Here is a 144,179-nt window from a genome sequence, read left to right on the forward strand (position 1 = left end):
CAAGTCTCTCCTTACTCTAGTCCAGTGGTTCTCAAAATCTGGTCCAGAGAATCCTCGGAATCTCTGAAATCCTTTCAGAGAGTCTACAAATTCATAATTAGTTTTTATTTTTAATGTGATCAATATCTATAACTATAAACCACATAAATAAAAACTCTTTGGACAAATCCTCAATCATTTTTAATAGGATAAAGATATTGAGAACAAAAGTTTGAGGACCACTGCTAGTCTATCCTCCACACAGCTATCAACATTCAATAAATTCCAGTGTTTCCTTAATACCTCAAGCATCAAATATTAGATTCTTCATCTGGTTTTTTTAAAAGCCCTTCATAATACAATCTCTTTTAAATTTTCCAATTTTCTCACATTTTACTTGACTCCACCTATTTTATTCTCGGCAAAGATACTGAATGATTTGCCATTTCCTTCCCCAGCTCATTTTACAGATGAGAAAATTGAGGCAACCAGAGTAAAATAACTTGTCCAGGGTCACAAAGTTAATAAGTGTCTGAGGCCAGATTTGAATTCAGGAAGATAAATATTCCTAACTCCAGGACCAGCATTCTATTTGTTGTACCACTTAGGTATCCCAAGTGTAGTGTAGAACACTGGATGAACTTGATGAATAAGGATGAACTTGAATAGATGTGTGTGTGTGTGTGTATGTGTGTGTATTCAAGTACTATATATATGTACATATATATACATTATATACATATATATGTATATCACACTTATATTCCCAAATTACCTTTATTAAAGACAAGCAAAAGATCTGAAAGTTTTGGTGTCCTATAAACTCAATCTATTAAACTCAAAAAAGCTAGCGAAATCTACAATTGCATTAAGAGAGGCATAGTGGTACTTTGTCTTGATTAGACCTTCTCTAGAGTACTGTGATCACTTCTAGGTGCCACATTTAAAGATGTATTGGTCAATGTTTTGATGCAAAGCATACAGAAGAAGATAACCAAGATTGGGAATAACTTCAAGATCATGGATATGAGAATTGATTGTAAGAAATGAGGCTATTGTCAGAGAAGTGTTGGTGCCTGCCTGTAAGCCCTGTTACTAGTAGAATCTGAGGCTAGTGGACTCCTTGAGTTCAGGACTTTTGAACCCTAGTATGGCCAAAGCTGATTATGGTGAGCCTCCAGGAGCAGAGTGCCATTAAGCTTTCTAAGAAATGGATTTTTCTAGGCTATAAACATAACTGGTCAAAGCTTGATCAATAATGGAACTGGGGCCTTGAATGGTTGCTGCCTTTCCAGTTTGAATGAAACAGAAAGACAGAGAGACAGACAGAAAGAAGTTGTTGATTATATGGAAGAAAAGTTGTTCTGTGCTTTAGTAGGTAGACAAGGAATTGTGGAGAGTCATTCTTGGGCTGGATGTAGGGAGAAAATTACTATTAGAATGCTCCAAAGAGAATCATCTGTGCACAGAGAAATTAGTTTTCCCTTCACTAGAAGTCTTTAAGTACATGCTGGATGACTACTTGTTGTCACTGAAAAAGAGATTCACGGTCTGAAATGGGTTGGACTAGTTGGCTTTTGGGATCTCTCCAAATTTTCCTTCCTTAAGCAACTGAGTGCTCCCCCACTCCTAGCAACTCTTTATGTTAATGCTGAAAACACCCAGTTAGCTTTAATTCTTCTCTATCTCAGAATATCTCAAATTCAAGTGATCCTCCACCCTTGCTTGGTCTTCCCAAGAGCAAAGATAACTGACATATACTCCTATTTTCAAAAATCTGGGGTGTGAAAAATCTAAGAAGTTGGGTTTTCCACAGATATTGTTAGAACAGATTGGGGTGGGGTGGGGATGTGAGTTAGGGAATTGGTTAGACAACTAAGTTCCTGACAAAGGGGGCTTAGAGGTAAACTGACCCAAACCAGCTATGGTCAGTGACAAGACATAAGATTTTTTGAGGGGAGTGTAATCCAAACTAATTGCTATTCGGATAGTAAATCCAACCAATGGTAACTTTGACTCTAATCCAGTTATAACCCTGACTATAAATCTGACCAATGTAAGCTTTGAATGGAGGGATAAAGAACTGAGCTACCAGTATAAAGTTTGTTCCCTCAAAGTACTCGGTGTATCTCATCCATGAGTACACCCATTTTCATGAGAATTGATGAATAAAGGATGCTTCTCTTACTCTAAAGAGCACTGGTTGTAACACTACTCTTGGACCAGCTTGCAACTGAAAAGCAGTGGGTAGTGGCAGCTCAGCCTGGATTTACTCCCCAATCCTGCTGAGTTCCACGAAGTCCTTTGATAACAGGAGGATGTGTTGTCTCAGGGAAACCTAAAAACCCAAAGAATTCTTGTGGTCGTTTTTTTTTTTTTTTCACAGATAAGAAAATACTTTTTCTCTCTATCTGATGGAAATATGTGCACCACTTATATTCAGAGAAACCCAGAGGCCTCCAAGAGATATAATCTAATTTAAGATCTGGTCAAGATGCAATGGAAAGAACAATGACTTGGAAATTAGCTGACCTGGGCTCAAGTCCCAGTTGCAACATTTACTAGTCATATGCCCTTAGTCACTTAACCTCCATGAGTTTTAGTTTTCTCATCTTTGAAATGAGGACAATAATCCTTGTACCTTTTAGATATTGTATTTTCCCCTTCCCCCTTGAGGTTTTTTAAAACTTCTTTTCCTTATACAGAGAAAGCAGTGGCAATAGAGAACAAGAGGTAGAATATAATATTTTCAATCTACCTTAAGCCCTCTATACAGATAAACATATAAGGAAGAGAATGGAATGAATGTTGATTCCTTAATGAGAAAGAAAAGATAGAACACAGCCAGCTATTGCACAGTTTCTTTGTCACATTGTCTGAATAAGTAGTTCCCATGACTCATGTTTCATTCTTTCTGGTCAGAAAAACCTGAGTTCAAATCTGGCCTTGATCACTTATTAGCTGTGTGATGCAGAACAAGTCATTTAACTTCTTTTTATCTTAGTATCGTCATCGGTCAGTTGGAGATAATAGCAATCAGAGTTGTTATAAGGATAAAATGAAATAATATTTGTAAAGCATTGTGCAAACCTTAAAGCACTGTATAAACAGTAGCTATTATAAGTGTTGTTTTGTTGTTGTTAATCATTCACTATAGAAAACTCCATTGAACGTAATGTGTATTCTTTGTATATACTCAGTGCTGTCAGAATCTGCTATGAAGTATCCATGAATCTGTGATTGGTGAGTTGGGTCAGAAATAAGATAGAGCAGAGACCCGAGTCCTTGCAACTAATGTTCTTGGGTACACCTATTATATGGTGGGAAATTAGGCAGTTAGGTGGTGCAGTAGAGAAATGCCAGGTCTGGATCAGGAAGACACTAGCTGTGTCACCCTAGGCAAGTCACTTAACATGTTAGCCTCAGTTTTCATGTTTATAAAATGAGCTGGAGAAAAAAAATGGTAAAATCCCTTCAGCATCTTTGCCAAGAAAACCTCAAATAGAATCACAAAGAATTGGACACGACTGAAACAACTCAATAACAGCCCCAGAATATAGTGGAAAATGGCAGAATATAGTGGAAAGATGTAAAAACCAGAAAGCTCAGAAAAATTGTTGGTAGTTAACAGATTACTCATCATGATAGAACGTGATAGCATATTTAACTATTGTTGAGGAACAGCTTAGACTCAAACTTCTTTTTGTGTGTGTATGTAATAAATTGGGTTTTAAAAAAATAATAATAGCTTTTTATTTTTCGAATTACATGTAAAGATAGTTTTCAGCATTCTTCCTTGCAAAACTTTGTGTTCCAAGTTTTTCTTCCTCTCGGCTCCCCCTCCCCCCAGACAGCAAGTAATTTAATATCGTTTAAACAAATGCAATTCTTTTAAACATATTTCCATGTTTATCAAGCTGCACAAGGAAAATCAGATAAAAGAGGGTAAATTGAGAATGAAAAAAATCAAGCAAGCAAAGAACAACAAAGGTGAAAATACTATGTTGTGATTCACATTCAGTCCCCACAGTCTTCTCTCTAGATGCAGATGTTGCATCATGAGTATGTTGGAATTTACCTGAATCACTTCATTTAGACTCAACTTTCTGAAGCTCAGAAATTATAGGATATAGTTGGGTTCCCTAGGAACCTTCCCTGATGTGGGTATTCCTCTGTGCCTCATTTTTAGTGTGCCAGCCCATGAAAAGACAATAGCCATCTGTGTCTGTGTTGTCCCTACCCATGGACATCTGGTATGCCATGACTATCTTTGGTACCTTCCCTTTGGCTGGAAGTAGATTTCACAATATAGATGAGCCAATATAGATGATAAAGTTTTTCTGAAAACAGATAGGCAGCATTTCTGATAGCTTGTTTGAGATTTTGCTCTATCACCCTCAGAATATGGATGAAAACTTCCAGAGGACTATATGTCTTTATTTGGGTTCGAATTTTGACATATTCTGGCCTATAAGAAGACCTCTCTCTTTGATGGCAATCTATTTGAATAAATTTGCAAAAAAAGGCTTCTTCTTTTTTTAAATTAAAAAAAGAAAGAAAAGTAGATGTTGTTTCAAGAGCTTTTCATTTTTAACAGGATCTGCCAAGCTGGGTTATTCCTTAGCACTATCCTTGGGGATCTAGATCTGCCACTCTATTGGCAGAAGTTTTGCAGAGCAAATTTTTCCCTAGCAGAATTTCAAGTGAGACTTAAAGGTAATGATTCAATTCCATACCAGGAATACACCAAGTTTGTATTGAACACACCACAGATAGTTGCTGATGGCACTTACTTACTGCTCCAGATCACTGATGGAAAATAATTCAGCTTTGTGTTTTTGTAGTCTTAAAAATGCTTTGAGTATATTCCATTTTAATCAATCTTCTACACATTAAGAGCTTCCAGGAATAAATAAAAAGCATCAAAGATCTTTTGATTCAGGTAAGGGGGATGAGCTATCAAGCAGTAAGGAGGTGAGATTGGTTTTAATTTGGTTAAACAGTTTTACCTGTGCATGAGAAACTGGAGAATACTGAAATAGTTTTCCTTTCACATATATTAATATTCCAGATGGAATATTATAGTATGACAATTTTCGATCATGTAAAATAAGTGTTGCTTGTTGCTGAGCTTGTATTAATTTGCACATTTCTTCTCCTTCCCCTCTCAAGAATTTGACTTTTTGCTAAATTTTAAACTCTTCTCTTTTTTCTGTTTCTAAATAGGGCACAGTTATTTATAGGATCATAGATCTGGCACTGGAGGGGATCTCAGGGGCCAACCAGTCCACCCCACTCATTATATAGATGAAGAAACAGGTTCATAGAGATTAAGTGATTTGCCAAAAATTACAAAGGTACTTGTACTATAAAACATCATTCTTAGGAATAATGTTATTGCTTGCATTGATTCAAGACAATTTCAATAGATTTGGGATGTCAAATGCCATTTGTGGCCAAAGAAAACTATAGAGACTGAATATAGATAGAAGCATAGTAATTTCATAGCTTTTTCTTTCTGGTGTTTCTTTTCTTTATTTGGTCTGATTTTTCTGGTACATGGCAAATATGGATTGTACATGTTTAACTTATATCAGATTGCTTGTGATTTTGGAGAGGAGAGAGGTAAGGAAGGGTGGGAGAAAAACTTGGAACACAAAATCATACAAAAATGAATGTTGAAAACTATCTGGAAAAAATTGAGGGGAAAAAGAATATTCACATTGTTATGACAAATAAGGTGGCACCAGTGAATAGAGCACAGATTGAGGCATGGAGTTGGGAAGACCTGAGTTCAACTTCAATCTCAGATACTTGCTACCTTTGTGACTCTAGACAAGTCACTTAACCTGTTTGCCTCAGTTTCCTTGACTGTAAGGTAAAATTAACAATAGCTCCCTAGGATTGTTGTGAGGATCAAATGAAATAATATTCACAAATTACTTAGCGAAGTGCCTAACACATAGCAAACACTTAATTATGCTTGTTTCATTCCTTCCTTATTGTTACTTTCCAAACCAATATTCTTTTTTATAATAGCATTAGCATTAATAGCAATTTAATAACAGCAATAGCAATAATAGCATTTAATAATTAAGATTATCATTTTAATAATAGCATCATTTTATCCAGAAATTAGGAAAAGTCAATATTTACTAATGTGAATGAGGTGATTTCACTTCCCTAAGGTGCTCTATAACCCACCTTGACAATATTGACAAAAACATAAGGACAGAGGCTGGCAACCATGGACTGCTTGACTAACTAGATCACAGAGAACAAGAATCTGTCAAAACAGCAAACTAGGATTTCATTACTTCATAGAGGAATTCAGTTATAAGGGGACATTTTAAGCTTCTGATATTTTTCCTTTAATCTGAGACCAGAGTTGTGCGCACTATGACAAAGAATTCCAGACACTCCTCCCCTACCATCAAGTTTGTTTTTTCTTTTTTCTTTTTCTTTTTTTAGTTTGGTTTGATTTTTAAAGATTGCTGGAATAAGAGTTGTGATTATTCCTAGGGTCCAAATAAAATCTACCATTATTTGGCTTAGTTATAAAGAACTCATGTGTTTGTGGGTTTTGGTTCTGCAAGATGTGCCCTCTGGCAAAGTGTATTGCATTTGATCAGTACCAAGAACCTGTTCACTGAGGGATTTATGGTTTTCATATTAATCAATAACTGCTTAGATATTTTGGTGCTCTCCCTATTTTCCTGGGATCTGAGATTAAGAAGCAACCAAAGTGATGCAACCTAAAACCATCTGTCACATGTCTGATGTGCTTCCAATATCTGGTTCTTATAACTGCCAAGTGAACTGAACCAGATGCTGTACTCCTTTCCTGCTATGCTAACTCTGGTTCTGTACCCTCCTGAACGATCACAAGGCTCAATAACTCATAAGACTTAGACAATGAATTTGGGGACTGTTCCTACAGGTCTGCTCTGTGAATTGGTGACTCTAGACCTAAGAATGATTGTATTGGGGTGCAACCCCTTTGTGGTTTTCATGCATATAAGCTCCACCTCTGTCCCAGCAAATTAAGCCCTCCTCCTCAGAAGTACTTCTACTTGAAAGTATTTTTCTCAACTTTGAAATCAAACCACTATTTGATTCTTGACTTTCTTTTCTCTGGCCTTGATTTCTATTTCCATGTTTCTAAGACATTAAAACTGGAAGGAATCTTAGAGAGCATTGAATCTAGACATATCATTTCACAGATAAGAAAACTTGATCATCAGATTTTAATCAATCAGTCAGTCAACAAGAATTGGTTAAATACTTGCTATGTATCAGCCCTGTGGCAAGTACTGGTGAGAGAATTGCAAAAATGAAACAATTTCTGCCTGTCCTCAAGAAACTTCTATCAGGGAAGAGATATCATGCTCATAAATAAATATATGCCTAATAAGTTTGGTCTCTCCTCTCCACCCCCACCCCCAGAAAGGGGAGGGTACAAGGAACCGATATCTTAGTATCATTAATGAGAAAGATCATGGATATCTTGTTGTTTTTTAGAATCAGAAAACAATTTTTCAGCTTTACCTGAGCTGTGATTTCCATGCTCATTTATTGCTCTGATTTCTTTTAAATACCATACCTGGCTTACCTATCATGTACATATTCTTTATAAATCCATATGTATTTAAAAATAACAGAATGAGAGAACTGGCAAACTAGAGGGTCAGTAAGTCTGCCCTTATGAGACCAATAGCTTATACTCAAGAATGTAGCTAGGTACGACAAACCATATCTTCACAGTAGAAATAACGGATCCACAATAGGGGGAATTTTGCCTTTCTGTAATCTAACGCTGGTTGTTTCACCAGCTGGGTGTGGGCTCCAGTTTGATCCGTGACTTCACAAACAGTTCTGCTCCAGTGTTGTATTACCAAATTAATGGAATCTTTGAGTGAAGTCTCTTGCACAATAAAGAAAAAAGACAAGTCAGTGGAAGAACACACAATTGATGTGTGATTAACCAAGATATGTGGCAATGGGGGCTGGAGGTGGGGAAAACATGAAGAAATGACCACAGTGTTGACAGTTCAGAGACAAAAGTGCCCTGAGTCAATAATCTGTTTTTCATTTCCTGAAGGTTTCATTGGTTCTGCATTTATTTAAAGGCCCATTCCTATTCCAGCAATGTCAGTATATGGTATAAGGCCATTTCTATAAATGTCTCAGGAAAAGGAGGGACCGTTTTGTTTTACAATGCTCGCTGTTGGCTTCCCCTTTCACCATGACTTAAGATGAATTGTCATTTCTCTGAATGTCATCTAAACTTCTCTGACTTAAAAATCTCTCTAAAGGGGAAATGGTGAATTTGAAGTTCCAGGAGGGATAAAGAAAATGAAATTTATCCCAGGCTTCAACTTTGCTTTTGTCCCTATTCTGGATCACACATTTTCTGTCAGTGAGTAGAAGCTGTGCTCTTTCTTTATATCCCTGTTTACTTTAGGTTCATTTAAAAACTACCTCCTGCCCATTGTTTCATAGCTGAAATTTCTGTAAAGGAGTTCAAGGAAGGTATTGGCACTCATTTTAGTGAATTTGCAGTGCCTGGGAGCATTCTCCCTTCTTCAAATTCCTCATCCCAACTTAGTCCTGGCTACTTACTTTTCTAGTTTACATGGGAGCAAGGATTGTTTTATTCTTTATCTGGGTATCATCCCTAGCACCCAGCATAGTGCCTAACACATAGTAGGTGCTTAAATGTTTTTTGATTGAGTGATTGGTTTTTCTCTTGTAGGATTGTAATGACTTTTGTTTTCTATCTCTAGGGCAGGAGTTCTTAATGTTTTGACAATCTGGTGAAGCATATGGATCTCTTCTCAGAAAATTAATAATAACAATGGTGATGATACACCATTTTACACCAGCTTACATTTATACAGTGCTTTAAGTTTTACAAAGCCCTTTATAAATATTATCTCATTTGATCCTCACAACAATTCTGGGAAGTAGGTGCTATTATTATCCCCATTTTACAGATGAGGAAATTGAGGCACACAGAAATTAAAAATGACTTGCTCAGCTAGTAAATGTCTGAGGTCACATTTGAACTCAAGTCCTCTTGATTTCAGGACCAGTCTTCTATCCACTGCTTCATCTAGCTGCCTCTAAGATGTTTTTAAATTAATAAAATACATAAGATTACAAAGAAAAGTAATTATAATGAAATACAGTTATCAAAACAGCAAGTTTACCAATTCTAGGAAAGAACTTTTTTTTTTTTTAACTTTAATAGCTTTTTATTTACAAGTTATATGCATGGGTAATTTTACAGCATTGACAATTGCCAACCTTTTGTTCCAATTTTTCCCCTCCTTCTCTCCACCCTTTCCCCTAGATGGCAGGATGACCAATACATGTTAAATATATAAGAGTATAAATTAAATACAAAATAAGTATGCATGTCCAAACCATTATTTTGCTGTAGAAAAAGAATCGGACTCTGAATTATTGTACAATTAGCCTGTGAAGGAAATGAAAAATGCAGGTGGGCAAAAATATAGGGATTGGGAATTCAATGTAATGGTTCTTAGTCATCTCCCAGAGTTCTTTCGCTGGGCGTAGCTGGTTCAGTTCATTACTGCTCCATTGGAACTGATTTGGTTCATCTCATTGCTGAGGATGGCCAGGTCCATCAGAATTAATTATCATATAGTATTGTTGTTGAAGTATATAATGATCATCTCCTGGCCCTGCTCGTTTCACTCAGCATCAGTTAGTGTAAGTCTCTCCAGGCCTTTCTGAAATCATCCTCCTGGTCATTTCTTACTGAACAATAATATTCCATATTATTCATATACCATAATTTATTCAGCCATTCTCCAATTGATGGGCATCCACTCAGTTTCCAGTTTCTGGCCACTACAAAGAGGGCTGCCACAAACATTTTTGCACATACAGGTCCCTTTCCTTCTTTAAGATCTTGGAAAGAACTTCTGTTCTAAACTTTAGGTACTTTCAGAACAGTCATTATTTACTAATTTTCTATGGGTGCCATTTCCTATAATCTTTCATCACATCTTCATCACCAAAGCTTAACCTCCCTTTGTAATAAAAGAAAACATTTAAGCAAAGTAAACCCATACTGGGTCAATATCTGATATGATATCATGTTTCACCTATATAGTCCCTACCACCTTACTAAGTTTAGGGAAAAAAGGTGTGTGTCCTTATCAAATCTCTTATTAAGATAGTTTACTATAGTTCATTAGTATTCAGTAGCTTTTTAGTGCAAATATTATTTACATTATTATAGTTATTGTAAATATTCTCTTGATTCTGTCTTCTTTAAAGTTTATCACTCCATACAAAACTTCTTTTTCTCTGAATTATTCACATTCATATTTTCTGTTAGCATAATTAATATTCCATTATATTTACATATTCCTCATCTCCTCAATCAATGGGAATCAATTTTGACTATTTTTGCTACAGGAAGGCTAGACTACCTTTTTTGCATTTTTTTCAATTCATCAAAATAAACTAAAACACAAGTGGATGCTGTTTCTTTCCCTATGCGTTTGATTAGTTTTAATTGAATGCAGGGTGACAAGGAGATTCATTATAAAGAAAAACAAACAAACAGTAGCTTGTTGAAGAACTTGATCAGTTACAAATATAGACTATTTTATATTGGAGCTGAGCATCTTTCCCTTCCTGAGACTTCCATGGGGAGAGGGAATACCAAGTCATTGCCCCTATGGAGGACTCTGCTAGGGATCTGTCTTTTTATTCTGTGGAGCCTGAGTATTTCTTTTATTGAATAAATTTAGAATTTCTTTGCTGTATCAAGTGTTATTAATGAAAAAATGCCAAGGAAGGTGGTCTAGTCATACCAGATGTAAAACTGTATTATAAAGTGGCAGTCATCAAAAACATTTGGTACTAAGAAACAGAGTGGTGAATCAGTGCAATAGGTTAGGTACACAAGACACAGTAATCAATGACTCTAAGTGATCTACTGTTTGATAAACCTAAAGGCTCCAGATTTTGGATAAGAACTCCCTGTTTGACAAAAACTGTTGGGAAAACTGGATAACGGTTTGTCAAAAACTAGGTATAGCCCAACACCTCATATTCCATACCAAGATAAGGTCAAAATAGGTTCGTAATTTAGACATAAAGAGTGATATTATAAGTAAATTAGGAGAGTGAGGGATAATTTGCCTGTCAGATCTTTAGAGAAGGGAGGAATTTATGACCAAACAACAAATGGAGAACATCATGCAATGCAAAATGGATAATTTTGATTACATTAAGTCTACACAAACAAAGCCAATGCAGGCAAGATTAGATGGGAATTAGAAAGCTGGGAAACAATTTTTACAGCCAATGTTTCTGATAAAGGCCTTATTTCTAAAATACATAGAGAACTGAGTCAAATTTATAAGAATATAAGTCATTCCCCAATTTACATAGTCAAAGGATATAAACAGGCAATTTTCAGATGAAGAAATTAAAGCCATTTCTAGTCATATGAAAAAAAAAAGCTCTAGATCACTATTGATTAGAGAAATGCAAATTAAAACAACTCTGAGGGACTACCTCATACCTATCAAATTGGCTAAGATAAAAGAAACATGAAATAATAGATATTGGAGGGAATGTGGGAAAACTGGGACACTAATGCACTTGTTGGTGGAGTTGTGAACTGATCCAGCCATTCTAGAGAGCAATTTGATCTAGCAGTATCACTACTGAGTGTATTCTAAAGAGATCATAAAAAAGTGAAATGAACCCACATGTGCAAAAATGTTTGTGGCAGCCCTTTTTATGGTGGCAAAGAACTGGAAATGAATGGGTGCCCATCAGAGGAATGGCTGAATAAGTTATGGTATATGAATGTGATGGAATGTATTGTTCTTTAAGAAATGATGAACAAGCTGATTATAGAAAGGTCTGGAAAGATTTACATATACTGATTCTGAGTGAAACAAGTAGAACCAGGAATACCTTGTACACAAGAACAGCAAGAATGTGCGATGATCAACTATGAAAGGCTTGATTCTTCTCAGCAATTCAGTGATCTGAAGCAATCTCAATAGATTTTGGACAGAAAATTCAATAGGCATCCAGAAAAAGATCTAAGGAAACTGAATGTAAATCGATCACTTTTTTTTTTTTCTGTTTTTTATCTCTCCCATGGCTTTTCCTTTTTGCTCTGATTTTTCTCTCCCATGATTCATAAAGCAATGTGCATTAAAAATGAATAAATTTGAGGCACCTAGGTGGTGCAGTGGAAAGAGCACCAGCCCTGAAGTCAGGAAGACCTGAGTTTCAATGTAATCTCAGACACTTAACACTTCCTAGTTGTGTAACCCTGGGCAAGTCACTTAACCCCAATTGTCTCAGCAAAAAGGAATAAATAAATAAATTTATTGCAATTAAAAAAAGAAAAGAAAAAGCAATGATAAATCAACAGGATTTCAGCAAAACCTGGAAAGACTCACATGAACTGATGCTGAGTAAAGTGAGCAGAATCAGAAAAATATTAATAGTAAATAATAGCAAGATTATGCGATGATCAACCATGACAAACTTAGCTATTCTCAGCCATGTGGTGATCCAAGACAATTCTAATACACTAGTGATGGAGAATGTTGTCTACATCCAGAGAGATATATGGAGACTGAATATGGATCGAAGCACAATATTGTCATTTTTGTTTTTTTTTTCTTTTTGTTCTGATTTTTCTTTTACAACATGACTAATATGGAAATATATTTAAAATGATTGTATATGTATAATCTGACAGACAGTTGTGAGATTCTGGGCAAGGTACTTCACTTCTTACCTCACTTTGCTCAACTGTAAATATGGGAATAAGAGTACCCAAATACCAGAGTTGTTGCAAGGATAAAATGAGACAATTATTCTTTTTTTCCTCTACAGATGTCCCTGAGGAAAGTGAGAATAATTACAGGGCAGGAAAAAATGAAGAGAATTTTCTTGACCCTGTATGGACTTGGGAGACAATAGTTTCTATTTGTGTGTAAATAAAACTTTTTCCATGTTTAAATGTATTTATTAGCTTGAATCATTGAGGGGTCTCTTTTCCTCCCATTCTATTTACCCATTTTATTTTCTATATTACCTCTTTTATTGGTACATTTTGTTTTGACACTCCATATTCAATTCTCAATGATCCGTTTTCTCAACCCACATCCAATATCTTTTTCCGTATTCCCTCTTCCCCTGAAAAAAAAAAACCTAGTCCATGTTCTATATCTTTCCTGACTCACTGCATGTCAAAATTAGTTATCCTATGTTCCAGTCTTCCCACTCTCTACCAGGTAAATATTAATCTGATTAATTCACAATACAGTTATCCTTTCTACACCATGGAAGTTAGAGGTGTGATGTGTCTTCCTTCTTCCCCCCATAATCTGAAAAATCTACATAAAAGTTTTTGGCCCTCTCTTCATATCAGAAGTATGACTTTTTATTTTTTCTTTTATGGGATGTTTACAGTATTTTATTGTAAAATTTAGTTTAACATTTGGTCATATTTTAACTTAAAAAAAAGAAATTATATTTGTGGTATTAAGAGATAAATGTCAATATTATATACTACTACACATTGATTTTATGCAATTTTGAATGACTAAGCAGTTTCTGTGTCATCTGCGGGCAAGAGTCAAATTTTTCCTTTAAATATTGATTAAATAACATCTACTCTTGGATTGTTGTAGTTCATAGTTAGAGAACCCATACAGAATTTATTTCAAAGTGAAGTCTAAAACTACACTTTAAACTTTGACCCTTAAACCACAGAGGCAAAGTACTGGATAGTCAAAGCATGGAAACTGGTTTGAGAAGAAATGTCCTAGAGAATAAACTTAAGAAATGTTATTGGTTCTATCCTTAAATATCTGTTGATGTTTAAACAAGCTTTCAGCTGTGACATAGATAAAGATGTTTGAAAATCTATGGCAGAAATTAGATCTTGCTATTAGGCTCATTTTTTATTCTGTTAAATAACTATTACTTACATTTATAATACTTTAGGGTTCCAAAATGACTTCATATCAGCAAGCTGATTTCAGAAAGGCCTGGAGAGATCCACATGAATTGATACTAAGTGAAGGGAGTAGAATCAAGAGAATATTGTATACAGCAACAGGATTATGTGATAATCAACTGTGATGGACTTGGCTCTTTCAACAATGAGGCGATTCAGGTTAATTCCAATAGATTTGTGATGGAAAGTGCCATCTGCATGCAGAAAAGACTATGGGGACTGAATGTGGAGCTTGCTTTCCCCCCCTCATTTTCCCCTTTTTGATCTGATTTTTCTCGTGCTGCGTAATTGTGGAAATACATACAGAAGAATTGCACGTTTAGCCTATATTGGATTGCTTGCTGTCCAGAGGGAGGGAGAAAAATTTGGAACACAAGATTTTGCAAAGGCGAATGTTGAAAATTATCTGTACATGTGTTATGAAAAATAAAAAGCTATTATTTTTTAAAATCAGTGATTTCATATGTATTCACATTTGATCCACATAACAATCATTTTTATCCTTATTTTGCAGATGAGGAGAGGTTAAACATTTGCCCAAGATCTTGTAGCTTCTAACAAGCAGATAATGCTCAAACTCAGACTTCCTGAGTTTAAGTTTATGGTTTGATCATTCCACTATGCTGTCTTTCAAGACTGATGATTTCCAAGACAATACAGTAATGGTCCCTGCCGTTTTCAAAACATAATTTTGAAAAGGCTTAACAATATATTTAAATAGTGATGTGATTGCAGAGATGTCAAACAAGAGACCAGGAGTTGCTGAGGGAAGCACAAAATAAACATACAACAGAACATCAATAAAATTGGTGTCATTTTGTTTCAATATAGGTCCTGCAGGAATCCTTATGTATGGGTTAACTTCCCTTTTATTTGAGTTGGACACCACTGATGTTATGAGGTAACCTCTTATCTTGGAAACAGCAGTCGATAAGTTTTGATGCAAATATGAATGAATGAGCCCTCAAAAATATAGGAGGATATAGTTAATTTTCTTAGGATCCAAGATGAAATAAGCAAAGGAATGGACATTGACTTCCAGCTACTCACTCTGAAAGGTTAGTCTCCTTTTAAGTGTTTGGATCTAGATTGGATTATGAAATTGAGATGCCTTACAAATTTTTAATAAAATTTTAGCTTCAACATAGAATCAAAGAATTGCAAATCTTAAGATATCATTAGTTCAAAGTAGCTAAGAAACCATTTAATCCAACCTGTAACTTGAACAAGAATCCTATTATAGCTGGCAAGTCCCAGAAATGACTAGACAAGAGAAGAGTACAGGAGGACCATTACTTTCCTAGAATTGAAAGGGACTCCACAGGTCATATAGTTCAACCCCTTGGATGAAGTATGAATCCCACATGCTACCTCCTTAATTGTTTATTCAGAATATTTTTTGCTTTCCTAAAGATAATCAAATTTGGGGCAAGACATTTAAAAATCTCTCTGAATCTCAGTTTTTTCATCTGTAAAATGAGGGGTTTATTAGATGGCTTCTAAGATCCAGTTCTACTCTCAATCTATGATCCTATAACCTTAGACCAGGAGTTCTTAACCTGGGGACCCATAACTTAAAAAAAAAAAAAAACAACTAAATAATTGTTTTCTCTTATAATCCTACCTATGTCTTTTGCTCTAAACATTTACAAGCATTATTTCGAGACAGGGTTCATAGACTTTACCAATATGTCAAAAGGCCATAAAAATGGCTAAGAACCCCTGCCTTAGGGAAACAAGTAGTCTCTGTCCATTAGCAATGTCTAATGAAGGAAAGTAAAGTATTTGAAAAGAAAAAAAGCCTTGGGAAGTCAATAGTTGATTAAGAAGATCATATCTAAGAATAGAAATTAGATTTCTGTAATATATAGGGAACAAGAAATCAGGAATAGAATGCAACTAACAAATGCTCGTAAGAGAAGATATCTGGATTCTTGCAAATCTAATCAAGGCAGAACGGAATGGGAAGGAGAAAGAAAACTGTTTCTGTATATCAATCAACCTGGCTGCCAAAGAGAAAGGCTATAATGGATAACAATACCCAGGAATTAACAATGGACAAAAGTCAAGGAATGAAGCTAGTAACAAAACTCAGTTTCAGATGTCTATACACAAATGCACAAGTATAACTTCCATCACTGAAGATCCTAATACAAGGATTCATATCTGATATTAAAGATAACACAGAGATTTGGTAGAATGAGACTTATGCCTGGAATGAATCTCTGGAAGGATATCTTATTAAAAAAAAAAAGATGAAAAGAATAGGGGTAGGATATCATTTTATATTAAATATAGCTACACATATACTTATGAGGAAATTCAGAAACCAGAGTGGTAAGTACAGAGAAGAACTTGGGTCAACTGGCTTTTTTGGAGGTAAGAATAGTGGGATATTTGGGTCAGAATTGATTTAGAAAGTAGAATATTGCCATGGAAGTATTACAGAAGAAAACATAAGAATTGGGGAAACATTAAAACTTGGATGGAAATATGTTATAATAGTGATGAAAGATAGCAATTATCTAGACATCATTGGAATTCTCCAAGTCTGAAGTAGAATGGCTAGTAATTTCTTGACTTAAATTAAACAAAAAAGATAGGTAAGATTCTATACATTAAAATTCTATAAGGGAAGTCAAAGAGGGATAGAAAGCTTTCACAAATGAAATTCTGAAGGCATAAGGAAAAATGATTCTAATGAGGCCAAAAGTGGTGTTGCATAAGTGATGCATGTTAATACATAAGGAACTTAACAATCAACTTGGATTTCTCAAAGACAATATTCATGGAAGCAAAGAAAGATAATAGGATAGATAACAAAAGTAAAGTGGCACAATTCTATAAGATCAATAATGCTAATGTGCAGAATAAACTGAGGCTTCTAAGGAAAGTTAAGGATAACAAAGTTCCCTTTCCTTTTTTTATCTTTCCTTCTTAAAGCTGATACATGGAGGAGGAAAATAGGATTAAAGAAAGAACAGAACCTATTATTTAGTCAAATGGAACAATGATAAGAAATGGAGAAAAGACAAAACTGTTCCATTTTTGCTTGTTTTTCTTTTCTTTTACTTCTACTAAAGAGAATGATCTTGGGACTAAAAAAGACAGAATAAAAATAAAGAGTTGATAGTATACTAATTAAGAAGATTCAAAAGTCCCTACTTTGAATGAGCTTGAGTCACAAAGTCCACCTGAACTACATTCTGAGAAAAATATTTTACATATTTGTTAATGGAACTACTCTGTGATCCTTGAGGTGAATGAAAGAGTTGCTGAAGGACTGGGGATAATCTAATGTCTTGATCTTTTTTAAAAAAGAAGAAAAAGGAATCTGCAAACTAGGGGTCAAATGATTTCAGTTTCTGAAAATATTACTAAGAGGGCAGCGAATAAAATACATAAACATTTTTTGTGAAAAATTTAAAAAGGAACTAATCATAAAAAGCAATCATGTGTGTCAGCAAGGTTATTATATTAGACTAACCTCATTTCTAGTAACTAGTAGACTGGGCAATGCTAGAACTTACTTGCTAAATTTTAGCAAAGAGTTTGATAAAGAATCTCTTGTTATTATTATGAAAAACTTGGAAAGACATAGACTAAAAAATATGCTGATTTGGATCTGGTCAGATGGCCAAACCCAAATATTACCATTCATTAATGGCCCTATATTATCTTGAAAGGTCTCTAGTGGAGTGCCCTAAGAATCTATACTTGCACTATTTAATATATTTTATCAGTAACTTAACAATAATACTAGCTGACATCTATATGGCACTTTGAATTTTAAAAGATGAACACTTTATAATTACATATAGCATATATGTAAAATGAAACACAATCCTATGAAGTATTACTATTACTCCCATTTTACAGATGAAACTCAGATTATTAAGTATTTAACCTCTTGCTGAGGGTCATATAACTAGTGTCTAGGATTTGAACTAAGGGTTTCTTACTCTAAATTTAGCACTCTATGCCCTGTCACCTACCTGTCTCTAAAATGCTGAGAGGGTTAGCTAATACACTACATGACAGAATCTAAAAAGATCTTGACTTGTTAGAACATTAAACTCAGTCTAATAAGAAACTAAGTAGGATTAAATGTAAAGTCTTTTACTTAGGTTGTAAAAATTACAAATTCACAAATCAAAAATACCTGGCATGGCAAGACTGCACAGTTCATCTGTAAAAAGACCTGCAGGTTTTAGTGCACTTTGCAATTCCAAGAAATCAATTGTACAATGTCAGTAAAGTAAATTAATGTAATCTTTGTATAGAGAATCATGATTCAAGACCAAGAAATTTAGTCCTTTGTCATTCCCTAATAACACTACATCTAGAATAGTATTTTCAGTTCTGTGCACATTTTAGGAAAGACATTGATAAAACTAGAGAGTACCCAAAGGGTAAGAAGTATGATTAGTCAATCATTGAGCATATATTAAGTGTTTTTAACAGATGAGGTACATGCTAAGTGTTGGGAATATAAGGAAATGTAAAATGTAAAAGACAGGTTATAGATCTCTCTTGATTTGGGGTCATACAAGAATCAGGTGAAATGTTTAGCAGGGAGATGTAAGGGAGCAGGTAGAAAACGATCTTCACATATATAAAGGGTTATTATTTAGAAGAGAATATTTATTAAGCTTTATCCTAAATGACTAAAGAACAAGGTATGAAGATGAATTTTTAAGCTTCATACAAAGAACAACCTTTATTTGGAACTATTTAAAAGTGATGGCCTTCTAGAGATGGATTCTTTCTTATTAGAGGTGTTCATGACTGGATATCTACTTGAGTTTATGATGTAGAGGTGATTTTTCCTTAGGAGAGCTGAGCCAGATGGCATCTGAGGTCTGAATTTTTGTGCAAATGTGAAATGATGAGGAACTCATTATTTCCTATCAATGAATACCATTTGTAGACATTTCTAAAGAAAAGTTTACTTTTAAATTAAGCCTAAATTTAGCTCAAAATTCTGCCATTGGGAGCCAAGAACAATTCTAATCCTTACTCTTTCACATCAAACTTGTAAGTACTTTTAAGATCTCAATTAAACAGTTTCTTGTGCATTCCTCAAGGTTAAAGATCCTTAAGTTTCTTCTCTCAGTTCCTGAATGCCAGTCTCCATACGATTCTGGTCAACCATTAGCTTCTCCACATCTCTTATAAAATGAGGTATGCAGAATTTTACACAATGCTTGAGATTTCTTCCAATCACTGTAAATATATAAAACTTTATGTATATATAAAACTTATAACCACAGGTTATAAATTATAACCACCTCTCTTAATGGACCTAAGATAAATTACTTCTTTTGGCTACATCACAATGACTGACTTCCATCGAGTGTATGATCCACTAAAACCTTAGTCTTTTTCACGTGAGCTCTTTTGTTAGCCATGCCATCCTCATCTTAGGCTTGTGTGGATGAGAATTGTAATCTAAGACATTGCATTCATCTTTACTTAGTCTACTTTATTAGCTTATTGTCCACATCTCTGTCTTGATGTTAATCTCTCCCAGGTTTGTGTCATCTGCTACATTTAGTATGTTTATGTAATATATAATAGTTTCTGTCCCACTGACTTCGCAAACAGTGTCAGCACCACTGCAATCTATATTGATTCATTTTTTCGCTTCACAAACATGATTAGAACTACTGGTCCCTGACAGGGTTTTCTGTTCATCAAGACACAAACACTACATTAAATAGCCATGCTCCCAGCAGCTACTAACAGAAGCTGTCGCCATCGTTTATATTAAAATGCCATTTTAATGCCAATCACTATTTGTAAAAGTTCAAAGGCAAAAATAAATTTTAAAAATTGAGGAACAATTTTTTTTTAACATAATGCACAAAGAGCAACACATCAGTTTAAAAAAAATATTTAATTGCTGCCCAAAACGTATAAAAATACAGTAAGAATGGCAGTACATTACAAAGTATTCTCTCCTATTTTGTTCCTTTTACATCTTTCTACAGTTCTTACAAGCATTTAAAAAACACTTAATACATCAAATTTATAAGTTTTGCAAAGTCTTCTTGCTGGTGGGTGCTCTTCGTCCCCTGGATGTATAGTTTACGTTGTAAACAGATAACTGTGAGGTACTCTATAGAGATTTATCAAACCTCACTTTGATTCCCGGAGAGGGCTTCAGGTCTTGCTTTGCATGTCAATGGTTCAAAATTTATAGCTTCAGAACATTCACAGATCATGAAGATTTAGGTGTCAGTCAATCTTGGCCTACAACATATAATATAAAACAAAATCACCAATTCGATACAAATTCAACTCCCTCCCCCCCACATGGACACACACAAGCACATGACTTACAAAAACTTAAAAAAAAAAAAAAAAAAAGCAACCAAAAAATGTTCCAACATTCTACATTCAATCATTAGACTAATTGTTCCAGTTGTCTACGGTAAAATTCCTCATCATCTAGCTTACATCAAAACACTATAATGTAAATTCCTCTTTGCAAATCACCAACAAAACAAAACAAAACAAAACAAACTTAGAGTAGCCCCCTTTTTCATTTCCTCTCAAATCCCATAATGATCCTGCTCACATGACATACTGCCAGGTAGGTTTTGTAGGTGCCTGGAGCAGTTTATCAATATTAGTGTTGGCCCAATTTTCTATTATTTTGGGATTTAATATATGTTAATCCAATAACAGTGTTGTCAATATGAGTTTAAGGTGCTTATATTTTAAAAAATGTGTACTTTTACTAGCTATCTTCCTTTTCTGTAGTAAATAATACTAATTTGACAACCACAGAATAGGGGTTTCTAATGTCACAGATGATTCTATTTATTTTATGAATTATTAGTGTAAAAATAGACATGGACAAGTCAAGATATTTATTGTTTAATATCAAATCTAAAATAAATAAGCATGAGTCCAAATTAGCATGTTATAGCACAAATAAGAGATGAAATGACTTTAAAACAGATATAAGGATTGAAGCTGTGATTTCAATGGCAAAGCAAAGTTAAGTCTCATGTGAGGAATTTTCCTCTGTCATGGAGGATGCCATTTTTCTGTGCAACTTATAGTTAGTCAATCAAAATTTATTAAGTGCCTAATATATGTAAGGTATTGTGCTGAGCCCTGAGGATAAAAAAAGCTGTCATGAGTATCCAATATGCTCATTTTAAGATAAATACTACAACTATGTTCTTGAAGATTTGTAATCACCTCACTTTTATTCAGGTTAATGCTTGTCTACCCCTGCAAAAATGCAAATATTCCATTACAGAATCTCTAAATACATGAAGCACACCACACTCACAATTGGACCAATCAAACCTCCTACATTTTAGATCTACTTCATTCTGCAAACGCCACCACCCTTTCTCTAAATTAGGCATCACAGCTTTGTGTCATGCTTAGAAAGCTTCTTTTGCTTTGCTGTTCAAACATGACCAGAGTCAAGTATTTAATGGAAATTCTCATCTTTAAATGGATGATTCTAAGTAATGCTTTGGAACATTAACAGATGTATCTCCTAAGAAATCTCAATATCTAAGGTGGCAGGTACAATAAGGATTAGTTGTAAAGAGTAATTTGTATTCATCTTCCATGTAGCCACTAAAAGCTCTGATAACTAAAAATAAATAAATGATTAAATAAATAGATAAATAAAGGAATAACATTTAAACAAACTCTTTTTGATTTAGAGACTATGGTAATGGTGGCAGAGTTTTATTCTGGTAAAAATTTTTCCCCCTTTGAGTGTGTAGAACTATGGTTCTTTATATATTTACTACATTAGCAGAGTCTGGCAGAAAAAGGTCATTAAAAAAATTTAGTTCCATTTTCTCTACTGATATATTGTATCAATAAAATATCTGTTGTCTGTAAGATTAAGTTAAAAGTTAGGTTTGTCAAGTAAAGCATATTACTAGTTAATTTAAGCTACTATTTTGATTATTTCTCCCAACAAGAGAAAATGAAATGGCTAGTTAAATTAAATCAAACTAAATTAAATGTGGTTAGTGATTCTTATATTTGGATAAAGCATTTATGCAAGATACTTATTTCATTAAGCCATCTATTTTCCTTACTCTGAATTCCATAGCAAATTAATATATTAATGGAAAAATCCTGCTTTTTGATTTAAATCTGAAATAAGAAAAAGTCAAACCTTACACAGATGCAATTTTTTGCCCGGGCATTTATACAAAGCTCATACCAGAGTGATGGCAAAGTGCAAAAGTCTCTAAAAAAAAAGCATTGTTTTTGTATAGGAAAAAATTACCTGACTCTCTTTCCCGAGTCAAAGACTAAGTGTCCTATTTTTTTTTTTTTAATGGTGGTGGCAAGAAATCAACAGAATTATGACTATATATTTTGTATAAATATTACAAGCTAGCCATTTGAGATGCAATGAGGAAAAAATATATTCACCATTTTCTTGAAACAGAACATGAAGTCAATGATGTCCTAAATTTTAAAACTTCAAATAATATACTTATTAAGTAACTAGAACCAATTAGAGGTGATTATGTAATGTAAGTAGCTTTAATTAAGTTCTTCAAATCTATTGTATATCAAATGTAAAACCAACTTTCTGATTAGGATAACTAAATTTTAAAAATAGCATTTTCCAATTATGTGTCCTTACTAGTTCTGTGTGTTTCAAGTTTGATGATGGGCAGGGACTTTCAGAGATTTTTTTTCCTATTTGAGTTTGAGTTGAGTGATAACATCAAAGCCCTTTGGACAAAGTTTATTATGTGAATCAGTGACTATATTGAAAAATGCCACTGATTAGGGGAAAACAAAATACACTAGAGGAAAAGGATCAGAAATGATTATAAAAAACAGAATGCTCCCCAAAGGAGAATAAAAATCTTAAGGACCCACGTTGCAAAGAGGACACTATTTATCTGGAAACTAGGGGAAGAAAAATGCTGTGAAGAATTACTCTGAGTTGTCCTTAGAATATCATATCTTACTACTGAGGAGGAAATATCAAGGGCTCAAAATACTTAACAATTTTCAAGAAAGTCATTTTAGGAAAGAACAATGAAAATAAAGGAACTCATATTCCCTAAATTATCCACTAATTTTCTATGCCAGTGCTAAACACATAGTAAGCATTCAATAAATAATTGATGAGTTATCTTATTAAACCAAAAGTTGATGAGAGAGTACACAAATTAAATTATTTCTTACATTTGAATGAGATGACCCTGCTGATTTTGTATCTTGTCCTTAGCAAGGGAAAAACTTTTGAAGTCATCCCTAAATATTATTTCCTAAGAAAAATACACATAACAAATAGCAAACTCAAACAACAAAACTATAGAAAAACACGAATGAAAGTTTTCTTTAGCCCCACAATAATAGATGATCCAATAGATAACCAGATATTTAATTTAAAGTCATAAAACTTGGTTTTCTATTGTCTAATTTGACAGGCTAGAAATAAAAAAAAAAAATATCCTGTTGCATGCATGTAATCTAAAATTTTGTCTAATGGCAAAATAGGTATTTTTATTTGGTTAAATAACAAAACAATCCAAAACAAAAAACAAATTCACCCTAAAATACAGGCTACCAAAAGCATGAAATTCTACTATGATTGATATGTTTAATAATATAGATCTGTTTTTTTGTGAATACACACCTCTGTTAAGTCCAAACTGGCAGTACTTGCAACACCTGAGGTCAGGAACAAAAAGCAGAATCCACCAACCAGTTAGATACAATCTATGAGATTATTTTGACTGCTCATTCTGCCTTAGATCGAAGGATGTGGCTAATTCTTTATGCCCCTGAACGGACAAACCAATAACTATTATTTTCCACTTAACTACTTCTATCTTATTCTTCTTTCAACTGTCTCTCTCTAGTCTTGGACTTGGCAGAAGGTAGAAGATGTGAACTTGAGTCTATAGAACTCCAGTTTCTGCTAGAGGTACATAATAGAAGATATTAGTCTTAAAATATGATGATACTTGGCTTATATTGCTGTATTTTTTTTAAAGTTGTTCATAGATCTCTCTGAAGGTCAAAAAGAAAGTTTAAGGGAAAATATCAATTTCTGCTGCTTAGTGTACAATAATATAACATAGTAGTTCATGTTTCCTTTATAGATGTCTATAAAGTGATGATTACATAGGAAATGCATTCACCAATGTGAATTTAATATGTATAATAGACAGTAAATAAGATAACTGAATCCCATCAAAACTTCAGGTTTGAATTTGATTATTATAAAGCTTACATTTAACAAAGATAAAAATGTTTCTTTCAGTTTTCTGAGAATAGTTTGACTCTAATCCTTGAATGTCATTTTAGGAATTAACAGCAGGAACATTTCTATCTGCAGAAGAATCAGGATATTTCTCTCTAAATGCTAGGCCTCACTCAAGCTGGTCGATTGATGCTGAAAGCAAACAAGAAATTATTGCAAAAAAAAAAAAAAAATGCAGTATCCTATTAATACAAACTAACTACTTTTATAACCTATTTTAAAAAAACCAGTACAGATTTATACAAATGTTATTTAGGACAACAGAGGATAAGAAGAACACAGATAAGTAAATGGATAAATAGATCCCAGATATGTAAAGCAAGTTATAACCTCTGTGTGACAGATCAAAGCTCTTATTAAATGGATAACTTGACTAGCATAGGACCTGGCATACGATAAGTAAGCACTTAATAAAAACTTGTTGACTGAATGTCACTAATATTGTCATTTCCCTCCCTTTCTCCTGGCCATCCTGTGATAAAAATGCTAAAAGACCAATGGGATGAACTAGGGCACATATAAAGAAAAGCAAGAGGCAAAACATTTGGACTATTCTCCAAACCTTCTGAACATGAAATGAACATAGCTGTAAACTGTGTTATTAGAATACTTGGACATATTTTCTTTACCCTCATAATAAATAAATCACCAGAATTGGAACAAGGCTTTTAACCCAAATAAATTGGGCAATCCAAAACAGAAAGGAGAACATTCTATATCAGTTGCAAACTCCACAAAAAAAAAATATAGAAAGAATTAATAGTCATTTGATATAAAGTGGCCTTTGATAAAAATTTATTATCACTTAATTTGTTTTCTTAGCCAAAAGAAATCAACATTGATTTGCATTAAAGATGTGATGGTGAAAGGACCAGAAAAGGAGGTGGAATGATTATATAGAAAGAACACAAGATAACATGCCTGAGCATGTAAACACATGGTCTGAGCTCTATACTGGGATTCATAAAACCATTAAAAGAGTAAGAGGAAAGGTTCCATTATACTGGATTGATCCCTTGTGGCACATTTGTGCTTTGATAATATACTGTCCATGAGAAGGTATGACTGGGGAGAAATCTACACCAAAGCAGGAAGTAGCCATACTGATGAGATCATGTATCCATTTGACCATTGTGCATTAGGCCAAACACTGAGCAAGGATTGATAGGAAAGCACCCAGATATTAACTGGAAAACAGAGTAAATAGCCATTCTAAAAAACAAACAGAATAAACTATTATTTATTCTCCTTATTTCTTCTTTAACGGAAGGAATCAATTCTAGTTAAACAAAATATAACCTATACAGTTAACTTCCATAGACCTCTGTGTAATGAATGTCTAATGAAATTAATAAATCTTAAGTATATTAATTTTTAAAAATGAAATGTCCATCTTAAATTGTAAACTCCTAACTTAAAATGTAAACTTGTAGATGATAATGGTTCATAGATTTAGAGCTATAAGGAATTTTGAATCTCAAGAAATCCAACATCCTCATTTTTCCAGTGAGGAAAACAAAGTCTTAAAAAGATATGAAGATTGCAGAGGTAGAGTATCTGAGTAGGATTCAAACCGAGGTTCTAAGTCTAATATTCTTTCTGCTATAATATACTGGTTGTATCTATGCATTTCTTAATTTAATAAATAATTCTGTATGATTGTGGCCAAATTTCCAAGGATATCAAAACATTACCACAAATTTTTATGAATTTGTATTTTGTTAAGTTGTTTTCAGTCATGTCTGACTCTTTGTTAGTCCATTTGGGATTTTCTTGGCAAAGATACTGGAGTGGTTTTCCACTTCCTTTTCCAGTTCATTTTAGAGAAGAGTAAGATAAGACAAACAGGGTTAAGTGACTTGTCCAGTGTCACAGAGCTAGTAAGTATCTGAATCCAGATTTGAACTCAATAGAGGAATCTTCCTGATTTCGGGCCCTGCACTCTTATTGCACCACCTAGCTGCCCTAGGACAAAATCGATAAATGTTGTCCATATAAAATTTTCCAGTAATTTTTCAAGTTTGGGGACATGACTAACTCAATAGATTTTCCAGCATTTCCACAAGAAAAATGTAAACTTCCTCCAGGAAGACTTCACTCTTTGTAAGGACCCACTGGTGGGCCCAGTGAGTTTTGACTACACTAGTTCTCACAAAAGACATGTTAAACAAATTAAGTACAAAGAATGATAAGGAAAGTTGAAACAAAAATATCTTAGAACTATGAATTACTCCAAACGGGGAGTAATGAATGGATTATGAACCACTCCAAATACATCAAAGGATACTGTCTTTTTAGCACTAACTACATATACGCAGGCTCATACAGGTTGAGAGTTGGAAGAGAGCTTTGAAACCATTTAATCTAAACCTTCCATTTTAGAGGAAAATGAGGAAATTGAGGGAGGGATTTGACTTGCCCAAGATCCAAGGTTTTGACTCTAAATGCAGTGCTTTTTCCACTACACCAATGTAAGCATCATAAAAAATTTTCATCAACAAATCCAATTTCAGCTGGTTAACTAAATCTAATGTAACATGTAACGTGAGATCCAAATATACTTTGCAAACATTGAATCAAAAGTAGAAAAAGAAACCAAGGTGGAAAGCAAGGATAATGCAGGGAATAAATTTAGGTCTGGATAATGCCCCAAATGTATGGTGTTGGCACCAGAACAGATGTAATGTAAAAATGCAAAAGAAATACCCCCTCTTAACTAAAAAATTTAAAGAAAACAATACTGAATTAGGACACAGGCACAAGTTAAAAAAAAAAAAAAAACTTATTTAATAAGTAGCTGTATCACCTACAATCTATATCAAGTACTTTAGATGTAATTGAACACTCAACAATTTCAACCAAAACATTTTAAGATGCTTATCTAGACTATCTATATTTCTCAGAAACTTCCAAATATTTGCGATGTAAATTGAAAGTCACAAAATACAGACAAGCTAAAAGTTGAATGGAATGTTGGAACTTTAATAAAGCTAGCACTCTGAAGAGCATTCTAAACTCTGAACATAGCTTCTATTAAAACAATATGTTTTTAAAAGCCAAAGTTTTCTTTTTTCTTTTTTTCCAACAATAGCATAAAGAATTTAAAGGGACACGGTCAGGCTGCAAAAATTAATCTTTTGTTCAAATCTTTCAGAAAATTTTAAAATTCCCCTTGAGAACATAAAAATTTCGGCCAAATGTTCATTATTTCATGCAGGTTCAGGAAAATGAAACTATGGACTGGAATTAAGCTTGTGTCTTATATTTTAGTTCTTCAATCGTATGCATTACCTTCAATTAGAGTTTTAATGTATTATCACTGAAACTCTTATGAAAATATTATTATAACGAAGTTTAGAAAAATAAATTTTTATAGATCCTTACAGTTTGGAATTAAGAGTTACCTGACAGTGTCCCTAATAAGCAGCATTTTTCTTTAAATGATTTTTGGGGGAATTGGTTTTGAGTTATTTTTCAGTTTGGGAAATAGCAAAACACAATAGAATGCAAAATATACAGTAAAAATTGCTTTGTCAGACTTTTAATCACTAATACCAAATCTCTAGTAATAATGAAAATCTATATAGTACATCTAATTTAATGCACAAATCAGAACACTCAGTTCTAAAATAATTTTTTTTTTTTCAGTAACAGATCTTTCAAACGGGGCTTTTTTCAAAAGTACAGTTAACTACAAAAGGACAGATTAAATAAGCAGTTATAAAATATATTTATCCTAAGAATATAAAATGTTGATGCCCATGTTGAGAATACATTACACATAATGTACATCTTTAAGGATCATTTGTTTTAATGTAGATAAAACCACAATGTTTATTGCTTGTATCAGGTGTATGAATTAAAACCTAGACAACCTATATAGATAGATCCCCCTGGCCAAGGGTTTTTCAGCTTAATTTGGAGAAATGTATCTTTTTAAGTGTATCAACACATTTGCAAAAAAATAAAAAAAAATTATAAACTCTTCTTGAAAACAAACATTAACATCTTTATTTTATATAGCAGTTTACAGTTTGGTTTTCAGAAGTACCTGCAGGTCAAAGTCCTGAGATGTTGATTTGTGACTGATTTCCATCACTTATCTGGTTGGTGTCTATTCTATTATGACATTTTCAGGTACGAGTAGGGGAACTTGCTGCTAAGAGACAAAGCCCTAGCAATTAACTGCAGCAGCAACTCAATCAACTACTAGTGCAGAAGCTTGCTGTGCAAATTAAGATTTTACTTGTAAGAATGCTGCTGAGAATACAATGTCCAGCAAGCAAAAGCGCCAACCAAAATGACTGCACCAAACCCCATCTTAGTGAGAATAGGTTTCCAATATAACCACCTTTTTCTTTTTCGTTCAGTCTCACTTAGCCTCTGTTTCATCTGTTGAACCTTTTGAGCGGTATTAGCTTTTCTGTCCTCTCGGTATCGTTTCCGAACAGCACTACAAACAAAAAATAAATACATAAGCAAACAGTCGAGTTGAATTTTACTGCTTACTCAAGATAAAAGAAAGAGATCAAAGGAAAAAAAAACATTCCCCATAACTAATTCCATAGAGAAAAGCATTTGAAGAAAACAAAACCCTTGAAATTCCAAATTACCTTTATACTTAATGTGAAAAATGCAATCAATTTCTAAAAGTTTTATCTCATTGTAAGTTAAGTCAAAGTTTTTCTTTGCTGAGACTTTTGTAAAGTGTGTATGGTTTTCTTGTTTTGCCAGAGGAACAGGAGTTTTAGTACAAGAAAAGAACTTAAAGTACTCTTTTATCATCAGGCTTATCTTTTTAGGATTTTCTTTCTGGCTTTATGTTCTGTTCTAACCTTGTTTTAAAGAAAGCCCCTCAATTCTGAGACATTTTATGAAAGGAGCTGGACATAATAAAAAACCATCTTTTCTTTCTTCAAAATCATTACACACCAGAGTAATATCGTTTAAGGATTCCAGTTAGATAAGGACTATTCCCAGTTTGAGATACAAATCATAGGTAAGTCTTGGCCTAATCAAACCATTTAATTTATACAGGAAGAAGGGTTAATGCCACCAAACTTGGCAGTTAAGAAAGCTTGGGTTAAAATACTGGTTCTAATGTATAACATATATACTGAAACATCTCAGCATAAAAATAATATGGTAGAATTATTCTAGACCATCCATAAAAGACATTATAAAGAAAGGGATATACAAATTTTAATTCATGTGACAAGACATTATATATAAACTTATGAAGATAAAATGTGACTCTTTGGTACACTGAAAAAAATGCTTTGAATCCTACATTTTATCCTTGCTTGCTATATGACCATGAAAAAGTCACTATCTTCTGAGATTATTTCCTCAACTGTAAGTTGGGAAAATACTGCCTTTGTCACAAAAGTGTTGTAATGCAAACGTTTTTTATAAACTCACCATTATAAACATATGAACAGTTCTTATTTTTATTATTATTAAATACACAGAGAAATTTCACTATATTATGTAGATTTTTGTATGTTAAAATTATGCTCAATTTTGAATGATAAAATCTATTTTCTTCCTGGTATTTAGGTATTTATTATCTTTCTTCTTAAATCCCCATCCATTTCTGTCTGTTTCTTATTAACACTGATATATTTCCACACTATGATGTGAGTGTCCAACTTTTCTTTTCTGTTTCAGATAAAAATGAAGTTCCTCTAATGTATACTTCCCATTCTTTCTTCCATGTTTGTATACTTTTCTTATAAAAACTCTCAAATTATAAGTAGCAAGTTTTATTCACCCCCTTTCCCCTTATTTCTAGTATATTTCTCCTTTTACTTTTCTTTCTCCTCTTAAATCCCTCAGAACACAACCAATCCACTTTCAAGATATGTTTTTTTTCTGATTTATCTCCCTCAATACTATTTGATTCAGAAGGAATGTTTCTTCTGCATTTGAATGTTTGTACTACACATCATGCTAGAGCTCCTTCAAATTATTCAAAGAACTTGAATGAAATCTTTTTGTATGCATTAAATACTTTTTTTTTGTCTCTAGGTCAACCATTTGTGATTAGATGTTTACATTAAAAAAATATTTCGTCAATCTTAATTTTTTCTAATATTTCTTGCTGACTCATAAAATCATTGATTTCTCTTGTTCCATTTTATATTACATATTATATTAACTATTTTATATGGCCAATCTATGTTTAATATAAACAAAAAGTTCCTAAAACAAATAGAGAGAGGAAAAAGTGAAATGGAATGCCTTAGGAAGAGGGAATTCTCTTTTAGATTCTTGTTTGGATTTAAGTCAGCTAAGATGGTGTCTGAATTCCCTTCCAACTTGGAGATGATAAGATTTTATGAAAACTACATGGTGAAGCTACGCCCAGAGAAAGAACTCTGGGAGATGAACTAAAAACCATTACATTGAATTTCCAATCCCTATATTTATGCCCACCTGCATTTTTGATTTCCTTCACAAGCTAATTGTACAATATTTCAGAGTCTGATTCTTTTTGTACAGCAAAATAACAGTTTGGTCATGTATACTTATTGTGTATCTAATTTATATTTTAATGTATTTAACATCTACTGGTCATCCTGCCGTCTGGGGGAGGGAGTTGGGGGTAAGAGGTGAAAAATTGGAACAAGAGGTTTGGCAATTGTTAATGCTGTAAAGTTACCCATACATATAACCTGTAAATAAAAGGCTATTAAAAAAAAAAAAAACACTACAATGTGAAAGGGTTTGGAAAAGTCTAAGAGGGAGAGATTGGAGAGAAATCCTGGATACTGAAAGACCAGTTAAAAACCATTCTAAAATCACCTATTATGTGACATGTCTGATTATGAATGTCTGAAGTTGAGTAGTTGCAAAAGATGTAGACAGATTTGCATATATGAGACAATATATAAGAATAAGCAATCTATTCTTATAATAAACTTGAGGGGTATCTATATCATATTGGGCTCATTAAGGCTGCATATTTTTAAAGTTAATAAACCCTTCAAATTAGACTCCAGGATTAATATACAAGATATGACAGTGATTTAATTCTCGGCCCATATGCAGAACCCATGATAAAATGTATTAAATTATTAGACATTTCTGTCAGTAAAATAAAAAGTACACAACTTCTAAATTCAGGTAAATGAAAATGAACTATTCACCTTAGTGAAGTAGTAAAGTCAATTTAGGGTTAGTAGTAAGTTATAATTACAGTTCAAACATACTAGGATATGTGATTCTGTTATCAGCCAAAAGTCAGCCCATGATACTACTTGTGTTTAATCTAGTATTCTAGACTATAAGCGTTATCTCCTAAATAAAATTTAAATTCCTTGAAAGTAGGGGCTGTACTTATACTTCTTTTACATCTTTGATAATAATAGACACGCGAAACTTACCTTTCAGTGCTTTCTTCCATAGTATCCTGCATCTTGGTGGAGAGTTCTGCGTTTATTTTGTCACTTTTTTCATCTTCTTCTAACCCCATTCTATTTCCATTGTACTTTCCAGTAATTATTGGATGAGGTGGTGAATGTTCATGGTTAGGTGCGTCATCTTCATTGGAAAGTTCTTTCCAACGCTTCTAAAGTGGGAGAAAAATGGTGGTTAATAAAATACCTCATCTTCTTTACAAGATATTTCTATTCTGCTATTTCTAAATGGAAAGAAAAGTAAAGTGCAACATGGAACCTAAAAAAAATCAATGTTTTAAAAAGTACAATATTAGCCACTTTATTAATTTAGAATACATCACCAATTATACTTAAGGGTAAGCAACACTTCCTTTTTTTTTTTATGAGTGATTTGTCTAAAAAAATTATACTGAATCTCACACTAGTACTTAGAAGTGTTTAGTCTAAGTATATATATCTAGTTCTTGTCCAAGAGAATTTTGTTATTGAAATAATAAAGAAATTTCCCACTTTCTAGTGATAATGAAAATGAAACATTTGGCATGATCAAATGGTGATAGGTCATCTGCCAGCTTCTTAATCTAGGTGTGCTGCCTAGTTTGTCTTACTGCAAACTCAAAGACCTGAGAACTAACCTATTGCTGGATTGGGAAAAACTTCCTTAAAATTCCCAGGCCCCAAGAGCTAACAACAGACAGCACCATCTGTTACTGCAATACTTCTATCACAATAATGGTTACTGCTATGGTGAAAACCAAAAAGAAAATAATATGTTAAGAACAGGTTTTTATTTTTTAGTTTTAAATTTTTCTTATGAAATTTCATTCCTTGTTTAACCACCCATTTTTTTCCTTAAAGGAATTTCAGCTCAGTGATTATCATAAATTATCACAAATTATTCATTAAAATGAAGGTTTCTTTTGTTACATATTATAGTGTGGAAATGGAGAATTCTTTTTTTTTTTTTGACTTGTCCAAAGTAGTTTATTAATAATTTATTAAATAAAATGACTTGCTCATGATTTTCTTTAGAAAATAAAACAATCTTTTACATGAAAAACCATGTAATATATCCTTTGTGATTGAAACATTTCTAAGCACTTTTTTAAAAATTAAAGCTTTTTATTTACAAACACATATGTTGGTAAGTTTTCAACATTGACCCTTGCAAAACCTTTTGTTCCAAATTTTCTCCTCCTTCTTTCCATCCCCTTCCCTAGCTAGCAGGTAATCCAATACATGTTAGACATGTTAAAATATATGTTAAATCCAATATGTGTATACATATTTATATAGTTACCTTGCTGCACAAGAAAAATCAGATCAAGAAGGAAGAAAAAAAATGAGAATGAAAACAAAATGCAAGCAAACAACAAGAGAGAGTAAAAATGCTATGTTGAAGTCAGAAGTGGAGAATTCTTGAAGGCCATGATATGAAAAATGAAAAGTTTTGACAAGCTGTATTATGTTAGAAAAACTTTGAATATATAGCTTTTCTTAACAGATTTTAGTTTGCTTTTCAAGGAGGCTAGCTACATATGGAAAGGGTCTTCATCAGCATGTTGCCTATGTGGTAATAAAATTGTTGGCAAAGAGCAAACATCAAAGAAAAATATAAAATACCCACTACCCTGTGTGATCTGCTTCTATAAATAGCTTCTACTAATCACACAGTTTTAGACTGCTTGAACATCAATTAATCAATTAGGCTGTTATGACAGATTTATTAAGTGACCAATAAATAGATATATTACTGGATGATCTGAAATGTAACAATCTTGACAATTTCTCTATACAGCTGTAGCTATCTGATAAAATGTATCACAGGTTCTCTTCAAAGAGAGGCAATTAAAGAAACTGGTAGAGTTGGTTTTGTGCAACGAAAGGCAAAAAGAAACATTTTATGGAATATTTGGTCATCTTGTTTTGCAAAAGTTAAATATCTACAGAGATATTACTGTGAAAATTATTTTAAAAATAAATTAACACCTACAGTACATAGTGAAAAGAAAAATAAATTTATATATAAAATCTGTTAAGACCTCGAAACTAAATGAACAAATATAAATACATCGACTTCAGTGAAAAAAGGTGGGACTATATAATGATGGTAAAGAATATGTTAGAAATAAGATTTTAGAATAAGACACGAGAAAGGTCAACAATCTGTAGGTTACACAGCTTTTGCTTATATATAGCAATGAATACCTTCTTTGGAAAAAACAAAGTCAGAAGGCACTGGGTATAATGCTATCTCCCAAAACAAAATATATATTTTAAGAGAGAAGAAATGACATATTATTGATATTGGACTCATTCCCAAATCAGCTGCCTGTATATAGTCAAGACTTACAATTGAGTTAAAGATTAAAAAAAAAAAGTTGGCATACAATGATAAAATCATATCTGACCTCCTTAAACAAGTGATTAATCCTGATCAATGGAAAAAGGATGGAGAAAAAGATGACATTAAATTATATAAAAATTTTTGTAATCAATGTAAATCAATAATAAGGAAGCTCAAGGAGCCATAAAATTGAGTAAGTCAAAGAGACTTATTTGCTAAGTGAGCCAATGGCAGTCAAAGATAACAATTCTCTTTAGATTTTAGACTCATTCATAAAATTTTTAAGAAAAATTATGAATTAAATGTGTGATTAGAAGTAGTTGTAAGAGTGAGCAATGATATATTGAAGGCTCAGGCCCAAGTGTTCCAGTGATAAATCACTGTAATTCACAAATTTGTTATCTGTCTCAAGTATCTCCCATCTCCAAGTGTTTTTCTTAAGGTATATACCTAATCATGTCAATCCCCAACTCCAGAAACTCTAAGGGCTCCTGTAAATAGTACCTCAAGATCAAATAAGCTCCTCTGTTAAAATTTCAGCTCTTCATAACCTAGTTCCAATCCCACTTGCTAACTTCAGTAAATATTACTTCTCTTTCTATATCCTACATCCCAGTCAATCTGGCATTCTTCTTGTTCCTTACAACATTCCAGTCTGTACCTTTGCAATGGGGATCCTTCTAGAATGCATTCTCACTTCACTCCCACATCTTAGAATTCTACTTCCTTCAAAATTCTCCTCAAGTAACCCTTTCCAAAGCCTGACATTTCTCTAGCTGCCAATCTCCCCCTCTTCCCCCATTTAACTTATATTTTTTGCAGCAGGTTTTTTATTACTATATAATGTAGGTTCCTGGAAGGAAGGGAATATTTCTTCTTTTTAATCTGTATCCTCAAAAGGTAAAATAATGCAGGTCATACAGTAGGTATTTTAATAAATGCTCATAGGATAATAAATTAAACAATATAATTAAGAGTTTGGTTTAGAATGATGAAGTTACTCTTACAACTTGGGATTTTTCAGGTTTGCTTAGAAAGGAAAATAATTCTTTATGTCAAAAGAGTTTATCTTTTTTGGCAGTAAGAAGATGAGCCATATTTTTAAAAATTTAACTGAATCACAGTCTGTTAACACAATTATAATGATGTCTTAAGTAACATAAGCAACAACAAAAATGATTTTTTTTCTCTTTTTTAAAAACAAGAATATTGTTTTCTCTGCATTATTTTTTACTAACAGAGAAAATACAGCACAACCAAGATTTATATCATTAGGTGAAAAGTGCTATGTATTTCCATGAGTACCATTTATGGGAAATTCTATCACCATAATATCTGCTGGGCATATCATTACACAATTAAACTATTCATAATCATACCTTAAATAACTGAAATTTATTATAAAACTGCTTTTTTCCTTTTTTGTCTGTATTTCTAATGCTTAGCAGTGTCTGGAATTTAGTAAGAGCTCAATAAATGCTCACTGACTCCTACAATTTTTTCTCCCTCATCACTCATCAGTGAGAAAGTAGTTAAAACACGGAGATAAGAGAACAAGAAAAGAAACAGCTATTAACATTTGGCTAAAGTAAGGTACCCAATAAGAATGCTAAATAGTTCCCAGAATATACATGGGTAAATCTAAGGTATTATTTTACCCTTCATTGAAGCCTGGCTTTCTACTTGGACAAATGTAAAAAATGCCAGTAAGAGGCATAAATTGCCAGAAATAAAACCTTACTGGACCAATTCCCAGAATACAGAACAAATTCTCAATCTGTCATCTGGGAGTATCAACTAAGAAAATGAAAAAATATTTAATGTTAGGAAAAAAATTGTAAAAATCTGGAGTTCAAGATCTGCTATTTATCTGAAGGAAAAGGAGCTATAAAATACAACTAAACCAAAAAGAAACTTGCTTGATTTTGATGCTGCTTGTCTATGAAGTTAAAATACTAAAGCTTTACAATGCAAAGAAAGTATTTGTAGGGGTACATTAAATTATATGATGGCAGAGGATAGACATCAGATAACTCCAACATCTTCCATTTAAGAGAGTGCCCAGGGTCTTCATTAGCTCCTACCCAGCTGTAAGACTTCATGAATTCTCATACCCTGTACTTTCCCTAGTAGACTCTGAATTCCTTGAGGGTAGAGTCTTTCTTTCTTTCTTTCTTTAATAGCTTTTTATTTACAAGTTATATGCATGGGTAATTTTACGGTATTGACAATTGCCAAACCTTTTGTTCCAATTTTTCCCCTCCTTCCCCCCACTCCCTCCCCTAGATGGCAGGATGACCAATACATGTTAAATTATATTAAAGTATAAATTAAATATAAAATAAGTATACATGACCAAACCGTTATTTTGTTGTACAAAAAGAATCGGACTCTGAAATATTGTACAATTAGCCTGTGAAGGAAATAAAAAATGCAGGCAGACAAAAATACAGGGATTGGGAATTCAATGTAATGGTTCTAAGTCATCTCCCAGAGTTCTTTTGCTGGCTATAGCTGGTTCAGTTCATTACTGCTCCATTGGAACTGATTTGGTTCATCTCATTGCTGAAGATGGCTAGGTCCAACAGAATTGATCATCATATAGTATTGTTGTTGAAGTATATAAGGATCTCCTGGCCCTGCTCACTTCATTCAGCATCAGTTGGTGTAAGTCTCTCCCGGCCTTTCTGAAATCATCCTGTGGGTCATTTCTTACAGAATAATAATATTCCATAATATTCATATACCACAATTTATTCAGCCATTCTCCAATTGATGGGCATCTACTCAGTTTCCAATTTCTGGCCACTACAAAGAGGGCTGGAGGGCAGAGTCTTTCAGTGTTATCTTTTACCTAAGTATTCCTTGTGCTCAAGCAAAGTATGTGGCACAAAATAGGGGTTTAGTAATTGTTTACTGACTGACTTGATTGACTGAAGGGGTCCCTGAGATTCTTTAAGGGAGTGAGTCCCATATAGTCAAAAGTACTTTCATAATACCAAATTGTTCTAATTTCTAATAAGATAATTATCAGTAGATAAAACCCATATAAACAAAAAAACTCAAGTCCTGAGATTGGAGATCTGCTGATCTAAATAATTTACATGAGTATAACTGAAAATCATGGACTACAATTAGTGATACTAATTACCAGTTCATGTCACAACTGAGAATTGCCCAGATTTCTCCAGGTAGGTCAAGGTCATCATCACAGTCCCTTTAAAACACAATTGAGAAATTAGACTACCAATTACTATGTGTGCAACAATAAAAAGGACACATTCTCTGAGATTAGTAAAATTCTTCAAACCCAACATTTATCTCAATTTCTTCCACAGAGATAACCAAATAAAACCACACATAATAATAGATACGTCCACTTTTCCAAGCTACCATTTGTGAGAAGAGGTAAAATAAGTATCTTAGAATGGGAATTACCAATGAAACTATTATTTCATGTAAAAATGTAAAAATAAGAAAAATTCAGATAGACTAAGGATGTTCTTGGTATCTCTATAACTGTGATTTTTAAAGGTGGAAAAAGAATGAGTTTCCAAGTAAGATAATTTTATGAGCAAACCAGTTATATAATCACATATATATATTTCTAAACTACAAACGGAAGGGAAGAAAATAAAGAAGAGAAAGATAGAGGGTAAGGAGGGAATCTGCCAGGATTGGATCTTGAGGTATACATCTCAATTAAGGATGATGAAAGTTAGTGTATTACAGGTGAGGGTTGCAGATGTATCACAAAGCAGAGAAAACTACACCTCTCCCCAAAGTTGCAGATGTCACTTTTCAGAAACTCATTAAACCAGCGTAAATTAAATCATAAGAAAATCAGTGATCTTCCTGCTCACTTTCTATACATCACAGCACATTTTCAAATGGATACTTTGTATAAAGTCATTAGCTAAGCTTTTTAAAGAAGTATGCTAATGAAGTCATGACAATGTCTGATCCCTGTATCAAACTGTGACTAGTTATATTAGAAAGGTTGAGTAAGAACGTGTGGACACATCAAAACCAGTCACCTTACTCTCAGTACATCTACTGGTACTGGTCATCACATATCTAAAGAAGAGAGCTTGTTTTTCTCCATATTTCCTCAACATGTTTACAGTATAGAAGAGAGGGAATGAAATACAATGAATGAAATATCAGGCCACTCTGGCTTTGTGGCAGAACCATTTTACTAACAGCCCCAATGAGAAAGAAATATCTGAAGTAAAGGAAAATAAAATGTTTATATTTAATTCCTTCAGACATAAGAAAAAATAATTTTCTCAAATATAGCCACTTCCACTTCCATTCTACTGTATATATAAGGAGGCATATACTATACATGCTTCCTTATATGAATCATTACTAGCTGTCAATCACTTTCAAACCTCTAATTCTAAGACAGCATTTAATTTTTGGAAAGTTTTTTTTTAGCTATCTGATCCCATGGAAAACATTTCCTTTTTGTGTGTTCAGATAAAAATGCCATGTTATACAAACATGGTCCTCTATTAATGATGAGTGAAACTGGTTAACCCAATGCTTCTCTTCAGACATCATTTCCCCTTAATACTATTTTAGAAGTTTTAAAATGCCTAATTGTTATGGGCCAGAACTCTGAACTTGAAACAAAGGATTCTTACAAGGTACTAAGTCAGTGGAATTGATAGAGACAATAGTTATCTAATTTAGCATGGTTCAATATGATTCATTTAATCCTACAAGGAAATGTTATGGGCCAGAACTTGAAACAAGGTGCTAAGTGGAATTGAGGAGACAATGGCTAAATCTAGTTTAGCACTGACTTAATCCTACAACAAATAATGTTTCCTGGTGATATAATGATTGGTGTATATTCAGTGTGGGGCATATAAGCAAGAAGTGCTCAGGGCCAGAAAGGACAAGCGCACTAGAAGCTCTTGGAGCCTCAGCCAGGAGTCAGTTGGGGAGATTCAGAAGCCAGAGAAGGCAGGCTGGAGCTCAAGCCCAAGGAACTAAGGAGAGAGAGACAGGCCTGCAGAAAAACTAGCTGAGCCCCAAGTGAAGGAGACAAGACCTTGAAGGAGGCAATAAAGGATTTGGACTTTAATCCCTGGCTGCACTTGTGATTACTGAGCTGAAAGGATGGCTGCTCCCAGAAGCCCCCCAAGAAACCTGCTCCCAGAGAACATTACATTTTAAAGAGAATATTACATTTTAGAGAAGAATATTACACCTAATATATAGCACATATTAATCAAGAATGAGAGTCTATCTTAATCAAAAAGCCAACATAAAAACAGAAACTTTAACATTTATAAATGAGAGTAGAGAGGGAGGAAATAAGTATTTATATAATAGCCCTTTATATATGCCAGGCACTATGCCAAGCACTTAAAAAATTTCATCTGATCCTCATAATAACTCTATGAAGAAGATATTATTAAATCCATTTTACAGTTAAAGAAACTGAGACAAAGGATAAACGATTTGCCTCACGTAGATACTGAATGTTCGACTTCAGGCCCAGCACTTTAGCCACTGTGTTAATGACTGTTTGAAAAATACCTTTCATTTCAATAAATGTCTTGACCCTAAAGTTACATGAAATACACTTTTGCTTAATTCAACTAATCCTAACTGAAAAGAAACATAGTGAAATATTACAGGCCCTGAGGACCTAGGTCCTAGCCCTAAATCTGTCATATAATAGTTGCATGACTTTAGGTAAATCAATTAACTTCTCAGCCTCATTTCTTCATTGTGCATAACAGAAAAAAGTTGCACTAGCTGATTTAGATCCCTTGCAGTTCTAACTTCTATGATTCCTATGATACATATAACCTGAGTTACTAGATACTATAACATTCACCATAATAGATAATGTGGTAGTAAAACTTTAAAGAGGGTTTACAATAAATATTCCATATATGGCTGGGAATCATGAAAAATATTAAGCCAGTTTATAGCTTCACAGTGTAGGAAATTTACTAGATTAGGGTCTGACTATGTTCAAAATTAGAATTCAAGGCAAGAAATGTAAGGATTTGTTGACTGATACTTGCTTAACAGTTTATATTAATATCATGTATCCTAATACATAGCACAAAACATCTTTTGACATTAAGTTATCTGGTTGAGTTGTGATAATGTTGTTCAGGTGAAAACACTATTATTTACCAATATAATTAATGATCAAATGAAGTACTGCCCTGCCTTCAAAGTCTGCTTATAAAGTTTACCTGTATATTTGAATCTCCCATTATAAATTTTGCTCCTTCTATTACAGCCATATATGAAAATCTTAGTTGATCTGGAGTCTGAATAAGTCCCATTCGATATTTTCTCATATTCAGTAATACTTGCTTAATGTCAACTGAAAAAGGATCATCTCTTTTTTCCATCTGCAAAGAAAGTTAAAATATTTTTGATTTTGTTACTATTGCTAGAGATCAGGAGCTTAGTAATATGAACAGGCACATCTTCAAATGGGTATGTGGTTATAAACCTTTTGTTGTAAATGGAATAATATGGGGAAAAAAAAAACTACCTATCAAATCTATGTTTATGAGAAAAGTTTGAGGCCAAACAAAGGAGAGCACTACAGAAGACAAAAAATAGATAATTTTGACTACAAAAAAAAAAAAAAAAAAAAAAAAAAAAAAAAAGTTTTAGGCAAAGGAATCTAATAAAGCTAAAATGGCATACAATTGACTGGGGAAAGTATTTTTAACAAATTTCTCTGGAAAAGCTCTAATTTCCAAGAGGAGTTATTCAAATGTATACAAATAACAGCCATTTATCAATTAATCTAAGATAGTAAACAGGTACTTCTCAAAGGGAAGAAACCTAGAATTATCTATAAAGACATGAACAATGCTAGAAGTCACTACTAGTGAAATGCAAATTAAAGCAATTGAGATACAACTCATCAGAGTGGTTGAGGATGATAAAAACGGAAAATGATAGATAATGGAGGAGCAAGTGAAAAGAGGTACAATGATGCACTGTTGGGCAGACCTGTGAATGAGTACAATCATGATCTGGAGAGCTTAAGTTACTAAACAGTATTTGCTCTTTGACCTAGTTAAAATTACTACTAGGAGTATATAAAAAATGAGATCAAATCAACTGTGATGGACTTGGCTCTTTTCAACACAATAAGGTGATTCAAGGCAATTCCAAAAGACTTGTGATGAAAAGTGCCATCTGAATCCAGAGAAAACTACAGACTGAATGTGAATCAAAGCACAGTATTTTCACTTTTTGTTGTTGTTGCTATTGTTCGCTTGTTTTTTTCCCCTTTTAATGTTTTTTTTTCCATTTTGATCTGATTTTTCTTGCACAGTATGACAAATATGTAAATATGTTTAGTAGAATTGTACATGTTTAATCACATTGTTTGCTATCTTGAAGAAGGGGTTAGGGGAAGAGAGGGAGAAAAATTTCAACCTCAAGGTTTTGCAAAGATGAATGTTGAAAACTATTTTTGTGTGCATTTGGAAAAATAAAATATTATTTAAAAAAAATGAAATCAAGGGGCAGCTAGGTGGCACAGTGGAATAGAACACCAGCCCTGAATTGAAATCTGGTCTCAGACACTTAACACTTCCTAGCTGTGTGACCCTAGGCAAGTCACTTAACCCTAATTGCCTCAGCAAAAAAAAAAAAAAAAAGAAAGAAATCAAGGCAGGAAAAAGTTCCATATGTATAAAATTTTTTATAACAGCTCCTTTTTTGTGATGGTAAAAAATTTCTTTTAAAAAATCCTGGAAATTAAAGGGATAACCTATTAATTGAGAAATGGCTGAATAAATCACAGTATATGAATAGCTAGCAATACTACTGTGATATGAGCAAACAGATGATTTCTTTTTTCAATTCTCTCCCCACACACTTAATTGTATTCAATTTTTACATGTAAAAGATATTTTTCAATATTTACTTTTACAGTTTTGATTTCCAAATCATTTTCTCCCTCCTTCCTGTCCACTCCAAGACAGCAAATAATCTGATATGTTATACATGTACAATCATATTAAACATTTCTACATTAGTCATATTGTGAAAGAAGAATCACAACAAAAGGGAAAAAACACAAGAAAAAAAGTGAAAATGGAATACTTCAATTTGCATTCAGACTTCATAGTTCTTTCTCTGGATCAAACAGATGATTTTTAAAGAGACATGGAAAGACTCATGAAGTAAGCAGAATATAAACAATAATTTATACTAAAAACATCAATATGATAAAAATATACAATTCTTTTAAAGTTTTTGACATTGTTTTAAAAAATTGTGAGTTCCAATATCTCTCCCTTCAACCCTTCTCTCATTCATTGAGAAGGCAAGCAGTATGATACCCATTATATATGTCATGAAAAACATAAAAACGAACAATTCTGAGGACTTTTATGATAACGAAGAGTGAATTGGGCAGAACCTGGAGAGCAATTTATAGACTAACAACATTGTAAAGACAAACAATTTTGAAAGTTGTAAGAATTATAATCATTATGAGAGAATCTTTCTTGCTTTTGACTATCCTTTTTTTTTTTTTTTAATTAAAAGGGACTAATTCTTTTCCCCCCCAATGAGTGAAGATGGTAGGGTAGGGGATGAAGGGGGAAAAGTCAATTAAAAAATTTTAAAATAAAAGTGGGAAGTGCTATAGATATAAGAGATTACATGCATTTTCTGAAGTTCTTGTAGTGTTCATTTTGCTTAACTATTTTACTTCTCTTACAAAGAGAGCTCTCAGGGAGCTCAGGAAATATGTAAATGTTTGTAATATAAAAACCAAAACACCTAAATAAAACTTATTTTTTAAAAAAAGGGAGAATTAAATCAGTACAGGCAGAATTTAAGAGAAAATGAATTGTGGGGACAGCTAGATGGTTCAATGGATAGAGCACCAGAAAAATCTGAGTTCAAAACTAGCCTCAGACACTTAACACATCCTAGTTGTGTGACCCTGGACAAGTCACTTAACTCCAACTGCCTTTAAAAAAAAAAAAAGAAAATGAATCACGTAGAAAAAATAGATCACCAATGTAAGATCAATAAAATTGATCAATTAATGTATGTTACCTAAGCTGGTAACATTATCCTATTAAAATAATTTCAGGAGTAAGTATTATGATGAAAAAAGGAAGAAATATTTTAGCAAATGGGATATGGTAAATTTTGACTGGTGGGAAGGTAAAGAAGTCATGGATACAGTAAAAGACTTTAATTAAGTAAGGCCAGGATGGAGAAAAGATCCTGGACCATTTAAGAAGGTCAACAAAAGAAAGAATGATATTTATCCAATTGATGTTTACTGGTAAACTTAAAACTATTTGTAAAAGACAGAAACCAAGTGTGGTAGTTAAGGAAGTGAGAAAATTAAGATATTGCTTAAAATATCTTTACATAAATGGTGAATTTACTGATGAAAGGAAGAAAAGAAATCAGAATATTATCTGAAAGAACATAAGGATCGAGACATTTTCCCCCCAAGGATAGAAGCCTAGTATGCATAAAAGAGAAGGAAAAATTAAGATAATGTAAACAGAATAATCAATAGAATTGTTCTTTAAAATAGAGAAGGGAAGAAATGAGTGGAGAGGGAGAGAGTGAAAAATTATTATAAAAGATCTTTTTCTCCCCTACATTCAACAGCTATGAACACTGTTGTTCAGAAATAAAATCTAAACTTAGACCTAAACATAGAGATAAAACCCAAATAAAATGAAACAAACAGTATATTTAAAAAGCACTTACCAGGACAAGACAGGTATCAACTAATGAAAATGTGCCAGACCGGCCAATGCCTGCACTACAGTGAATTACTGCAGGTCCATGTTCAGCATTCAGGGAACCAGATTCTCGAACTTTAAATAAGAAGTTGAGGAATGAAGCTGGTGATTCAGGGACTCCAAAATCTGGCCATGTAGTATAATGAAAGTGAGATATTATCCTGGTCTCACCAGTCTACAACATGAAAATTAAAGGGGGGAGAGGGGGAAGGAAGAAAAGTTAGTTTTGTCTGATTTGTCTATTTGTTATTTAACAAAGATCAACTATGTCATTGATGATTTGACCTAGTCAAATAATTAATCTCTCTGGGACTGAACTCCTCATATATAAAGTGAGGCTAATATAGATAACTCAAGGTCTCTACAACTTTAACATTCTGATTTCCATGCTCAATACCCCAGTTTTAATATTTATAACTAAATTCTTTGAACCCTAATTTTCCCATTCAGGATGTAATCTACTTATTGTTTTTTCTAAATGCAGGGGAAAAACTTTTGAGAAATATACTTGGAAATAGCTATCACTATTTCAAAAAACAATAATAACAAATATGATTCTCTTTAAGTGATAAGATAGTATCAGGATAACCAGTTTCCTTTCACAAACTAATTAAAAAAAAAAATTCCTTGAAACATTCAATCAGTTTCTCTGATCAGGGTTTATGCTTTTACCTTTCCCTTGCATACACACGCAAATTCTAAAAGAAAATCACTTTAAAGGTTTCAAATTTTTACAGTTTTTACTTGAATTTCAAATATATAGCAAAACTGACATATCTGAATTATCTTTCTGGTCAAATATCCACGAGCCTCAGAGTTATGTGACTTTTTGCTTTCCTTCAATACAACTTACCAAGCTAATCACCAGTTTTATAAACCTTGGAATTGGAAACAGTCCAAAACAAACATACTGATAGATAAGTAACTATAGATTTGGTTTTTAATGTGTAGATAGGTAAGTCTAAATTTTTGAGTTCTATGAATATCGTTTAGGAGACTCTGCAAAATCAACTTTAAATATATGGAAAATATATGAAGGACTTCATTATAGAGAATTCCTCTTTGAATTTTATGCCTGACTTCCAGCACAATAGCCAAACATTTCTAAAATCTCTTTCCCCCTATTTCAGTTCTAATGTGGTCAAAAAATTTCAATTTAGAAACATTTTTATTTAAGCACCTACTCTGTAGCAGCAGCACAGCTAAAAAGGACAAAAATAAAAGTTACCTTGCATTTTATCATAAGAGACAACATGTATTCTAAATAAGTTCATATACAAGCTAAATTTTTGGGGAAAAGAATGTCAACACAGCTGGAAGACAGAATGAATTTTTGTAGAAAGCATAGTTCAAACAGAATTTTGAAGATGACAAAGGATTCTAGCAGTTGGAGATGTGAAAGTGCATTCCAAATGCAAGACATTCAATGCAAAGGAATGAAAGCAGGAGATGGTATATCACATGTAAGGAACAGCAGGAAGAAAAATAATTTACTGGAAAGAGAGATGAGCCACTTTGTAAAAGACTTTAAATGTTAGGGGAGTTTTATTTGATTCTAAATGAATGCTGAGTCTCTAGAGTTTACTGGGACAATAAAATTATCCCTAGACCAGAAATTAATGAAAATTGTTTTGGATAATGTGTGCTTTAATATTTTTGATTCGGAAGAGACTTGATAGCAGAAAAACTAATTAGAAAACTATTATAATTACCTGGTATCCATTAGTAGAGAATGTGTGAAGCAGGAGGTATGAATGATAAGACTTAAAAAGTGGGGCAGGTAGTGTTAGGAGCCAAAGACAAGAGAATCTTAATATAAGAACATAGGTGATTGAAGGAGGATGCTACTCTTGATAAGATAATAGAGAAGTTAGCAAGAGAAGTGAATTTGGAGAGAGAACGAGTTATTTTAGACCTGTTAAGTTTGAAACGTTTATGGGATACACACACACACACACACACACACACACTATAAATATAGCTGAGGAGAAAGACAAAGGACAAATATATTTATCTGGAAGTCAAAACCCATTGGAGCTAATGAGATCACCAAGAGATAGCAAAAAGAGAAAAAAGGTGGCTTTCTAACAAAATGTTGGCGACATGGATGATGATCAAGCAAAGAGTGAAGCATGACCAAACAAATATGAAAATAAAGAGACGGTAGTGTCACCACCACCCAGAGAGGAACAAGGGAGAAGATAGTGATTAATAGTGTTAAATGTCATAGAGAAGTCAAGAATATAACTATTAAATACCAGTGAAAACTATTCTAATAATAATAATAATTATATATTTTTGGTGAGGCAATCAGGATTAAGTGACTTGCCCAAGGTCACACAGCTATTAAGTATCAAGTATCTGAGGCTGAATTTGAACTAAGGTGCTCCTCACTCCAGGGCCAGTACTCTATACACTGTGCTACCCAGCTGCCCATTATTCTAATAAAAACTAACTTTAGTCTGAAATTGACTTGTATAGAATATTCTTAGTGAGGAAATTTGCTTCTTCCTATGCAGCTGTTAGCTACCTCAGATACTGAGAAATTACATGGTCAAAACCACAATAAGCCTCCTTTTTATAAATGTGAAGTCAACTTTCAGTTCACTCATCACAATGTCTCTGAAATTTTAAAAAGCAAGAAAAGTGTATAAATGTATAAGTAGTTATTCATGTGCTTAGTTGCCTTTTTGAAGGATTTCCCCAAACTTCTAGTTATCTTTTCTTGACATGATTCAATGTATCTTAATACTATATTATTTGTTCATGTCAGCTGTTTTTCTAATTTTTAGTTGCTTTACTGCTATATCTCAGCTTCCTCTATTAGCATCTCCAGGACCATGATGTTATCATCCAAAAGTCACTCACTCTATTGCCCTCAATACAGATCTTGGCAGATCTTTGCCAATTTCCTTTATTTTGTTGACTCCCATCCAATTTTGTCATTAATTACCCTTAAGATGGTTTTGCTAGTTGGGCCTGTTAACTGAGGCGTTGGGGCAGTATTTCTCAAAACTTTTTACTATACTTTTGAAAGAAATTTTATGAAGAGTAGATGTTTCCAGTATCTGTTATCTTTTCCCTCCTTAGCAAATAAGGTGTTCAATTAATGTAGTTTTGGGGTCACTTTTCGTTTCCTTATTATGGCAACTGATTTATATCAGTTGATTTTTACCTGAAATTGCTATAATCAACACTGTTTTTCTTGCTTTATGTATTTCCCATTTTTCAGATCAATACTTTATTTAAATAGGTCAGGTTAGTTGTTTTAATAGCACAAAGAATTCTGTCCCATTTTTGTTCCTTCTACATTAGTAATCATTTTGATGTTGTTTTAATAAGTTGCTGACTGGAATATATATAGACAATTGATGCTGGAATGATGAATCAATAAAAACAATTTTCTGTCTGATAATCAATTCTGTATTTCTGATGTCATTTAATACTTCACATTCCAATTTTTTTCTAAAGTATTTAAAATGCTTTGGGGGGAACCTCTGAAGAATTTACAAATCATTGGCTTCTTTTGTTCTTTAATCCTGAACCATATTTTCTAGGAAATTTGTTGTCCTCACCTATTTCTACCTCTTGGTTGAAGTCACTGACAATTTTTTGTTGATTTAATATGGAGGATATTAAGTTCTTAAATTTTTTAAAAAATTGGTTATGAGTTAAGCATATTAAAAGCATTTCAATATACAAAGAATGAGATATAAAACTGAATAGAAAAAACCATAACTACTTGTTGCAGCTTAAAAATAGGCTACAATATAGTAACAAAATTGCATTGTCTTCTAAATTTTTTTCTATACTTTTAAAAATATTTTACTGATGCTCCATTCTTTTTTTCATTTCTCTTGGAGATTCTCAATTTCTCTTGTATCACTATCACTAGCTATTAACTCATCCTTCCCCAAAGGAAGCTCTTTTAATAATCAATAAGCACAGTCAAGTAAAACAAATGAAGGGATTGGCTGTATCTGAAAATGTGTCTAAATTTGTCCTTCTAGTCTGTCTCCTTTTTGTCAATAGACAGGCATACTTTATCAGTTTTTTGTAGTTATGATGAATTACTGAGCTGAAATCGTTCCTATTAGTTATTACTTCCAGCAAAATAATATGCAATTATATTTGCACATTAAAATTTGTTCAGACATTCTCCAAACAAATGGCATTTAATTTGTTCTTTGTAAGAAGAACAAAAAATAGTTATAATTTTTTTTTTCAGAGGGGAGGGGTGCTACATATGGGTTTTCTACCTCAGTTTTGGTTATCTTTGGGATATAGGACAAGTAATTCCATTAATGGGTCAAAGACTTTACATGATTTATTGATTTTTAGAGTATAGTTCCAAACTATGTTCCAGAAAGGCTGGAAAAGTTGGTAGCTCAGCTGATAGTACTTTCCTATCTTTCCTAAAAATTCTACAACTACCATTTTCTTTACTCAGCTTTGTCAGTCTCAATGGATTTGAGGTAAAATCTCATAGTTCTTTTTTCTTGGTCACCTGGAACATTCTTTCATATGGTTACTAATAGATTTGTAGTACTTTATTTGAAAACGGCAGGTTCGTGTCCTTTCCTTTTCTATTGTAGAATGGCTCGTTCTTATATATTTGCACCATTAGCCCTTTATAGAATGGTTAAAAACCTATATTTGGTGTAAATTAATTTCTCTTCTAATTCTTAAAAAAAATTTAATAGTATTTTATTTTCCCAAATACATGCAAAGATAGTTTTCAACAGTCACCTTTGCAAAAACTGTATTCCAAATTTTTCTTCCTCTCCCAAAAACAGTAAGTAATCCAAAATAGGTTAGACATATACAATTCTTTTAACATATTTCCATATCGTATCATGTGCAAAAAAAATCAATTAAAAAAAAAAACTACAAGCAAACAACAAGAAAATGGAAAATACTATTATGCTCTGACCCACATTCAATCTACATAGTAGTCTCTTTGGTTGGCACTCTCTATTACAAGCCTATGGGAATTACCTTGAATCACCTCATTGTTGAAAAGAGCCAAGTTCATCATAGTTGATTCAGCACATAATCTTGTTAGTGTGTACAATGTATCTTGGTTCTGTTCATTTCATTTAGCATTAGTTCATATAAGTCTTTCCAGGCTTTTTTGAAATCAACCTGCTCATCATTTCTTATGGAACAATGTTCTATTACCTTCATGTACCACAACTTATACAGATTACCCAACTGAAGTACATCCACTCAATTTCCAGTTCCTTGTCACTATAAAAAGAGGTGCTATAAACATTTTTGCATAATCTTTTATGATCTTTTTGGGATACAGACCCAATATTCTCTTCTAGTTTTTAATACACTGCTTTTACAAAAGCTTTTCTAACAGGTGCAACTGAAATGGCCCGTTAAAAAAAAAATCTTCTATAATCTGATAAAGAATTCTTCCCCCTCTTCTAAATTTTAATATGACCTAGACTAAATCTAATGTCTTCCAGATTGTTTTCCAATTTTCCTTAGCAGTTGGGTGGTATCCTTGAGTTAGCACATACTATGCTATTATGGGTTCTATGCTTTTGTACTGAGCGTCTCCTCTCCATAGAATGGAGTCCTTCCTCACCTCTGTCATGGAGACAGCTCTATCTTTCTTCCTTCAGGTTGCAGTTCAAATGCTACCCTCTACATGAAGCCTTTCCTGTTTCTCCTACCTCATGGAAGTGTCTTCCTTCCCTAGATTGTGTTTATGTATGTTCATGTTGTTTCCTTGCGACAAAAAAGAATGAATTATCTTTTTTTTCCTTTTGTATTTGTGGCTCTAGTCCCTAACAGAGTTATCACATAGTAGCTACTTAGTTATTGTCCTTCAATGTCACTGTTATAGAATGGAGTTAACAGTGTGTCCAACTGTAGCTAATCAGACCAACATGAGCTCAGAATGCTCTACCACAAATCAGGCACAAATAATCCCTATGAACATCTGGGGTGAACTCTTTTAATTTGGTTCATCTCACATTTCTTCTAAGTTAATTCAATTATGCTTTACTCATAACGCACAGTACCTTCTCTGATGAGGGCATGTATACAGTATATAGAATACCTTGGCTGGAGTCAGAAATACTCATCTTACTAAGTTCAAATCTGACCTCAGACACTTAATAGCTATGTAACCCTTAGCAAAAATCAGTAGGTATTTAATAAATGCTTGTTGATTGTCTTTAGTTGTTTCTGGGTCATATTTACTTAATCACTGATCAACTTTTCTACTTTTTAAATCAGTAGCAAACTATTAATTATTAACTTATTATATAGTTTAATATCTAAAAATTATAATGTATTCTTCACCCCTACTTTTTTTTCACTGAGAATCTTGACTTTTTATTCTTCTAGAAGAATTTTATTATTTTGTCTAGTTCTATAAAATAATCCTTTCATAATTTGGTTGTCATGACATTAAATCTATAAATTATCTTAGGTAACATTGTTATTTTTAGTATACAGGCACAGCCCAACTACTAACAATTATAACCTCTCCAATTAAGAGTTTGGGGTAGATGTATCTATCTACTTCTTGACAATAGTTTAGAACGTTAATATTTTATACATTTTGTAATTTATTATGATTGGAATTTTTTTCTTCCACTGTTTTGTTAGTAATACACAGAAAAGTTGATGGTTTCTGTGGGTTATTTCATTTTCTATGTCCTAGTTAATTTTTTCAGTTCATTGTTCCTCTAGATCAGTGGTTCTCAAAGTCTGGTCCAGAGCATCCTGGGAATCTCTGAAATCCTTTCAGAGTCTACAAATTCATAATTAGTTTTTTATGTTTAGGGTGATCAGTATCTATAACTATAAACCACATAAAAAAAACTCTTTGGACAGATCCTCAATCATTTTTAATAGGATAAAGATATTGAGAACAAAAGTTTGAGGACCACTGCTCTAGATAAATCTTCATATCTTCTGCAAAAAGCTGTTTTCTATTTGCCTATGCTTATTTCTTCAATTTCCTTCTTTGTCTTACTGTTTTAGCAAACATTTCTAGAATTATCTGATAGTAGTGACATCGGAAATCCTTACTTTGCCTCAGATTTTATCAGAAAGGATTGTAATTATCATCAAGCAGTCAATGATAAGCCTTTTCATGCTTAGCTAGGATGATTTGGGAAAAGCAGACTAAATAAAATTTTTAATATTAAAATAAACATAATATTAAAGATTAAAGATATTTTAATATTAAATATATATATTTAATTTAAGATATATTAATATTAAAGATAATTATTAAATATTAAAATTAAACTATTTAACAATATTCTTAAAAGCCTAATATTTAAAATTAAATTACCTATTTAAAATTGCTAAAAAACTTCTCATACAATAATGACAAAGTCAAGCCTGCCAGAACTTGTTTCTACTGAAACACTCTTCAAGTCTCCTGAGTTATCTACCTGACATTATATTACATAAATATTACAAACAAATATAAATGCATAAAAGATATGCAACACTTTTCGCCACTTAATAACTAAGTGGTTAGTCATGGAGAATATGTTACCTGAGCTAGGATTTAAAGGGTAGGTAGGAATACAAAAAAGCAAAGGAAGAAGGAATAAATTCCAACAATGATGAACAGACTGAGCAAAATCAGATTATTTGGGAGGGAGGAAATAGGGTATAGGAATAGTCCAATTAAGCTAAAATATAGCTTATGTGATAAGAAATAGGAGGCAACATGAGAATGGTATCAGAATATGGAGGAAAGGAAAGAAATCAGAACACATGTTAAATAATGGGCAGAATTAACAATTTCTTAGTAACTGAACATGTCATATTTGAGTTCTTCTAAATTTACATTTCTATTTGAGTGCAGTAAAGCTAGAAGGCAATTTCCTTGTAGAATTGTTGCTACCCTAAGAAATATTTTGCAGCCTATTACAGAAATGACCAAAACTTCTATTCCTGCATTAGAAGAAGTCTTTCATCATTGGAAAGTTCAGTTCTGGATGTATATTCCTAACTAATTTTTTTTGGTTTTGTTATTTAGTAAATCTTAAATGATAAAATTCTTATTTCAAGTCCAGAATTCTTCTCCTAGGAATCTCTTTTGAAAATAATATTATTATTAATTTGACTAATTCAGGTTAATACCTTTAGAGTGATGTGGAGTTAGACTCATTTTTTTTTACAAGTCTTCAAAGGTCACAGTGTCTTCTAGATTCAGCCTGAAATTTATTAGACTGCAGCATCTTCTCCTATGATCCAATATCCACGAATTTTTCATATGCTCTGCAATTGCATCACATCCTGGCTTGCAACCTTCTGTTCCTCTAGTCTTGGGTGGTTGTTTTATTTTCTGTCTGAATAATTTTGGCTCACAACCACTGTTCCTTTTTTCAAATTCAGGTCAGCTATCATGAATACTCAAAGACATTTCCCAGAAATTTTAATGTTTGTTTATTCACTCTGGTCCACCTCACCAATAGTTTTCACAAAAAATAAATAAATAAAAATAAAAAAATACCACACCAGTGTACTCCCCTCCCCACCCCCCCCCAGGGAGGAAAGATTTAAGTTTTGTCTCTATCCACCCCCACCAAAGAATTTAATTTTGATTGATTTATCTCTATCTTATTGAAATAAGATGCTGCTATTAAAAACAAACAAAAAACCTCACAGAATGAGATACCCTGGAACTAAAAGAGAGCTCACAAGGTAATAAAAGTCGTGTTTGTTCCCATAATTTAAAAGAAATATTTACTTGAATAAATTTCATTCTTTCTTTTCTAATATTTTCACTAATATTTGCAAGAAGTTATGGAAATACAATGCAAAGTTAAAATATAACTCACCACAGACTGTGAGCTATTTGAGAAAAAATACCTTTTTTTTTTTTCATAACTAGCACCTAGCACAATGCCTAACACAAAATAGGTGCTTTATAAATGCTGACTCATTAGCTCATCATTTCCCCTCAAAACAATATTAATTTCCAGACTTTATTATTTCTTTCAATGTCATTATTTTTTCTAAGACTTAAAATCATATTTAGAATGGAAAACTGTTGTTTATCCTTCATTTTCAAAGAACCAATAACATCATGAGATGATATCTTAATTTGTGAGTGAGCTGGATTTAAGTGAGGCAGAATTATACAAAGTCATCAGCTTCACTGTCTCTTCTGTCACTGGTAGTTAAGACAAAGTGAAGACAATGGTCTGGGCTGAAGTAGATAACCTTAGCATATACAAATGTGTAATCAAGCTTTAAGGGCTACTGGAACAAATTGTTCTCCTCTACTAATTTCACCAGAAGAAATCTTTACTGTTTAGAGTTGTCTATTTCCCTAATTTATCAACGTTTTTGGTTTGAGGTCTGTCAGTTACTTACCCTCAATCTGGTTTACTTAGTTTCCTGAAATGGCTTTTACCAGTCTGCTATTCATGACAGATTCTTGGAGCCACAGGTGACGATATAATACAAGGTTTCTCAGTAAATTCCCTCCGAATTCATTCTATATACTACTGCCTAAAAATATCATCTCTCTCCCTATCAAAAACAAATCAAAATAACTTTCAATATCTTTCCAATATTTATAGAATAAATTTCAAACTCTTTAGCATGGCATTCAAGGCATTATCTCTTTATCTCCCTTATAGGAACAATAATGTACAACTAAAAGCTATGTAGTGCTTTCTATATCATATCTCATTTAATATTGACAACTCTCTATTCCCATTTTAAGAATAAGACAAGTGAAAGATTTCCCCAGGGTTATTCAGCTAAGTGCCAAAGGCAGAATTCAAACCCAGGTCTTCCTGAGTCAGTCTAGTATTTAATCTATTACCATCATGCTACATCCCCAAAATCCATTTATTCCAGTCAAGTAATCTAGTCTGAACATTCCAGTTTCTGCCTTGCTCAAGCAAGTTTCTCTGCTTGCAATAAGCTCTTGTACTATTTAAATACTTGATGCCCAAGGATTAATCTGATTATGCTTGTTCTTAGTAACTACTTTTTTCTCTGAAATGCTATATGAAATGCTGTAACATTTGTATATTTTACTTGACAGTGTAATATTGTATTATCTTTTAAAATTTATTGCATCCATAAGATAATTCTCTTGAAGACAGAGATATTGTCTTGAATATATTTTAAATATGGCCTGAACACGGTAAGTATTCAGTAAATGATAGCTAGATAATGAGAAGGAATAAAGGAAATAATCATAATAGCTCACTCTTTTAGAGTCTTTTAAGATTAAAAATATGTTGTGTAAGACAGAGCCAAGATGGCAGGATATGGGCAACAACTCAGATGAATTCTCAATGTTATCCTCAAAATAACTTCAAATTTTGGAACAGCAACAAATTTTTCAGTCTAAAACATTTCTCTTATTTAAGACAATTTATATCTCAGATATTAGTGTGGGAGCACCAGTAGGGGAGCTTTGGAGGTGACTGAGACCACAGTGACAGCAGCAGCTTCAGGAGGAGCTCTCAACTCAGGACAGGATGGGGTCAAATAACTGGGATTGTTTGCTGGTCCTAAGTAAAAGTGGCTGCCAATAACTCTATTCCCATACCAGTCCTAGTTCAGTTTCGGAATAGAGAGGAATGTGATTTGTTGGTCACTCATGCAGAGGCGCTAGTCATGGTTCCAAGGCTAAGAAAAGAGCTAGAGCCTGCAGCTGCAGTGGAACAGAGACTTTTACTGGGTAAAAACCAGAGAGAATAGTAACCCATATCTCTCCTCCATGGATAAGACCACCTCAGAAGTACCCCAAACTTGCAGATTCCCACAACAAGCTCTGAAAATACAAAAAAGCCTAAAGCATGGCACAGTGCTTCCTATCCCCAGATGAAACAGAACTAAACTTTAACATGAATTTCAGTCAAGAAACAGGCTGGAAAAGATGAGAAAACAACAACAAAAAGGAATTAACAGTAAGAACTACTACGGTGTTAAGGAAGACTAAGGCATAAATTTAGACAATAACAATGTGAAAAACAGCCCCAAAGTCTCAAGGAAAAGTGCTAATTGGACCTAAGCCCAATAAGAATTCCTGAAATGGTCAGAGAGAGCAAGTATGCTCCACCAGCTGCCAAACAGCCCAGTGTTTTTGACCAGTGATTGGTCAAGACTGATAGTGCTGAAGCTTGGGGTTGCAGCCTTTGTGTTTGCAGGTTGCTATGCATTTCAAATCTGGAAACCTGTGAAACAAGTAATCACAGAAACTGCAAAGAAGATTCAGTCTTTCATAGTACAATAAAGGAGGATTGAGCCAAAAAAGAGTTAGGCGAAGCATAAACCCATCTGTTGGCAAGACCAAGTTTAAAACAGTTCACAGGAGAATCATAATTATGATTCTGAAGCATCTGGATTTATAAAGGTGGATCTCCTTATTTAGCAACCAAAATAAACAAAGTGAAAAACTTGCTAGAATCCAACACCAAACGGTGACACTAGGACTACTGTGATGGAAAGTGGAACTTTTAAGATTTAATAAAGTTCTGCAGAATTAAAAAAAAATACAAGAAAATTATGAAAAGGGTATTAACAGCTTGATAAAAGAGGCAAAAACAAATCTAAAGAAAATAACACTTTAAAAAATAAAATTGGCCTAATGATAAAAGGGGACAAAAATTCACTTAACTCTATCAAAAAACAAAACTGGCCAAGTGTAAAAAGAGGTATAAAAGATTGCTGAGAAATTCCTTAAAAATTAGAAATGAGCAATTAGAAGTTAAAAGCTACATGAAACATTAAGAAACAATTTAAAAAAGTAAAAAATATAAAATGTAAAATGTGAAATACCTCATCAGAAAAACAACTCATCTGGAAAACAAATCCAGGAGAGATTAGCTTAAGAATTATTATACTACCTAAAAGCTAAGATGAAAAAAAGAAAGGAAAAAAGGAGGAAAGGAGAGAGGGAAAGAGAAAATAAGGAAGGATGGACCCCGAACATCATATTTATTATAGAAAGAACTTACATAGAGAATATGGCTATGAGTCTGGCAAAAATTTTCTCACACAAAGGAAGTGTGCAAGGAATAACTTTTATAGTGAAGAGGAAAATGTATGTGTGTGTGTGTGTAGAAGCAATACACATACACACACAATTTCAATTAAGTATAGAAATTTACCTTATCCATAGGGAAATCAGAAGGGAAGCAGATAAGAGATATAGTAGGAAGAGATATAGGGGAAGAAAACAAAGAGGAGGATAGATTAAGGGAATCTATGGCCAGAAAACAAAACACACTTTTGAGAAGTGACAGAACAGAAAGAGAACAATAAATGGAAGGAAACAGAATGGAGTGAAATAATTAGTAATTATAATTAGTAATCATAATTGTGAATGAGAAGAGCTCACCTATGAAATCAAAGAAGGTAGAAAACAATATATGTTGTTTAAAGGAGATACACTTGAGAAACACACAAAGAATTAAGATAAAGATCTAGAGCAGAATCTATTATGATTCAGCTAAAGTTAAAAAACTCAGAAATACAAATTATGATCTCAGATAAAGCAAAAGGAAAAATAGACAATTAAAAAAACAGAACAGGAGATACATTTTGATAAAAGGTAATAATGAATGAATATTAAAAAATTTTACAGCACATTTCTGATAAAAATAGTTTAATTCTAAAATATATATATAGAAACAGAATTAAGTTTATAAAAATGAGTCATTCGTCAATTGATAATTGGTCAAAGAGTTCCATCTCCAGTTGTCCTGATCTTACTATTGGATTCAGATAGCTCCAGAGTAGAGTAAGGTTGGTGACTGCATCTACCTCACTTAAATCCACTTCATTTACAATTCATGACATCACTCTTATAAAAGTCTGGGTCCTCTTCAAGAAGGAAGGACAAACAAGAAGCAACAATCTTTGAGTATTAGCAGCTGCATTACTGGGGACCCAACTGGCCAGTTGCCACTGAACAACACAACTCTTTCTTCCCTTCTGTCTCCTCCCTTCCTATCCCCCTCGAGGGAATCATACTCTTACCTGCAGGTGTTCTGCCCCAAGGAATATAAACTTTGATCGCTGAAACCTCATAGGTTATCTTGGAGTTTATGGGCTAGATTTCCTTTTTAAGAAACATGCTTTAAACCCAAAGCAATTGGGCTCTCATTGGCCAAAAATAATTCTCAGTCCAAACCCTATATGGTCATTGTGCTCTGATGGTTCAGAGTGAGGGCAAATAGCAATTGTTTCTGTTTTGGCCAGAAACCCTGAGGGTCTTCCCCTCCTTTTTTTTTTTTCCCTTGAGGACTAGGTAAAAGAGACCATTTTTTGTCTCATTTCTTACTAAGCCTTAATCATTGAATGGATATTACCTCAGATAAACAGATCTGGGAAAGACTTAAGCTTAAAAAGGCCAAAGCCTCTCATGGCATCCAGGGTCATCACTAGTCATCCTCATCTATTATCTTACTACCGGACCCAAATTGCTCTAGAGGAGACAGTGACGATGGCGACTTTACAAAGCCCTGCTGCACATAAATCCAATTTACTTCTCTCAAAAGCAAAGGACAAATTTAACAAATGGTCAAAAAATATAAATTACTAGTTTTTAGAAGAAAAAACCAAAGCTATTTGGAGTCATGAAAAATGTTCTAAATCACAACTGATTAAAGAAATGCAAACTGAAACAATTCTGAAGTACCACTATTTATACTCATCATAATTACAAACTCTAGAGGAGATGAGGGAAACCAGGTACACCAACAAAATTTGCTTGTTGTAAATCAATCTAATAATTTTGGAGAAAATTTTGGAACAATCTGGAGTTCTGGAGAACCAAAGGGCTATAAAACTTCATACTCTTTGACCCAGCAATACTACTACTGGTTCTGTATCCCAAAGAGATCAAAGAAATAGGGAAAAGATCTGTATGTACAAAAATATTTGACTCTTTTTGTGGTGGCAAAGAATTGATAATTGAGGGTATGCCCATCAATTGGGGAGTGTTTGAACAAGCTGAAACATATGATTGTAATTGGGAGTACTATTGCAATATAAGAAATGATGAGGGGGTGGTTTCAGAAAAAAACTTGAGACCTATTTGAACTGATGCAAAGTTAAGTGAGAACTGGGAGATCATTGAACATAGAAAACAGCAAGGATATAATAATAATAACTCTGGATCAATGATCCAAGACAATTCCAAAGGATAAAAAAATACTAACTACTTCCAGAGAGAAAAATGATGAACTCACAGTACAAACTGAAGTATTATTTTCTCACTTTCTTTAACTAATACCATTTGGCTTGTCTTCTCAGTGGAAGAGCATTTGGAACTCAAAATTTAAAAAGAAAAGAATGTTAAATAAAATTTTTTTAAAAAAGATTTAAAATCTTTTTCTCTGAGAAACCTGAGAGAAGAATAATCCTTATTCTACAAAGGAGATTTAAGACCAGAAATTACACAACTGCCCAGGTCACAGCTAATAGTAAGGACAGAATCTGAACTAAAATCTTTTGACCCTTAAGTACATAACTCTTTTGATCTATGCTATATTGCCTCTAAGAAACACAAATGAATTTTGTTTTAACTAAAATTCTTATTCCTGAAATCTTCCCAGAAAACTATTTGTGTGTGTGTGTGTGTGTTTTTTTTTTTTTTTAAGAGAGCCCATACTTACATAAATTATCTGCAATAAAAGGGCAAGAAAAAGTATTTATAGTGGAGGGGAAGAAAAGGAGGGAAGTGAATGAACTTTACTCTCATTGGAATTGGCTCAAAAAGGAAATAACATACATCCTCAATATGGATACAGAAATCTGTCTTATCCTGCAAGAAAGTAGAAGAAGAAGGGAATGTGAGAAGTGGGGAGGGTGATAGAAGAGAGGGCATATAGGAAGTGGTCAAAAGCAAAACACTTTTGAGAAGGATCAGAGTAAAAGGAGAGAATAGAATAACTGGGAGAAATAACACTTTTAGCAATAGTAATTGTGGAAAAAAATTTGGAAGCACGTTTCTCTGATGAAGGTTTCATTTCTCAAATATATGGGGAACTGAGTGAAATTTATTAAAAAAAATTCATTAAGGCCTGGAGAGACTTACACGAACTGATGCTGAGTGAAATGAGCAGGACCAGGAGATCATTATATACTTCAACAATACTATATGATGACCAGTTCTGATGAACCAGGCCATCCTCAGCAACGAGATCAACCAAATCATTTCCAATGGAGCAGTAATGAACTGAACCAGCTATGCCCAGAAAAAGAACTCTGGGAGATGACTAAAAACCATTACATTGAATTCCCAATCCCTATATTTATGCACACCTGCATTTTTGATTTCCTTCACAAGCTAATTGTACAATATTTCAGAGTGATTCTTTTTGTACAGCAAAATAACGTTTTGGTCATGTATACTTATTGTGTATCTAATTTATATTTTAATATATTTAACATCTACTGGTCATCCTGCCATCTAGGGGAGGGGGTGGGGGGGTAAGAGGTGAAAAATTGGAACAAGAGGTTTGGCAATTGTTAATGCTGTAAAGTTACCCATGCATATATCCTGTAAATAAAAAGCTATTAAAAAAAAATTCATTCCTTAATTGACAAATGATCAAAAGATATGAACTATGCAAAGAGCTATAAGATGATGCATATTCTTTGACCTAACAATAACATTACTAGGTATCTTTCCCAAAAGAGGTTTTAAAAAGAGAAAAAGGACCTATATATACAAAAATATTGAGCTGTTATAAGGAGCTCAGGGCAAAGAATTGGGAATTGAGGGGATGCCTATCAACTGGGGAATGGCTGAATAACTTGTGATATATGAAGGTAATAGAATATTGTGGGATGATCAGCTTGTGACTGACTGCCACTCTCAGTAATATAATGATCCAAGACTACTCTGAAATGATGAAAAATGCTATCCAAACCCAGAGAAATAATTGATTGTGTCTGAATACAGGTTGAAGCATATTCTTTGTTTTAACTTTACTTTTCTTTCGCAACATGACTTTTATGGAAATGTGTTGGATAACTTAACATCTTTTTTTTTTTTCCTGTTTCTGGGAATCATTATTATTATTATTGGTTTTATAATTTTATTTTATTTTTTAAATTTTAAATTTTAAAATAAAATTTATTTTATTATTTAAAATATATTAAACATATTAAAAAAAAAACTTTTTTATTGACAGAACCCATGCCAGGGTAATTTTTTACAACATTATCCCTTGTACTCACTTTTGTTCCGATTTTTCCCCTCGCTCCCTCCACCCCTTCCCCCAAATGGCAAGCAGTCCTATACATGTTAAATATTCACATGTCTTCTTAATGGTGGGATGCAAGGGAAGGGAGAGAAAGTTTTAAAAAGAAATGTAAAAAATTGCTTTGCATCTAACTGGGGAAAATAAAAAAATAAAAAAAAACAGAAGGGAGTCAATAACTCTATGATTAGAACTGTGTATTCTTTGACTCAGTAATATCACTATTATGTTTGGTTTCTACTCCACAGAGAACAACAAATAGAGGAAAAGGATCCATTATATAACAAAAAGTTTATTGCAGCTATTTTCTTTTATGGTGGAAAGATTCAGAAATTTAGGGAATACTCATCAACAGGAAAATGGCCAAATAAATTATGGTCTATCTCTCCACTGGAATCTATCTGTTAGAATACTACTGTATTATAAAAAATAATGAAAAATATGTTTCAGAGAAACATTGGATAACTTGTAAGAATGGAAGGAGAGCAAAGTGAGAAACAGGAAAACAATTAGAGCAATATTGCAAAGACAAACAACTTTGTAAGTCTTAAGAATCACTATAATAAACCAACTAAAATTCCAGAAGATACAAATGAAATATGTTAATCACCTCTGGATAGAGAAGGGAGAGATTCAGAGTTTAGAATGAGATATTTTTTGGGGGACATGGCCAATAAGATAATTTATTTTCCTTGACTATAAATGTTTGTTAACAGGGGTTTTGTTTTTCTTGAATTTTTATTTGGACATTGGGGAAGGAAAAAATGCAAATCAGAAAATTAATAAAACTTAATTAAAAAAAGAAATAAAGGTTTTTAATATGAAAGCAACTCAGGAATTGAATTGGTTAATATGCATTTCTTAAAAGAAACTAATCTAGGCGTATTACATGTGACTCATTAGTAGATCTATATATGGTCATCATGGTTTATTATTTCAAATTGCTTAGGAAAAGTCAGGGGGTGGAGATGGGAAAGAATGATACCATTCATTACATATATATATATTTAAGGTTCAGGTCTTTAAAGGCTTAAAATAGAACTTGCAGCCCCTGCACAGACAAAATGAATTATTTCCAGATGATTTGCCTTCTTTCAATGTCAGATTTTAAAAGTTTAGGTATAAGATTTTCTGCTATTTTATTATTTTGGCCCACAAAATGCAGACTTCTCAGAATAACCACCCTCCAATAAAGGACTAATCTTTAAGTTGCTCCTATACTGGCACAGAAATGCACATTTCATATAACAAAGATAAAATATGTAAATCGTAGTTATGAAACAAATTAATTCACATGTAATCAGTAGGCAGAATTTCTGACTTGTTATTTCATGCCATAATTCAACACAAAAAAAAAGCAATATGATCTTGCTTCAGAGCTTTAAGAGTAGTTCTTTAATAATATTCAACAGCAACAAAGAAACCAGTTGAAACCACCTAAAATCTATCAGGCTTCCTCCCAAGTAAATGAAATAACCTGAAAACTTTTCATTTTTAGAGGATCTTCAATTTTCTTCCTATCAACTTCAAAAATTACTCTCTATCTCTAGATCAGAATCTTCCTTTTCTTCTTGTCTGTGACTTTTCTAAGACTAAAGCTTCAATTTTGCTATTCATCTATTTTTGTCTTCCAAGTAACTGTTTTATCAATTATTTGTTTCTCCTTGAACCTTCAATCTCTTTTTTACTGACTTCTTCCCCTTTACTTACAAATATGTTCATATCTTTCCATTCCTTAATACATGTAATTCTACTTCAACCCTATTAACCCCATCTGAACTAGTATTCCAATCCCTTCTTTTCTCAACCAATTGTTGTATTTGTCCTTTGCTCTTGAAGAGTACCATGATGTCAGGAGATAATGCCATGACAATCAAGTGAATTGGATTTAAATGAGGGAGGGCTGTACAAAGTCATCAGCTTCACTTTCTCCTCTGGAGCCATATGGGTCCATTGGCTTTAGATCAGGACAACTGGAGATGACTCTGGATGCAGTGGAAGGAGACTTTGATCTTTTTAAACCAAAGTCTTTTAAGAAGTCTCAGTCTGACTTAGGCAAAACTCAATCAATGATTAGGGGTAGGTACAAATGAGGCAGAGAATGGCTTCTTTTACCTAGTTTTTAAAAAACGTGTGTGTGTGTGTGTGTACACACAGATTTTTATATGAGAAGAGAATAGGAAAGGAGATGCGTTGTTCAACTGGTTAGCTCCATTTGAGTCCAGTGAGGCAGATCTTATTCCTACCTACAGAAGTTATGTGTTCTCAAAAAGGACCAATACATCAGGGAAGTGATACTATAACATGCAAATGAAGTGGATTTCAATGAGTTATATTAAAGGAAGAAATTATCTTTCAGATCTATGATTAGGAGAAGAATTTGTTAATTACATTAAATTAAAAAATTCACACAAAAAACTGAATGCAGCTAAGATTAGAAGGGAAACAAGTAAACGGAGAAAAATCTTTGCATCGTTTCTCTGATAAAAGTCTAATTTCCAAATATATAGTTTAAATTTATATGAAAAAGAACCATTTGCAATTGATAAATGGTCAAAAGATATTACAAGTTCTCAAAGGAAGAATTTCAAGTTATGAAAAATATTTTAAAATGTTCATAGTCACTAATAAAAAAACACTCATTAAATTTCTTGGAGGTTCCAACTGACATGCATCAGATTGGCCAAGTTTATAAAAAATGAAAATGGCAGTCACTGGAGGGCTATCATAAGACAGGAACTGTTGACAGAGATACGAAATGGTCCCACTACTCCATAAAGTAATTTGGAGCTGTTCCCTAAAAGTTATTAAATTGTATATAACCTTTGACCCAGTAATACTATTTACCAGTTTTAATGAGATCAAAAACAGTAGAAAGAGACACATAGGTACAAAGATATTTATAGTAGCTCTTTTTGTTTTGGAAAAAAACCAGAAACTCATCAACTGGGAAATAGTCTTTACTTAATATCTTCACTTCCCCAACACAATAAAACCCTTGTCAATATGACTTTTGTTCTCATCATTCTACTGAAAACTACTTGTTGGAAAAACGCCTTTGCTCTTTTGTTCCAAGGAGTCACGTATTCTTAAAATGAAATAACAAAAGACAGAGGATAGGCACTGCAGAGAGACAACAAACTGGGCCAGAAGTTAATAGGATTGCACTGTGCACCATATGCTCAAAGACCTCAACCACTTTTTTTTTTTTTATTACTAATATTCTTTGCATTATACATCTAGAGCTAGAAATAACCTATATCCCACTTAGTGCAGATGAAGAAAATGAATCAAGAGATTAGGTCACAAAGGTAATAGCCAATTTCTGTGAATGATGTGACCCATAATCTCTTGTTGAACGGAAGGTTCAGGTTTAGTTAATGGCAGTAGACACACACACTTGGGCAGAGATAGATTACAGACCATTGCTACTCTAATGGCTTAGGTGATAAAATAAGAACAAGAGCTATTATTCAGAAAATGGGAAGACTAAAAAGGGAATAGAGCAGCTCATATTATGAAAAGGTGGGACAAGAAGCCTGCAGTCAAGGCTATAATGATATCCCAAAAAAGTTAACAACTAGGATAAAAAGGTCTTTCAGTGGGTAGGATACTCTAGTTATGCAACGATATGAATAAAACTTACATGAGATGAAGAAGTGAATAAGGGTTGCAATCGTGAATTCTTAGCCAACATAGTCACATTATTGATCTATTCAGTTATTAAATCTATTCAATTATTAAATGAAAATAATAAAAATGGGAATTCATTTTTTTAAACTTATTTCAAAACAAGGTGATTACTTGCCCAAATTAAAAAAAAAAAAAACTTTTGGATTACTGATAAATTTATTAAAAAAAAAAAAACAACACTAGAATGTAACATACAAATTACTTTTATATTCTAGGGCCTCTAAAAGGGAAAAAAGAATAAATATACAGTGTTTCTAGATATACACATATTTAAGAAATATAGCACAACTTCAATTAGCTGGAATTTTAACAGGAACAAAAATAACAACTAGCAATTTTACAGTATTTTAAGGTTTGCAAATACCTTTTATAGGTTATTTCATTTCGTTTTCTATTGTCCCCATTTTACATAAGAGGAAAATGGGGCAGAGAGACTTAAATGACTTGGCCAGAGTCACTCAATCATTAAATATTTAGGCAAAATCTGGTCTTCCCAACTTCAAGTTTGGCATTCTATTCACTGTGCCAACTTTATATAAGAGAAGACTAATGACAATAAAAATTCATTTAAGAGATATACTGGAGGCAGGAGGAAAAAAAAAAACACAACAACAAAAAACAATTTTATGTATTACCAAAATAAGCCATAGGATTTGAGTTTAGCTCTACTTCTAGTACTTATCAGCTATACTACAATATATTGACAAAAGCTAACATTTATATAGAACTTTATATTATTTACATTATATAGAACTTTAGTTTTACATATTTTATACCCAACCTATTTTTTGGCTTTGTATTCCCCAGTGCCTTGAGCTAAGGAGGTACTTTAAAATTGTTTGTTGAACTGATGTATTGATATTATTTTAATTTATATTTTCTGCAAATTATCTTCAAAGCTACACTAAAAAAATGCTTGAATATATTTATACCAAAAGCCTTTTCACATTCCACTTTAATCAACAACTACCTAATGAACACCTACTATTTGTTTCATAAATTGAATACTGTGCTGTTGTTTATTCTTCATTCATAAAAAGGATCATGACATCAGGGAAGTGATGCCAGCACATGCAAATTAATTGTATTTAAGAGAGGGAAGATTGGGCAAAGTCATCAGCGTCTCACTTTCTTCTTAGGAAACATCTGAGTCCAATGGCAAGATACAGATCAGGACCAGAATGAATGTAAATAGAAACTGTTGGTTTGGTCAAAAATCCTGAGGGTCTTTCTCTCCCAGATTGATTTTTTTTCCTCTCATTTCTTACCTAGTCTTAATCACTGAACGAATGTTGCCTCAGATTGTGCTGGACAATAAAGCATACAGTCAAGACACAGGAAACTGGAAGACATGAAAATGCCAAATTATCTAAAAAATTATAAATGTCAATATAGTATTGATACTAAAGTGAAACCTAAACTAAGTAATGAAAAATACATAGAAAAATAGGTTAAGGGCACTGCTGGGGAGGGGAACAGCCAAGAACATTTCTGTATCAAAATCTAAAATGTATTAATATTAATTAGTAACCCTTCCTCTTTTCAATAAGTCAATTTATTTTCAACACATTGAAAATGTATTTTCCTAGGTCAGGAAAATACAATGTTGTTCCTATTAAAATAGAATTCCTGGAACTTAAATTAAAGCCAGCCAACAGGATTATGAAAAATAAGAGGAGACAAAGAAAAACTGAAAATGAGAAAGTTTAAAGAAAAATACTTTTTGCTCTAAAGTTGACCTATTCAAAGAGAGCTAAGATGTTGAAACACACTAAATATACTGATTACACATATAATTTCTATAAATCCTATAAATTCACTGCCATAAAAACCAATCATACTTCTTGGGTATTAGTAATATAAGTAAAACTAGCATAGTAGTATAGTAAGGTATTGTACAGTAGAGTATAGTTTAGTTTAAAACTGGTATAGCAATTATTTAAGTAGTCATCAGCACTTTAGTCAAATGGTGGGCATTCAGAATAACAAATAATTACAAAAGTCACGATATTTTCATTCGTGTTCAAATATGATGCAATCAATTCTTTTAGAAATTAAAAAACAAGGTTCAGAAAAATAAAGCAACCCATTTATAACTACCTCCTGCTGAATGAACTTTCCTAAAACATTCTAGCTAGAAAATTAAGTGAGATACAACACAAAAGAACCAGAGTGGAGCTGCCCACTCTTCCCCGGGGCCCCACTATGGGGGCACTGCTTGATGAGGAAGAAAAAGATCTGGCTTGGGAAACTCCAGAACAAACTTGCCTTGTTATCAGATCTTAAACTTGTCTGAGTCTCAGTTTGCTTTTATAAAAGGGAGCATAATATCTGCACTATCCCTAAGAACAATTAGGAGGTAAGTACGATAAACCTTAAAGAGTCATAGACACAAGTTATTATTTACCCTCCTTCTCTTCCCTCCCTTCTTTGTATAGCCAAAATGAAGTTCAACCTCTTCATGATTTTCAACTGAAAGCAAGAATCAAAAAAGACACTTCAAGGTGCTTTTCCACATTTGCTGGAAGACCATGTCCTCCCTATTTCCAAAGAACTGAAATAAAAATACAATGTCTGCTCCATGCTCATCTGGAAGCATGATGAGGTCCAGGTGGTTCATGGAAACTATAAATTGGCAAGAGAGTCCAGGTTTACAGAAAGAAATACATCATCTACACTGAGCATGTGCTGTGAGAAAAAGCTAATGGCACAACTGTCTGTGTGCACATTCATCCTAGTAAGGTAGTCATCACCAGGCTAAAGCTGGACAGAGATTACAAAAAGATTCTTGAGCATAAAGTCACATCCAAACAAATTGGAAAGAAGGGCAAATATAAAGAAGAAAGCATTAAAAAGATGCAAAAATAAAATGATCTCATGTACAGTTGTAATAAATGAAAATTAAATATAAAACAAGAATAACAATAACAACAAAAACTAAAGAGATGCATTAGATAATTATAATGCATTTTTGGCAATAATACTGTACTATCCAGTTCAATGATGCTCTTAGAAATGAATTATAGATACAGAAGAACTATGGTTAAGATATGTGATCAGTGATTAGAAAATAAATGAAATTTATATAAATTATTTACAATTCTAAAATAATGAATAAAAAATTAAAACACTGAATATTTCAACTTTTGGGGGACCACAGGAGCCCAAAGAGCATTATGCTATAGGGAAGTCCATGGGGTCAAAAATGTTGCGGGATGGAAGGTATTGGTAGTCTGAGTTCTATGAAGTGAGGTACCATATTTCAAGCTTATGAATGGAATTCCCATTTCATATGAATCAAATGTGGCCTACACATAACTATTACAGTTACTGACAACAACTCTCAATTGGATATATAGTTGAAATTTATATACAGAGATGGGCAGATGAATAAAAACCAAATATTACATTTTCATATCTGGTTGGTAAATGAGGGTAGAATTTAAAATGCATGCTTTTAAATTTTATCTTCTACATAGCAAGACCCTCATAAGTGATTACTGACTTTCTTTTTTTATTTAGGAGAAATTTTTTTTTTGCTAATCATAAAATGCTGATTAGGAATCACTAGCTACCCTAACTTTATTTGAAAATGTCTATTTTTAAATACTATATTACAGAAATTTTAATTTCAAATAATAGAGGCATTCTTAAATTCTAGTTGTAAAAATATTATCTGCAAAGTAAATGATATTTCCCTTCTGTTACCATTATTTAGCTTTTATTATCATCTCCTAAGGATTTCTATCTCATCCTCTTCTTAGATTGCACTAATCATAGGGAGAAAGATAAAAAGAAAAAGTAGACCCTTTAATAAATGGTTGTCTTGAATCCTAGTTATTTATAAAAGCACAAGTTTAATGAACCAGCTATTCACAATAGTGAAGTAACATGAAAACAAATTTTTTGTATTCTGGTAAGAATTTCATTATTATAGTCTTGCCTAACTATATGCTGAAAAAAATTCACTATTTTTATAATTTCATTCTAGTTAATCTCTAAGTACGATAAAGAATCACATGGTAGGATATACCTTTATTTATAAACAATTGTTTTGTTACATTCATGAATAGCTTGTTACTATTATTGCCAAAAATATTCAGATTTGAAAACTTTGAGCTCAAAAAAAAAAAAAAAAAATTCATTCAGCACTCTCAAAGCTTAACTTATGTTTCTACCCAATTTGAAGATACCATACATAATAACAAAGGCAAAAAGTAACACATGGTATAAGAAGATATCCAATCATAATTCAAAAACACTGCTATGAAAACTTATGACAGGATAAATAAATATTATGGGAGGAAGGGTGAAGAATCTTACGTGAATATTTTCTAATTTTAGTAGATGTACTGTATAATATGATTTGACATCTTCTGACACTAGCCTCACACAGAATCCTGTTTCTTCAAACAGCATCACTTGGTCTTCTTTGGTTGGCCAATATTGTGCACATTTTACCTAAATTAAAAAATGTTTAAAAAATCATTTTAAGAGAAGAGAACCTCTTTTCAAAATACAGACCCAAACAAAAAACCAATGTCACGACTGCATTTAAGAGGAGTCATTTGAAAGCCACATGCAGAACAAGTAGTATTGCTATTAAAATGTACTGCTTTTCAAGACAACGAAATTTTCTTTCTAATAAGGACCCTCACATTTTACCTTGAAAAAGAAAAAGAATGATAAATAGTTAAACTATTTGTGATCCATGAAATCATGATGGCTGATATTTTTAATATCATTTGTTTTTACTTTTAATGTTTACAAATTTAACAGATTCTAGATGGGGAAGGTAGTTATAACACTATATTGAAAAGGCTTTATTTTTCAAGTACTTAGGATAAGGTCTAAAAACTTATTCCTGATTTTGTTCTATATCCTTCTAGATTTTTATGCTGCTCATGAGAAATCATTTAGGATTTAAAAAAAAAAAAAAAAAAAACCCTATGCTTGATCTGGTTTAACTTGCATTTTTACATTGTAAGAGTGTCAACTGCAACAAGAGTAAAAGGAGATGGAAGAGAAGTGAGATAAAAGAAACTGTATTTTGACAATATAGAATTTTTTTCTTTAAAAAAAACTTAAAAAGCTTTTTATTTTCAAGACATATGCAGTTTTCAACATTTGCTCTTATAAAACCTTGTATTTATTTATTTTTCTCCTTCTTTTCCTTAACCCCTTACCTTAGATGGCAAGTAATCCAATACAAGTTAAACATGTGCAAAACAATTTATTTTCATGCAAACAGACTAAGATTTTGGCAACTATCTAAATATGCTTTTGACTTAATAATCAAAATGTTTTTACTTTCATATGTCCTAAAAAAGAACAATCTAGTCATTTGTTTTTAATGAATAATGTCACAGCTTTCTAGATGAAAAATATGGCTAAACACTCCCACAACTACTCTAGTTCTTACCTAATGCTTGTAAATATAAATATTGTGCTGCTCTGTATGTCTCATTTTCTGAAGAGGAAAATCCCTTGTTCTAACTTATGCTCTGGAAAGTAGGCAACATCATATCACATTTTCTGGTCTAAGAAAACCCTCTTTAATGAGGTAATAACACTTATGTAAGCTGGAACCTAGAACACTGCTACTATTAGGTTCACCAAGTCAGGTAGCATGGGATATAATAGTAATTCTCAAAGAATTATTCTATATATGAACTATATCAGCTCAGGGTCCAACATATTAAAATACTGAGATGTATTAACTTAATTTTAAACATCGATGGTTATCCTGAAAAGACTTTCAACATGATTCATTAACTTATTTTAAGTTTTTGTTCAATGTAATCAAGCTTTCTAATCATAACCTCAATAATTAAACTCTGTTAATGTTATTTTAAAATTTAGTTTCTAAACAAAAGCCTGAAATCTACTGAACATTTGTTGAACATTCTTTTCCCACCTTATACTGAAAATCATAAAACCCAAGAGTCTTTGGAGTACGTTTCAGATTGTCCAAAAAAAAAAAAAAAAAAAAAAGATAAGTAGATTTACTGACAATAAAGTGACAATTCTTTATTATACTACACACCTAAGAATGTAGAAAAGTAGTTTGTTTTTTTTAAAACCTGTTAGCTCCAAGTATTTGATAGTAATGAAATTAGATTACATTTAAGTATAACCTATTTGTTACTTATCTAAAAGCCTAACTTTTAAAAGCCATTAGCTAAGAGCCATTAATAATTTACACAGAGCAACAGTCATTTTACAAAATCAATCATAAATTTCCTAACACTTAGACAACAAAGGACTAAAATCCAGCCCAGGGACTTTTAAGATCTCTAAAGCTATGAGCTAAGTATGCATTACTACTAATTATTACTTAGTACATTATATTTAAACCTATGAGGTTAATTAATGGCCTATATTTGTTATTTAAGAATTTAGGGTGTCAAAAGAAAAGGATATAATAGTTCTTCTTATTGAAAAGATTCTAATCACTACCCTCAAGCAATTAGAGACAGCTAACTAACAAGCAGATGCACCAAAAGCAACTCGGGACAGCACTTAAAATGACAATGTACAAATGTAGCTATACTAAATTATAAATGTTACTTACTGAATCTTTCTCCACAATTCGGTTTAACATAACAACTGCTTTGGACTTTTGTTGCCATACCATTAACCAAAAATGACAACAAGTATTAGGAAGTGGACCCTGTAGAAATAAAAAAAGAAATGGTATAAAAATGAAGTACTAAAACAAAGTGATTGCAATATAAACACTTGTTTTGAATCATGTTCAGCTTAATAACTGAAACTATGCTACTTTCAGTATATAGCTGGCATAAAAAGAAAACTATGATTATAAAGATAATAAAAAATTCAGATATTAAATCTGGATTGAAAGACAAATGATATTCAGAACAAGAAGATTATGAAAATATCTCCAAACTTCTCAATTTTATTATAAAAAACATTAATCTGTAAAATACACATACAATAGAAACTTCTTGCCTTTCCATTATCTTATAGCTTATCCCCCCTCTACATATTCTACAATTTACTGACCTCTTTGCCATTCCTTGAAAGAAATACTCCATCTCTAGACATTTCACTGCTGTCTCTTTCAGGTGTGGCATTACCTGTCTTTTTACCCATTTCCTGTCTTCCTTCAACTGTTAGAACTTCTTCTGCAAGAAGCCTTTATCATTCCTCCTTAATATCTATGTCTTCTGTCTGAGATGAACTCCAATTGATTCTGTATATATCATGCTTGTACAAAATTGTTTGTATGTTGTCTTTCCCACTAAATTGTGGGTTTCTTGAGGGAAGGATCTATTTTTGCTTTTCTTTGTACTGCATGCATTTTAAGCACAGTATCCTGACAGACAGCAAGTGCTCAATAAATGCTCACTGAAATTATTCAAACAGGAGAAGAGTTGAGATAAGAATCCTTATACTGCTTCCTCCCAACTTGATAACTGTCCAAATGGGCAAAGGTCAAAAATTGCAAATGTAAAGTAAGACTACCGTATTTATTTTTCAACTTAATAAGGATTATGCTATAGTATAAATTGGATTCAGAAAATCCCTGGATTCTAGTAACAACAATTTAGCTATGACTTTTGATAAAAAACGATCCCCTAATGTCACAATTTTCTATAAAACATGAGTGTAATTTAATGATCTTTAAGGCCTTATACTCCAGGCTTCAAAGTCTTTATGATTTTAGTGTAGGACTTTTTAATATTACTTGTATCATGGACTTCCTGTGACAGTTTGGTTAAAGTATGAATCCTTTCTCAGAAAAATGTTTTTAAATACATAAAATAAAATACACGATTATAAATGAAATCAATTATGCTGAAATACAGTTATCAAAACAATAAAAACAAATTCCGGGGCATAGATTAAGAACTATGTTGGTGCAAGTCCTGAAAAAACTAGACAATTTCTTTTTACTTATAGATCAGATTTTAAGCTTTCCACAACTATTTTTACATAATCAATGGAAACCTACATAAGATGATATTATACATCACATCAATTTTGGAAATAGGTTTATGGCTTACTTAAAACTTTCAGCCAGTACCGGTGTAAAAATCTGGTATGCTACAGATTTTCTGCTAATAGATAACTATGATTGTATAATTTTATTCAAAAGAAATAGCATTAAGTAAAAGAGATAGATAGGATAGTACTGTATATTAAGATAGCATATGTATATGAAGAAATCCAGGAACCTAAGTGGGAAGAAAAGAAGATAGAGAACATTTAGGTAAAGGTTAAAGGAAGGGCAAACTGAAGATATTTTGTCATATGAGTACAATACAGAAGTCTCAAAGAGAAAAAAGGAAATAGGTGAGAGTAATAGAGTTTGGCACACAGAAATGTCATAGCAGTGATGAAGGACCTCAATTATTCAGACATCTGTAGCTGGTTTTCTACCAAAAGTGAAGCAGAATAACTTCTTGAATACTCTAAATGATAACTTATGTTCCTCTTCCTTCAAAAAAAATAGATGAACAAAAGGGAAGAAATTCTAATATAGCTCTCACTATGGGATCCACAGTATAGGATTGAAATAAAAGGAATCTTTGGAGGGAAGTAATCACTCCATTCCAGAGTTTCAAACATGCAACCTAGATTTATAGAAACAGATTTTAAAGGTTCAGAAAAAAGGTAAAATGCCATGGACTGAAAATTTTTCAGCAGAATTCAGCTCAGAAGGGATGGGATGAAGATGCTCAAGAACAAAATTCTGAAGACAAAAGAAAACTTCAATGAAGAGGAAAAATGTTATTTATTTGAAGAGACATAGGTAAATGCACACAGGGAACTCACCAAAAATTTAAATTTTAAAAAGAAATGTACAGAGAATGGAAATAAAGCCAGATACAGAAGGTAACTTTTAAGAGTTGGTCACAATGTAGCTCTTTTCAACAAGATGATTCAAACCAGTTCCAATTGTTCAGTGAGGAAGAGAGCACTCTACACCCAGAGAGAGGACTGTGGGAACTAAGTGTGGAGCACAACACAGCATTTTCACTCTTTCTGTTGCTGTTTGCTTGCATTTTATTTTGCTTCTCTCTCTTTTTTACTAGTCTGATTTGATTTTTCTTGTGCAGCATGATAATTGCATAAATATATATGAATATATTGGATTTAACATATATTTCTAACATGTTTAACATACATTGGACTAGCTGCCATCTAGGGAAGGGAGTGGGACCTTCTGTCCTGCTTTCTAGAGCCCCCAAGTTGGAGTGACAAAACGTATTGTGCTTTCTAGGGCCTCCATGCTGGGGTGACTAAAATATGCTTAGTGGAGAAGTGATGTGGTGAGACTCCTGAGGATGGTGTAAATATGGAGTCTGGGAATTCCCAGTTCTTTCCCATTTTTATACCCTCATACCCTTATGTAACCAAAACACTGGGCATGTGCTAAGTATATATTGTGCAGCACATAGGACCACATAAACAACTTGCTATTATATATAGTTTGCCAGCTGGTATCACTCTGCTTCAATTACAACATAGGTTGTCACTGACTTCTGACTTCTCAGCGAAGTCAAGAGCCCTTAGAGGGGATGGGGAGCCAAACCAGGCATTGTTAGCAGGTTCCTTTTGGGGTGAAAGGTTTTACACCTCATCCAGAGTTCCCCAACTATCTGTGGCCCTCTACAGTTGGGGGAAAGAGGGAGGGATTAGAACACAGAGTTTTGCAAAGGCTAATGTTGAAGAATTGCCCATTTATATGTTTTGAAAAATAAAAAGCTTTAACAAAACAAAAAAAAAAGGAGAGTTGGTCACAATCCTGCAAAATTATTGTTATCAGAAATAATGAGCACTGGCTGAAGCTGATGAAAAAGGCTAAGGAAAACAGAAAAGGATGAATTTTTAGTCATGTGGAAAGAAAAAAGATCAAATAAGAGCTAAAACCTTTGTAAGGAATGGGCTAATGAAATCTTTATTTTGTTTCTATTTTTTCAGCAAAGGATAAATGGTCTTTACTATGGAATGGCAGAACAAAAATATATAGCAGGTAGCTGATAGCCAAAATAGTATGATGACAAGAGATTATCTAGCTATTTTTAATGAAATCAAGCCACTTGGTTCATATAAACTATATTTTAGTGCTGAAAAATTAATAGATATAAGTGATGAGTTCTTGTTAATGATGTTTGCAAAATCATGGGAAAGGGGAGTAATCACAAGATTGAACAAAGGTCTTTATCTTCAAAAAGGGGAAGAGAACAAATCTTGAAAACTACAGGTTACTAAGCCCAGTAAAATTTTCCTAAGAAAATTTTAGAATAAATTTTCTTTAAAGGTTATGAAATATTTTTTGTTACAAAAGTGAAAATTTGGTTATTAAGTGACTTACAAAAGTTAGTATGGTTTCATCAAGAAGGTCATAGGATGCTGAAGCAATCTACTCATGACATTTTCAGACAGACCTAACCAGGGAATTTGTTTTGCTTAATTCTGTAAATTTTTTCCAAGGGTTTTGTTTTTCTTTCTCTCTTTTCCACTGGGTTAAGGAAGGGAAACAGTAATAAAGTTGTAAAAAAAGAAGAAAATAGAAAAGAAATATTTGAAATCATAGAACATGGAAGGTCAGAAGTCAACACAGACACCTTTGAAAGTTATGTGCTAGAGGCAGCTAGGTGGTGTAGTAGATAGAGCACCAGCCCTAAAGTCAGGAGAACCTGAACTTAAATCTGGCCTCAGACACTTAATACTTCCTAGCTGTGTGACCCTGGGCAAGTCACTTAACCCCAATTGCTTAAGGGGGGGAGGAAAGGAAAGTTATAAATTCATTATATAGTTAAAAAAAAAAAAAAAAGCAAGATGTACTCAAGTTTCATGTACAACTTTCTTCCATTCCTACTTCTTAAGAAATTTAGAATTAAACAACACGTCACACCAAATTATAATTTTTTTTTGATAAGGATTATTAAATTAGAAGGCAGCTGTGAATATAATTTACCCAGGTTTAACAAAGCTGTTTTAAACTAGTTGTAGCACCATCTTGAAAGAGTAGTTATTAATGGTCCAAAGTCAAAATGACAGGAAATCTCTAATATGTAGTAATTCAGGGTTGTGAACAAGGCCCTGTGGTATTTAACATTTTCATCAATGATGTAAATAAAGGCATAGAGATGCTACAGTGATCAAGTTTGCAGATGATACAAAATTGGAAAGGATAGCTAATACACTGTATAATGAAGTCAAGATTCAAAAATGCCTGACAAGCTAAAAGCACTGAGCTAAATTCTAAGAAGATGAAATTTAATAGTGATAAATGTCAAGTTTAGCACCTGAGCAAATTTCATGTAAAAAAAGGAGGAAATTCGAAGGGAGAGAAGTTGAACTGAAAAAGATGGGAGTGTTTAGTGGAATGCAAACTCAGTGACTCAACAGTGTGATGTGGTAGTCAAAGATGTTATTAATGTGGGGCAGCGAGGTGGCACAGTGTATAGAGTACCAGCCCTGAAGTCAGGAGAACCTGAGTTCAAATCTGGTTTCCTAACACTTCCTAGTTGTGTGACCCTGGGGGAAGAAGTTATTAATGTGACCTTGGGTTGTAGAAAGGCAAAGCTTGAGTCTCTGCCACTCCTTGAAATTTCGTCATTAGTAGTTCATATCTTTATTTTTAGCATTGTCCTGCACTTTGGACTCTTTTTTAAAATTACAAATAGGACATCTAGAGCGGAAAAGAACTACTAAGTTCATTTTGATACTTGCTCATTTTGCAAATGAGAAAACTGAGGCTCAAAGAAATAAAATGATTTGCTTGGATTCATGTAGGTGATAAGTAATGAAGTCAGAAATTGAACACTCCCAATTCAATTTTCTTTATATTATGACATTGATGCCTTAGGGAGGGAATGGAAAGCACATACATGCATAATTATAATAATACAAATGGAAATTAAACTATATATAATTAAAATAACAGCCATGGTTTGGAAAAATGTTGAAAAAAATTGTAATTTCTATCCCTTTGTAGAAGAGGGGATTTGAGTATGAAATGCTACAGACACTGTCAAACTTATTTGATATATTTGTTATTAAAATGTATTAAATACATATTTTTATTTCATCATATATACACATATTCTGATAATATTGATTATAATAATAATATTATAATAATAATGATTACTATTAGATTTGAATAGAAAAATACGCTTACAAAGGTAATTAGCATAACCTATTAATATCATTATTCCCAATCCTTTCACAATGAATACAGTTCTGAAGAGTCTGACTTGAGATAACAGCATGGTTAGTCTAATAGATAATAAGAATCATGTCTTAAAAAGTTAAATTAAAACGTTCTTCAAAAATAATAAAAACTCAATATACCAAGTTAAATTTTAATTTTTAAACTTTATGATATTAAATCATAAGCAAATCTATGTTACCAAAGACACAAGCTTATAAGCTATTACTAGTTGGTAGCACTGAATGCTTTAATAACTTTTCCATTGCAATTTGTCTTGAGAGCATGAATCATTTTCTACAAAGATGTGCACTCTACACAGATGATCTACAACAGATGATCATAATAAAAAAAAACACTAAATATAGATTAACAATAACTAGCATTTATTTTTTTTTAAAAAAAGTTCTTTATAATATTATTTTGTCTTTACCATGCCCCTGTGATATAGATGCTATTATCTCCACTTTGCAGATTAGGAAACTGAAGTTGAAAATTAAAGAACTAGCCAGGTTCACCAAACCAAAAAAGTGATTGGGCTTATATTTAAACTCAAATCTTCTTGAATCTAAATCTAGTACTTGACTGTACCACCTACTTATTGTGTAGTGAATATTAAGTAATTTAAATATTCTAAATTTGGTTATAATATACAAAAGCAAGGTTAGAAATAACGTTTTCTTACAAAATGATGACTAATTTCTTTTTTATTTTTTGCTGAGGCAATTAGGGTTAAGTGACTTGCCCAGGGTCACACAGCTAGTAAGTATTAAATGTCTAAGGCCAGATTTGACCTCAGGTCCTCCTGACTTCAGGGCTGGTGCTGTGCCTCCATCCATATCTACTGTGCCACCTACCTGCTCCTGATGACTAATTTCTAAAACTACAGCAATTTTAATTCAATATACTAATAATTTGGGAAGAATTATTCTAAATATCAGTACTATAGATTTTTTAAACCAAATACTTAACCATTAACTAAAGGTAATATCAGTTTAATTCTGATTTACTCTACCAAAGAATAATTGAGGTGAGTAATCCAATGTGATTTATAGTGGAATTAAAATAAAATAAAAATACATTTGTATGTGAATAGGCATATCAGATACACAGAAAATTCATTTTATAAAATTAATGCAAGGCACCATCCAATTTTCTTCTATCTATTTTACTTCAATTGTTCCTAGCAACTCAATTTTTGTAATGGACAAGCAGTTCCTTTTCTCTGAGTAACACAGAACATGAACCAACCTTCTTTGAAATAGGGATTTCAAAGGACTTCCTTGCTGTACTTCAAACAATGTAAAAATGAGAACAAAAAGCATGGAAGTTATCAAATGAGCAAGTAATTATTAGCAGAATACATACCTACCAAGCCACAAAGCAAAGCTGATAAATAAAATATAACACAATCTACTTGTATTTAATGGAGATGACTGTATTTAATTTCAAAGTACACTTTTTCCTAAACAGAAAAAAACCCCAGAATCTATAAAATTCCATTTGCATGGAACTACTCAGCACCATATTACTTGCCTGTGTTAAGATGTAATTTCTTTGTGCCTCTTCTATGGCAACAAAGCTGGCATTGATATAATCGTTTTCAGTATTTTGCAGTTTAACACGACTATGATCATCTAAAAATAAAAACAAAATGACAAACCATAAATTACTCCAGAATATTTTATATTTCCTCAGAAATAGCCATAGCTTTATTATGAATTTATCCTTTTACTAATTCTTTAGTACTAGAAAGGTAAGAAAAATCAAGTTAGCGGTTTTTATTGTTGTATAAATCATTAATGATGACTTAAAATAATTTAAATTTTTAAAAAAAGAAATGCTATAGTACAGTAAAATAAAATACTTTCTTTATTAGAAACAAAATGCTTACTTTGGGGCAATAAATTCTGCTTAATGACTGAAATGCTTGGAAAAAAAATTGACTACAAGAACGTTAGGACTTGATTTGTAGAAGAAACTTTATTCTACTGTCCTTACTTATAGAACACTTTAAAAGATGTATTTTTGTTTTGAAATGCTTTAATTATTTCTCATAAAAAGAAAGCCCTCAAGGAAAAATCTAGATTATTCCTACTTTTGATTCAACAGACTAAAAAAGAAGTTTCATAATGTGTAAAATATGGTTCAATACAAGTATGGCCTTGAAGAAGAAATATGTAAAGATAGTTCCTTTTCACTCCTCTGTAAAGGTGGGGAAAGGGCCTAATGAATGGGTCTCAGAAGTGTGAAACATTTCATATATTATCAGATTTTTTTTTAATGGTTTTGATTTTTTCTTCTTTGCTCCCCATTTCTTTGTTTTGTTTTTTTAAATTATTTTTCATATGGGATGGTTTGAAGGAAAGCAGGAAGAGAAATACAGAAGGATATTGAAAGATATTAAAAAAGACATTTTAAAAGTAATTTTTAATGAATATGTTTTATAATGTAGGTATAAACAACTGTCCCTTTTATGTAAAATAAAATTTCCTTAAAATCAGATTTCACTGGTTCCAGGTTTAGGATAATTTAGATATAGAATGGGCAAAATTTTGCTTCATTTAATTTCTAAGTACAAAAGGGAGAAAGATTTAAGAGAATTGACTTTTAAAAAACCAACTTCTAAAAGATACATTCACATTCTACATACAAAGTCATTTTAAGATAACTTTAAAACAGATAGATAGCTACATAAAGAACAGATAACCTGCAATCCTGAAAGTACAATTGGTATTTTTACCATTACTTACAATTAAATTGGTATTGTAAAAATATGAATGAAATGAATTGAGGTTTGGCTTAATTCTACAGAAAACCAATTATACAACAATTTTATAATCTAGTTTACAACAAGCTGTCCTCAAATAAATCTATGTTATAGTTTAAAAAAATATTTTTAAGCTAAAAATCTTCTAGTTACAAGACCTCCAAAGAAAAGAAAATGCTAACGGGTTTTACTTTCACATATCAATTTATCTGAGATGTTTCTGCTGGACTGAACCCAAGACCTTTGTAAATATTACATGTCATTTGCCAACAGGAAAAACTAAGATCTTGTTATAGTAAATCACACATACTAGTGTTCTCGGAAAGATGAGGTCAGCAAGCATTGTTTTTTTTAACAGTTTAATCACCCTTTAACTGCTTTATTATGTTGGAAAAGAGAAAGCCAGCTACACAATTAACAAAATAAAAACCACACATCCCAGAAAGTTAGCTCACTATAACAGGAAATATATGAAAATGTCTTTTTATAATGCCAAATAAACTCTAATTTCAAAGCTCTGTTAAAATACAGCACCAAAGGACTTTGTTTCCTTGAGTCAAGAACAGAAAGTACATGAACACAAAAAGTAAAGCAGTATCAACTGCCCGGCTGTGACAGTAATTCAGTTGGTACAAAATAAAAGACTCCAAATAGGAAAAATTCAATAAAATGATACTACAGTCCCATTATATAGTTAGCACATATATCCTTAAATTTACCAATACTAATGAAATGGGTAAACAAGTATTTCCATGCTTCCTCCCCAATTAAAAGCTCCTAAATTATTATCATCTTAAAACTATAAAAATGAAATGTTCACATTTCAACTTAATCTCACTACTTCCAACTATTTCTTTACTTAATTTATTTATATCATGGTCACAGCACTACCAAAAGTGTTCTCGTAGAACATCCAAAATGCAGTCTTAAAAGATTTCATAGATGACAAATTTTTAAACGAGAAAGTAAATCCTTTAAAAATGATCTATTTAAAATCTACTCCCTAACTGCAAATCTGTTCTAGGAATAATCTCTAGGTAGTTGAAGAACATTTGGGGGTGAGAGAATAAATGGAGAGAGCTTTCATATTTAATGTGTCTAAAAATCAAAATGAATTTTTTCTTTCATTTAAAAAAATTTAAGTGTGTATATATTATGATATTGCAAAATGCCTTTAAAAGAGTAATTTACAGAAAATGGACTCAAATTGGTAGTGGAAGTGGGAAGGAGTTTTTTCTGGGGGGAAGGAAGGAACATTAACTACAATGCATACTACCTTAAAAAAGATGACTGGCTTATTTAAACACCACCACAAAATTTAACAGTCATTTTCAAAAGAAGTGAAACTACCAGTCTTTTAAATGAACACTGAAAAAATGATGAGTGTATGATTCATGATTTCCAGCACAGATTTAACAATAAAAGTAGGACAATGTCACTTCTCCAATTAAATAATAGCAACACTTTATAAATATTTAAAAATTCTACTTCCAAAACGCCAACTCCTTTCTTTAAAATTGTCTGTCTAGATTCTTACCATTCCTCCTACACCAATTCTTTTTTTAATTAAAGATTTTTATTTTCAAAACATATGCATAATTTTCAACATTCACCCTTGCAAAACCCTGTGTTCCAAATTTTTTTCCCTCCTTCCCCATCTCCTTCCCCCTAGACAGCAAGTCCCTCCTCCCCCTACTTGCCTAGACAGCAAGTAATTCAATCTGTTAATATTTTCATAATTATCATGCTGTATAATAAAAATCAGATCAAAAAGGGGAAAAGTTGAGAAAGAAAACAAAATACAAGCAAACAACAAAAAAGATGAAAATACTATGTTGTGATCCACACTCGGTCCCCACAGTCCTCTCTCTGGGCCTCCACCAATTCCTCTCCTAATAATCTACCTACAGTGTACCAACTGTCCTATCAATAAATTCTAAAATAAGTTTTAATTTGTAAACAAGAGTAACCAGAAAATGCTTTCTCTGTTCCACACTTTAATCTGCCTTTGGTTTTTGCAATTCAACAGGGAATTAACATGACAGGTTCTCCCAATTCTCTGTAAAATGAATAGACTTTTACATAAATAGAATATTTGCTCATCATTATATTAGATTCTCTAATTCTCTTTTTAAAAAAGATTGTGAACAGAGAAAAATGCAATCAATAGAAATGGTGGTTCAAACTCTATTGCTTTACATATCACAAAATAACCAAAACCACACTTGCACAGGAAGCCTGATTTCAACAACTAGTAACATCAGTCACAGAAGTAACAACTTTTCTAAATGACAACTACTTTAAACTCTTGTCACTGAGGTTTTTCAAAAGAAAAATGCTATATTACTAACCCTCAAGTTGAGGATGGTTTAAAAATAAAACAAACTTCTGAAACCCATCCCCCACAACATTAGATTTTCTGAGAAATGGTTCCCTTTGTCAAGAAATGACTAGTTTTAAACTTGAACTCAGCTGACAAGACAGATTAGTTTCCTCTTTCAATAGTCAAAATCAAGTTCTTTTACTTCCTTTGGTAATTTCACTCAGTATGATGCCCATTATAAAATGTACTTATTTTCTCTTCTATTTTTAGAAGTTGAAAATAGGATTTATACTTATAACTAAAGCTTAAAGGCCAAGATAAAATAAAGATTAAACACTCATATTTCATAGCTGTTTTACTGGGCTGAGTTTGTTTGCTATAGCTTCTGAATCTGATTTTTTTTCATGGGAAGGAGACTGGGAGAAATATTTATTAAACTGAAATAAACACCGCATAAATTACATACCATTTTAAGGAATTAAAAGTATTTTTTAAAGAAATTTAATTTGACCTCAAGACCCAATAACTGAATTTATATCATATACTACCCTCTCTATTTGAATGTATTTCTGGAAGCTTTTCTTTTAGTTCCTATGACATTACTCACATTAAATGCTTATTTTTGTAATCTCCCCCCCTCCCCCTTTTATGAGGCAATTGGGGTTAAGTGTCTTGCCTAGGGTCACACACTAGAAAGTGTAAAATGTCTGGAACTCAGGTTCTCCGGACTCCAGGGCTGGTGCTCTATCCCTGCACTATCTAGCTGCCCTACATTAAATTTTATTTATTATTTTCTCCAAGTTCTCTTCCTATTAATTTCTTCTCACTGTCCACTGATGAATTACTATTCCCTGTTCATCTGATGTGAATGGTTCCTAAGACTTTGTCCTGAGTTCATCTCTACATATTTCCCTCCTGATTTGCTTCCAAGGTTTCAATTGTCATTTTATGTGGTTGATTCCTAAATCTATGTGTCCAATCAATCTCTGTTTTAACTCCCAACAAGAAAAAGTTATCTTCTCTCATAAATCTGCCCCTCTTCCAAACTTCCCTGTTTCTTTCAAGACTGCTATCATCTTGCCTGTCACCAGGTTAATAACCTCAATTTTTATTTCTTTCTTCTCAATCTAATGCAATGCAACCCAACAACCATATACTAAGCTAGTAATCTAGATTCAGAACCCAAGACAAAGAACAGCACCTCTTTCCAGGACCTTATCTTCTACAGTGGAGGGATAGCATACCCTTATACATAAATGAATCAGTCAATAACTATTTATTAAGTGTTTTCACTGTAGAACCTAGAAATACAAAGACAAAAACTTTTTTTGATATAAGTCAAGAAGAAATGGGTTCAAACTCAAATAGCTATGTGATGATTGGTTGTCTTACTATCTATAGTTCAGTTTCTCATAGGATTATTGATTTAAAGCTGGAAGAGATCATTGCAAATGGAGATGAAAACAGCTACTTCACAGAGTTGTTATGAAAATGAAATGAAATGTACCTTTATTTTCAATGTTTGTCATCACAAAATTAAAATGTTGTCCAAGCTGATTTTGGACCACATTTTCAATGTCAAATCTCTAACCACTCTTTCCAACACTGTCAACTTTCCAATATATTCTTCCCTATTTTTCCACTATTTTCTAGATTTCCTGTTCAACTATTAACAGAGCAACTTCCTCTCCTGGACATTACAATATTCTGTGTTTACCTATGATTGTGTTGTTTTCCCCCATAAAATCTTAGATCCTTGAGGGTAAGGACTGTTTTACCCCTAATTTTCTTATCTTCAGTTAGTATCAAGTGCAAGCCCAGAATGTAGTTGATTCTTATAAAATGCTTGCTGAATGAAGATAGAGGGTAAGAGTATGTAGGAATGAGACATTCATTATTCATTCAAATAAGGCTTTTTTTTTTTTTTTTAAAGGAATGAAGTGTTGTAAGATTTTTTAAACTATGGCTGCCATAATTCATTTCATAGTGCATTGCTTGTTGTTGCTATGACTTTTCTTATAACATGATTATGTGTATAGTTGTTTCATAGAATTTTTATAAATTGTACCATCCTTCCTTTGAGCAATGCAAATTCCCTGTAAGAGAATAAATACAGGAAATATATATATTATTAATAATGTGAGCCTTTCATCTCTATATTCATATCTTTTTGTAGTATGTTTACAACAACAACAACAAATAAATTGTTGCTAGGTCTTTGTTTCATGTTCTTCTTTCCTTTGAGTACTAGAATATTTCTATTTTGGTATAAGTTCATATTTTAAAAAAGAAAAAGTTGTAAATACCCCATTAAAGGCCATTTCATCACTCACTTGAGAGATAATCCAAAATCATGGTCAAACAATTTAGAGAAAGAACTTCGTAGGAAAGACTGATACCCATAACAAAATTTGAAACTCAGTCTTATAAAAATGAATACTGAAAACTATTTTTACATGTTAATTGAAAAAAGAACGACTCTGAATAGTGATAAACCCAATGACCCATCACAACTCTAGAGGCCCTATAATGAAGCACACTATCCCACTTCCTTACAGTAGACTAAAGGTACAGAATAAGATATTTATTTTTTGACATGATCAGTGTGTTGATTTGTTTGCTTGACTACTTATTTGTTATAGGGGGAAAGTTGCTTGCGTGTTTGGTTTTTTAAAAATAGGAGGGTAAAGTGGGACAGGGTAGAATGAATGGAAATACTCACTGCGATGTGTCACAAAAGAAAAGACTAACTGAAGAAAGTAAAAATTACGCTGAGGAGAACAAAAGGAAATAGAGAGAAAAGACAAGCAAAAAGCTTTGAACTAATGTGTTAAATGCATTATGTATTTTTAAAAATGGAAGTTACAAATACAATTAGAAGAGAAAAAAAACTTTCAGGAATTTCTTTGATAAAATCCTCATTTTCAAGATACATAAAGAACTGATTCAAATTTATAAAAATAAGAGCCATTTAACTAATCTCAAATGATATGAAGATAAAAGTTCTCACAGAAAAAAATCCAAGTTCTCTTGGCACATGAAAAAACACTCCTGTAAGAGTGTATAAGAAATGATGAAGATGATCAATACATATAAGCACTGAAAGATTTACATAAACTGATTCAGAATAAAGTAAGCAGAATTAAAAAAAAACAATATACACAATGACTACAACAATATAAATTGAAAAAATTGTAACAATCAAATAATCAATGTTGAAACATTACAATGAAGAAGCATGGTTTCAAAAAAAAAAAAAAAAAAAAGAGAGAGAGAAAACAATGATCCTTTTGCAAAGGAATCCAATGGTATACTACATATATTTTCAGATATAAGGTACTGATAAGTTCTGCTAAATTTTCTTTTCTCTTTAAAAATGTCATTGTTTTAGCAGATGACTTTGGGAAGAAGAGAGATACTGGAAGAAATTTTGATGATGTAAAAAAAGAAAAAAGAAAAGAAAAAAAAGATAAAAATTTATTTTAAAAAAGAAAAATGTTCCCAATCACTAATTAGATAAATGCAAAATAGAGCAACTCTTAAGTTCAACTTCATACTAATGAGAAAACGTTTGGAGGAAAAAAAAAAAAGACAAATGTTGAAAGGGATATGCTATAAATTATTCTAGACATTCTAAAAAGCAGTTTGGAATTAACCTCCCCGAGTTACTGAATTGTGCATATCCTCTGACCATGCTACACCTTCAGTCCCAAAGAAATTTTTAAAAAGATCCTATATATACAAAAATATTTATAGCAATTTTTTTATGTCAAAAAACTAGAAACTAACAGGCTGTTGATCATCGAGGATAGTGACTGAAAAAATTATAATATAAAACTAAATTCAATTCTATTCTGCTGAAAGAAATAATGAAAGAGATAGTTTCAGGGAAATCGAAGACTTGTAAGGATTGAAACAAAATAAAGAAGCAGAACCAGGAGAACAAATTTATAAAGTTAGCATTGTAAAGATAAACAATTTTGAAAGACTTAAGAACTCTAATCAATACAATTACTAACCACTATCATGCCAATGAACCAATGAAGAAAAATCCCCATCTAATCTTCTAAGAGAGATGATAGATTAACATACAGAATGAGATATTTGATTTTGCAAAAGAATCAGTGAGGGATTTTGTTTTGCTTCAGTACTTGTTATAAGGACTCCCCCTCCTCCCTTTTTTTTGGGGGGGAGGGGAAGAGAGGAGAGATAATGCTTGACAATTGAACCAAAAAAAAAGCAAGATGTACATAATAAAAGTTCTTGGTTTCATAATACATTTTTCTTAGTCTATTCTTTTTATATATTCTTGGTGGTCATGGAACAAGGTATAAAACTAATTGGTTCACCTGGAATGAAATATTTAATATTGGTTAAGAAGCACAATGCTCGGGAACGAAGGACACAAAGGAAAAACAAAAATGCCATTCTAAACAAACGAAAATGTGATGAGTTTTCATCGATAAAAACTTTAAACAACTGGGAGCATATAAAAAAGCCTAAGTGTATCTATTAAAAGAAACAGTCTCAATAAGAATAAACTAGTTCAGGGAAGAAGTATACTAGGTACCTGCTAAACTCACTTCAAAATTAACTGTTAGTTCAAGTAGTTTTTTTCCTTCTACTTTTGAATATTTTATTTTCCCCCCAATTAGGTGTAAAAACAATTTTAAACATTCATTTTTTTAAATTATAATTCCAAATTCTCTCTCTTCCTTTCCCCCCTGTTACCTTCATTGAGAAGGCAAACAATTTGATTATGGGTAAACATTTGCTGCCATGATATATGTGATGTGTGTGTGTGTGTGTGTGTGATGGTTATTCATATACTAATCATACATGTGCAGTCATGTAAAATGTTTTCCATGTTCATGTTATTTTTCTAAGTTTTTCTGAAAGCATCCTGCTCATCATTTCTTATTGCACAACAGTATCACAATTCAAACCATACACCACAATTTATTCAGCCATTCCCCCAATGATAGACACCCCTTTAATATTCAATAATTTGCCACAACAAAAAAAGCTGCTACAAGTATTTTTGTGCAAGTAGGTCCTTTTCCTTTTATCTAACAATATCATTAGTAGATATGTATCCCAAAGAGATTGTTTTAAAAAAAGAAAAAACCTGTTCATATACTCTTACCATTTATTAATTGGGAAATGAATTGTATTCTTATAAATTTGACTCAATTTTCTCTATATAATTGAAAAATGAGACCTCCATCAGAGACAGTGGCCATAAATAATTCCCTCAAGTTTTTTTTTTCTTCTAATTTTAGATACACTTGTTTTGTTTGTGCAAAAACTTTTAAAATTTAATGTAATCAAAATTATCCATTTTACATCCTATTATGCTTTCTATCTTTTGTTTGGTCATAAATTCTTCCCTTATCTGTAGATCTGACAGGTAAAATATTCCATGCTCTCCTAATCACCCTTTCTGTGTAAATCATGTACCCATTTTAACTTTATCTAGGTATATGGTATGAGATGTTGGTTTAATATCTAGTTTCTCTCAGCAGTTTTGCCAAATAGTGATATTCTTAGTTGTGATCTTTATCCTTATCAAACATTGGATTACTTTGATCACTACTTAATGTGTACTACATACCCAATATATTCCATCTATCCATTTCAGGTAATTTCTTCCAATCACACATATGTTAGCACTGTTGCTTTAGTTTTTCATTTACATTTAACTATTTATAAGTCCTAACTTCACTTCTCAACCACAACTCTAAGTCCAAGTGTACTTTTCATCCCCTCCCCCCAAACCCTAAGTACTTACATGGGCTGACATCTCTGTATCTGTTTCGATTTCTATTTTCTAGAGATTTCGCCACTTTATGAGGGTAGTCATGGGACTGATTTCGAATTTCCTTAAAATAATAAAAATATAATTTAATAATCAAAATTCTCATATTGTACATAACAAAATACTTACTTTGCTAGTTATTAAATAAGCTATCCTCAATGAGCTAGAAAACATATGAAGGAATATATTTCAAAAGTTACACTTTGATTTTTATAATAACCACACTGATAAAATTATAGATCTATTGCAATTACTACCAAGTTAAAGGGAAAAGGGACAGTCTTTAATGTACTACGCAAAGTAGTAGAAACAGTACTTTAAAAAATTGGGAAAAATAGGTGAATTATATTAAGAATACACCAAGAACAACAATGCTAAAGAAATACAATCTTGAAAGCATTGAGATTGCTTTATATAAGACCTCAGAGAAATAAATGTTTTTAAAATGTGGAAAAAAAAATCATTCGCAATTAATATTCATATTAATACCCTCCAAAAGATAATTAAGAGAACATTAAACTCACACTACCTTTCCGTCTTTACAAAAGCTTTATGAAATGATGAACACATATAATGAGGGTATCACTGATGAAAACAAGAGAACAGGCAGGTTCTTACAACAAATTCTCCACATAGCAGATTACAATTTTAGTGTCAAACAATTCACTGAAAGACTAAGAGACAACCAGACCGTACAGTATTATGAGTTGCTGATTACAAAAAGATAAAGCAAAAAGCTCACTGGAAGAATAGAAGTCTCAATAAAGAGATCTAATGGCTCCTCATGACAAAATTCCCTGATAAATATAATGATATGTTCAGGGATCCTCATTATTTAATGCTTGAAAAACATAAAGGAAGAGAAGCTCACCAAAGGTATTTTCCAAAACTTCTGGGAATGTCCTGCACAATGGTTGAGGTGCTTGATGTTTATGCAATTTCTCCTTCTTTACAAGATATTGGGCTGAATGGAAGCAGTTAATGCATTGGAATGCTAGATATGGAGTCATAGAACAGGGATCTAAATAAATCTCAGCTCTGCCATCTATAATTTTTGATATAAGTTGTTTAAATTCTGTCATCTATCAGTTTTTTATTGGGTAAAATGAGGAAATTGGACTAGACAATCTCTAAGGTGCCTTCTAAATAATAATAATAAAAAAAGTTGAATGAAATACATCTTCAACATTATTCACAAGAAAATTGCCTAAAAATCCATAGGAAATAAACTAAGTGGATAAAAAGTCATACTGTCTAGACCAGTGGTCTCCTCTACTCAGTCAATATATATTTATTATTGCCTACTATGTGCCAGACATTCAGCTAAGCTCTGGGGATACAAAAAGAGACAAAAGACAAACCTTGCCCTCAAGAAGCTCACAGAGATAAACCAAATCAGTTCCAATAGAGCAGTAATGAATTGAACCAGCTATACCCAGCGAAAGAACTCTGGGATATGACTATCAACCACTACAAAGAATTCCCAATCCCTCTATTTTTGCCTACCTGCATTTTTGATTTCCTTCATAGGTTAATTGTATACTATTTCAAACTCTGATTCTTTTTGTACAGCAAGATAACTGTATAAAAATGTATACATATATTGTATTTAACTTATACTTTAACATATTTAACATGTATTGGTCAACTTGCCATCTTGGGGAGAGGGTGGGGGGAGGGAGAGGAAAAATTGGAATAAAAGGTTTTGCAATTGTCAATGCTGAAAAATTACCCATGCATATATCTTTTTTTTAATTTTATTATAATAACTTTTTATTGACAGAACCCATGCCAGGGTAATTTTTTTTTACAAGATTATCCCTTGCACTCACTTCTGTTCCGATTTTTCCCTCCCACCCTCCACCCCCTCCCCTAGATGGCAAGCAGTCCTATATATGTTGAATATGTCATAGTACATCCTAGGTACAATGTATGTGTGCAGAACCAAACAGTTTTCTTGTTGCACAGGGAGAATTGGATTCAGAAGGTAAAAATAACCCAGGACCATGCATATATCTTGTAAATAAAAAGCTATAATAATAATAATAATAAAAAGAAGAAGCTCATGATCTAATGGGGGAGACAACAAGTAAACATATATGCTGCCGTTTTTCAATTATTGCAGTTGTGTCTGACTCTTTGTGGCCCCATTTGGGGTTTTCTTTTTCTTTCTTTTTTTTGGGGGGAGGCAATTGGGGTCAAGTGACTTATCCAGGGTCACACAGCTAGGAAGTGTTAAGTGCTGAGACCAAATTTGAACTCAGGTCCTCCTGACTTAAGGGCTAGTGTTTTGTCCACTGTGCCATCCTAACTGCCCCCCATTTGGGGTTTTCTTGGCAATAATACTCAAGTGGCTAGCCATGTCTTTCTCCAGCCCATTTTACAAATGAGGCAAACAGGGTTAAGTGATTTGTCCAGGGTCACTCAGTATCTAAGTATCTAAGACCAGATCTAAACTCAAGAAATTAAGTCTTCTTAACTCTAGGTTTAGCACTCCATCCACTGTACCATTTAGCTACCTCCAAATAAATATCTACCAATGAAGCTATATACAAGATAAACAGAAAATAAAAGAAGGAAAGTACTAGAATTAAGCAGTTGGGAAAGGCTTCTTAAAGAAGATAGGATTTTAGTTGGGATTTGAAGGAAGCCAGAGGCAGAGATGAGGAGAAAGAACAGTTCACCCTGGAATGGCAGACAGCCAGAGAAAATGTGCAGAGCCAGGAGAAAAAGTGTCATGGAACAGCAAGGACTTCATGTCGCTAGATCAAAGAGTATATGAGGTGAGGGGAGTGTAAAGTCCAAGAAGATCAGAAAGGTAGGAGGGGGCTAAATTCTGAAAGGCTTTTGAATACCAAATAAAGGACTCTGTATTTAATCCTGGAAAAGACAAGGAATCAATAGAGATTATTGAGTAAAGTGGTGACATGACTGGTCCTACACTTTAGGCATATTCCTTTGTTGGCTGAACGGAACACAGATTGGAAATAAGGAGACACTTGAAGGAAGCAGGATCTGCATCAGAGTGCTGGCAGTGTTAAGAGAGAAGGACTGTATCTGGAGAGATGCAAGGGTAAAATAAATGATAGGTTGAGATAACAATTTGGATAAGGAGATGGATAGTGAGGAGTCAAGGGTAAAAAGAATGACAACTAGGTTGCAAGCCTGAAGGACTGGGAGGATGATGTTGCCTTCTACAACAGGAAACTGCTGGTGGGGGCCAGAGAGGAGGAGATAAGAAAATGATTTCATTTGGGACTTATACTGGATATTGGAAAAGCAAATGGAGATGTGGGGGGCTAGAGATTAGTCAACAATTTATCTATTTATTTATTTTTGATTATTATAGCTTTTTATCGACAAAACATATTCATGAACAATTTTTCAACATTGATCCTTGCAAATACTTCTGTTCCAACTTTTCCCCTCTTCTTTCCTTCCACTCCACCCCTAGATGGCAGGCAGTCTCATACATGTTAAACATTTTAAAGTATATGTTAAATATAACATATGTATACAAATTTATACAATTATCTTGTTGCACAAGAAAAATTGGATTTAGAAAGAAGGTAAAAATAACCTGGGAAGAAAAACAAAAATGCAAGCAAACAACAACAGAAAGAGTGCAAGCAAATGCTATGTTGTGGTCCACATTCATTTCCCAGTGTTCTTACTCTGGGTGTAGCTGGTTCTCTTCATTACTGAACAATTGGAACTGATATGGATTATCTCATTGTTGAAGATAGCCACTTCTACCAGAATTGATCCTCATGTAGTATTGTTGTTTAAGTATATAATGATCTTCTGGTTCTGCTCATTTCACTTAGCATTAGTTCATGTAAGTCTCTCCAAGCCTCTGTATTCATTGTGATTTTCTTTCTTTTTTGTTGGGGCAATTGGGGTTAAATGACTTGCCTAGGGTCACACAGCTAGAAGTGTTAAGTGTCTGAGGCCAGATGTGAACTCAGGTCCCCCTGACTTCAGGGCAGGTGCTCTATCCACTGCGCCACCTAGCTGCCCGGATCAGCCAACAATTTAGGACAGGATAGTTAGATTTGAGGATTTTCAGCATAAAGATAATAATCGAATCCACAGGAAGTGATGAAATCACTAAGTGAAGTAGAATAGAGGGAGAAGAGAAGACAGCCAGGAACTAAATGAAGTAGAATAGAGGGAGAAGAGAAGACAGCCAGGAGAGAACCTTGTGGGACACCTATAATTAGAAGGCATGATCTGGATGAGGATCTATGTGGATTTATAGGTGGCATCTCAAATTCAACATGAAATAGGCAGAACTCATTTGCTCCCCCCACCCCCAAATAAATAAATCAACCTCTCTTCCGGTTAACCTCTTTATGAATGTCAAGGACATCCCTACCACTTTAGAATCTCAATCATATTATCTTCCTCTGTACCTGATTCTTATTTCATAGTTAATTGCTAAATCATGTCATTTCTGCCTTCACACCCAACTTTTATTTTTCTTAGAGGCTTTGAATTTAGGATCATTCTTTCCACTCATATAAGCCTTTGTATAATACAGGTCTTCATCGCCTCTCACATATACAACCTATTTTAAATCTCTGCCCAATCCACTTATTCTTCCAGAGGGTATCTAAAATTATTTTCCTTTTCAGGAAATCTGACCATGACATACACATATCAATAAACTTCAGCAGTCTCCCATTGACATGAGGTTCAGACATAATGTTATTTATTACTGGGCTTCTCACATCATACAAAACACAGCAAAAAATTCAAATGTGAATAAGCAAAACCATATAAAAAAATAAAGAATTGATAGTGTAAATAAACTTCCTTCCTGTTAAACTGAAATTAGAAACAATTTACTTTTGTAAAGTAAAACTTGCTGAAAAACTGTCTTGTTCTGACTACTCTGACCTATTATTTTATTACTATACAGTATGTCTTTCAATAAAAAGCATATAAAGAAATTCACCTATCAGGCTAAATATACCAATCAAATTAACAGAATAATTAATTACTAACAAACATGTATAAATCTTCTTTAATTCCTACTGACACACCAAAGATTTAATATTTCTTTCACTAAAAATATTATGATTTTTACCAAGAACAAAAGTTTTATGCCATTAACATAGAAAATAAAATGTTTATATTATTTATTTCATCTGTATTTTATCCATTTGCATATTTTATGTTTTTAACACACATTAGAACTTATGCACATACTTTATTTATTTACTTATTCATATATATATATATATATATATTTATTGGGTACAAAAGGAAGCAAGGCACAGTAGATAGATTGCTGGCCTTGGAATTGGAAAGACACTTGGGTTCAAGCCTGCTTTTAATACATACTGGCTAAGTTACCTTGGGAAAGTCACTTAACCTAGAAGTACTCAATGTCAAGAAATTCTAAGACTTAAACTGCAGAGAAGGTGCCAAAAGGGAGTTTCTTTACAAAGAGTTCCTCTTAGCTAATAAAAGTACAAGCCCCATACCTAATTCATACTGGGTTACATATTGAATGATATTTTTTCAACTGATGAGGCATAAGATCAAAAAGTTTGAAGATCACTGATCTGGACTCTTTATACACAGATGGATGATGGTTAGTCCTTTAAATTAGTAGTAGATCAGTACAATCTGGTGTGGACACTGGAAATGGATATTAAATCGGTCCCAGAATTGAATGGGAGAAAGAGAGAAGGCTAGATTGCATTTATGAAATGATACAGAACTTTTAATAAAACTGCTTCCTAAGACAATGGATGAACTTTAAAAATCATCCCTGGTGATTCTTTATGACTGTAAATCCTGCAGCACCATAAAATATAAGAAATCAAAGGTAAAGGTGACTCAAAGGGTAATGTGGAAACGCAAGATGGGTAGAAATTGCCCAGAGCCATTTTCTTTCTTTTTTTCTTCCTTCCTTCCTTTCTTCTTCTTTTTTTTTATATTAAAGCTTTTTATTTTTCCAAACATACGCATGGATAATTCTTCGACACAAAACCTTGTGTTCCAATTTCCCCCTTCTTTCCCCATCCCCCTCCACTAGATGGCAAGTAGTCCAATATATGTTAAACATGGTAGAAATATATGTTAAATTCAATCTATGAATACATATTTATATAATTATCTCACTCCACAAGAAAAATCAAATCCAACTAGAAAAAAATGAGAAAAAATAAAATGTAAGCAAACAACAACGAAAAGAATGAAAATACTATGTTGTGAACCACACTCAGTTCCCACAGTCTTCTCTCTGGGTGTAGATGGTGCTCTTCATCACAAGATCATTGCAACTGGTCTGAATCATTTCATTGTTGAAAAAAAGCCACGTCCATCAGAATTGATCATTGTACACTCTTTCTACTCTTGCTGTGTACAGTGGTTTCCTGATTCTGCTCACTTCACTTAGCATCAGTTTATGTAAATCTCTCTAGGACTCTCTGAAATCATCCTGCTGATTGTTTCTTATAGAACAATAATATTCCATAATATTCATGTACCATAATTTATTCAGCCATTCTCCAACTGATGGACATCCACTCAGCTTCCAGTTTTTTGCCACTACAAAAAGAGTTGCCACAAACATTTTTTGCACATGTGGGTCCCTTTTCTTCCTTTAAGATCTCCTTGGGATACAAAGCTTGGTAGAAACACTGCTGGATCAAAGGGTATGAACAATTTGATAACTCTTTGGACATAGTTCCAAATTGCAGTGCCATTTTCAATGATGACCTAAATGCAAGAAGTGGTATGAGGAATATTATGGAAGAAATATAGCTTAAAAAAAAGAAGATAGGCTTTATCTCAGGTGACAAGAAAAAGGATTAACACATGGATACCCTGGATGTTCCACTTGCAAGTGTGATATAAAAAGATTTAGAGGAAGATCTCCAGCAGCTTGGGTAGTTCCTCTGTGGAGGATCTTTAGAAAAACATGGACATGAATCAGGCAAAATGAATACTCCCAAAGAGATAAAAGAAAAAGGGAAGAGTCATAGGTACAGAAATGTTCTTATCAGCTCTTTTTGTTAAAACAAGGAACTAGAAACTAAGGAGATAGATTGATGTCTGCAGGACCACATGACCCACAATACTTGTGTGACCCAAACCAGATTAAAATGTAATTGGGAAATGTTTAAGAAAAATAAATAAAGAACTTAGACAATATTACACTTTTAAAAATAAATCAATATGCAGCCTTCAGGGATCCTTTATGTATGGATTGTGGCCCTTGTTTCTATTTGCTTTTAAATCAATGACTTAGACAAATTATGGTATAAGATAACTGGACTATTAGTCAGTAATTCTACTATTTATAGAAAAAGACTATTCCAGGGAAACCTAGGAAGACTTGTATTAACTTGTGTGTATTTAATGTAAAGTAAGCAGAACTATAAAGAACATATCGGTATTCTATTAAAAAACATAAGAATTCTCGTGAATGATCAACCATAATCCTAGAGGACTAAAACCTTCAAAGGAGCTACTGTCTACAGGATAAAATCTTAAATCGTTAACTCCTCAGTTTGACATTAGTGATTCTTCAATGAAAGTTCATTTTAGAAAGGAAGTAGCACTAACAATATGGAATCAACCTACATTTCTATCTTATTTCATACTACTTTCTTATTCCCATACTCTATATTCCAACTACAGTGGACTACTTATCATTTCTGGAATGATTGCATTTTCCCTTCTGCTTAGTGGTATATGAAATCCAAGGGAGGTGGGAGAGTGGAGAGTCCAGAGGTAGAGGCTTCATGGAAGGCTACATAATGGCAATCAATAAGTATTTCTTAAGTACCAACTATATGACAGGTATTGTTGTAAGTTCAGGGTATATAAAGAAAAAGAAAAAGTAATCCTCACTCTCAAGGATCTCATGGTCATGGTCTAATTGTAGAGACATTATATAAACTCTGTAGAAACAAGATGCATATATCTATCTACATTTATATGATTATCTATCTATGTGATAAAGTAGGAACAGTTATAGAGGAAAGGCACTAAGATTTTAAGGAGGACTGGGAAAGATTTTTTGCAGAAGTGACTTTAGCTGAGGCTTGAAAGTAGTTAGGTATCGAGACTGGAGCTACAAATTCAGGTAAAAGAGTGGTTTTAAAAAAAACTTCACCAGTGAGTTTACTTGCCCAAAATCACACAAGCAGTAACCGGCAATGCTGGTATATGAACTCACATCCTTTGATTTCAAATACAGTGTTCTTTATTTGATACTAAGGTGCTTATTTGCTTATTTTTTTAGTTTAAAGAACACAAATATTTTGCATTATTTAAATCTGTTTTTCTTTGCAAAATCTATTATTCCAGTAACATATTCAGACATTTTGCATATCTCGTAATAAATTCTCATTAGCTGATTGTTGGTTAAACATTGTCACTTGAGATTAAGCAACCTAGCAGTTTTGAAAAAGATCATAGATTTAAGAGTCAGAAATACAGGTTTAAATTCTGAGCCTCCAAAGACTTTGTCTTCTAACCTCTATACCAGGAAAGTTATATTACTCAGTCTGAACAGTTTTGAAACAGAATTGTCTAGATGATATAGTCATTGAGTCAATATTCACCTCATTCTTATATTTACAACCAGCCCCAGACCTGAAGGCCATGCTTTATTTCTTCTAGTTATCCACCAGAACCTACCCAGAACAAGCTCTACCACCATGTCCATAGAGCCTTGTCCTCTTTTTTTGCTCAAGGACAAAAATAAAATATTTTCAAAGCTATTAAAAAGATTGACAACTTACTATCCTACAGCTCCACTCACAATTGCTTATATCAAGGTCCTTTTCCCTGGCCATAATTCCCTGGTAGTATAATTTAAGCTGTTTGAGGTCAGGAGATGTCTCACTTATATATTTGTATTCCTATCACCTATCACAGCCCTTGGCATTAAGCAGATGTCTAATTGACTTAAGTCCCAGCTTTGTAACTTATAAATTTTAAGTAAATTGCAAAGTTAGAGAAATGTATAGAAGTTCAGTTCCCTCCTCTCTAAAAGGAACACAATACTTGTACTACCTAACTTGGAGTTAGTATAAGAGCTAAGCATCTCTAAATGTAAGCTATGTAAATGTAAACTATTATATTTATTGTCCCTGTCTTAAGGCAAATTACAAGTAAATTCTAATGTTTGCTGAATAACTAAAAGAAACCACAGAAATTCAATCAGGATGAAAACTGGCCAATAAATAGCCCATAGGGGGAAAAAAGCTCATGGAAAGAAATCTTTCTTCCTTCCCCCTTCAGTAGTCATATGTATATATACCAACCCCACGCAAGGTTTATTTTTACACAGACACACACACAGCACATCTGGTATGATGGCTTGCCAAGCCCTTTTCAGGGATGCTCATTTACCTTAAATGTCTGTCTTCTATAGCATGTACAGCAGCCAAACCAAATTGAGGGTAACCAACTGCCAGGCCTCACATTCACAAGCATGTGAAGAATTCCTCAGGTGGAATGGACATATGAAAACAATTTGTTTCTAATAGCCAAGAAGGCAGATGAAGCAGATCATGTGAAACATTTAGTACTTAGGCACCAAAGAAGACAACAAGGTCACCTACTGTATCTTAGGCCATTACCAGTAATCCTGACTTTGTTTTGTCACAGGATTTCAAGGACTCTAGAAGACAGTGAGAAGACATTGGCCTTGGTTCAATTCTCCCTCACTTAAAAACTAATTCACATGCAAGTCAAGACACTATGTTGTCAAGTCACTGGTCCTTTAAGAAAAGGAAGAACAAGCCCTATGTTGGGACTTTGTTAGGAAGAATGAAGAGACTATAAAATTAAGAAAAGATTGTACATGTAAAATCTCTATCAGATTTCTTGCAGTCTTGGAGAGAGGGGAGGGAAGGGAGAAAAAAAAAAATTGCAACTCAAAATCTTACAAAAATGAATACATGCAATTGGAAAAAATAAATATTAGTACATAAAAGAAATAAAATCAAGAAAAGAGTAGCTGAAGTGAAATTTGAGGGTAAAAAGGTCAAACAATGAACAAGCAAGAGCCAGTGGGATAAGAAGGGGAAGAAGGAATAGGGTAAATTTTTTCTGGTAAGTTGAGTTTTGCTTGAGTACCTAGGATTGAAGAGGCAAGAATAAAACTGCATAGGGCTCATTCTAGGCTCAAAAGAAGAAAAGTAGAGTACCATATTTTCTTCTAGATTAAGTCACTTCACTAGGATAATGTGTACAGAATAATAGGATAATGCTGTACAGAATGGTCTGTACAGATATAAAGATTGTATATTTCAACAATTGAGCAACTTTATTCAGTACTAGTTGTATTACTATAATACTGGCAATGCTTGTTACAAATTTCATTTCATATCAATCATGAAATGGAGGTGCTATTATTTCCCCCATTTTCCAGATGAGGAAACTAAGGAAGACAGAGGTTGAGTGATTTGCCCAATGTCACACAACTAGTGTTTGAAATGTCTTGATTCCAGATCCAACATTCTATCTACTGTGCCAGGCACTGAGGGAAACAATTTTAATTAAAATATGATCCCTGCTAGAACTTTTCTTTTATTGTATCCTTCAGGAACCTCTACTCTTGGGAGTCATGTTACAATCAAAGCCTCAGCTTTAGCCAAACCTAACTATGATCAAGCATTTTTAGTAATCCACCACTGCATAGAAAGAAACAAATTAGGCAATAATAAATAGTCAATCTGGACATATTTTCAATTTACTTATCTGTGTACATGTTGTTTATCTCAAAGGAGTCTAAGCTCAAGGACAGAAAATGTTTCCTTTTTTGATTATTTATGCCCAACATCCAGCACAGTGCCTGGCACATAGTAGCTTAAAAAAATACAGCTGAACTGTTTTGACTCAAAAAGAAAAAAAAATGGCCATTATGCTGTTATGACATTTAATTTCCCTTTGCTCTTTCCAAACTTTCCCCCATGCCTGCAATGCATTCCCTCTCCAATTCTTGAGAAAAGAGGAGGAAAACAAAACAAAACAAAACAAAAAAAAAAAAACCAAATCAAAGCTTAGGTCTACATGTCTTCCTAATCCCCTCAGTTCCTAGAATTTTGGCTCCCTATTATTTGAGTTTATTTACATATTTCCACATATAAAGATGTATACATGTATATTTCTTCTCTGGTAGAAGAGGGAGTACTTTTTCTTTTCTTCAATATTTGTATTCTTAAGGCCTAACACAGTGCCTACCATCCAAAAAATATTTAATAAATGTTTGTTGACTGGCTCATCCATTTCTCAAAAAACTATCTGCCAATCTACCTTCAAAGATGCCCATGAAAAGCTTCAGAGAAAGTATTTCTGAATTCCATTATTCTATGTCAACTTGTATTTAGTATAATATTTTATAAAAGTTTTTTATATGTATTAAAAGCTTTACTGTGTGTGTGTGTGTGTGTGTGTAATTCTATTCTTACCACCATCTAGTAAGGTAGGTAATGAAAATATCATCAACCCATTTTCAAATCCCATTTTACAAATAAGCAAACAATGGCCAAGTCACAAACTTACTAAGTGTCCAGGCTATGACTCCAGGTCTTCTAACTACTAGTTCAATGTTGTTTTTTTTCCCCACCATATTATGCTGCATTAAGTATAGAATTTGGAAAAACTTATGAAGAAAAAAAAAAAAAAGCTTCCTATATTGACTGCCTTTAATGCTTACCTTATCTAAATTTGATGAGTTGTTAAAAAAAAAAAGGCAGAAATCAAAATAATAACTTACTCTATAGTATATCACACTACTATAGAATATACTGTTAGTTGCACTGAAACATAATACATTTGACTTTTTTGGTAATTGGTCATTGCTGCCCTAAAAAATGTGCGCACGTGCACACACACATTTAAGAGTTTTTATATGATGCAATACTATAATTTAATACTGATCAAATATATTTACAATTATTTCTACTAAAAGTTGGCCACACCCAAAATTAGGAATAAAATTTCCTATTGTATAAATCATTTTTCAACTTAACAGCATTTTTTCAAGAATTAATCAGCCCTGGGGCATCTAGGTGATGCAATGAATATAGAGCATGATCCTTGAAGTCAGGAGGACCTGAGTTCAAATTTGATCTTAGACACTTGACACTTCCTAGAAGTGTGACATTGGCCAAGTCACTTAACCCCAATTGCCTCAGGAAAAAAGAAAAGAAAAAAAAATAATCAGCTCTACATTCAAAGATTAACATATTAGCTCTTTAACTACAATTTCCTTTTTTAAAGGTCTCTTAAGACTTATTCCTATCACTTTACCAAACTGTATATAATGTATCTCAAAGGTGGTGATAGTAATAGTATGTACCTAATAAATGATTTATTGTTAAAAATTAAATCACAAAAAGATTAATTTCTCTTCTGTACTGTTTTATATAGTCATTTCATTAGCCATATATTCAGTTATCATCCCTATAATCATGTTTCCCAAACCTATTTTTTCAACCTTATCCTTTTTGCTCTCCTCTAGTTTCACATTTCCAACTGCCTATTAAACATTGTAAACAGGCTGTTCCATAAACTTTTTAAACCTATCATATTCAAAACTGAACTTAGTATTTTCACCTTCAAGCCCTCTCCACTTCAAAGTTTCTATACTGTTGAGAGTACCACCAATCTCCTGGACTCAGAGGTGCCCATCTTCAGTTCTTGACTGTCTCTCCCCACATGTAATCTTTTTTTTTTAAATAGCTTTTTATTTACAAGTTATATGCATGGGTAATTTCACAGCATTGACAATTGCCAAACCTTATGTTCTAATTTTTCCCTTCCTTCCCCCCACCCCCTCTCCTAGATGGCAGGTTGACCAATACATGTTAAATATGTTAAAGTACAAATTAAATACAAAATAAGTATGCATGTCCAAACAGTTATTTTGCTGTACAAAAAGAATCGGACTCTGAAATAGTGTACACTTAGCCTGTAAAGGAAATAAAAAATGCAGGCGGACAAAAATATATGGATTGGGAATTCTATATAATGGTTCTTAGTCATCTCCCAGAGTTCTTTCGCTGGGTGTAGCTGGTTCAATTCATTACTGCTCTATTGGAACTGATTTGGTTCATCTCATTGCTGAAGATGGTCAGGTCCATCAGAATCAATCATCATATAGTATTGTAGTTGAAGTATATAATGATCTCCTGGTCCTGCTCATTTCACTCATCATCATCAGTTCATGTTAAGTCTCTCCAGGCCTTTCTGAAATCATCCTCCTGGTCATTTCTTACTGAACAATAATATTTCATAATATTCATATACCACAATTTATTCAGCCATTCTCCAATTGATGGGCATCCACTCAGTTTCCAGTTTCTGGCCACTATAAAGAGGGCTGCCACAAACATTCTTGCATATACAGGTCCCTTTCCCTTCTTTAAGATCTCTTTGGGATATAAGCCCAGTAGTAACACTGCTGGATAAAAAGGTATGCACAGTTTGATAACTTTTTGAGCATAGTTCCAAATTGCTCTCCAGGATGGTTGGATGTATTCACAATTCCACCAACAATGTATTAGTGTCCCTGTTTTCCCACATCCCCTTCAACATTCTACATTATATTTCCCTGTCATTCTAGCCTTTCTGACAGGCCCACATCTTATCTTTCAACCAGGCCTGTAAATTTTACTTAAATGACATTTCTCAAATATGCTCCCTTTCTCTCCTCTGATATTTTCATCACCCTGTTGCAGGTTTTCATCACCTCATGCTTGGACTACTGTAGAAACGGGCTGATTAGTCTACCTGCAACAAGTTTCTTCCCTACTCTAGTGACGTTGCATTTGGCTGTTACATTAATCTTCCTTATATACCTTATATCCTAACACATACTTTGCAATCCTGGGACTCCCCATTCCTGGAACTCTACCTTCTGGCTTCCTTGACTTTAATTCAAATCCCAGCTAAACATCTTACCACTTAAAGAAAGATGAAAAAATGTTAGAAGTAATCTAATCCAATCCTTCAAATAGCAGAAAAAGGAAACTGGGGGATGGGGTGGGGAGTAATATGCTCAATCAAATTGATAGTGACAGAGCAAATGTTTAAATACAGGTCCCTTAACTTTATATCCAATATTTTTTCTACTCCACTCTACTGCCGATCACCACACAATTTTTGAATGATTTTGAATGTGAATTCTTTTTTGAATGTGGATTTTGTAATTTAATGAGTAGAGAAGGGACTTTTATCAAAACTGTACTTAAGGAAAATCACTTTGGCAGCAATTGTGGAAGATGGATTGGAGTGCTGGATACTGCTACAACAGATTAGGCAAGAACTGAAGAAGATTTAAACTAAAGTCACCACCAAATAAGTAGAAAAAACAGTTGTATATGAGATCTCATAAAGGTAAAAATGTGAAGATTTGATCTGAATAGAAATATGGAGTGAGTTGGAGTGAGGAGTCAAGGAAAATGTTAAGGTTACAAACCTGGGAGACTAAAAGAAGTCATGCCTTTGATATCTCTCCTAGAAAACTATACTCTTCTAGTTTCTATTGTCTTCTCCTTGACATGCCTTTTCTTCTCATGAACAAAAATTTCTCAAGTCTTTCAGGCTGTTGGTCATGCATAACTTCATTATTCAGGCAATTTCTGCATTAAGTAGAAAAAGTTTTCCATTCTTTGCTTTCTTGCAGTCAAAAAGACAGAGGGTTACAAGTTCATAAAATGGTCTCTACAATCAGGGTTTAAGTTTAACAAAAGGACAAAAATATTCATCTGAAGAATTACCAATTGCTCTATAAAGACCATTTCTAATTTAATCTTTTATGCATTCCAACATCCTGAATGATGCCTAGCATACACACTTATTCAATGTTTCCTGAAGTTCAACTTTTAATAATTATAATTTACTATGGCAATAAAAATAATTTATTTGAATCAAACATGAAATGAATGATTGAACAACAGTAATAACAGGTGATATTTATATGACACTTGAAAGTTTGCTAATAGCTTTATATACATTCTTGAAATTTACAGCCTTGAGGCAGGGCCTACAGGTTATCATCCCTCTTAATTTTATTGAGGAGAAAATTAGTCTTCCTAGAAGTTCAGTAACTTGTCACATAACTAGGGCCAAAGGCAGGATTCAAGCTCACATCTTCCCAAATCTCAGTCAAAAATTCAAGAAGCCTGGCTATTTTCAGGGAATATATAAGAAGCAACATAAATGATTTGGAGTCTCAAATATTTCCAAATGTCTCTCAAAATTTGGAGATGATATAATGTAGCCATCAGCTATGTGACACCAAGAAACAACTAAATTACAATGTAACCAGTAAAAAAATTACTTATTAATTTTGTAAGTAATGTTATCTGCATGCTCAAATGAAAAGTAAAAGGATGTTGCAATGACAAGTAAAACAAAGATAATAATCCTGATACACTGTAAAAAAAGAAAAAAAGTTGGGGTACATAAGTCAGCATTTCCCCAGAAGTGTCCTGTCCAATTTATGTTAAGAAGGATGTCAAGGTATCCCTTTAAAAGAACCCTTCAATCCAGCTACATTTTTTTTTTAATGAAAGCATTTTTTTCATCTTTCAATTCCCTTTGCTCTGATTATATATTTGCCTGAGTCTTATGATATTGATTTAGTTCACCAATTAAGGTTCCCTACAAAGAAAAGGATCCTGCTAGTTCATTCTTCACAAATGTCTGGTCTACTTTGCAGTATTTTTCATGATAAATCACAAGTCTTAGGACAAGGATGCATACAAGGTGGTTTTTTGTTTCTGTTTTTGTTCAGAGATGTAACAAGGCCATCTAAGTTATAGAGGGTTAATAAATCTATATTAATGAAAGCCTACACAACTCAAAACTTTGAAGTATTAAAATTAATAAAAATGACTTTATGAGTACTTTGCTGTATTTGTTTAGTGTGAATCAATTTCCTGGGGTCCAGAGTTTCTGAACCTATAAATCTGACGGCTAGATTCTTCTGACCCTCACTTATACTCTGACATTTTAGCTACGGCTCCATTCAATTCCAAGATGTTCTTATCTTATCAATGAGGACTTAATGAAGAAATAAAAAGTTAGATTAATAAAGGTAGTAGTATCTAGTGATCAGTGTGGGGCTAGAACAAGTAAGACTTAAGCTTGAATCCTGATGTTGACACTTGCTATGTGATTAAACCATACCTACATTATTTACTTCAGTGGGTTATCATTAAGGTTTAAATTAGATTTCTAGTGTCCAGTCCCTTGTCTTCACTCACACAGCTATCACCTCTATTTAAGCCTTCATTATCTCTCACCAACAACAGTCTCCTAATTGGACTACCTGCCTCAAGTCTTTATCTCCTCCAAAGATAGCCAAGATGATTCATTAAGTGAAAATCTGATATGTGACTCAGATTAGTCAACTAACCCCACTGGCTTTCTATTGCCTCTAAGATAAAATAGGAACTTTCCAATTTAGCTTTTAAAATCTTTTACAACCTCACCCAAACCTACGTTTCCTACCTCACTCAACATTATTTTATCTTCCCACACTTTGCAATCTCACTGATCTGGCCTGTTTCTCTCACTCCATCATCAGTCTCCATTTCTTTGCACTATGCAATTCACAAGCTGGGAATGCACTCTTTCTTATCTTCACCTCAGAGACTCTTTTCTTTAAGATGAAACTCAGTTATTACCTTCTGCATAAAGCTACGCCTACTGCCTCCAAATGTCAATGTCCTCCTTTCCTTTTATTAACTTTATATCTGCTGTATATATTTTTATATACTTTTTAAACAATGGCTTTTTTATTTTCAAAATACACCTTTGCAAAACCTTGTGTTTCAAAATTTTCTCCCTTTTTCCCCATTCCCTCCTCTACTCAGCAATTAATCCAATATATGTTAAACGTGCATTTATGTCTACTTTTCCCCTCTTATAAGATATAAGTTTATTATAAGTGAGGAACATTTCATTCCTTGTAACTGTATCTTTGTGGCTAACACAGAACCTGGCACATAGTAGTCACAACAAATACTTAATTTTTAAAATTATGCAACATACTTTGCAAACTTTAAAACACTATATAAATGTCTATCATTATTACTGTTAGAGCTGCACGAGACATTCCATTGTATGTGGAGTGACAGGAAAACTATATGGACACAGGAGGAACTAATGAAGTGTAATTGGAGCGTCTAATAGAAAAGAATCACTTTCAAATTATCTCCAAATCATGTCACCTGCACCCCCATATGCTTCCTTACACTATAAGTTTTTATCTGGGCACAGCAACCTAAAAAATACATGCCAAAGGCAAATCTCTGACTAGGGCATCCCAAACTTCAAAACTGTATCTCCCAATCAAAATTCCCAACCCTTCAGTGCTACTGACCTCAATGACTACTTATTTATAGAAGGAAAGCAATCTTATAAAAGTAATTGACTCTAAATTGAGAATAGGCTTATGTGAAGGAGGGAAATGGGCAGGGGAAGATGATGGTATATTTAAACGCACAAATTATGTCTAATAGTCAAAAAGTACACAGGAGATGCTTTGGGTAAGGATGGGAAAACTTATCAACTCTTTCATATTCATTCAACCAATCTTTATGGACTCATGGAGACACACAGTAAGATACACTATTAAATTTAAAATGTGCAATTACTTAACTCATCTTTTTCCTTTCCAAATCCCTAACTTCCCAGTTACTGTAGAGGACACTACCACCTTCCTGGTCACCCAGGCTCACAACCTTATCCTATATATATTCCTCACTCTTCCTAACCACATTTATCAATCTGTTCCCAAGTCTTAGCAATTCTACATTGTGATACTGAAACAGGTCCCAGTTACTTCACACTTTTACTACTGCAATGGTCTATAGTCTCCCAGCCCTCAAGTCTCTTCAATTCATCTTCCTAAATAAAGTACAGGTCTGACTATTTCTCTCTCTCACTCACAGCACATACTCTTCCTCCCCCTCCTCCCCCCCAGGTCATTCAATTTCACTTGCTCCCTGTTACTTCCAGGATAGAATATATCTTCATATATTATTAAACTTTCATGTGTTCCCTGCACTGCTCATTTCTACCTACTCTTCCATATAATGACACTGGCTTCTTTGCTGTTCCTTGCATATAACATTCTATCTCCTAATTATGGGCACTTTCACTGACCTTTTCCCCAAGCAGGGAAACTTCTTTCTAATCGCTGCCTTTTGGTTTCCCAAGCTTCCCTCAAGTTTCAGCTAAAATCCTACCTTCTACAACAAACCTCTGTTCTCCTTCAGTGCTGGCGCTCATCTACAATTTACACTGTTTATATCCTATGTGTGCATAATTATTTACATGTTTTCTTCCCCACTAGAATATGTTCTCCTTGAGAATAGGAACTATTTTTGACCTTTACATCCCCATGCTTTGAATATGGTAAACCCTTAATGCTTGCGGACAACTCAATTACTGTAACGCATTTTTTAGATATAGCTACCCATTTTTCTATACCTTAGACCACTGAGTTTTTCCCATTTCCCTTTTCTTCTCTTCAGTCTCACAAAACCTCATATGTATTTTCATATAGTTAGCTGGGTCTAGGAAGGGTAAAAAAAAGGAAGTGACTCTGAACACTGTTCCAAAGTATTCTTCTGATGCTTTCAAAAGAGTAACAGTAGTACTTCCAAACAAATTTTGTCAAGCCAACTAAACTGGACTCACCAACTACTTTACTGTTGCCTAACATGAAAAAGAAGAAAAAAAACTGAAATGGGATTGATGGGGGAAAAAAAAAAAGTTATTAGCCTAAAGGGGTCCATGAACTAAGGGTAAAAAAACCCAAAACAACCAAATCAAACCAAAAAAAACAAACAAACAAAAAAACGAACCCAACCCCTTTATTTTCACTAATCTGTAACTAAAATTTAGCATTTCCTTCAATTATTTAAAAACATCACTGAGAAAAAGATCAACAGGTTGACTAGACTGACAAAGAGGCTTGTGACACATTAAAAAAGGTTAAAAAACTGATTTAGAACAGTCATAAAATTAGACTTGAAAGAGGCCTAAAAAGATCATGTCCAGTGTTTTCAAAATATACACCCTATAATCCTAATAATCCAAATTATGCCAATAGTTACTGGGAAAGAAATTTCAATGGTATGGATTCAGTGCTATTTGATTCCTTAAAAAATGTGAATTAGTGTCCAAAAAATTACAAGTATTCAACATGACAGTAGACCAAGGTTCCTCTACTGAGTTTCAAAATTTTTCTAACTCCCTTAATTCCGAAGGTATTTTTATTCTTAAGAACTCCCTAAAAGTCAAGTGAGTACCTTTCAAGGACAGATTTAGAAAATTTAATCTCACCACCTCCTTTTACATTCCTGCAATGCAAGCCACTTACTTTGAAAATTTTTTCCCCTCCTTCAAGAACCAGCTCTTCCATGAACTCTGCTCTCACCTCAGCTAGAAAACATTCCTCAATCATTAAATTCTCAAGACACTCTGTGGTCATGGACCTCTCTCATGAATTAACATATTATAATTTGGACTATAACCCTTGAACATGCTTGATCTTTCCCTACTAAATTCTAAGTTCCATGAGCACAGGAAAATCTTACCCCTAGGATCTAATACAATGTCTTGGATATAAGCTGATTAAAAAACTTTTTTTTTTTTGAGGGGGGATGTCAATTAAGTGACTTGCTCCCTATTAGTACAACTGAAACATCAATCTAAGTATTCTGCCTCCTAGAATAAGTCTGTTTCTTGACACTCTTAAGGCTGTGTGACTGTATTCGACTTTCTTCATTCCTAATCTCCCCCCCTCCCCATACTGTTATGTTAACTTCCCATCTTCCTGACATTAATACAAGATGTTCTTTTTATTGGTCTATGATAATGACACATTTCAGCAGAAAGGAAGTTCATAAAATTATCTAAAGGACTATCTGCTGTTTCGTATTGACTAAGTTAATTCTCAATTTAGATAAATTCTTGAGCATTACCCATAAATACTATCTCAAATTTGCAGGCTGATGTCAGAAGCATATTGGAAACAGTTGCCTCTGCTGAACAAACTTAACTAATAGAAGACATAGTTGGCAGGCTCCTCATATCAGAATTCTCATTGGAATTCACTTGAGTTTACTTAAGACTTTGCATGATTTAAAAGTTTCTTATTATCAGAAAGCATTTCTTAAAAAAATGACAAGACATTATTTCCAACCAAACACACTACTTATATGAATTAGGGCATTAAAAACCCTACATTGTATAATAGAAAGACAACAGAGGGCCTTTATTCAAGTTTTAGTTCTGACCTGACTACTGGCAAGTTATCCTTGAGTCTTGATTTCACTTAAGATTTATAGATTTAATCCTGAAAGGGACCTCTCAGAAGTCATCCAGTCCAACCTTTTTATTTTATAAATGAGAAAATGAGACCCAGGGTCAAGTGATTTGCCTTCAGTTACTTAAGGTAGTATGTAACAGAGAAAGGATTTGAATTCACCCAAGTCCTTTGACTTCAAACCAGTACTCTTACTACTAAGTTCAGTCATTTTTCCTACATGTCTGACTCTACATGATTGCATTTCTTGGTAAAGATACTGGGGTAGTTTGCCATTTCCTTTTCCAGCTCATTTTACAGATGAGGAAACAGACAAACAGTATTCAGTAAGTGACTTGCCCAGGGTCCCACAGCTAGAAACTGGTGAAGTAACAAAGAAAAATCAACTAGTTACATAAAAATTTTTTTAAATAGCGTTCTCCTCTCCAGGTTAACATCTCACATCTCTTGTCTTGGTTTAATAAGCCATAACTTGGGTTAAAACAAAGTCATTTTTAAAGATCCCTTCTCTTTACCCTTAATGGCCATTGTTCACCCTTTCCAAGGTAATTATTTTCTAATGTGTATGATTTGTGTGCAGCTCTCATTAACCAATGTATTTCTTGAGGGCAGTGACTAACATATAGTAAGTATTTTATAAATCTTCGTTCAGTTGAGAATAGAAATTTGGATAAACAATTTTACTTTTACTTGACTTAAAAGGTACTGTGCATTATTTATTTAAGTTAACCCCCCCATACGTACAGAGTATCTCAAAAACAGCTTTTAGATCATATATTCTGCTTCCAGCTCTGGCCTTAAGACATTTTCTGGTGAAGCAATTCCCACTCCATTCACACTTGCCAAAGTTGTGATCTGTCAACTGCTTTGGTTGGCACTGCAGCCACAGCTACTATAGATCCCCCCAAAGCAGTTCTTACTACTATCAATATATATGTTTTTATTAATGAAAATGACCTTAAAAATGAAGAATTATTATCTATTTTGCCCCTGAGTCCTGAAGCATATGGTACCTTACTACTTGTAACTTCAACTTTCTGTATGTCCTCTCTCACATTAGAATGTGAGCTTTTTTCTATTAGTATCACAATCCCTTAGCAAAATACTTTGTACACAGCAAGTACTTACTGAATGAAGAATGCTGCTTCATTCATTTCATTAAAAAAAAAAGTTTGTTTCTTTCCTCCAACAATATCTACCAATCAATCCATGTTTGGAAAACTGTTTACACTAAATGCACTATAGTTTTTTAAAAATAATAATAGCTTTTTATTTTTCAAAATACATACAAAAATAGTTTCCAACCTTCACTCTTGCAAAACTCTGTTCCAAATTTTTCTCTCCTTCCCCACCTTCCCCCTCCCCTAGACAGCAAATACAATCCCAATATAGTTTAAACATGTAAATGCACTCTAGTTAATGCAAAACAAATATAAATGAAATCTAGTCCATTTAGACCAGAGCTCACTTTAGAAATGGCTACCGTGTTTACAGCCTAAGGGTGAAATAGCCTCTGCGGGAATCACTGAAGTCCCTCTCCCAAGTGAAGGAAGCACTGAGACTGATCTGACTTTTCCCAGCCTCTTCAGGTGCCCTATGGAAGTCCCATCTCCCTGCCTGATACCCACAGAGGATGCAATATAAAAACAAAAGCAAAAAAGCCATCCAAACTCCTTTCCAGACTTATTTAAATGGGTCGCCTACACAACAATATGCTCTGACTCCGACAGGGAAGATGGGAATATGGACAAAAAACGGATTCCGCAGGCCCTCTTTGCTGCTCCCACTCAGAAGGCAGGGTGTGGAGAGACGTAATTTAATAGTCTTGGGGAGAGGAGGACGGGCGGCGGCGAGCGCGAGAAGCGACCTCGTTAGGAGTTCTGGAGCCATGTGCATGCAGCGCAGCTCTGACACGGGCAATGCCATCCTCCCCGCCCCAAAGCGCCCCCTGGGGTTTAGTGCCAGGCCCAACCAAAATAACCTACCACCAGAGGCCGCTGTAGGGTCCCTCCGCGGCCTCAGCAACCATCTGCGCCTGCGCACAAGAGAGTACACTACTTTAAATTAATTAATTTATTTATTTATTGGAAAAATCTGGGCGCAGGCGCGCTCCGCCGTCGCCCCGCACTCGGAGCGCGCACCTGAATGCCAGTCCCCGGACGGCCCGCGCGCCTCGGCTTGGTCACTTCCGTCTAGCGAAGGGAGAAAAGAGGGAGGGAACGGGAGGCTTGAGGGACAGCCCGAGCCCTGACCCTTCAGAGTAGGCGGCGTCGGCCGCCACATTAACCCCTAAGACTCACCAAGTACATGGGCTGCCACCGGTTCTCAGCATCCACTTCCTCAAACTCCCGTTCGATGGTGATGGACATGGTGGCGGGCGAGACCGGGCGCGAGAAAAGCCGCCGCGGCCGAAGTGGCACATGCCCCGTCCTCGCTGTTAACAGCCGAGTGCGAGCCGCACTCGTCTCCCCGGCGGCGGCTGCCTAACGCATGCGCGCTCCGCTTTCCCTGCTTTCTCCTCCTTCCCGCTCCCCCTCTTCCAACCCCCTGCGACGACGCCGAACACCAGCTGCTCGCGGCCGGGAAAGTACCTGAAGCGTAGAACGTCAGCACGCCAAGTTGGCGCGGAAGACGGGAGGAGAAGGCGGGGGCGCCGATTCTACTGTAGGGGGAGAGCCCAGGGAGTGGACCCCGCCTCGGGGAATCGGCGCCCAGGTAGAGAGGGGGCGGGGCTGCGAGAGACCACCCAGCCCGGCCTCGGAATCCCAAGGGGGCGGGAGGTGGGCGGGGCTAAGCGGTCGTCGGCCCCGCCCCCTTGACCGGCGCCGAGGTCTAAGCGGCTGAGTGCTCCCGGATGGAGGAGAGCAAGGGGCAGAAATTCCGGGGAAAGTAACTGATGGGAGCTTCGCGTTGGGTGTTCTTTCACCAGTTTTTTTTTTTTTTTTTTCCCTCTCTGAGTCATGTCTATGAGGATAAGGGCAGAACTTGGCATTTCTTTTCGTTAGGAGCTTCCAGGTGAGGAAATGCCCTCTACCCTTGCCCAGAGTGGTCTGGGACTCCTCAGTTTTTGGAGAATGGCCCTGATTCACTTTACTTATATGTAGCAACATAGAGATCCTTTTCCATACTGATGTGCCCAGGGAGCTCATTTCTTAACCCCTCAAAAGGATGCTCAGCTTCTGTTGTTTTGGGGGGGGGTGAGAGAATTGTTCGGTGCGAGGTGTAAAGTGCTTTGCAAGTGCTAATGGAAGCTAGCCGTTATTTTTCCTTGAAGAAGCGTTCCTTAAGCCAAAAGCACGGTGTATGCAGGTGGTTGATATTGGCGGACAAAATTAAACAACTTTCCCCCTAAAGCAATTTATATTTAACTCGGTGGCGGAATCAAGTCTTCCAGGCAAAAAAAAAAATGGCATCTGAGCTGAAGCTAACATGAAGAAAGAGTGCTGGATTTGGAGCCAGAAGCTGTGGGGTTGGAATCTACTCTGCCACTTTACCTATGTGACATCGCTCTTTGGGAAAATGTACTTAATCTGTATAATGAGGGCTTTGGATCACGTGGCCTCTAAATATATATTTTACTAGTGTGATCTTAGCTCTTAGGATCTCTTTCAGATTCAAACTTAGGACGTGTGTGATATGAGAGTCACCGGAAATGCCTCTAACCCTAAATTAGAGGCAGCTGGTCGGCATAGTTAATAAATGCCGGATCTGGAGTCAGGTCTGAGTTCAAACCAAGCTTCAGACACTTCATAGCTATGTGATTTCGGCCAAGGCATTTTATGTTTGCCTTAGTTTCCAAGCTTGTAAAATAAAGACAAAAATAGCACCTACCTCTCGGGGTTGTTGGAAAATAAAATGAGTTAATATTTGTAAAGTGAAACTGCAAACTTTAAAGCATTATGTAAATGACATCTATTATTATCCCAAATGTCTCACAAATCCATTCTGGTGTGTTAAATGCCACTGTTATAGATTAATTACTTACAGATAGCTTAGAACCTGAATTCAAATTTAACATCTTACACTTATTAACTGTGAGATCCTAGACAAGTCATTTCACTCCTACCTCATTTTTCTCAATTGCAGATAGGGATAATAATAGCGTCCATCTCGTAGGTTTGTTGTGAGTAGCGAATGAAATGATATTTGTAAAGCACGTATTACAATGCCTGGTACTTTGTAAGCTCTTAGTGCTTATTTTCTTCTTTACTGAAAGAAGAGAAATCAGACTAGAATTATACATATGTATATATATATATATATTACACCTCTTATATATTCATCTTGCACATATATAATTATGTCATTGTTATATGTTATACAATTACATCTTATGCATATCATATATATCTTATATTGTATACCCTGCTTCCTGCTTCCTCTCACTCCTCCATATTAGCACAGGAAATAATTTTTAGCTTCAAGCCATTTAAATTACCAGCCCTTAATGGGAAAATAGTGCTCCAAAATATATTTAACGATCTGATTCTCTTTTCATCAAATGCAATTACGTAAAGACCACCACAGCTAGTTGATTATCAAATAAACTTCTTTATTCAAGGTGATAGCACACAAGTCACAGAAGTTATAAAGATTAGAACAAAATAGACAATATATAGAAAGTGTGCTCTCATTTTGGGAGTAACAAATTCTCATCTACTTCACCAGAAGCAATTCTCTAAAATCTCTAAATTAGCAAATTATAAATCAAGGACATGTTGAGGCTTCAGCTGCTCTACATGTTTGCTTTCTCCCATTTTTTCTTTTCCTCCAAAGATCTTTTATTAAAAAGGACTTGAAGTCATGTGTTTCTTTATTTGAAGCTAGAAGATATCTTTCCTGTCCTACAACAATGTAAATGAGGACTACAGAAAAAGCAGAAGTGTGTTAGAAAATTAGAAAAAGCAAGCATTGTCCCAAAGAAGAGATAGAAGATGTCTCCCTTCTTTCTTTTGATGATAATCCACAGGTGTGGATCATTGTATAAATTTTCAGATATTTGTAATTTATTTATTGGTTATTTTTCTTCTTCCTTTATTTTTTTCTCTCTTTAAAAATATTTTTATATTGGGTGGTTCTCTGAAAGGGGGGTGAAGGGGAAGGATACTGGAAGACATTTAGTTGATATAACAAAAGATAATAAATTTTTTGTTTTAACAAAAAGAAATCTCTCGTAAGCTCAGCCAGCTTCACCATTCACATAGGCATGGAGTACTAATGGTTCTCTCTACAGATGACAAAACTTATGCAAATATATCAAGTATGATTGTGGGTTACCTATACTTTCATAAATGCCAAAATTGAGGCAGATAATGAGTGAGAAATGGGGCCAATGGGATAGTTGTCTAAATAGAGAAGTGCCAAGAAAATGACAGGGATGCAACAGGTCCTAACTTTAGTGAAGGTTAATAGACAAAAATGACACAAAAAGGAATTTGAGCCCAGACATTACTTGACATTGCTATTATTGGCATTTTATTGGCCCAGGAGTGAATGTCCAAAGAGCTCAGTGAGAAATGAGACATATCTGGAACAGGACAATAAGCAGCCATTACAGCACACAGTGGAGAATAAACAAAGGGGACCCTAGTGAAGAGAATTAAGTAGGAAGCAGCACTGCAAAATCCAATCAGAAGACTTATCACAACAGAAAGACTGTCAGTGACTGAAGCCTCCTTCCCTTTCCTTGGAGCTATAGGATTGGGGAGGAGGGAGCGGTTGAATTTGAGCATCAGAACTGTAAGCATCAGATGCTATGTGTTAAGTGCCCAAAAGGGGGTATGACTTGAGACATCTGTTCTTTGTGTTTCAATGTATGTTTCCATTCATTCTGAAAAATTATTGAAGAACTATATGCACTTAAAATAAAAATGTAAAGCAATATAACATAAAAATGAGAACTTTAAAATAGCCTATATTTGGGATTGTTTCAATTGTATCTAATTCTTTATGACTGAATTTGAAGTTTTCTTGGGAAAATATTGGAGTAGTTTGCCTTTTTCTTCTCCAGCTCATTTTACAGATGAGGAAACAGAGGCAAACAGGTTTAAGGGGCTTGCCCAGGATCACACAACTAGAAAGTATCTAAGACAGGATTTGAACTCAGTCTTCCTGACTCCAGGCCTTGTGTTCTATCTACTGAGCCATCTAGCTACCCTGGGGTTTGAATTAGTACGTACAAGTGAGGTAGCTTGAAAATCAGTAATGTTCAAAATAATGCCTCAAATTTGTATAGTCCATTTCAGTTTATAAAACACTTTCCTATCCAGTACCTATTTAATCCAGTACAAGGAGGAGAATAATTATAATCATTTTATAAATATTGTCATTGAAATAAGGGTTTATTTATTTTTATACATATAATGGAAGTCTTTATTGAATGTAAAATAGTTTAATTGGGTATAGTTGAGATGAATCCAGTTTTATTGGCAATATCCAAAGCACCTTAAATGGGCAATGAGAATCTTCATTTCTCTATCAAACTGGTCAGTCTCTTGATCTTGGCCACATTGGTATTCAGCTCCTTGACAGGCTCCGTGATCCGATGTTTATTGACCTTCATATCCACAATGAATATTAGAATATTATTGTTCTCATTCTTCTCCATTGAAGATTTCAGCGATCAAGGTAAATTTCATAGTGATGAAGCTTTTTGGACTATATTTTAAACTAGAATATCAGAAGACAGATTTTTCTTTTGTTAAGGCTTTGGACATCCTAAAATGCTGCCTTCTTGGTATTTGAGGCCTTTGACATGTGGCGACAACCACTTTTTTCTTTGACTTTGATATCATTCATTGTGAGTGAGAAAGCTAGACTGATATTGACAGCCTTCAGGAAGGCCTCTGATGTTCTAAAATGTCTCTCCTGAAATTCCAGCATTAGAATATTATTTCTTTAGGATAATAAAGTGCCCTTTTTGCAATCTAAAGTGCTGTAATTCTTTAATGTGAATTAAGTTTTGCACATGCTTCCCTGCTAACCACTGATTGAATGGAATTTTGATGGGTTAGGTAAGAGAAAGCATAATTTTGGACCACACACAAAAAAGCAGTGGGTAGGCAGAAACTTGGGAAACTAATCTAGCACAGAGAAATTACTGTTGCTGGGAGAACAGGGACTGGTGACCTGTACCACTCCCTGTTTTGTATCTAGTCACTGATGTTTGCTGGGATTCAGTTTTGGTGAAATCTTACCTTTAGTTATGGGGATTCAGCTTTCTATTCTTATACTCATTAATTGAATAAAGCCCCATCCCAGCATTCAGGAGACTGGACTGGTATTTTTTTATTTTTTATTTTTTTTGGCTGAGGCAATTGGGGTTAAATGACTTGCCCAGGATCACACTGCTAGGAAGTATTAAGTGTCTGAGGTCCGATTTGAACTTAGGTCCTCCTGATTTCAGGGCTGGTGCTCTATATGCTGTGCCACGTAGCTGCCCCCATGGTATTTATTTTTATTTTTATTTTTTTGGTTCATGTCCAGAGATTGCACAAAAAGAAAAGAGGTGCTTTAGTATATAATAAGAATTAGGCAAAAAATTTTATTCCTATGTAGAAAGAAATGATAACCATAAAAAGAATCATAATATGTATCATAATATAACAGAACCATTTTATAGAAATCAGTAACTTTTGTTATTTTAAAAAGATTGCCACTCTGATGTGCAAGGGAGCTCTTACTTGCTTTACTTCTGATCTGGACAACCCATCCTCTCCTTCCCTGCTCTCAGAGAGTCCCATGGTAATGTTAAATTTGAATAGATCTCCAATTTGCTTGCTCTCCTGCAACATAGAGTTTCTGAGCCCAAGAGACTTATTAGCCTTAGCCTTCCCAGCGGCAGGGACTAGTTTGAGCCACCATTCCCAGGCTAGAATTCAGTAATTAATCTCCTCCTAGGAGGTTAATATTCAAGCTTCCTTGGGAGATAATACAGTATTCAGGACTGCTAATAAAATGTTTTTATATTTCACTTTCCCTTTGAACCATCCTAATATACGACTATGAAAAGCTGCTGAAAAGCAGATATTTCCCCTTCTGTCAGTCAGTAGTATCATTCTGGTGGATTCCATGGTTGCTATTATGTCTGTGGCTATTGCTTCCATTATCATACTAGAGGAAGACAGCACTACAGCTGCAACTGCTATTTCTCAACCTTTTTGAAATTCACAAGTTTACCTTCTTAAAGAAAGGAAAAAAAGAGAGTTCCACCCTATTCCAGACATAGGCTTGCCTAGGCAGACATGTGTGTGCTGTCAGATGGGGCCAGATGGGCGGGAGGGCAGCTGTCCTTCCTCTACTAGATTCTCTGGATGTAGTTCAAAATAGTGCTCATGCTTTGAAGCCAAAAAGGAAACGAGTGGGATAGAGGGACATGTCACCCTTTTTTTGTACTGGGTTCTGTCTTAGCAGCCCATTAGGGTATTCTTTCATACCGTATTCAGGATCAGAAGTAGCACCCCCTCCCCCTTCCCTAAACTGGGTGGACTGAAGGCAGACAGAAAATAATCTGTGCATGTGTTTTACAAACCCCTATTGCATTCAGAAGTATGAGTCATTCAGTGAAGAGGAGAATAAGCCAGGTCAGAGAGAAAACTCTAGAAGTCAGAAAAATAGTGAATTAAGGGAGGGGGAAGGACCCAAAGGCAAACTTTGTCTTAAGGTTAGCTATATGAATGATCTTTGAAATACAATATTCAGAAATATTTTTATTATATCGATAAAAGAAAGATATATGAATAAGTAATATGGATCATTACTTGCTAATATAAATGATAATTTCAACATTTCTATATTACTAATAACAATCTTTCATGTCGGGGTACGTAAAGAGTGTAAATATGAGAAAGGAGCAATTCAACCTAAATTCAAAACCACAATTCAAAAAACAAGGTTTATGTTTTTAAATGTTGTTTTATAATCATCAAAATCAGTGATACAAAAGAGGAATTTCAACACAGCCAAGGGTTAAATATTAAATGCCAAGACATCAACACTACGGGAAATACCAAGGGCATAGCAGTAATTGCACAATTCTTCTGTAGTTAACTCTTATGATAAACTACAAAGTGATAAATTAGAGATTGACTGGTTCATTTGTTAAAATTAGGCAGACTGCATCTAATACTTAAGTGTCAATCTGGAAAGCAAATCTTTTTAAAAGCAACTAAAAAATATTGTGAGTGTCAGTACAACACAATTGAGGAACATATTATAAGATAATTAATGTCAGAAAATTGCATTTTAAACAATAGCCATTGTATGAAAATTAATCTCCCAGGAAATGAAATAGAAATTTGGATGGGGATTATTTTTACTTTGTGTATTTTCTTTGCTGCATAAAAATGGACATATATTTTTATTTTTTTTGCAGTTATAAAGTATAAGCAGACTTTCTGAATTACAAAGGTTAGTTAGAAATGAGAATATAATGTCCTGGGTATGCTTCAGGAAAAAGAAGAGATCTAAATGAGAACATAGCAAGGAGAGCAGTGTCAGAGAAGTTTGCTTTCTTCTGTACTAGCAAATAAAAAAAGAACACACAGAATTCAAGCTAGGTCTGACTAGTTTTAATTTATTGCCAGCATACCCATATCTTTAGCTATTTGGGAGAAGTTGTGGTTTTGTTTTGTTTTGTTTTTAATTGTAAAAGATATTAGCTAACTGCTTTTAGACTATTCCCATCCACTGCTGTGATTAAAGATAGTTTCTCTAATATAGTAGATAAGTTCTTGAGCATTTTTAAACTATTGGGTAGCACAGGGCAGGAACTCACTATTGTTTTCGTCTTTGTATCCCTGGCATCTTTCTCAAAGTAAACACTTATTAAATGTCATCTTAGATCTTTTCTTGGGTTAAAAGTTGTTCTACTCCCTTCCAAGCCTGGGGCCATTCCTGTGGGGCAGTCCAATGTCCCTGGGCTACCTTCTAAATGCTACTGGGCATTTCCTCAGGAAATATCCCATGCTTGGGTAGATATGCAGGATTACATCTGTTGTTTTTTTATTTTATACTCTCTATCTAGAACCATGACAGACATTTAACAGGATAGTTCTGATAAGTATATGTATTCAAAAACAATTCTAGAAAAGGCAAATTACTAACTTTCTTTTTAATTTTAAAAATTACAATTTTAATTCTGGCCACTTCAAAAATCAAAGTGGAAAATTTTTTTCTCTCTCTCTTTTCTGCTTTCTTCCTTTCTTTTTTTTCTTTTAAAGATTCAGGAGTTAAGTTGACAAAGTGATACGTTGCTTTTGTTATTTTTGTTAAATCAACTCCTAAATGTTCATATTTTTATACTTTGTTTCTGTTCTCAACTTTAGAACTTTATCAGAATATCATACTCTATATGATCTTAATTCTCTAAGTTTTGTAATGGCTTTTGGCCCCACTATTGAATTCTAATAACCATTTGTAAAAGGAAGTTGACTTGAGTCTGTCAAAATAACCTATAGAATCATAAAGATAGAGAAGACACCAGTTCTTATTTCTATTTGATGTAGGCTATAATAATCCTGAATATTTTTCTTTGTATTTGATTAATTTATGAGTAGAATTAACCATGGTGGTTGAGTTCAACTAGAGTTTTCTCTACCCATACATAGTGCAGAGGCATAAGGACTGATTTACAGTCAGGGAACTTGAATTCATAATCATTATTTGACTACTTCTTATATGTATGACATTTGGTCAGTTGCTTTCCCATTCTGAGCCTGAGTTTTTTCTTTTATAAAATGAGAGGATTGGATTAGATAACTTCCCACCCTGTTCTGTGAATTTATGAAAACAACTCCACATTTCTTTTGTCTTAGGAATTTTCATTATATATTAGGATTTAATTGCAGTACCACATATCACTAGTAGGTGCTAGTATACAATATGTTATGGAGAAATTTTCTTCAGTTTGAAATTCAATTTATTTATAATACATTATTTTCCTCCAGCTTTTAGGATATCTGTAATTTGATTCTTATGTCACATTTTCAAACATATTTTAATTTTCTAGAGTATACCCTTAGTAAATCTGATTAAAAAAAGGAAAGAGGAAAATCAAATTGTTAGTCTTAAAAATGAAAAGGGAGAACTCGCCACTAATGAAGAGGAAATTAGAGCAATAATTAGGAATTACTTTGCCCAACTTTATGGCAATAAATTCGACAACTTAAATGAAATGGAAGAATACCTTCAAAAATATAGCTTGCCCAGATTAACAGAGGAAGAAGTAAATATCCTAAACAGTCCCATCTTAGAAAAAGAAATAGAACAAGCTATTAACCAACTCCCTAAGAAAAAATCCCCAGGACCAGATGGATTTACATGTGAATTCTACCAAACATTTAAAGAACAATTAACCCCAATGCTATATAAACTATTTGAAAAAATAGGGACTGAAGGAGTCCTACCAAACTCCTTTTACGACACAGACATGGTACTGATACCTAAACCAGGTAGGCTGAAAACAGAGAAAGAAAATTATAGACCAATCTCTCTAATGAATATCGATGCTAAAATCTTAAATAAAATATTAGCAAAAAGATTACAGAAAATCATCCCCAGGATAATACACTATGATCAAGTAGGATTTATACCAGGAATGCAGGGCTGGTTCAATATTAGGAAAACTATTAGCATAATTGACTATATCAATAAGCAAACTAACAAAAACCATATGATCATCTCAATAGATGCAGAAAAAGCATTTGATAAAATCCAACATCCATTCCTAATAAAAACACTTGAGAGTATAGGAATAAATGGACTTTTTCTTAAAATAGTCAGGAGCATATATTTAAAACCATCAGTAAGCATCATATGCAATGGGGAAAAACTGGAATCTTTCCCAGTAAGATCTGGAGTGAAGCAAGGTTGCCCACTGTCACCATTATTATTCAATATTGTATTAGAAACACTAGCCTCGGCAATAAGAGTCGAGAAAGAGATTAAAGGAATCAGAATAGGCAGTGAGGAAACCAAACTATCACTCTTTGCAGATGATATGATGGTATACTTAGAGAACCCTAGAGATTCTACGAAAAAGCTATTAGAAATAATCCATAACTTTAGCAAAGTTGCAGGTTATAAAATAAATCCCCATAAATCCTCAGCATTTTTATACATCACCAACAAAATCCAACAGCAAGAGATACAAAGAGAAATTCCATTCAGAATAACTGTCGACAGCATAAAATATTTGGGAATCTATCTACCAAAGGAAAGTCAGGAATTATATGAGCTAAATTACAAAAAACTTTCCACACAAATAAAGTCAGACTTAAACAATTGGAAAAATATCAAGTGCTCCTGGATAGGTCGAGCAAATATAATAAAGATGACAATACTCCCTAAACTAATCTATTTATTTAGTGCTATACCAATCAGACTTCCAAGAAAATATTTTAATGATCTAGAAAAAATAACAACAAAATTCATATGGAATAATAAAAGGTCAAGAATCTCAAAAGAATTAATGAAAAAAAAATCAAATGAAGGTGGCCTAGCTGTACCTGATCTAAAACTATATTATAAAGCAGCAGTCACCAAAACCATTTGGTATTGGCTAAGAAATAGATTAGTTGATCAGTGGAACAGGTTAGGTTCACAAGACAGAATAGTCAACTATAGCAATTTAGTGTTTGACAAACCCAAAGATCCTCACTTTTGGGATAAGAATTCATTATTTGACAAAAACTGCTGGGATAACTGGAAATTAGTATGGCAGAAATTAGGCATGGACCCACACTTAACACCGTATACCAAGATAAGATCAAAATGGGTCCATGATTTAGACATAAAGAACGAGATTATAAACAAATTGGAGGAACATAGGATAGTTTATCTCTCAGACTTGTGGAAGAGGAAGAAATTTGTGACTAAAGATGAACTAGAGACCATTATTGATCACAAAATAGAAAATTTTGATTACATCAAATTAAAAAGCTTCTGTACAAACAAAACTAATGTAAACAAGATTAGAAGGGAAGCAACAAACTGGGAAAACATCTTCACAGTTAAAGGTTCTGATAAAGGCCTCATTTCCAAAATATATAGAGAGCTGACTCTAATTTATAAGAAACCAAGCCATTCTCCAATTGATAAATGGTCAAAGGATATGAACAGACAATTTTCAGATGATGAAATTAAAATTATTAAAATTATTATTAAAATTAAAATTAAAATCATTACCACTCATATGTTCCAAATCATTATTAATCAGAGAAATGCAAATTAAGACAACTCTGAGATACCACTACACACCTATCAGATTGGCTAAGATGACAGGAAAAAATAATGATGAGTGTTGGAGGGGATGTGGGAAAACTGGGACACTGATACATTGTTGGTGGAGCTGTGAAGCGAATCCAACCATTCTGAGAGCAATATGGAATTATGCCCAAAAGTTATCAAACTGTGCATACCCTTTGACCCAGCAGTGTTTCTACTGGGCTTATACCCCAAGGAGATACTAAAGAAGGGAAAGGGACCTGTATGTGCCAAAATGTTTGTGGCAGCCCTGTTTGTAGTGGCTAGAAGCTGGAAACTGAGTGGCTGCCCATCAATTGGAGAATGGTTGGGTAAATTGTGGTATATGAATGTTATGGAATATTATTGTTCTGTAAGAAATGACCAGCAAGATGAATACAGAGAAGCTTGGAGAGAATTACATGAACTGATGCTAAGTGAAATGAGCAGAACCAAGAGATCATTATATACGTCCACAACGATACTGTATGAAGATGTAATTTGATGGAAGCGGATTTCTTTGACAAAGAGACCTAATTCAGTTTCAATTGATCAATGATGGACAGAAGCAGCTACACCCAAAGGAAAAAAAACACTGGGAAATGAATGTAAACTGTTTGCATTTTTGTTTTTCTTCCCGGGTTACTTCTACCTTCTGAATCCAATTCTCCCTGTGCAACAAGAAAACTGTTTGGATCTGCACATATACATTGTATCTAGGATATACTAGGACATATTCAACATATATAGGACTGCTTGCCATCTAGGGGGGGTGGAGGGTGGGAGGGAAAAATCGGAACAGAAGTGAGTGCAAGGGATAATGTTATAAAAAAAAAATTACCCAGGCATGGATTCTGTCAATAAAAAGTTACTATAATAAAAATAAATAAATAAATAAAATAAAATATGAGACAAGGATCTCAAAAAAAAAATAGAAAAAAAATTTTCTAGAGTATAGTTTTCTTGAAAATCTAAATTTAAGAATGTACCAACCAATTGTTAATTTTTGGTAAATAACCAATCATTCCACATCTGAAATAGCAGCATCTATTTGCAGTAGTACTTAAAGTGCTAGCCTGTGAATCAGTAATACCTAAACTCTCATCTCACTAACCCTAACATTTACTGTGACCATAAACAAGTCACTTCAGTTCTTATCTGAAAAATGAGAATGATGATATTTACCTCAAGGAGATCATAAAAGCAAAGTTCATTGCAATCTTAATAGTTACAGATAAATGTAAGAAATTATACTGTTGTGCCAAGATATAGAGATGAGTTGAGAAATATAATTTTCAATTGGAGAATTTATTCAAGTCGACTTTGGTCACACAGGATTCGCATCCAAAGTGTGTGGCCGGGAACAAAAGGACATAGGCCCTTTTATAGGCTCTAAAGAAATTGTAAACAGGTTAGCCTGCTTCCTTATCTATTTGCAACTGTTTTTTAAGGGGATATATTAAAGACAGGGGCATGAGATTTCTGCTCCTAATATTATGAAGGAGGGAAGGAGACAAAAGTCTTCTAAGATATACAAAAGGGGTTTTGGGATTTCTGGGTCACTTTAAGTTTTCAAACCCAGTTTTCCTGGAGGGTTGGGATTATGGTTGTTAACAATACTTTTGCCAGGTTCATTTTCAAATACCCTGGGTGACTGAAATGCTTCTTATAGGTAATAAGATTTTTTTTGGACACTTTTTTGGCTTTTAAAGAAGAAAATAGTTTTAGGTATTGTATTTGGGGGATGCATGAATATGACTAAAACATTTGGCCTTCCCACCAACACTTCAAATAATACAGAAGCAGTTAGATTACTATTTTGTATTTCTTTTTGAAGAAATTCTCATTTGTTCCTTGCCTTATAAACTTTTTTGTTCCTATAATATTGTCACGTATTGTTTTAATTTTGTCTCTATTCTGAAAGGATTTCATGACAGAGTAGCATGTGTAAGAAAGGAATGAGAAAAATTCTTTGTAGAGATTACTAGCAACAGCTGAAGGGAGTTAAGGATATCTTGAAATTGGTGAGGAATAGAGTTTAAAATTTGTAAAGGAAATCTTAATGATTGGAAAAAAATATATACACAGCTTCAGGGCTTGCAGAGTGTTTTCCATACATTATTACTTTTGGTCCTCATGATAACTTAGTAAAGTAGGTGTTCTTTTCCTAATTTTACAAGGAAGGAAACTGAGTCTGAACAAAGGGAAGTGGCAGGATATATACTTAGATCTTCCCAACTTTAGGTCCAGGGTTCTGTTCAATAGAACATAGAAGAAAGCAGCAAAGTGGAGAATTTCACACTTCCTTCAGTAATTTCAGATAGGTCAGAGTAAAGGAGCATAATCCTCTGCCCCCTCCCCCCACTTCAGTAGCTTTAAAAAAAAATAAAGTTAGTACCCATTTAGTAAAAATAATTTCTTCTGTTAAAGACTTTGGGGCTCTGAGGAATGGGGTTATGTAGTGAGGTTCTGTCATGCTAGATTCTACTAAGAGTTTCATCTTCCTGGAAATTAAGAAAATACTCCTAGATGAGAGATCATATCTTTGGTCCCCTGACTTCAAAGAGGAGTGTGGGCCTTGGACTTACAGTATAAGGATATGCTTCTTTGGGGGAGAATTCAAGAGAAAAGTCACTTTCCCTAGTGTCTCAGAATAGGTGGTTGGGGAGCAGTTCTGTCTCATCTCTAGAAGGTAGTAAATTTAATATGTAGCAGTTTAACCTCTCCTTCCCAACACATGCTTATTATTCAAAAGACAATCATGCAGTATTGAGAAATATATTTACTAAGTCAAACGGTAAAGTTTTGCTGGGATTATGTAGCTCAGGGAAACCATATAATAGAGGGGCAGGGATCCTGTGTCCCAGAAGCAAAATGAAATCTCAGCTTCACAGGGGAGAGAATGATCTCAAACTGAGGAGTCCACTCCTAGAATTCTCTGGGGATGCAGATGCTGGGAAAGTAGGGTGGTGTTGGCTCCTCCCTCCGTGCCTCTAGCTCTGGGGAATTCCCATCCACTCATTCATTCAAAGTCTGTGTCTTTGTAAGGGTAAGAGAGAAACCACCCTACTTGGCTCTGGTGACTTGACTAGTTACAAATACTTTTTGATTCATTCAGACAGGCCCACTTCATAGTCATTTTTAACCCTCTGATTTAATCGAAAAGTGTTCATACCTTGTCAAAGCACCAGAACCAAAGGAAGTAGTTTCTACCCCCACTTTTAAACTTCTCTTTGCTTTCCCTTTTTCTTCATCTCAACCCACCAGAAATCCCGTCTTTTTCCCACTCCAAACTTTTCTGTGGAAAGAGACTATACATAAAATGAGAGATTACTACCAGTTATTTCTCTACCTCCTTGGTTCAGCTCTTTGCATTCTCCTCACGGGTGGCTTTTGGCCAATTGAAGAATCTCACCTCCTACTTTCCCAACTAACTTTGTTTTAAAAAGTTGATTTGAAGACATATTCTTCTATTTAGCCAAGCAGCATTTTGTGACATTTATCCTGGGCACCCTTCTGTTTTTGTTTGTTGTTGTTGTTTGCTAAGGCAATTGTTGTTAAATGGCTTGCCCAGGGTCACACAGCTAGGATTAAGTGTCTGTCACATTTGAACTCAGTCCTCTTGACTTCAGGGCTGGTGCTATATCCACTGCACCACCTAGCTGTCCCTACCTTTCTGTTTTTAAGAAGATACTTAGATTGTAGATACTACTACCAGCGGAACTCTTTACTGTTCCCTTTTTCATAAACCCCATTTGAATTCTACTTTTCTACTAGGATAGTAGAAGAAATTTTGCAGTTTATAATAGAATCTTCAGCAGAGGGGCTCAGAAGTTATGTATAAGCTTCCTCATTTTATAAACTAAGGCAAAGAAAAATCAATTAATACAAATTTGTTAAGTACTTGTTTAAAGGTGAATGCTAAATACTGGATACCATGCTAAATATTGGAAATACAACTGACAAAAAAATGGAATGGGAGACATGTAAATACATATTTATAGAATATAAATACAAAATATATAATAATTAAACAAAAACATTGTGATTAAATATAAGTTAGGGAGGAAAAATATGAATGGTTCAAGACATCAGAAAAGGTTTCAGGTGAAGATGGTATTTGAACTAAGTCAAAGAAAGTGAATTCTGTGAAGCAACAATAAGGCTTGATGTATAGAAAAATTTGTAAGAATTAGAACAATTAAAAAATGTAACTGGCAGCCTTGAGTTGAAGGTAAAGTGACAAGGGAGTCCCTAGATTTGCTAATACTCATCTTTATGGCTTTTTTTAAAAAAGGTTAAATGTAGGAGTTGAGACTCTCTCTAATGGTCATACTTTCTTAGTTTACTTTTTATTCAGAGGACAAAATGAGGCACTTCTAAGTCATTGACCTGTTGACCAAAAGGAGGTTTACTTATTAAAAGGATATAGATTTGGCCTCCCTCACTTCTTAAAGTTTTTAAGCAAATGAGCTGAGTACCCATCAAGTCTAATTCCACATAGCTGAGATTTTTTTATGCCTTTTAGGGAATGAGAAACTAATCAGTTTGGTCTTGGATCTACCCCATATTATCTGGAAGAAAGATGGAGGGAAGGAACCTGGGATCACTCAGGTCCTGGGACAGCTTTGCCTTCTTTTAGGTGAAGTTTCTCTATGTTGTACATGGGAGGGTTCCATCATTATAGATAACTGTTTAAGTGATACACTGCCTATTTATGAAGTAGGCTAGCTGAGAGAAGGACAGGCAGTTGGTTGCCCAGACACAAATAACAGAACATTTCCCATGAATTTTAAAAGCTCTATTAAACAAATGTCATCAATGTGCACCCTATTAATACTGCATCAGAAATTTATTAACAGATGAGCTGCCATTAAGTGCTTTGCAGGTGAAAATTAAATTCAATTTGATAAATAAAAAATACTTGTACAGAATTAGCATTGGCATATATTGTATCTTATATAGTTGTATAAAATACCACAATGTTTAGATTGATTTAATATAAACAGATGAAAAATAATATCTTTATGTTTATTCATATAAGATTAGCAAGTTTCCACTCCACAATTCCGTAATTCCTGGTAGAACTAGTGGCATTTTATACACATAGAAACTCTTTCTCTCTCTCTCTCTCTCTCTCTTGAGTTCTGGAAATAGATTTGAGCAAAATTTTAGAAATTTTCTGTGTTTCTCTTAGCTGAGCTTGAACTTGATATTATAGAAAGACCTATTTCAAACCTTTTAATTAGTCCCCCTAGGATCCTGATGGGAAATGTAACATCCTGACTTGAGAGATAATGAGACAGAGCATACTTACTACATTTACATTTATAGTCTTCCTTTTGTAAGGGCCATGGAAAGAGGAAAAAAGAAAAGCACTTTTTCCTTTCTCCCAATATCTAATTTTCCATTATTAATTACACAAATTTGTCTCTCTTCTTTTCTTTTTTCAAATTTAGAATAAATGAGAGCATAGAGATTTAAAAGGATTTTAAGCAAGATAGAAAGTTTGAGTACAATTCCCTTTTGACTAAGCCTTGGAAGGAAAGATGGCATCTCTTTAGCTCTTCTGTCTGTTTCTCCATCTCTGTCTCTGTTTCTCAGCCTCTTTGCCTTTCTCTGTGTCTGTCTGTCTGTCTGTCTGTACCCTTAGCTAGCCCAAAAGGGGAGGGTGTTGCTGGAAGTAGTTCTCCACCAAAAGTTTAGAAGTCTCACCCAGCATACCTTGTCATATGGAAAGAGTTCTCAGAATGAGTATCTCCTCAATTCCCAGGTGTCATCCTGTGCAACAGGAATCCATGTTAGGATTCTTTGACTGACTTTATTGAGTAATATACAACACAACTCATTTTTTCACAGTAATATCTCACCACAACTTCTGCATCACCAAATACAGTTTCTCAATACAGTCATCTCAATAATGTCATAGTAACCTTTTCACCCTGGAAGCTCATTCCATCCCAAGATAACTTCTCTCATTGGAAGTACTCTCCTACTGCATCAACTTTTCCCTCTGATAAGAACTGATTCCAAGAACCTCTATTTTAGGCTCAGGACAACCATGTCTTTATTTCTCCACCTGGTTGTGCTGTTGATCTTTCTCAATGAGACTTTCTGTGATGCTCCTCAAAGGTAGAGACTCTCTCTCTCAACTGTTTTTGTGTTCCTAATGTTTAGCACAATGCCTCGAAATATAGTAGTTAATTAATGCTTCTTGACTTGATATCTTTATAACAGTGCTTATAGCACACTGGCCTAAGAGGCAAGGGTTACACAGGAACTAGATAATTCCCATTCACATTAATAAACCTTTCCTCAATATATGTAGAAGAATTGCACACATTTAACATATATTGGATTACTTGCTGTCTAGGAGAGGTGGTGAGGGGAAAGGAAGGAAAAAAAGATTTGTGAATGTTGAGAATTATCTATGTATGTGCTTTGAAAATAAAAAGCTTTAATAATAAAAAAACAATGTATTCTCCTATGACTGGATTTACTGTCAAGCCCTCTAATATTCACCTTTTAAAGCAGTCATTTGTCATCTTGTGATGATAACATCTAAACCTAGAGAGAGGATTGTAGGAACTGAGTGTGGATCACAGCATAGCATTTTCACTTCTTTTGTTGTTTGCTTGAATTTTCTTTTCTTTATTATATTTCTCCCCTTTTGATCTCATTCTTCTTGTACAACAAGATAATTGTATAAATATATGCATATATTGTATTTATATACATTACCATGTTTAACATATATTGGATTACTTGCCATCTAGGAGAGGGAGTGGGAATAATGGGGGGTAAATTGGAACACAAGGTTTTACAAAGGTCAATGGTAAAAAATTATTCTGGTATATTTTGAAAATAAAAAGCTTCAATAAAAAAGCAAAAGATATATATATAGCAATCATTTGTATTTCTGGTCAGAGAAGTTGAAGTTGTGCTTTAAAGTGAATAAAGTTACATTAAAAAAAATAAACCTTTCCTGTTTCATTCTCAAACTGACTTTTAGCTCAAAAATCTATTATCTTTCCTGGGGTGCTCTTGATAAGGTCAGGGTTGCAATTCCTGGTTTGAAATAAATATGTGACAAATTCACAATAGCCATTCTCTTTGGCAAAAGATAGATTTATTTAGGGGAAGAGGTTACAGACAAAATAGTAAAATAGGCACCAGGAGTACTCCAGGAGTGGCAAATATGAAATAGAGTTGGAAAAGGAAAAGACAAGTTCTTAAGGGGAACTCACAATTAACCAAGAGCAAGGAAATACTTTATATTACTCTATTAACTGGAGTTTAGTAGACAAACCACAATTAGCTATAGTAAGAAGAAACACGTTAAAGGAAGTCACTATAAGGAGGGATAGAATAACCTCACAGTGGGCTTTGTCCTAAAAATGACTTAGCAAAGATCTTCATCATGAGCAGATATTTTTATAGGGAAAATACAGCCTGGGGATTTCTCAGGGAATTAAGGCAGAGCTCAAAAGGAGGGATCAAGGGGCCAGATGGAATGCAATTGGCAGACCAAGTCTCAGGCATGTCTAAAGATATGCTAATCTATATAGTAAAAGTTGTTTAAAGATGCACAGAGGTTGGGGGATAATCAGTGGAGGTTGATAAAGTGTTCCAGCCTCATAATCATTCTACACAAACAAGATAGTATGAAAATTGGCCATATCTGATAATAGCTAGATGGGCTTCTTCTTGACCGGAGAAAATAAATCCACTTCATTCTGAAGCCATCCCAATTCTCTTAGTTCACTCTTCACTTTACCTTCAAACAAAGCCTTGACTCTATGAGCTGTCATTTTAATGACTCACTAGTTCCTGCCCTTTGATCTGTCCTCAGTCCAGGATAATTATCGCTATCTAATTCCTCTTTTCTTACATCTAATCCCAATTTTCTGAGAATTGGTTGAGGAAGTCTCAAAATCAATTTGATTTTATTCACTTTAAATTTAATGTTAAATGGCCTAATTAGTCCCTCATTACTACTTATCAATCTTTTGCAGTACTGTTATTGATTCTTTCTTTAAATTTGTCTTGTCAAGCCCTAGGTACTAGTAGTACCTTCACTCCCTATATTTTCAGCAAATGACAGTCTACTTTGGTGAGACTGAAGCCATCCAACTGGAATGTTATCAGTATCTCTCTTCTACCATTCAAAAATAGCGCTGCATTTCTTTTCTTTTCTTTTCTTTTCTTTTTTGACTCAGAGAAAATGACCTACCTACTTCTTGCTAAGGCTGATTGTTCTAACTTTGCTCTTAAATCCCTTCCCCTTCTGCATGCAAAAGGATTGTGCTTTAACAATCCTGTATTTTCAGCTTTCAGCGTTGGCATTTAAGTAGTGAGATGTATGTCACAATAGAGAATTGTTGATCGTGAATAATGGTAATATAGACAATAAAGCTATAGCACAATGTTCTGGAGCTTATCAGTATCATTTATCTGAAGCAATGGACAATTCAAATCAATATATAAAAAGAATTGGATCTGATGTTGACTATTAAATGTTTAACATAATACCAGTCAGTCTTGATTCCATTTGAGAATTTATAACCTTGAATATATTCGATTAGAGTAGTAAGATTAATTTTCAGAAAAACATTGCAATAACATGAGGAAAGATGATTTTATAAAGAAATAGTGCAAACTCTTCTCTCCTGTGAGGCACCTCTGAGAGACAAGGAAACTACATCCCTATTCACTGAAAATCATAACTTAAGAGCCTCCAACATTACATTTAACTTTTCATTAAGAGGGCAAAATTAATTCAAAACAAAAACATTTAATAAAAGAACAAATTAAAAAACTTAACAGATCACTTACACCTTGACTTCTCCTTCATAATCTTAAGTCACACTCTCCAATAAATACAGATACCTCATTAAAAAGAATGGACTTATAGAGCATACATGATAGAGGGACATACACAGAAAGGGATACCCACTTGGAATCGAATCAACATGTATCTAGAAAGCATTCCAGAAGAGATGGCAAAAACTCAAGGCTATCAATGTTTTCTGATGATACTCTATTGAGCCTGTTTCCCCATTGACAATGTATTACGGCTACTTTCCATTGGATGAGGTCTCCCTGATGTTCTCACTGTTCTCAATGTAGATGAACTCAACTGCTAATAACTTTTGAACCTCAGGCAGCCAATTGATCATTTCAGTTTGTATCTGCTAGGCTGCAGTAACTAAAAAGCCTTAGCTTGATGAGAGTGGACTCTTGGTTGTTTAGTCATGGCAGAGGCACCCTACCTCAAGCAAGGCCCCAGAGCAATAGCTGAACATTTTTCTTAAATATTACCCATTCTTTTCATTCAACCTCTTTGTACAAAGAGGAGGGAGACATCTCCATTTCAAGCCTCCATCTGATAGAAGATTAGAAAATTCTTTTAATTTCAATTTATTTCAGATTGTCAGTATACATGCCTTTCAAACTATTTCACTGCTTGTTTCCAACACAAAACACAGGAGTGTGTGAATGTGAGATAGAATAACTGCAGGTCTTGCCATGCAAATGAATCTATGGAAGTATAAAAGTTAAACTTAAAAAATCATCTGTTTCATGGCCACAGATTTTATTATGGATATGAAATCAACAACAAAACTCCTAAACTTTGGATTGCTTGAGATTGGTCTGCCAATGGCATAAAAAATGGATTTGAGAGGAGAAAATAGCAGTGGAAAAATCTATTAGGAGGATAGTGATGGTCCAGGTAGATGGCAATGAAGTACTAACTTAGAACTGTGGCAGTAACAATAGAAGAAAATTGTTGTGAAAGATATTATAAAGTTAGAATCAACAGGATTTGCTAACTGATTAAATATAAGATGAGAAAGAAAAGAGTCAAAGATACTGCCAAGATCTTGAATACAGGCCACAAAGTAAATGTCAGTATCACTGATCGAAGTAGTGAAGTCAAAAAAAGGAGAAAGTTTTAGAAGAAAGGTAATGAATTTGGTTGCAGACATTTTGAATTTGAAGTACCAATCAGATATCTAAAAGAAAATGTCCTGTGAGTACACATCATGAAGAAAGTGATAATGATTATGATAATGACGACAATAATGATGAAAATAATACAACTGACTTGAGAAGCAGCCTGTGTTGTGGATAGTCTGAGTCAAGAGAACCTGGGTTCAAGTTGTCTCTGACTTACTTTTGTAGTGAGTCTGTAGGAAAGACACTTGACTGACAACTTTCTAGAACTCTAAATTGCTTAACAATTGCTAACATTTGTAGTGAGAGTTTTCTCCTTGGGAGTTCCCTACATATATCCAATAATAAGCAAACCAAATCCTGACAAGTAGTACTATAAAGCTTACAAATCACTTTACATGCATTATCTTATTTAAGATGTGGGTTTGGATCTCAGGAGAGAAGTTGATGATGGAAATGGAGATGACAGAGATGGATTGATATAAAAGTTGTATTTATAACCCAGAGGCATTCTTGAGGATTTTTTTTCTTTTTAAAAATAGATTTGTATTGATTGTTTTTCCATCACCTACATTTCCCCCTCCATGTTTATTCCTCTCTCTTCCAGAGAGCTATTTCTTAAGACAAAGACTTTTCTAAAATGAGAAATAAAGAAAGAATAGAAAAAGATTCAGCAAAACTAACCAACACATAGGAAAAATGACATTATATGCAATGTTCCATATCCATAGAGCCCAATCTTTGGATCAACTCTTATGCCGTGCAAAATCATATCTATCTAAGAAACCTAGATGATTTGGTGTTCTGTGACATATTAGCTCATATTTATATAGGTAGGATTTATGTAGTATTTTAAAGTTTGCACTTCACAAATGTCATTTCATTTTATCCTTGAAACTTAGATGCTATTATCATTATCATTATTGTCCCGATTTTATAGTAAGGGACCTGAGGACTATAGACATTAAGTGACTTACCTAGTATCACATAGCCAGTAAAAGTCTGAAGCCATTTTTGAACTCAGGTCTTCCTAACTTTAGGTCCAATTTTGTTATCAACTCTGCCAAATTATGTTGCCTTTGGTATCGACCTACATCATAAGCCAAACAATCCAATCCAATTCAAACCAATAAGCAATTTAAAAGCACCTACTATGTTCAAGGCACTTGACCAGATCTACAGAGACAAAATATAAAACAGTCCCTGCCTTCAAAGAGCTTATATTCTATTGGGAAAGGATACTATATATAAATATATAAGTATTCATGTTTATGATGCTTTGTGAAAAGTGGCCAGAACATTTGTCCCATGTATATATTATTTATTTTTCATCAAGAAACAATTTTATATTTGAATTTAACAAATATTTCAATTACTATTTTTCACTTAGTAATTTCAGTTTATTTATATTTCCTAAATTCATACTCATTGATGAGTGGAAGGGAGAGGAAAGGAAATATATGGTAGGAAAATTGCTAGCTTCATAAAAGACATGGGAATGAGTCTAGGCTCTGACACTTACTGACTATTACTTAAATTCTCAGTATAATCTCTCAACTTTAATTCTATAAAATGGAGGCAAAAAATGATACACTACTTACCTCACAAGGTTGATATGAGGAAAACATTTTGTAAACTGCAAAGTGCTACATAAATGTTAACTGTCATAAAATGACTCAGCTTTATATAGGATAACAGGGAGAAAGCAGCCTTGAATTAAAAATTTGCCATTATATGTGCCATCCTCTCACAAATAATTGAGATGACTATTGCAATGTGGTCTTCTAGAGTAATGATTTTTCTTTCATTGTCCAAGAGGATGCTCTTTGTTGTAGACAAAATGTCATCAGGGATTCTGCAAAGTCATCAGGAATAACTAATGTTATTCTTACACTTTGTATTCACTGGGTACCTCAAGGTTGTGTTTAATTAAAAAATTGTTGGTAAGTATTCAGTAATGTTATAGAAGGAAGAAGGGAGATCAAAGAATGAGAGCTGGGACAAATGAGGAATTTGGATGACATCCCTCAACAAGATTTGGAAATCTGATAACCTGTGTATTTCTATCAAAGACATTGAGCTGTCACTTATTTCATGTTAATTGATATCCCAAAATAAATACATATGCTTTACAAAGAATAGAATTTTCTGTCACGAACTATTTGAAAGTTATCTTTTAAAAAGTATTTTTTGTTATATCCCTCCTTAGGTGTCTTAGATGTCTTAGGTTCTTTCCTTGCCTGTTTCTGATAATGACTGATCAGATTTTTTTTATTAAAGCTTTTTATTTTTCAAAACATATGTGTGGACAATTCTTCAACATTAGCACTTGCAAAATCTTCTGTTCCAATTCCACCACCTCCCCTTTCCCCCACACCCTCCCCAGATTTCAAATAGTCCAATACATGTTAAACATGGTAGAAATATATGTTAAATCCAATATATAGATACATATTTGTACAATTATTGTGCTGCACAAGAAAAATCTAATCAAACCAGTTAAAAAAAAGAAGAAGCAAAATAAAATGCAAGCAAACAACCACAAAAAGAGTGAGAATGCTATATTTCAATCCATACTCAGTTCCCACAGTCCTCTCTCTGGTTGTAGATGGCTCTCTTCATTACAAGATCATTGGAATTGTCCTGGATCATCTCATTGTTGAAAAGAGCCACGTCCATCAGAATTGATCATCATATAATCTTCTTGTTACTGTGTATAATGATCTCCTGGTTCTACTCATTTCACTTAGCATAAGTTCATGCAAGTCTCTCCAGGACTCTCTGAAATCATCCTGCTGGTCTTTTCTTACAGAACAAGAATATTTTATTACACACATATGCCATAATTATTCAGCGATTCTCCAATAGATGGGCATCCAGACTGATCAGATTGTATAGTTATAGCTTAATAACAAAAAATAGATTACAGTATATATTTTCATTAGTTGTATACTTTTATATTCAAATTTGCTCCCTGTGCTGTTAGTTCCTTCACTTAAGACAAATTAGGACTGTGAAACCATGTGCAGAGGAATTATGCTTTGTAAATTATCATAACAAGATACCAACAAGTGCTTTTCAAGGGTTCTAGGAATTGTGCAATGATCTTGTTAACCAAAATATTCAGAATTGAGATTTCAAGGGAAAAAATATTTCATAGATTTCCCTTTAATATTGTTTGGAATGTTTTAAAAACAAAATCAAGTAGCTCTTTTACCAAAAATGGGAATTATACTTTTTGGAAGATTTTTTAGATTTTTAGAAAATTGATTTAGATGTCTCAAAGATTAAAAACAAATGTATTAGAAAATATTAATAATAACTAACTCACTTGAGAGCCTTTTAAGATTTATAGAGAGCTTTACAACAACCTCTTAAGGTAGGTACTGCAAGTATCATTATCACCCCTTAACAAATGAACTTGTAACACCTCTGAGAACTCAAGGCACTACTCCTAGTCCTACAACTAGTAAGTAAAAGGCCTAGTTGTTATGTCAGAATGGGAATTTGAATTCAGGCTCCCAACTATGAAGCCAACATACTTTCTATTACACTATGCTACTTTTACTTTATAAAGTAGTAAATGATTTTTCAGTACACAGTTTTAAATTTGACAAAGTTTAATTTTATACTTTATTGAGGAGTTCAAGCCCAAGAAGCAGTACTTAAAAAAATAAATTTTATATTCCCAAGTCTTTTTAATTTAAAAAAAAAATAAATCCTTCTCAATTCAGAATGATACTGGAAGTCATATCTAATCTGATCCATTTCCATTAATGTACCGAGTGAACATAATGTATGAAATAGCACTTTTGATCTGGATTCTTATTTACATGAACACAGCATTTGTTTGTGTATTGATTTTTGGCTCTCATGGATTGGATGTGGGTATGTTTTGTTTTGGTTCTTTTAGGGGGCAAGGGGAGGCTTAGTTTTTCTTTTGGAAAACTGATCTGTCTCTTACAGACATAGCTTTTCCGGAGCAGGGTATTTTCAGCACATTTACTGGCAGTAGAACACAGATGATATCACAAGAGTAATTCCCGCACTGCTAAGCTATTTAATCCCCCAGTTAAACACTGCTGTGACGTCAACAGCCTGGCTCCCAAAAGAACTGCTGAAAATCTGTTGCATTTTAAAACTTTGACACAAACCAAGCCCCTCTTTTCACCATTATTGTATAACTCATAGTCCAGAATTGATGCCCTGGTTTTTGTTGTTGTTGTTGTTGATTAAATTCAATCTTGAAAATTTCTAGTAAAAACACTCTTTTTAACTCATGTTCCTACCTTGGATTTTCCCTGAAAACATTACAAAAATGTTTTTAAAATAAGCAGCTACTCTATACCAGGCACAATGCTTAGTCCTTTACAAATATTATCTCATTTGATCCTTACAACACTTCTGTGAGTAGATGTGATAATCCCCATTTTACAGATGAGGAAACTGAGGAAGTCAGAGGTTAAGTGGGATCACAGAGCTAAAGTGTAAAGTAACATTTGAACTAAAGTCTTTTTAACTCTGTATTCAGAGTTCTGTTCTCTACACAGAATATACTTCATTTTTTTTCTCTATGAGATCTCCCTTGGTAGTAGCAGAACAAGTAATTTGTGTCCAGGACTCTAAAGAAGAGGTAAAATGGCCCTCAAGCTAACTCTACAGCAAACAAAAGAGAAAATTCGTTTGATTCAAGCAGAAAATACAAAACACAAAATGCCCTCACACGAAATCATAAACAGCCAAAACTCTCCCTCTCTCTGGTAAGCCTCTTTATAAGTCCATAGTGACTCCAGTTTCCATAACACTGCATAAGGGTTTGTTTCTCTCTCTCTCTCTCTCTCTCTCTCTCTCTCTCTCTCTCTCTCTCTCTCTCTCTCTGTCTCTCTGTCTCTCTCTCTCTCTTTCTCTCTCTCTCTCCCAGAGAAAACTCACCAATTTAATAAAAATCAATTCACCTGGAGTTGTGAATGAATCCAATAATTCTGGGGAGCAATTTGGAATTGTACCCAAAGGGCTATAAATCTGTGCATACTCTTTGACCCAGCAGTGTTCCTACCAGCCCTGTATCCCAAAGAGATCTTAAAAGAGGGAAAAGGCCCCATATGAAAAAGCTTTGTGGCAGTCCTTTTTGTAGTGGCAAAAAACTGGAAACTTGAGTGGATGCCCATCAGTTGGAGAATGGCTGAATAAATTGTGATATATGAATGTTATGGAATATTATTGTTCTATAAGAAACGATGAGCTTGATGATTTCAGAAAAGTCCTGGAAAGAATTACATTGACTAATGCTAAGTAAAATGAGCAGAACCAAGAGAATAATATGCACAGTAACAAGACAATTGTGTGATGATCAACTGTGATGGACTTGGCTCTTTTCAACAATGAAGTAATTCCAACAGATTTGAGATGGAAAGTGCCATCCATAACCAGAGAGAATTATGGAGATTGAGAATGGATCAAAGCATAATATTTTTACCTTTTTTGGTGTTTGTTTGCTGGGTTTTTTTTTCCCTTTTGACCTGATTTTTCGTACACAGCCTGATGAATATGGAAATATGTCAAAGATTACACATGTTTAACCTATATTAGATTGCATGCTGTCTTGGGGAGGGAAGAGGAGATAGGAAAAAACACATGGAACAAAAGATTTTGCAAAGGCAAAAATACTATTAAAACTTTTTAAAAATTTAAAAATCAATTCACTTATTCCTTTGAGAAACTCCTTATGTTCCTAGAGACTCAAATAATTATTCAGTTTTATAAATTACTCTGCATTTGAGGTTTCCTTAACAACTAAAGAAAAAAGCAAGTTACTAGAGCTGATTCTTTTCATTCCTAGACTCAGGAGAGTACTGGGAATTATTTTTAACTACTATTTCCAAAATGAAAGTATAGGTAGGCATAATATATTTTAAAATTGAGTTTCATTATTAAAATTTTCTTCATCACTTAAGAAATTGACAAAATAATAGATCAAACCCTAATTTGTAGCATTTGCTGATTTTGATGTGCAAAAATACTTACAATGGCTCTCTGGGGTGTTGGAGCTAACTCTGGCATACCCCTGCCCAAAACTCTATAGTCTGGATAACTTATAGTACTTATAAAACAAGTCTGGAATTGTTTTCCCTCAATTTAATTCTGTCTTAAGAGTTTGATTCCAGCTCCTGCTAGATTTTGAATCTTTTCCTTTTGGATTAGGGTCCTAGAATTTCTCTAAATATCCAGGAAATGCACAGTTTTACCATGGCCATTCCATTACTACTAACTTGGATTCCTATAGCTTCTGGTTTAGTCTAGGAATGCCCTGATTTTGCTTCCATTTACTACATGTCTGAGGCTCAGTGAATCCTGCTTTTCTAGAACCTATAATTTTCTGGACATGGTTCACAGATACTTAGGCTTTTCCAATGAGATGAGTTCAAATATCAGCATGTAGTTTTCTCTCTTATCTTTCAGCTCTTGTTCTCTCCATTTCCATCTAAGCAATGACTTTTAAAGACCTAGTCCAAAAGCATGACTAAGTCACCTTCAAATGTGTCATTTAGAAGAGTTGTTTCCATATTTTATAGGGAGACATTTCAAAACTAAAAATAATTTGTGGTGGCAACTTTTACATATTACTTAGAGACATCATTAAAGTCAACTATGATTTATAACAAGGAACTATGATAATAATTCCCTATAATTAGTTTTTACAGTATATAGGCTATTCTATTAAATCCTTACATTTATTTTTAAGTATATGGCTTTAGCGACACTTCTTTTGTTCAGCTGAAGAATTTTGAACATAACTGAAACATCCATTTATGGATGCATCTTCAAGCCTAATTATTTTGTTTTACAGGAACTGTGTAATAAGCAGGGACATCAGGTCCATAGCACAGTGATTCTTATGTATTTATGGCACCTTTGACACACAATCTATCTTCATTTCTACACTTTTTTAAAATGTGGGAAAATTAAACTTAATAAGTATAGAAGTTGTGCACTGGCAAAAAAGAAAGAATTAGCTGTCATCATTAAACTATTTATCACTTATTGTTCTCTATAGAACTACATTGGGATTCTCATCACAGTATGAACTGGTTTTCTTATTGAGTTCTAATGATGTGCCCATCATTTCAAAACTAATCTCAAAAGATTGAAATTAAGGGGGCAGAAACAGTTCATCTTAAACACAGTTTAGTAATCACAAGCATTTCCTCTCCCTCTAAGTTGTTATCTAGATAACAATTATTTTTACCCTTTGAAAATCTCTTAATATTAATTGAAATTTACTCTTTACAGGTGATAGAAACAAGATACAGAAAAAACATCTTTGGATATGGTCACTGAGTGGATTCCTTTTGTTACAGGGATATTGGCTTCCTTTTTCAAGGTATGAGGTGGTGTGTCAAAGAAAATAGATTATTGTTCATAAAGAGAAAAAAACTTGTAGAATTTATTGAATTTTTAAAAGCAAGTATTATGAATTGGGCTCTTTTTGTTTTCTGCTTTCTGTATGTGTGAGGAAATATTCTTCACAGAGGGTATTTAAATTCAGAATTTTTTTTAAAGAAAATATTCTCTCAGTGAAAAAGCACATACAAAAGGCATAGATGACCAAAACGTCTCATTTCTTTTTCTTTCCCCATTTTTCTTCTAGATCTCTTTTAAGATATTTTAATTTCTTCTAGGAGAGCCTTATGTAATGGGGACCAATTATATCACCCTTTGGGGCTTCATCTGGAAACAATCTGCTTTTAGTCTCCTCAGGGTTTGAAATCTGTTCTTCTCTTTCATCATAGAAACTGTCTATAGTTAGAGTTCTCTTTGCCTTTTTATTCTTTTTTTTTAAAGTTGGGATTTGCTTTTAGGGCAAGGGAGGTTTTCCAAGCCTCCTCTACAGGCAGCAAGAAGCGCAGTGCCTGCACTGGGTCAATGCTGACTCACTCCCAGTGCTGGGTGGGTGTGGCCAGGTCCCCTGAGATTCTGGCATTTTGGGGTTCACTCTTCACCTTTTGTGTTTGTGTTGGATGTTTTATAACTTCTCTGCTGATCTACTGGCTTACTACCAGGGCAGAGTAGCCAACACTGTGGCCATAGATTCTCCACTGCACAGAGTCTGTACCATCCAGTGAAGATATGACCTTCCCCAGGTCTGCACAGCGTGTGCTGGCATCCTATGCCTTGCCTCTTTCTGTGCCCGACCAAAACAGACCTTTTCTGACGATCTTCAAAATTATCTTCTGCTATTAACTTGCTGCACTCCCAATATTTGTGAATTCTTCCTGTCTAGAATTAATTCAAAAGCTGAATTTGTTAATTAGTTGAGGGTCCAAGGAGAAGATCAAAAAAAAGTGTGTGTCCTCTTTGGCCATCTTGGCTCCACCCCACCGTCTCATTTCTTAACACCTAATTTTCTTATGACTATATGAGAGAGGATTTTGAGGACTGATAGCTGAGAAATCCTGATAGCTAGAACTTCATTAGTGAATTTGCAACAGTTATATGTTGCCAGTTTGTGACATGTGTGGCAGAGATATGAGTTTTGGTTTCCTCACCCTAAGAAGACCCTACTTTGAGGTAGGAATCAAAGACCACACAATGCAAAGAATATATACACTGAGACTGTAAAATGGAGCAATAGGAATTAAGACTTTTTTTTTTGCTGCATGAAAAGAGCTGAGTCCAGGCAAGCCTAGATAAGTTGATGGCTCACAGAAAAATAGTTCAAGCTGACAAAAGAGCTTAGATCCTGCAGAGTCCACCTGCATAGTTGACTGAAAAAAGACATATCTTTCTGCATCTGAGAACTAAATTAATTAAAGAAAGACTTCACAGAGGCAGCTTAATGGCACAGTGGATAGAGTCAGGAGTCAAGTCAGGAGTCAGGAAGAGTTGAGTTCATAATTCTAACTCAGACATTTGCTAGTTGGGTAACTCTGGTGGGTCATTTACTCTCTTTCAGTTTCTTCTGCAAAAGTGAGAAAATAATAGTATCCATTTCACTGAGTTGTTGTGAGGATAAAATGAAATAACATGTAAAGTGCTTGCAAACTTAATGTACTATGTAAATGTTAGTTATCATCATCTTTATGACTGGGAGCTAATTGGAAGAAGAATCATTTGCTGCTTAATAGAGATAACTAGAGAAAGAAGAAGATAAAACTCTTATCTTCTCTTTTACTGATACCTATGGTTTGAGAGAGGGAAACCCCTCAGAAGCTTGCCTTTAATTTTGCTACCACTTACAGCTTGAGAGGCCTCTAAGCCCCATCAAAAGAACAGATCTGAATAGCTCTGCAGACCCCAAACTTGTCCAAAGGGTGACTTCTGGTCCTAAAAGGTGACTTTTTGGTCAGTAAGGAGACCATGACTCTCAAAGCCCGTAGTCTAGATTTGCCCTGGGCTTGTGGTTTTCCCTACTTCCTGCCTTGGTTTCTGTAAATTTAAACTCATTCTTCCCTAGGGACATTTTGTACGAGGTTGGTGGAAGAATGTGACCTAGAATTATGGATAGATTGTTACATGATTATTCTTGTTTTGCTTTCTATTTGGTAAATGTTTTTGATTAAGAATTATTGGTTTCATGTTGATTAATTTGTTAAATGGGAAGCATACTAATTGGAGCTAAAGAGCTAAAGTGATGAGTAAAAGACATATAGCTCCCAGGCACCAGCATTACTATTAAGACCCTGAGAGTAAGTTGCAGCAGTGTATCACTCCTACTTTAGATCTTCTGAACTGCTAACAAGAATGCAGATTGAAATGAGTGAGTTAACTTAGAAAGGGAATGCTTAGAGAGAGAGGGAATGACTTGTTGCTCCTACACTACCCACTATATGTGCAAAATAAAATACTTTTAAAAATTCTTTGTAAAAATCTAATAGTATTAATCTGGCATGGCTTTTTTTTTTCTTTTTTGCTAAACTCATACTGGCTTTTTTGTAATCACTTTGTTCTTCACTAGATGGTCACTAACCATCTCTTTAATAAGCCATTCTAGGATTTTCCTAGGAATTAGAATGAACTTCACAGGGCTATTGTTGTAAAATCTACTTTTTTAAAAAATTGGGATATTTCCAATCCTGCTATACTTTTTTTCCCCATTCTCCATGACTTTACAGATATTACTGACAATGATTTAGCAATCTACCAGTTTTTTTTCAATTCCTGAAAATTTAGTTAATCTTGGCCAAGTTACCTGAATTCATCAAATGTAACTGGGAACTCTTTTCTTTAAAAAAAAATTTAATACTAACTTTTTATGTTCACAATACATGCAAAGATAGTTTTTATCATTCACCTTTGCAAAATTGTGTGTTCCACATTTTTCTCCTTCCCTTCCCTATAAAGCAAGTAATCTAAAATAAACGTGCAATTCTTCTAAATATATTTCCACATTTATCACACTGCACAAGAAAAATCAGATCAAAAAGGGGAAAAAACGAGAAAAAAAATCAAGCAAGCAAACAAAAAAGGTGAAAAAAATATGTTGTGCTTCACATTCAGTCCCCATAGTCATCCTTCTGGGTGCAGATGGCTCTCTTCCTCACAAGTCTGTTGGAATTGTCCTGAATCACCTCATTGTAGAAAAGAGTCTAGGTGGTGCAGTGGATAGAGCACTAGTCCTGAAGTCAGTAGGATCTGAGTTCAAATGTGATCTCAGACACTTAATAATTACTAGCTGTGTGACCCTGGGCAAGTCACAACCCTAGTTGCTTCAGCAAAAAAGACTACGAAGAAGAAAAGAGCCAAGTTCATCAGAGTTGATCATCACATAATCCTGTTGTTGCTATGTACAGTGTTCTCTTGATTCTGCTCATTTCACTTAGCATCAGTTCATGTAGATCTCTTCAGGCCTCTCTGAAATCATCCTGCTGATTGTTTCTTATAGAACAATAATATTCCATAACATTCATATACTATAACTTATTCAGCTATTCCCCAACTGATGGCCATCCATTCAGTTTCCAATTCCTTTGGGCACTCTTTTTCAATGGGAAGAAGTGGAATCTTCAAGAGTGGGAAAATGAATTTTTTAATTGAAAAAAAAAAACAACAAAACCAAAATTAAAATTAAATGTTTAGAATGTCAGGTATTCTGCATTTGTTTGTGATCTTTGTTCCCTAGAGCATACTTATTCTTGTTATTGTCTTGTATATATATGACAAAAGTTAAAACATATTAATTTCTTTCATGTCAGACACTTTCTTGCCTCTAGGATAAAATAAAAACTCACTTAGGAATTTAAAGCCCTTGGCAACTTGTAGGTTTCCAGTTTTTAGTCATATTACTTTCCTTCATAGATAAACATTCTTTGTTATAGTAAAACTGACTATCTGTTTTCTCTCTATCTGTTTCTATATATCTATATTGCATTATCTCTTCCCTGTCCTTATAAAAGATGATTCCCCCAGGTCTGAAATGCATTTATTCTTCACTTTTGCCTGGAAGATTCCTTAATGTCCTTCAAAACATACTTTGTCTTACACAAAGCCTTTTCTGATTCCCTCTAGTTGTTTTTCCTACCTAAATTTAGTTTCTCTTACTTTATGCAAATTTTGTATTTATTTGTGTATACAGCATATCTGATGTATCAGAACATAAGATTTTTAGGAACAGTTTTTTAGTCTTTTTATATATATATTATATATATAATATATATTATAATATAATTATATAACATAATATATAATAAATAATAATATAATATAATACACAATAATATGATAATTATTATATAATTATATAATATTATGTAACATAATATTATATATAATATATTATAATATAAAAAGTATTATATTTAATTTATATAATCTTTTTATAAGTAGGAACTTAATAAATGTTTGTTGAACTGAAATAAGTGAGATTTCCATGTAATATAAAAAATGGACATTCTAGTACCTTACCATATTTTTGTACAGTTTAACTTGCCCTTTTCTCCAAGTATGCGTAACATCCAAAGACAGAAAATGGATTGTTCAATTGGAAAATGAAAAAGAGGATAAAGGAAAGAAGGAAAAGGAGATTAAGAGTATTTGAAATAGGGCAAAAAAAAAAAAATCTTCAGCCATTCAATAGTGAAAGCTGTTCTCCTTCAATCCCCATCTGAAATACATGTAGTAATGACTTCTTTTCCCATGACATATCAGAGAAGCCAAATAAGAGACACTCCTATTTCAATTTACAGGACTAGAGAATTTGGATGACTCCTAATTCCCTAATATCTCATTCATTCCCATAGAACACAGTGTCTTCAAGAACATTCAGGACATGAGTTGAGAAACCTTGCCTGTGAGCAGAGTTTAGGCAAGTCCTAGATAACCTTGTCTATTTCCCCATAAATGAGAGATTCTTATTCTGAGGTTCTTATTTGTTTTTACATATTTCTTGGTTTTTTAAACAATTAATAAGTATAGTTCCTTTAATGTGAATATTATACTATAAAAAACTACTTTATTATTTATTAATACTGTCTGAACTTAGGTTTATGTGGCTGGAAAATTGTCTAACCCAAAAACTTACTAGGGAGGTCAGGATGACTTCACACATACTCCAAGGAAGCTGAATAGCTCTAAGGAATGCTTAAATACTACCCATTGCTTATTTTGGGTTTGCTCGGGTCTTGTTTTTAGATCCACTCAAAGCTTGTATTTTAGGTTCCCCATTTAAACTGACTTATGTGTTGATAGACTTCTCAAGAACCAGTTCTCTGAAGACATTAGGCAAATGTCCTTAGGACCTTATCAAAACTACTACTAATATAACCTCCTAGGTAATAATGATAATAGTAATAAACAAATTTCCAGAGATTGGAAAGGGAACCACACTGTGTTTTCAGCTCTTTCCCTAGCAAATGATCAAAAAAATTTCTTTATAAAACCATTTTAGATTTGGGGGTTCATTCTCATGACTAACATCCTACAGATTTGTTAAACACAAATCAGCAAAAAACTACTAGCATACTCTAAATTTCTTCTGTTTTTATATTTTAGTCATAATGTATTTTATTACAATTTTTATTTCTGAGGTGGAGCCAAAATGACAGTACAGGCAAGGACTTGCTGGAGCTTACCCCCAAATCCTTCCAAATATCTTTAAATAATTACACTAAACAATTTTTAGAGTGTCAGAACCCATACAAAGATGGGAGTCAAACAATTTTCCAACCAAACACAACTTGTAAGATCAAAGAGAAAGATGTCTTGCAACAGGGAGGGAGTGCAGCATAGCCTTAGTCCCAGTAAACAGAGGCCCTAGGGCCTCTGAATCAGTGGCAGTAGAGTCATTTTTCCAGACCTCTCAGCTCACAGATACCAAAGACAACGTAGAAAGTCAGCAGGGAAGACTTGTCACACTAGGATGAGAGGGGAGCCCCAGCAAACCAGGAGTGGGCCTTAAAAAGGCCTTGTAGTCTGCAGTCTTGGCAGTCACAGAGCCAGCAGAGGTAGCAGCAGCAGCAGGGGGAGTGGCTTCTGCAAGTGTCAGCCCATAGACCTCCTTACTCGAACAGCTGGTCAGAAAGAGATTGTGGATCTCTTTACTAACTCCGAGGCAAGACTCTGTTGCTTTGAACATACTCAAACAGGATACAGTTCTGGCTCATAGTCCCAGGGCAAGGAAGAACATAGCCCATTAGAACTTACAGCCAGAGTGGTTAATGGACCCTCATAATTCCAGGCAGAAAAAAAATGTTTGTGGTCACAGACCAAAGCATAGTCCAGAAGAGTAGTAAATATACTTTTCCTTGAATCAATCCACTTTGGAAGAACTGAAAACTCATAGGTGCCTAGAAGGATCTCTGA

General features: G+C 33.8%; 1 protein-coding gene and 1 pseudogene across 3 annotated transcripts; one reads left to right on the plus strand and one right to left on the minus strand.

Annotated features, from left to right (window-relative positions):
- Window positions 1–19,897: 19,897 nt before the first annotated feature.
- PTPN2 (protein tyrosine phosphatase non-receptor type 2) lies at window positions 19,898–109,759 on the minus strand. Of its 3 annotated transcripts, XM_031946666.1 has the most exons (11): window positions 109,484–109,759; window positions 86,831–86,921; window positions 77,483–77,583; window positions 70,331–70,429; window positions 68,080–68,217; window positions 43,800–44,009; window positions 40,277–40,438; window positions 31,688–31,872; window positions 28,651–28,752; window positions 23,670–23,704; window positions 19,898–20,272 (listed from the first exon to the last, which is right to left on the minus strand). In XM_031946666.1, exons 1-11 carry the CDS (start codon window positions 109,550–109,552, stop codon window positions 20,262–20,264), a joined length of 1,203 nt encoding a protein of 400 aa, XP_031802526.1. In that variant the 5' UTR covers window positions 109,553–109,759; the 3' UTR covers window positions 19,898–20,261. The 3 variants fall into 3 exon arrangements, with proteins under 3 accessions (XP_031802526.1, XP_031802527.1, XP_031802525.1); XM_031946667.1 differs by lacking the exon at window positions 23,670–23,704 and having other exon boundaries at window positions 109,484–109,758; XM_031946665.1 differs by lacking the exons at window positions 19,898–20,272; window positions 23,670–23,704 and having other exon boundaries at window positions 28,285–28,752.
- LOC116420616 lies at window positions 66,200–66,624 on the plus strand (annotated as a pseudogene).
- Window positions 109,760–144,179: the final 34,420 nt, after the last annotated feature.

Source organism: Sarcophilus harrisii, chromosome 1 (assembly GCF_902635505.1).
Source record: "Sarcophilus harrisii chromosome 1, mSarHar1.11, whole genome shotgun sequence".
In the NCBI taxonomy this organism is placed as follows: domain Eukaryota; kingdom Metazoa; phylum Chordata; class Mammalia; order Dasyuromorphia; family Dasyuridae; genus Sarcophilus; species Sarcophilus harrisii.

Bases quoted from the DNA above. Each gene is read 5' to 3' on its own strand.
- PTPN2 (XM_031946665.1), bottom strand. From the start codon at position 109,552: ATGTCCATCACCATCGAACGGGAGTTTGAGGAAGTGGATGCTGAGAAC. The intron at 68,218-70,330 runs GTAAGTAACATT...TTTTTAATTTAG, and splicing joins GAATTGTGGAGAAAGATTCA to GTAAAATGTGCACAATATTG. The intron at 31,873-40,276 runs GTAAACTTTATA...CTCCCACTTTAG, and splicing joins TGGGAGATTCAAATATACAG to AAGCGTTGGAAAGAACTTTC.